We start from the raw sequence: 142,385 nt of genomic DNA, 5'->3' as shown, positions 1-142,385 counted from the left end.
TACATGTGTATATATTCATATAACACATGTGTATATATGCATATCATATATGTGCATATAATACACACGTGTATATATGCATATAATATATTGTGTATATGTGCATATAATATGTGTGTATATGTGCATATGATATATGTGTGTATATATGCATATAATACATGTGTATATATGCATATAACATATGCATGTATATATGCATATCATATATGTGCATATAATACATGAGTGTGTATATGCATATAACATATGTGTATATATGCATATAATATATGTGCATATATGTGCATATAATACATGCGTGTATATATGCATATAATATATGTGTATATGTGCATATGATATATGTGTGTATATATGCATATAATATATGTGTATATAGATATAGATGTAATATAGATATAGGTTTAGTTATAGATATAGATATATACAGGCCAAAGGGCAACCGCGGATGTTATTCCTCATACCATATCTTGTTCATTGAGACATGGTCTGTAAGTAACTTGGAGTTTGCCATGTACACCAGGCTGACTAGCCAGTGAGCCCTAGGAATCCGTGTACCTCTGACTCCCCAGAAATGGAATTACAAGAACATGCCACCACATCTGGCTTTTTAAACGTGGGTGTTGGGGATTGAACTCAGGTCCCCACGCTTGCACTAAACCAAGTGAGCCGTCTCCCAGCCCGGCCTAGCAACTGCCCCTGGAGACCAACACAGCCATCCTCCAGCTGCAGCAATTTATATTCCGTTCGTGTGTGCGATCTACCTGGCCCCCTCCTAAAATATCCAGATGTAAAGCTACTACGACCTCAGGTTTAGGGATGAGGCCCAGGATCTCGTCACATAAATCGGGACCGCATTGTGGGTGAGGGCTCCCGGACACAGTTCCTCAGCTACAGTGTCTCTTACTCTGACACCGCTCCTTATTTTTTTCCCCACTTCAAGCACACGATGGCACACAGATGATACAGATGACAAAGACACCCTCCAGTTAAGCAGTGAGGGAGCTGAGACAGAAGGGTGTGGGCTCCGTGTCTTCTTGTCAGCCTCACTGAACTTGCAGTCATCCGGGGGACACACACTTGGGTGTGTCTGAGGGTGTTCCAAGAAAGGTTTAACTGAGAATAAGACATGCAGGTGGCACCATCTCTTGGGCTGGGGTCTGGAGGATGAACTGAAGAGGACAGCTTAAGCACAGCATTCCTCTCCCTTGGCTTCCTGACTGGGGGTGCAACCTGACCAGTCACCTGTGGCTCTAGTCACCATGCCGTCCCTACATTGATGGATGGCACACCCTGAAACTGGGAGCCAAAACAAACCCTCCCTCCCTTGAGTTGCTTTTGTCGAATATCTGGTCACAGTAATGAGAGACAAAATTAAAGCCAGGCCCGCAAAGATTCCTGTGCTGGACCTACAGAATGCCTTGGCAATGAGACATTTCAATGCTAGCTAGATCGATGGTTGTAGTAACTGTCTGTTAACACTCTCTCTTAGAATGAGGGAACCATTTTCTGACAACCTACCCACTATCACCTTCCAGCTTTATATGGCCTGGGTCGAGGTATGTGTGTGTGTGTGTGTGTGTGTGTGTGTGTGTGTGTGTGTGTAAATGCGTGCATGTGTGTACGTGCATGTGACTGTGTGTGCCTGTGTGCATATATGTGTGTGTATGCATGTGTGTGCATGTATGTGTGTATGAGTGTTCGTGTGTACATGTATGTATGTGTGTGCATGTGTGTACATGTGTGTATGTGTGTGCATGTGTGTGTATGTGTGTGCATGTATGCGTGTGCATGTGTAAATGTGTATGAGTATGTGTACACATGTGCGTGCATGTGAGTGCATGTTGTGTGTGTGTGTATGAGTGCGTATGTGAGTGTATGTATGTGGGTTTGTGTGCATGTATGTGTGTTAGAATATATAAGAAGTAGAAATCAATGATTAGAGCTCTGGTGGTGCAGCCGGGGTGAGACCTTTCCCATGGGTTCTGGGCCTATCCACACTCATATTGATAACCTCAGTAAACTCTTTGGTTCACTGAGCTGGACTGGGGTGGAATCAAGTCTTGGTTTCTCACAACCCTGTGCAGGGTGAAAAAAACATTTCTTTACATCTTCCAAGGGAAAGTAGCAGCCATAAGCAATGGCCCATGTTTACAGTTAAGGAGGCTTGACAGTCTCTCTATACCTCATTCTGTCTATACTACATTCGGGTCCGAAGGCTGCCCGGCATTTGAAATATTTCTGCCATTTCATTCTAAACGGGTTCATTCCGTTTATAATTTCTATAGGTTTCTAGTCATCAATTATGCCGGCATTTCTTATTCTTAAAGACCCTATTGGCCATCAAAAGTGGCACAAAAAATGGTCTCTAATATCCTTAAAAAGCCTCTCGCCTGCAGGGCAGTGGTGGCACACTCCTTAAGTCCCAGCACTGGGGAGGCAGAGGCAGGTGGGCCTCTGAGTTTGAGGCCAGCCAGTTGGCTACACAGAGAAACCCTGTCTTGAAAAACCAAAAATAAACAAAAACACCCTCTTATCCCAAGGCGGGGCCAGGAGGTAGTTCTGTTGGTGGAGAACTTGCCTAGAACTCACAAAGCCCTGTGTTAAATCCCTGGCATCGAACAGAGCAGGCATAGTGGATTATGCCTGCCATCCCAGAACTTGGGAGGTAGGAAGATCCGAAGTTTAAGGTCAACTTTGGCTGTGCAGAATATTTTCGGCTAGCCTGGGCTACACAAAACACAGTCAAGAAGAGAAAAGAAGAGAGGATGTGGGGAAGGCTGAGGAAGAGGATGAGAGGAAAGATGAGAGAGATTGTCTTGTCTGCCCGGGTCTACAAAGAAAACCCTCAGAGTTCCAAAAGGGTCTTAGACCTCTGGGAACTTCATTTCGCCAGAGAACCATGTTTTACTTGTGTACACTAGGGGGCGCAGTAAAAAAAAGTGCCAACGAGACTGCTCCAGAGCATGGTTGAGGGAAAGAAAGGTTTTGCAGGAAAGAGAAAATATCCACCGGCATCTGGAAGAGTCCAGAGCAGAGAGAAAAGAAAGGCAACTGGAGGTGGCTGGGGCTGTCTGTCAGAATGGGGAGAAGAGCAAGAGATAGACCCATGAGGCCAGCGTGTGGTCAGGGGAGCAGGCAAGGGCATAAAGAAAGCCAGATGCTGAGGTGTGAAGGAACAGAACGCTAGGGGACTTTGAAAAGTCTAACAGGTACGCATGAGTACCACTGCCTCCTGGCCATGCCCCCTCACAGAGTGCTTTGTGAACACTCTGATCAGTATACCACTCAGCCCACCAACTCTCTCCCACTGCTTTTCCCTGTACGGAGCCAGGCAGTTCCTTGGAAGGATAAACTTCCCCTTTCCCAACATTTCAACATTGCCCTGTACTGATCCTTTCGGTGAAAGTAGAGACAATGGCTGGCCTGCTCTGAACCAAACACCAGCACTGTCACAAGTGAGGCCGCTACTGTCCTGACTGACATGTCATGAGGTCAGTAAAGGCATCACATCTGACTGCCGGCATCTCCTAGGCTGTCTTCCACAGGGGACACAGAAACCCCAGCCACCAGGGTGAGGGGGTGAAATGCTCGTGGTGGAGGCCTCCCACTGGGCCTAGGCCGGCAGAGAAGAGAGGTCTCATCCCTGGGATGTCAGTGTGTGCGAAGGGAAGTGTCTCCTGCCAAATGGAGCTGGTGTTTCGCAGGGCTGGGGACAGGCTGAAATTGCAGCTATTTTTCAATGCCTCGAATGTGTGTAGGCTAGCAAAAGTTAAAAAGAGAATCTGTTGACAAAATGTTTCTAAACTCCGAGAGGAAGCTGGAAAAATAGCACAAGAGGAGACTGGGGGGGAAAAAAGCAACGGGGCTGTGCCTGGTGGTACAGAAGCAAGGGTCACAAGTTCAAGGTCTGGTTGGACTCTAGAGTGAGTTCAAGGTCAGCCTGAACAATTTAACGAGACCCTGTCTCAATGAATGAATGAATGAATGAATGAATGAATGAATGAATGAATGGCCCAGCTGTATTTATAACTCTGTGGTGGTAGGGTTCTTGTTTATATGCAGGACCTTGGTTCTACCTCCAGTGGAGAGATGGGAGAGAAAAGGGGGGAGAGGGGGCTGGAGGGAATAAGAGAGAGATGAAGAGATATGGTTTAGGGATTTTTAAACTGTACTATCTCATTTAATGTTCATAGTAGCCCGGCAGTGGACGGGTGCTAACCTCACTTCTATACATGCAAACTGTCTATTCAGCTCTACTACATCCCCAGTGGTTTCCCCCCCCACCCCTCCCTCCCCGTTCAGCTCTGTGCCTAAACCTGAAACCACAGGAACGGTTTCAACTAGCTCCCAGGTTCAGCAGCGTCTTTGGACAGTAAGCCCACAGGAGATGTTCAACACGTACAAACATCCCACTTCTTGCTTAGCTGACGCCCTGTCGCTGGGAAGACACAGCACGGCCACAGCAACTCTTATAAAGGAAGACATTTCAGTGGGCCTGGCTTCCAGTCTGAGAGGGTCAGTCCATCAGCACCGTGGTGGGAAGCAATGGAGGTGCTCAGGTAGATATGGCACTGGAGAGGTGGCTAAGAGTTCTACATCCCAATCAGCAGGAGGCAGAAAGAGTCACCGGGCCTGGAGTGAGCACTCTGAAACCCCGACGCCCACCCCCGGTGACACACTTCCTCCGAGAAGGCCACACCTCCTAATAGTGCCACTCCCTCTGAACCCAGGGGGCCATTTTCATTGAGACCACCACATTTTTCAAATCTCCTTCACGCCCATTCTTCAAGATGAGTCTTGGAAGGAAAGACCCTTGAAAGGAAGGTCAGCAGCACGGCAGAACCGATGGCAACCTGGAAAGCCCTCCCCAGGGGGCTACGCGAAGACTGTGACTATGAGGGGACAGACTGTTCTGGGTGTGACACAGGTGGACTACCAAATCATTAGGATATTTCTAAACACCTGGGGTCAGAGTCTTGGATCTCTTGCTTGCAGCCCTTGGGCAAAATACCTTTTTTTAATTGATTTTTTAATTAATTAAAATTTAATTTAATTAACTAAATTTAATTTAATTTTTTATATTTTATCTATAATATATTCTAATTAGAGTTTCTCCTTCCCCAACTCCTCCCAGATCCCCCTACATCTGCACTCACCCACCCAAATCCACACACTCTCTTTCATTGGAGTACCAACAGACATCCAAAATAATAATAAGTAATAATAACTAAGATAAAAAAACAAACAAATGGGGAAACGAGCCAGAGAGAGGGGGGAGGAGGGGCAGAGGAAAAAGAACCAAAGAAAAAGCCCAAGGAACACATACAGACACTGAGACGCACACAGAAACCCTGCATGAACAAAAGTCAGAAACCATAATATATCAATAAAAGATCTGTAAGGTAAAAAACATACAAACAAACAGGCCGAAGAAAGCATTGTGAGGCAAAGAAAACCCTCCCAAAATACCACCCAGTTAGTTTTCTGTTGCCCATCCACTGCTGAGCGTGGGACAGCCCTAAAGAGTGCTTTGTTTCCCCGGAGAAACTCCCTTTGAGAGAAGTTATCAATTGGAGACAGCTTCTGGGTTAGGGTTGGGGGCTTGTGTCTACTTCCCCTCAGCACTGGGACACCATCTGCACATCCTGCCTCAGTCTGTGAGTTCCTATATGTCTGTCCTGTCGTATCTGCAAGACACTGTTTCCTGGTGTCCTCTATCCCCGCTGGCCCTGACACTTTGCCTCCTCTTCCATGGGGTTCCCTGAACCCTGAAGGGAGAGATTTGATAGAAACACCACATTTAGGACTTCCCTGCGCATTGTGCAGTTGTGGGTCTCTGCACTGCAGGAGAAAGCTTTTCTGACGATGGCTGAGCTAGACTCCCATCTATGAGTACCATGGGATGTTATTAGAAGTCATTTTATTGCTACGTTCCTTTAGCGGAAGAGTGGTTTTCTCCTAGGTCTGTGGTTTATGTAGTCTCAGGCTCTTGGCCACCAGGACAATGTTGAGCATGGGTTCCGTCGTCTCGGGGACTGAGCCATGATGCCAATCAGGTGTTGGTTCGTGACACTAACTGCACCGCGTGTCTTGCAGGCCGGTCACCATGGTGGGTTGCAGGGTTTGTAAGCTGGGCTGGTGTTTACCTTTCTCGGGTGTGTGCAGAGCACTTCCTGGCACCATGAACACTAGTCAGTAGGGGTGAAAGGCTTATGTGGGCGTCCTCTTGGCCTCACCGTCAGTGCGTGGAGAGAAAGTCTTGGCGATAGCTTCGGTGGTTTGGGGGTTCCATGTGGCTCCTTTGGCCAACGACCCTTTACTGGCATGGGAAGATTCATTAGGTGGTGAGAGGTGTCGAGTTGGGGCTGTCCCCTCCCCCACTATGTGATGACTCCAATTTAGATTTCTTCCATATATGTATGTATATTTAAGAAACTTCTACTATACTAGGTTTTCACACAACTCTTCAAATATTAGCTGTCTTTCCTCTCTCTCCCTTACTCCCCTCTTCCCTCTCCCTCCCTGCTCTGCTGACCCTTCCATTCCTGCTGAGTCTGTGTCCCTGTGTGTGCCCATGTGTATGTGTCCATGTGTGTCCGTGTGTCTGTGTGTCCATGTGTGTGTATCCATGTGTTCCATATGTGTGTGTCCATGTATGTTCGTGTGTCTCTGTGTGTGTCCCTGTGTGTGCATTTGTATCTGTGTGTCCGTGTGTGTGCCCGTGTGTGTTCATGTGTGTCTGTGTGTCTGTGTCTATGTGTCCATGTGTGTGTCTGTGTGTGTGTTCACATAGGTGTCCATGCGTGTATCTGTGTGTGTCCATGTGTATGTCTGTGTGTGTCTATGTGTGTGTCTGTGTGTGTCTATGTGTGTGTCTGTGTCTATGTGTATGTCTGTGTGTGCGTGTGTGTGTGTCCCCCTGTCCATCCATAACTACCTATTCTACTTCCCTTTTTAGGGAGCCCCTTCCTCTTCCTCCATACCTAACCTCTGTGGTTACATGTGTTGTAGCCCCTGGGGAAGAACACTGAACTCCAGCCACACTGTCTTACCTAAGAGAAGCTGGTTCTGTCCAGTACCCAGGCTACTCTCTCCATGCTCTACTCTTCTCTATAAACCTTGCTGCTTGTTGTTGCCGTAAGAAAAGCAGTGTTCCTTACGGCCCTTGTCTCTGGAGCATTCTTTAGCAGGAACTACCAACCGTCTTCCATTGTACAGGTGAGAAAACCGAGACCCAGAGAACTTGAGTGGCTTGTCCACATTACGTGGCAGCGGGTTTTCCATCCACAACCTTCCTCCCCTGTCTCCAGAACAACTCTCAGTCTGGGGAGACCACCATGTTGCCTGCAGACGTGAGACACACTTCGCATGTCTGATGAAACTGATATCAAAACCCACTCCCTGTACCCCAAGTGTCTGAGAGCAAGATCTGCTTCCCTGAGAGGAAACACGCATGTGCTACAGGGGACAGCGAAGGGCAGCCTTATTTGTTTTTCCCTTGAAGAGTTCTAGAAAGGGGGATGTATCTTAGTATACCAGCTTCAGGAGAGAGCCAGACGGAAGCCACTTAAGCAGACAGGGGCTCATTTTGGAGGCAATGGCGCCATCTTCTGGTATATTGTGGTATAACACCCCATGACACCAGACCCAGAGCCTCTCAGGCATCCTTGAAACATTTCATTGATCTTCTATTTGGGGGAGGTCAAATTTAAAACTTTGTAAGTGTTGCAACCACTTAGAATTTTTTTTAAAAAAATCATTTTTATTTTCTTTTTAGAAGGATTTTCTTTTTTCTTTTTCTTTTCTTTTTTTCTCCAAGACAGGGTTTCTCTGTCCTGCAACTCCCTCTGTAGACCAGGCTGGCCTCCAACTCAGAGATCTGCCTGCCTGTGCCTCCAACTGCCAGGATTAGAGGTGTGCACCCACCACTGCCTGGCAACATTCTTTTAATTACTTAAAAACACGTATATCGATCCCTAATGAGACGAGACAGATGTGTTTCCCACTTTTCTGTAAGTTCTGTGCAGTGAGGGCTTAGCGCTGTGCTGTTACACAGACTCACGTGCACACAGTTATTTTGTTAAAGAACTACAGCAGAAGGCTGCAGGTCTGGCCTGGGCTCCCTCCCTGGACCTCCAAACCATGGAAAAGCCACATGTTTTCTGTCACCAAAGCAAAGCTCAGTTACCTGACCTGAGGAACCCAGGAATTATGTAAGACAGTAGTTAAGTTCCCAAGCAGTTGGTGCAATACTGAAGTTCTCTGCCTTTCCCTAAGATGTAATCCGATATTGATCAACCCTTGGCTTCTCAGTTCTGTCACCCCATCTCTGCCTTACAAAGGAAGTACCTTGAACTGGCTTTTGTTCTTGGTCCAAGACCTCTTTTCCCTGGCTTTGTCTCCACTGGGCTCAGAAAAACACTTAATAAGATGCCACGTGACCCATAAAGCCTGCTCAGAAAGTTGAGTAAAACCCACATCATTGTAGCTGTTTTAGATGATACTCAAATGCATTGCACGCCCATAGACCGTGCATGCCTGTGTCCAAATACATGCACCAGGGTTCGCACGGGCGAGCTTGGCTTAGGTATGGATGAACTGAGTCAAGGCACAAGTTAACACTGACTGAAGTTCTGCAAGAGTGGTAGAGCTCACTCTCCAGCCGGGGTGGTAAGACTTCTCAGAGTAGAGAGAACCAAATGAACGTCACGATGCAGTGAAGGAGAGCTAAGAGCAGAACTCACGTCTGAGCATGCACAAGTTCCTGCGAAGGATGTGTATCCAAACACTGGAGCACACCCAAGGCTCCAGTAGAATCTGGTCTCTAAGCTCAGCTGCTGGTTGCTGCTGCCCTGAGACCGCACTAATAGACCAGGTTCGGGCCTTCAGATATAAGTGCCCTCTTATCAGGTCCTCTGTCATGAGATCATCTCTGGGAGGAAACAATGACCGTCTCTTTCACTGATGCATACAGGGCTAGAGGTGCTTCGAGCCCAGTTGGACCCTGACTGTCCACTCCCAGTGCCAGGCTCATGGGTCTGACTATCACTTCCTGAGGACAGTGGGAGACGGCTTCACAGACATCTGTTACTAACTCAAAGTGGGCAGAAAGACATCCAGATCAGAGGGATCATATCCTGTCAGGTCCAGAGGAAACTCCACTCCCCAAACACTGGCAGTTGGACAAAACCAGCATTCCTCGGGAGTTGATGAAACCCTTCTAACAAAGGTGTCCATTCCTTTATCAGTGGCAGAGGGGACAAGTGGATCTGTGCTGCCCATTAGAACAGCAAAGTGCATGCTGGCCACCGGCTCCTTCAGAGTCACAGGTACCTAGCTTGTCTCACCTCCTCCCCCATTTGAGCTCAACTCCTCAAGTTCAGGACCCCATGCCCCTGGCTCCATGCCCCTCACCCCCATTTCTCCTTATAACCCTATTTTGGGATCCTCTCTCTTGGTGATCTCTTTCTCCTCCTCTCTTTCTCCCTTACCTCTCTCTCTCTCCTCTCATGGCCAAGTTCAGTTCACTTTATTTCTCTGCTCTGGACTCTTCCAGATGCCTCTGGCTGTACTCTCTAATACCTATAATAAAAACCTTCTGATTAACAATACCTTGAAAAGCAGCCATGCCCTCAGCTTGTGCAGACACCAAATCAGGTACCCCAGCCCCAATATCTCCTCCCTGTAAGCCCTAAAGATGCATACACTTGAGCTGCTCCTATGGGAAGGTATAAGTGTTAGCCCTATAGCCATCCCTTCCTCTCTAGAGCCCCAGCAGCCCTTACTGTGGAAACTTTCTCAGCACAGGATTCCCCAAAAGAACACACGCCCATTAAAAGCACTCGAGGAGGCTCACAGCTCCAGCCATGTGCATCCAGCCAAGAATCACTAGCTTTCCGTGGCTCGTCCATCCTTAAACATAACTGAACACACCTCCAAATATCCTTCCTAGCTCTCAGAAGCACCACTAGGCCTGAAGCAGAAACAAAGTACCTAAAGAGTATGGGACACCCTGGTCATGTGCTCAAAAGCCCAGGACAAGTGATTATGGTGTTTCCTGTAGAGGAATTTTAATCCAGCAACATGGCTGCTCTGGCAAGGGATCACATTCAAAGAACTTTCAGGTCTATATGATCCAGCTGGAATACAGACATACTCTAGGTTACAATATGATCTGGCTGGAATACACACACTCTCTTAGTACATACCTTTAATCCCAAACAATAAAAGTTTATAGAAAGAAGGAGCCATGTTTGAAAGTGGAATCTAATTGAGGGGTAGACAAAGTGATGAATCAGAGAAAGATTTGACAGAATGTGTCAGAGATATGTCTCAGGACAGGAAAGAGAGGCTACTTAAGAGAGTAGACAGAAAAGAAGGGCAACTTAAGAAAACTCCAAAGAGAGACACACAGAGAGAGGAGGCAGTTTTACTAGGACAGTTTTACATAGAGTGGTGGCAGGTGATGACAGAAGGAGCCAGAACATTAGAACATATTGCCAAGGATGCTTTAAGGCTAAGCAGAGACAATTCAGTCAGAAGCTGAGAGAAGCCAGTTTGAATCAGTTGGCTTGGAGAGGAGTTGGGGCCAGAATAGCTGAGTTGAACCAGCCAGCCATAATTTAGAAAAAGCTAGAAAGGGTGGTCTTATTTAGCAGTAAGCCTCCCAGAGGACAATTACATCTGGCGAATAAAAGTTACTTTTACAGTTTCCTCTGAGGCTGCAGGACCATGAACCAAGAGACACATAGCAAACATTTGAGGGACAGAAAGAAGGAAACAGGGAAACAGGAGGGGCTTTTTTTTTTTAAGATTTATTTTATTTATATGAGTAAGTACACTGTTGCTGTCTTCAGACACACCAGATCCCATTACAGATGGTTGTGAGCCACCATGTGGTTGCTGGAATTGAACTCAGGACCTTTGGAAGAGCAGTCAGTGCTAGGAGGGCTTTCTAAAGAGAACAACATCCAAAGACTGAAAAAAAAATGAGATAAAAGATAAAATTAGGATTGGTTTGAGATCCAGCCTCTGACTAACGGGGGTCAAACGTGAGGGATTTCCCAAGAAGCTACAAATGGAATGTGTAGGCCTGGTTGTACAAACAGAAAGCCACTGGAAGATAAAAGAAGAAAGGGAGGGAGGGAAAATGCCTTCTAAGAAAGCACAGAGGCCAGAGATTTTTCTAAAATGGTCTTGAAGTAATTTCTTCATAAAAGAGGGGGAAAGTCATAAATATCCTTCACTGTACTCCCAACAGAGCTGTAGAACTCAGGATAGTGAGGCCTTGCTACCAGACTTGGAGGGTCAACGTCTCTGGGCTCAGCCACGCTTTTCAATAACACAGAGATCTGACAAAACCTTTTCAGAAGAGCTGGTCTCAAGAGTAAACCTCCCATGCCCCTTCCTCATGAAGCTCTCAAGGCTGTGTTCTAGCAAAGAAAGGAATAAAGGAATAAAATTTAAAAAGTCCTTTTTTAAGGGAGGACTAAAGACTAAGCCAAGGAACACAGGGAACTGGGGAGTAGGGACACTCCACACTCCAACCCCGGGAGGACCGGAACAAACATGCAGTACTAGGAGGCAACCATGAGGTGAAGGATCCAAGACAGGCTGAGAGGAGGAAAGGGGGCTATTAATTACTGGATGTTTTTGTTTGGGAACGTTATCAATGGATTTTATGCATCATACGAAAACCCAGTAAGAAGACAATGACAAATAGAAAGGAACCGATTGACAAAGGTAATTAAGGACGGGAAGGGGGACTGTGTAGCCATGTAGCATGTGAGACAATGGGTATAAACTTATCACAGTAGTGACGGAGATGGTTTCATGGATAAAGGCAGTGTTAAACCTGAGACTCGTGAGAGGAAGACCAGTTCCGCAATTCCTGAGCCACATTTGAAGCGAGCTTTAACTGAATACTGGTCACGGTGATGGACTCTGGCCAGACCCGTTCCTGGATTCCCAGAGATGAGTCACATTTTGCAGAGGCTTAAAAGGCAACACCACAAGGCCACCGTATTTCCCATCAGGTCCAATCAGGGACAAGCGTATACCCCGATGTGTGCTTCTTGCTCAAATACCTCCCGCCCACAACCGATCAGGGGCAAGTGTGCATCCTGATGTACTCCCTGCACACTCGAGATCAGGCACGTCAGTATAGCTGGGTCAAACACATTTCTTTAGGGGAGCAAAAACCTGTGGTTTGCTATCTCCCGTAAACAACAACCTCCAGCGGTCGAGAAAGTTCTCTGGGGGCCAGGTGAGCCTTACGGGTTAACTTTGGCCATTCCGGCACCTGCTGCCAAGTCTGAAGACCTGAGTTCAATCCCTGGAACTTACATGGTAGAAGAAGAGAATTTATAAGTTAATTAATAGACTTTTTCAAAAGCCATACTAATCAAACATCATTGTTATAACCGAGGGAGAATTAGAAGCTGGATAGACCAGCAATGAAATAAAGACACTACGTTTTCACTAAGCTGAATTAATTGACTAATTAACTAATTAATTAATTCAGGTAGGACCTGAAAACTCTTACTAAAGAAATAGTACCAGGAATGTTGAGAGCTACAGAGGCAGAAGAAACAACTCCAGCAACAGAAACTGACAGCCTCTGGGCGGGAAGGTCAGGGGCAGGAAGGAGACTGAGGACTTCAGTCATCTCATTAATTATATGCTTGCCTTGGCTTGGCGAAATAAAAATTAGCGGGTGTGAACTTCAAAGCAGCGGGACTATGAAAGCACATGACTTATTTGGCCGTGTTGCCAGGAGTGGAGGAGGGGGGCTGTAACAGGCTAAGGGGGTGGACAGAGGAGGGAGGATAGAGGTGAGGGCTAGGGAGGAATAGAGAGCGGATGTGACAGCTTAGCACCCAAGACAACAGGTGGCTCTAAGTGAGGCAGAAATAGGGACGCAGGGAGGCTGGTTACCATGGAGAGGAGGTGCAGGGAAACCTTGCAGGGGGCAGGTCTTAGACAACCCTTTCCAGGAATGTCACAGGAGACCCCCTCAGCAGAGCTGTGCCACACCCAGGCAGGCCTGGGTGCACTCAGGTAGCCGGGCAGCTAGGGCAAAGATCAAGGTTCACATTCCAGCCGTGAGATCACTGGGCCATGACCTCAGACGTGTAGTCTGGTTTCACGGACCTCTGTGAGGTCGTCTGCTCAAAAGGAGATGCTACCTCATATTCGCTACTCTTTCCTGAGGGGGTCAAGGAAATATTTAATCTCAATAACATGTCTGTCCTCTTATCCAGCTGCTGTACCACATGGTGTCCCCCATAAAACAAAAAGGGAAATCAGGCAGCCAAACATGCTACCTTTTGACGACTGCCCCAACAGATTTAATATCCTGCAGTTAGGGGTCTAAAGTCCAGAATCCACTTCAGTAGACTAAAATCAAGGTTTGTGCTCTTTACATGGGCTCCAGAGTGGACACCCAGCCTTGCTTCTTGCCTCTGTAGGCTGACTGCAGTCCACAGTTCACAGCATTTAACCCCGTCACCATCAAGGATACTCCTGGTTACATCTCTGCTCTCTGACCTCCCTGCTCCCCCTGCTATGACACCCGACCAGAACCTACCCAGAGGACCCAGGGGCATCTGTTATCTCAAAGTCAAAGCACATCTTCCAGGTCCCAGGTAACACATTCACAGGCTCTGGGGATGAGGGTAGAGCATCCCACACACAATATTTTGGAAGCAGTGAGCTGAACAGCATCCCTCCCCTCACCTTATACCCAGAGCTTTGCTCTAGAGGCTATAGCTTGGGCCTTACAATAACTCTGAGGTCTCTGTGGTAAGACTCGCTCCCCAGAGTTGCACCTTAGAGAGATAGAGGGGACATTAAAAGGGGCAGGTCTAGTGGGAACTCCAAATCACTGAAGCAGGCCCTTGAAAAACCATCTCCTGCAGTCTTTTTCTGCCTGTGCTAAGAGAGGCATTGCCCCACCACACACATTGCTAGAAGATGTATTTACTTCCTTGACATAGGGCCAGGGCCACAGGGCCACCTCGTCATGGTCTGGAACCTCCGAAATTGAGCAAAAATAGACCCTCCTTCTCTAGTCGGGTGTCCGTTAGTCGGAGAAAGCTAGCAGGAGCTCTGACTTAGAACGGTGCACGAGGCATATCTGCAACTTTAAAACCAAGGTGGTGAGAAATGGACGCCTTCCCAGCTCACCCTTGAAGATTCTGAGCAGTGACTCTCCCAGGTTCACAGTATGTGTCCCTGAATGGTTGAAGGCTGAGCCCCAGCCAGCCGCAGAGCAGAGCAGGAAGGGGAACCCACCACGGATGGCTCTGGTGACTTCCCATGAGGGTTGCTCATCTTTGGCTGCCGAGCCTATCCCTGAGCACCAGTGATGAGCATATCAGTGTCTACGAATATTTCCCATGGTGCATCATGACAGTGCCGGGCATTTCCACCACCTTTCCCTGGCAAACGTAGCCATAGGGGAAGTGTTAGGTGCTGTGGACCACTGTACCACAGTCCTTGCTACTGATAAAAATGGGATAGCCTCTGGTTGAACTGCTCTTCCGAGTGTAAGTCCATACAACAAAAGCCCAACGTTTCAGCTCATTAGAGATTTTCTTCTGTAATATGGACTTTTTTAAATAACTCTTTGGCCACACATCAAACCTAACCAACCTCACAGAATCTACCTGTGGAGTGCCTTCTGCCTCAGTTTACTGTGACGAACACCATGGCCAAAAGCAAGCTGGGGAGGAAAGGGATAATGTCACCTCACAACTCGCAGGTGTCCCTCCATCACTGAGGGACATCAGAGCAGGAACTGGAGGCAAGAGGGTGAAGGAACACTGCTAAGGAGACTCAAGACTCTCTCAGCCTGCTTTTTTATAGCACCCAGGACGGCCTGCTGGGGTAGCCCCACCCACAATGGGCTGGGCCCTAGAACATCAGTCATTAATCAAGAAAGTATCCCACTGGGCCAATCCAATGGAGGTGTTTTCTCAGTTGACACTGTATTAAGTTGACAAAATAAATAAATACTGTAACAAGCACACCTTCCCATCTACGCTGTCCCAGTGCGACACTGGTCACAAGTTTTCAATGGTGTCATTTACCTTCCAAGATGAACTAGAGGCAAGCAAGCAGGCATTAACAATGTTCATCCCTGTATCCCAGGCTGGCTCCAAACCCACTCTGTAGCTGAGGGTATCCTTAAATGTCTGTCCCCCCCCACTTCCTCTTCTCAAGTGCTGTGATTACAAGCACTGATGTTGTACAGGGGGGCTAAACCCTGAGCTTCCTGTGTACTGGCGAATCTACTAATGGAGCTACATCCCCAGTCCTGATGAACCAACCACGTTCAGCTACAAGGCTTATTCCCTTTAAGCCTTCAAGTGGTGGCAAATCAGACAAGGCCATACAGAGTCCTGACGGAACCACACACCGAGTCATTAATGACCATGTTTGGGGTCTGAAGTAGATACAGCATTTGCGCTTTTCAACCCAACGGGGAAAGGACTGCATTCACCTGAGGTAGGCTGCACAGCTGGGAAAGAGAAGCACACGTTTAGGATGGTGTGAGCTGCTGACCAGTTATGCACGGGCACACACGTGAGAAAACACACACACACACACACACACACACACTCTCTCTCTCTCTCTCTCTCTCTCTCTCTCTCTCTCAAGTGACACCCATAAGGCGTGTCCCCATGTGATAAGCAGAGAGAGTAGACCAAGGAGCAAACCTGGGTGTGCAGTCGCCTCACCCACCACCGCCCGGAAGTCCCAAGGAGTTCCTCAGTGTGGCATGAAGATACCAACAAAGTCAGGAGAGGTCCCTCTGGCTGAAGCTGGGGAAAAGGCTCCAACCCCACACAGACCTATCTGCAGGCTTAAGCTCCAGCAGAAGCTGATCTTTCCTCAGCTACCTTTGACTCTCAGGGCAGGCACTGTGGGTATTCTGTTTAAGCTCCACCCCTACAGCTACCTGGCACCAGCCAGGTATGCTCCGCCCCACAGTTGCCTGGCAACAGCCAGCTGTGCCTGACTATAAAAGGGGCTGCTTGCCCCCTCCTCCTCCTCCTCTTACTCTCTCTTACCCTCCATTTCCTTCTTGCTCTTTGCTCTTCTCTGTTTTTGGCCCCCTCCCACGCTCCACGTGCCCATGGCCGGCCGCCTTTCTTCTCTTCTACTCTTCTCTCATTAAACCTCTCCACGTGGAACCATGGCGTTTGAGTGTTTTCTGTCCAGGCACCGGCTGAGATTTAAACCCTAACACACTGAAGAAGAAAAAGTGTCTACTTTGCCTCACAAACCAGGAAGTGCCCGGAAGCCTCAGGAATCAGTGATGCTGCTCTTAGCACACTAAGAATACCACGCTCAGCTGGGCGTGGTGGTACACAGCTTTAATCCCAGCAACAAAGAAGGCCGAGGCAAGCAGGTCTCTGTGATTTCAAGGCCAGCCTGGTCTACAGAGTGAGTTTCAGGACATCCAGGGCTCTGTATACACATGGACATGTCTCCACATGTCTGTGTAACTCTGCAGAGATTTGGATCTCCCCCCACCCCCAACTCCTCTTACTGCTATCAGATCAGCTGCTGTACACCTCAGGTGCTCTCTTTCACATTCTAGACAATTCTCAAGTTGAATGTTGAATCTATCCTTTTTAACTTTTATTAAAAACAAGTAAGTCTTTCATGTGACTGCATTTTCCTATCTGTGGCTCAGGAGCAAAGACCAAAGCTTTCTTACCTGGGGCGTCAGCAAAGCCTTTCCAAAAGACCCATTCCTCCCTTATCACCGATCTCCCCAGACAAGGGACCTGGCTGGACTTATTTTCCTGATACTGTGGTAAAAATATCCTGACAAGTATGTCTGGCCCACAGCCTGGTACTCATGCTCAGGCGGAGAAGTCATTTGCTAATAGTGTTATTCCCAGAGACAGAGAAAGCTGCTATCCCAGGCAGGACGCTACACAGTCTTCCTTCTGGGCTTTCTTCCTCACCTGAACACAAGGTTTTTAGTGGCTTCCAAGGTCTACGAGGAATCTGTGCAGACCCAGCTGCCTGCTCAAAAGAAGTGAGTGGGCGATTAATGTATCAAAAACCTTCAGACTCATCTGCCTTTTCTCCTTCCTACAGCCTTGAGGTAGGTCACTGGTGAGGGCTGTCATCCTCTGACTGGGTCCCTAGTGAAATGGGGGAAGGGGCAGCCTTAGGCTGCAGCTCTCCTTCCCTTCTTGGGGAACCCCAGACTCTGGGAGCCCAGCATACCCTGTGGGCAGGGAGGCCCATCCAACCTCAGGAAGGGAGTGGAGCTGAGGATGTCTGAACACAGAACGCTTCCCTGGACCAGCTTCTGAGAGGCCACTACTCATGGAGAAGGCAGCCTTTCTCCTGCCTGTGATGTCTAGGCAGCCTCTGGGACGTCTAGGCAATTCTGTCCCGTGTCTGGAAGGGAAGGGTCCCACAGGTGAGGGTGGCGAATTGGATCAATCAGCCCTAGAGATGTCCCACCAAGACACTGGACTGGGAGGCAGCACAGTTCCACTTATTTCCTCTGAGACCCCAGTTCATGAGAAAGAAAATGCGTCAGAGGCCAGCAGGTGCGTTCTTGCGTTCTCCCGTTCTCCCGTCTAGAGAGGTTGGGGGAGCCACCATTACCATCTGGCTCAAGGACACACACGGTACAGGGACTCCCTAGTAGCCTAAAGGAACTTCAGAGCAACCTAGCGGTGAATGAGAGTTACTGTTAATTAGTTACTCAAAAGAAGAGGACGGAGGAAGGCCAGGGGCTATACCTCAGTGGACGGTGTCTGCCTAGCGTGTACATTGCCCTGGATCCTGTTCTCAGTGCTATGGTGGCTGACACCTCAGCACCTGGAGGGTGAAGGCAGAAGATCTGAAGGTCAAGTTCACCTTTGGGTACCCGATGAGCCGAGGCCGGCCTGGGCTGCACAGAAAGAAAGAGGGAAGAAAGAGGGGCAGAGAGGAGAGAGGGAGGCGTGAGAAGCAGAGGGTAGCAGAAAGGGGGAAGGATGAAAGAAAATACAAAGGAGGCTAGTTCTCAACATCCCACAGATGTGTACTTGCTGGGTTTAATTACTCACACACACGTCTGTATTGGCAATTTATTTAAAAAAAAAACAACACTCCAGCCACCACATTTTCTTCTCTGTCCATCATTTCCCTTTTAGAGGAAGTTACAAAAGCATCAGGGGGCTTTGCCATTGTTATAACCCAAACCACGTACAAGATCAGGACTGACTCCCGAAGCTGGCAGAGTAAAGTCAACGTAAGAACGATTGGGTTACAGCAATACAGGATCACGACGTTGATTTACAGTGCAGTGGTGGTGAGTTCACCAGAGGGGATTCTGAGCCAAAGACTAAAGTAAAAGCACCCTGCCCGCTTGCAGGCCAGGAGACCCAGTGCAAGCGCCACAGCAACAGGACACCACCACGCAGTGAGGCTTTTCTGGCCCTGACGACGGGGAGGGCGCTCTGCCCGCCCGGCGAGGACCCGGGGCCCTCACTTGGAGTCTTGGTCCTTCTCATCTATCAGGGCAGAGCGGATTCCCAGCTTTTTCAGTTCTTCCACTAGGTCCCCATTCTGGTGCATCTGCAGAAGGATGTCACAGCCCCCCACAAACTCGCCATTGAGGTACACTTGCGGGATGGTTGGCCAGTTGGAATAGTCTTTAATACCTGTGGAGAGATGGAAGGTGTGTCACTGACATGATCAGAAGCAAGGGAGCCTTCCACCACAAACGCCACACCCAGCACTCCTGGAAGAAGTCCAGGTGCCTCCCCCCACTCCTGGACAGTGATGCATTTCAGAGGCAAATGGACAGCGGTTCCTTAGCCGGCCCCTCAGCTTCTCCTTCGGTCTTTAGCCCCCAAGGATTTTTGAGACTCCAGTAAGGCTCTTGGTAAAAGAGATGGCAGCCAGGGGACTAACACCAGGAAATGGGACTGTCTAACCAAGGCACGCGAGACAGGCAAAGCTATAATTATCCACACGGGCCATGTTTTCAGGGAAGGTCACGCTTGACCTCTAAATGTGCTGTGAAATCCACCCTGGACTCACTGGCTGCCCGGGTGACCCCCTCTGCCTTCTTCCTGCAGCTCTGAGTACTGAGGGCCATCACTGACTGGCACTCAAGACGCGGAATGCATTCTGCCTTTGAGCGTTACTGAGGAGAGACACAAAGGACTACAGCCTATGGCACAAGACTCCTAAGCCCAGGTCTCAGCTCCCCAGATGGGCTCTACAGAACCTACTAAAGGACATAACATGTAGCCTGGTGATTAGTATTGGATGCCTATATATGTGTGCGTGTGAGTGCATGCATGTGTATCTGTGTGAGGAGCTGGGAATACAGCCCAGCAGTAAAAAACATTTGGCCAGTGTGAGTATAATTAAGTTCAGTTTAGCAACAAACAAATTAAAAAGGCATAAGTACTATAGACAGGTATTTATCCCCTTTCCTGGTTTCCTGTCCTACCCCATCCACCCACCCCCTGCTTCTATGAGGGTATGCCCTTACCCACCCACCCCTTCTCCTCCCATTGGTGCCCAACAAAGCCATCCTCTACACATGCAGCTGGAGCCACGGGTCTGTCCATGTGTACTCTATGGATGATCGTTTAGCCTCTGTGAGTTCTGGTTGTTTGGTATTGTTGTTCTATGGGGTTGCAAGTCCCTTCAGCTCCTTCAATCCTTTCTCTAACTCCTTCACTGGGGACCTCATTCTTTGGTCAATGGTTGAAGATAATTTTTTATTAATTTTTTAAATTAATTTTTATTTAGATGAGTATACTATAGCTGTCTTCAGACGCACCAGAAGAGGACATCGGATCTCATGACAGATGGTTGTGAGCCACCATGTGGTTGCTGGGATTTGAACTCAGGACCTCTGGAAGAGCAGTCAGAGCTCTTAACCACTGAGCCATCTCTCCAGCCCCCAGACAGGTGTTTATAAATGCAAAATTGAACATACAATTAAGTACCCCAAGTGAGTAGGTGCTTCCAAAACCACAACAGTACTCAAATCAAAACCCAGCCACAAGGTGAGCTTTTTACCTAGACAATCTAAAGCACAAGACTTGCCCTTACTACTGTACCATTCCATATTTGTTTTTTTTTTTTTTTTTTTTTTGGTTCTTTTTTTCGGAGCTGGGGACCGAACCCAGGGCCTTGCGCTTCCTAGGTAAGCGCTCTACCGCTGAGCTAAATCCCCAGCCCCACCATTCCATATTTGTTTTCCAAATATAATTTACAAATCTGAGTTACATCACAATGGTCACAAGAGACAAAACACTTTCTTTTAAACCTTACTGTCTTTCTCTATGAAGCACCGAGTTGCTGTAAATGACAGGGCTGAAAGGAGACCGGGTCACAGCTTTTATCTTGCTTCTCCAGACAGTGTCACAGGCTGGGCGTGGTGGCCCACACTTGTAAAGCCATCACCCAGCTAAGGCAGGCCTGCACCTCACAGAGAGGCCCTCTCAAGAAGGGGAGAGGCTACGGTAGAGGGCAAACCCTACAGGTCTTTTCAACACCCAGTACCTGGCACTCTGTACTACCTGGAACCCAAGGCTACACCACACTGAGGTGGGTGTACAGAACTGAGAGCAACCACTCGGTAGGCAGGCAATGCAGCATTACTTGTTTGCACCTCAAATATAAGCAGCCTGTGGGTCAGCCGGAAACCTTGTACATTTACGGTGGAGGCCATGTAAGCACAGGCTCCCTGAGTCTCGTGAGCTGCAGCTGTGCACTGGCCTCTGTTTCCCAACCCTGCTTTGCTGCACAGGAAGCTCACTGATTACCTAGTGAGGGCCCACTGCCTGGAAACATATCAAAATGAAAATACACTTGCTGCCTGAGGCCTGCCCAAACCACTCTGAGCTCTGAACAGTGCCATTGTTTTAGTTAAACCTCTGCAAGTATTTTCCATCCAAGGGAGGCAGGGCTTGCTTAGGCTTAGGTGCCCTCAGACACAGTCCATCAAGGCAGGAAGTCATGGTGGATGAAGCAGTTAAGGCTGGACACAGGGTAGCACCTACTTCATCCAAGCCCTGGGCTGGTCCCAGTGTGAGGCTCTGCTTCCTAAGACAGTGACTGGGTCCCGCACCGGAATGCCCATCACCCAGCTGCGAACGAGCGGCTTTCAGAACAGACACTGTCACAGTTCCACTGTCCTGCCTCATGGCTGACATTTCAAGAACTCTGTCTCAAGGACACACGGCAGCCTCCTGGCAGTACCCGGTCCACAGTGACCTGGGATCACTTTTGTTTCTGTTCCTTGCTGGGAGCTGGTTGGTCTGGACTCCATCTGCAGTGCAAGCTAGTCTCAAACGTGCGGTTACTCCAGTGTTGGCCCTGCAGGAGTGAGCTGCAGCCCTGACTGAAGAGGTCAATAGTTTAGGTCATGCTGACTCTTCCCAGGGAGCACAGTCCTCTATTGCTAGAACTCTATACCTTACACACTAAAATGAACCATGGCGATTATTTAAATATGGCCTATGCACGTCCCACTTAGTGTGCAAAACTGCACTACTTGGTGACAGTAGGTAGGAACTCTCGAAAATTAGAGAACCAGTCTTGACAATAATCAAATTCAAGACCAAGTGTTGAACGGAAGTCACCCTAACTAGAGCTAGAGAGCTGGGGGGACTCGGCTCACACATCACTGCTGCAGCAAAACAAAAGCAAACAACAAAACAAAATGAAACAAGCGAACAATACTTCCAGTCCGGGGAGGTGGCTGTGCTCCCAAAGTGGGTGCGAAGACTGCGTTTGAGCCCCCAGAACCCATGAAAAAGAGCTGAGCACAGCAGGGAGCGCCTGTAACCGCCCAGCTCTGGAGGCAGAGCTAGGAGAGTCGCTGGGGTTTGCTGGCCAGCCAGTCTGGGTTCCATTAGAGACCCTGACTCAGAAAACTGGGTAGAGTGACTGAGGAAGACACTTGGCATAGACCTCTGGGGTTCACACTCACTGCACGTGTGCCCATGTCTGTGCCCCTCCCAAACATTAGTTTATTAAGCCAGAAAAAAAAAAGATGAAAGAAAACATGTATTAAAATTGCCCTGCCTGTCCACTTCCAAAAGGTGTGTTCTACAGTGAAACACTTAAGCACACCACACTGCCCTGGTTCTCCTGGTCCCGGATGAAGTCTGCAGTAGAACTTCAGGTGTGGACTAATTCCCAGAACCACATGCCAGGCTCTGTGATCCTGGCCTAGGTGTGTCACATCCTAGGGTTACATTTCCTTTATTTCTCCACCTTGGAGGGAGGGGAGAATCTTAGCATGAAAGTCCACAGAGCCTCAGAGAGGACGGTGAAGGTGGGAACAGAGCAGACAAGGCTTGGGCACACAGAGAAGCAGAGTGGGCACGCTGGCATCTAGATGCAGCCTCAGAGAGGTGACAAAATCCCCCAGTCTCAGTTTCCTTGGCTCCAAAGTTCATACTGCCTCATGGCTTTACTGAGATCAAATGGTATGCAACTGCTGAAATGACTGACTTCCCATCGAAGTGCCAGGCTCAACTGAGTATGGATTATAGATGGATGTGCACCCACCACGTCAAGGGCCTTCTGCCCTGTTTGTTCTGAGCAACACAGGAAACAGTGAGTGTGGGAAACAACACAGGGATGGTAGAAGCAGGGTATTCCATGAGGAAAGGAGAAAGTAGCATTTGCAGGGCTCTGGGCTACAGCACTTCATACCCCTTAAGTGCTTTCCATATATAATCCTATTTAACCAATACAGACGTGTGATATAATTATCTATTTCACAGATCAAGTTAGGGTTCAGAGAGGGCAAATAAGTCACCCAAAGTCACAGAGTCGGCATGTGGTGGGTCTAGGTCAGCATCTAGGTTTATAAAGTCTAAAGCCAGCCTCCGAGCCCATGACTCTCAGCACAGCCTGTCCCACCGACAGCTACCTGCTCACTGCACACTGTACAGCACAGAGTACTGACTCATATCTCTGACGTCATACACAGGCAGTATTACAGTTGTACCCCTGGCCACTTACTTTTGACCAAATGGGTCTCTGTATTTAGCCACATCCACTACCCCAGGATCACTGAGCCATTTACCAATCCAGTCTCCTCCTAACCCACCAGGACCTCACCTTGTCCATTTGCCCCCCACAAGCCATGTTGTCACAGACACCTTAAACCTGTATCTTGACCCTCTAGCCTGGTGGGGAGGACAAGCTGGCTTTGGGCTAAACCTCCTCCTGCCTTTGTGAATAAGGTTTTATTGAATTCAGCTTGCTGACTGAATATACAGCATCCAAGTCTACTTCCAGTCTCCAACAACAGAGCAGCAGAAGCAATGGTGACCCAAGAGTCCACAGCCCACCTGGCCCTTCACCAAGGAAGCTGTCTCCACCTCAGACTATCTTCCTGGGAGAAGGGAAACAGCTCTGTTCATCTTCAACACTGACTGTTACAATTCCAGAGTGCTCATGCCAGACGCCCACAGCACATGGCTGGACCCAAAGGGTGCACACACACAACTGGGAATCCAACTTCCAACATTCGCCAGAGTAGGGAGTACCTCTTTCCTTGAATGTTCAGACACTGCTTCATAAACAATTACAGGCTGTGCGGAGGAAAAGGGCTGGGAGAAGGAGGCTAAAGAAAACAGAGTTCACAGGTGGGGCACAGCAGGATTGAAAGAAGGGCTTAAATACACAGGAGAGCCACTGAGAAAACTCTGGGAGACAGAAGTCAACAGCCAGCAGGGAGGGCTCCAAGTGCTCCAGACTCATCAACATGTCCAAAGTGACAGCTAGGCCAGCTAACCTGACCATGTTACATAAGGTACACACATGTGGCAATGTCACATAGGCTTATGCCTCAGAAACTTTACAAGTTATAAGGACAAGAAAACATGGGGTACTGGTTATGCACTCAAAAACACTCCACCCCCTACCCTGCTCTTGTTGTAATGAACGCATAGAGAAAGATGGGCACGGGACTATCAGAGCCGTCACAGAGAAGTCTATGCTGTGACTGTGAGCGACACCAGCCTGGCCTTAGCAAGGTAACAGTCACAGAAAGCCTGCCCTGCTCAAGTGGCACTCCCTGCAGCACAGGCCTCTGTGCAAGCCGGGCCCCTGCCCTCCAAAGGTGAAATGCTCTGTGCAGGCAGGCAGGACTTCACAATGCCAGCAGCCGCAAGATTGCCCAAGGAACCACAAGGCAGCACTGTGTCCTGTGTGTACCCGAGGTGATAAAAGTGAGGACCAGAAGCCTTCTTTACACCACCCGTCCTGGATCCTGGGTGAGAAGCAGGGCCCTCTGAAAACTGTCAGAAGGGAGAAGGAAGGACCATTGCCACAGCGGGACAGGTGAGTGGCCTCTCCTTGTCTGCCAAAGCGAGCACGAGCTACCCCCTTGCCCTCTGGCATACTTGACTATAGACAAAAACCTCTTGAAAGGCTCAACCTGGCTAGGGCCCCCCGGAGCGGGCGGTGATGGGGGGGCACACTCTCATCAGTCCGAATGTCAGCCCTTCCACTAACCTTCATTTTTCTAAGCTACAGGAGGCTCATGTTTAATTATTTGGAGAACACACTAACAAAACTAACAAGCCAGTGAAATGAAGGCTTGAAGCTGGGCACAATGGCTCTCCGGCACCAGCACTTGAGCAATAGGAGGAACAATGCAAGTTCTGGGCCAGCCTAATCTTCACAGTGAGTTCTAGGCGAGCTTGGCTAGCCTGTCTAAAAAAGAAGAAAAATAATAAATAAAATTGAGTAACAACAACAACAACAAATATCAACAACAACAACAAAAAAGAGCTAAATTCTTGTGTCATCTGAGCACCTAATGGTGAGAGGCCAGGCACGTGAGGTAGACGACAGAGCAGGTCCTGATACTCGTTCTCAGATTGGTTGTCCCCGGTGTATCTTCCCTCCAGTTACACTAAACAGGGGAACATAAATCCTAAGCCAAAGCTCCTCAGACCTCATATTAAGCAAGATATCCACAGTGTAGCGTCTGCTAAGAGCCACACTGGCGGGGTGACCGCAGGTAGGTAGGTCCTAGCTCCAAGGCTGCAGAGTAGCTGCTTATCTCCCCCCTGCAAGGAGCCACCTCTGACCCAAAGCCACAACGTGCCCTGGGCCAGATAACCCCAGAGCCTCACAAGCAGCCAAATGTTAGCTGAGGAGGAAAACACGGGGTTCAGAGCACAAGGCACGTCTGGCCATCATCCCTGGTAGCACTCGTTCAGTTGCTCTTTCTCTGCTTCACCCCAGAGCCACGCCCATCAAAACCATCCCAGGGAACTAATGTGGGGTCAGCCACGAAACACCATGGAAAGCCGTCAGGTTTAATAATAAAGTTGCTGCCACTTAGTGGGTGCCTCTCGGGCCAGAGAGGATGGCATTATATACAGTATGGAAGGGAAAGGAGGAATTCCCACAATGCAGTGCAGTCTGGCTTTGAACTGGTGATCCCCCTGCCTCTGCCTGCAGAGAACTGGGGCTACAGAAGTGAGTTTCTATGCCCAGCTATAGTTTTTATCGTCTCTCGTTTCCTCACGGACTCTGCCAGGTTCAGGGTCATAATTCTTCATTTTACTTATGGCTGTGCTGCAGACCAATCACAGACCATTCCAAAGCAAACCTGATCTCCACAGCCCCAGCCTCAAGAAGAATGACCATACCACGATGAATAGCTATAATTAGTAATTTCAAACGCTGCATACTCCATTCTCATAGAAAAGGCTCCTTTCAGCAGTGACCAAACCAGAGCACCAGGTCAGTAAGAAGACTGGGGGGATTTCTAGAATGCGGGGTTCCCCAGATACCACTGAAGGAGGAGCAGGGAGAGGGGAGAGGGCAGCTTTTTCATTACTCGGCCCACCCTGACCAATTCTTGCCAAGGATCAGGACCAAATCCCTGGCCTTTCTCTTCCCCTGCTCAGAGTAAGCAAAAGACTGAGAGAAAGGATTTCAACTAGACTTCAGGACTCAGTCTCTTTGCCTTGGGGTTAGTGAAAAGCAACAGGTTTGGCTGTTCTGCTCTCTGCCCTTTGGCCCCCAACCTTGCTGCAGTTCGGGGGTCAGAAGTCTTAGTGGCTTTCTCTTCCCGCTGTGTCTCTACCATGTTCACACAGGGTTCTTTGGTGCTACAGTCCCTAAAAACCAAAGTCCGTGTCTTTCCCAACGTTGAGTCCAGCTAGACTATGGTGAAATCTCTGCGGCAAGAAGACAGTCCCTGACCCTCGGTGCCTTAAACATTAGAGGTCAGCCTCTGACCTCGTTAGGCACACACAGGCAAGCCTGAGACCTCCTCCCTACATAGGCGGCATCAGTCCCTCACCTAGCAAGTAGGCTGCTGGCTTCCAAGCCCTCCAAGTGTCCCCAAGGTACTCGCTGTGAGTCCCCCTCTCAGACAGCCAGTCCCCAATCTACCTGTTCTGACGGATCACGCTTCGGACTACCCCACACCTATGCAGCCAGGAACATCTCTCCCCGAGAGGGGCCGAGGCGAACCCTCCCTCCGCCCAGGTGGCTTCGCAACTAGGGAGGGCCCTTACTCCTCGAGATCTGCTCAAGTTCACCGCGCCCTCGTCGCCAGGTCCCACGGGCCTGACCTTGCCTCAGCTCCGGGTCCTCCAGCACGTTGTAGGCCGCATAGTCGCGGACTCCGTGCAGCCGCAGGATCTGTACCACGGCGTTGCTGAAGCCGCACTGGGGCTGCTCGGGCGTCCCCTTGAGGAACACCACCACCTTGTCCTTCTTCACCAGCGCGTCCAGCTGCTCCGCCTGGCCGCCCGAGCTTGCTGCCCGCACGCCGGCTCGGGGCAGGACTCCGCCACCCGCGCCGCGCCCCCAGCGGAGCAGAGCCGCGGCCGCCCGGCTCAGGGACGCGCTCATGCCCGCTCGCTGATCACCGCTTCTGCGGCCACCCGAGGGCTTACAGAGCCCGTGGTGTCCGGCCGGCCCACTGGAGGTTCTCATTGGATAGGCTCTGGAATGAGTCTCGTGATTGGACAATACTGGCTCAATTCCACCAATCATATCGCTTACACCGTAACGGTGGGCCTTCCCTGGGAGCCGCATCCTACAGGCTTGCTAGTGAGCCTGGACGACCACTTTGCGTGTTGATTGGACAAACTGGACGTCCGTCAGTAAAGGACAGCAAGAGGTGTGACTACAGGAAGACGGCTTTCCTCCAGCGTGCGTTCGAGGCCTGCAGGGAAAAGCCAGGATGACAGGGCAGGCGCAAGGCGGGGCTTCTGCCGCCCGCGGCACGCCGGGAAGGAATCACGTCAGACGCAGTTTCCGGTTCCGTTTGCGGCGACTGATTTTTAAGGTAATGCGGTCCGATAGTCCCGCGAAGGCGTGCGCCAGAGAGGTGGTGGGCCTTCACGCATCACTAGCTGAGGTGAGCCGCCAACTTGGCGTATACTGACCAACCTCGAACCCGCCATGCACGTGGACAGCCAAGCCGTGTGCTGCTGCCTCACGTGGAGTCTTCCTCTAGAATGATCTTTTAGCATAAAAATATCATTATTGTGTATGTATGATCTATGTGCATACACCTGCCACAGCGTGTGAATAGAAGTCAGAAGACAACTTTGTGTGGTCAGATCCCTACTTCCGCCTATTATAAAGGATCCAGTGATGGAACTCTGGGGTGCAGGGTAAGTCCCTTGACACTCTGAGCCATCTCCCTGGCCTCTAGAATGATGTTCTTATCCTACAAACGTGTAAAGTACTCTAGCTGTGGGACGGCTGTCTTTGGGGTCTCGGTGACCCTTCTGCCCACATAACCCCCTGTTGCTGGGGTCAGGACCGTTTATTGAAAGAACTAAGAAATTGGAGGTTGCTGAACCCTGTGACCGTTGTCTGCAAAGTTCCTTGCCTACTAAGAGGCTGAGATAAGAGGATCTGTTGAACTCAAGATTTCTAAATAAACCTGGGCCATACAGCAAGATCTTTTAAAGAGGAAAAACAGAAAGTATGAGGATATAGGTCAGTAGTAGGTCGCTTTCCGAGTGTAAGCGACGTCTGAGTTCCACCCCCATGCATACAGACAGTAATAAAAGAGAGTGTTCTGTCAGTGATGATCGCCCATGGGTAGAGCGCTTGCACATCTGGGGACGGTGCAGAAGAATAAGCAGGCTAGTTGTTTGCTTTGCCCTCTCCATTTTATATATTGCTTGGCATGTACTTCCCCTTAGAACAGAGCCCCAGACATGGTCGGTGCTCACACTGGTAGCACGGGGATCCAGATCCTGGCCAGCAGGACTCAGTGGCCCTCTATCTAATCTGTAGTCTTGGACCTGCGCTGGGTTGGTGGTACCCTCGAGCACACCAGACTTGCAGAAAAAGCATACTCCAGAGGAAGCTGAGGCATGCCTGCTCGAGAGCCAGCGGTTCCATGTGCAATTTTCCTCTGATAAATCCTGGGTACTGTTGCCACGGTGATAATGACTGTGCCGTGTCATTGTCGATCCACCAACAGTCAGAGAAGCTTTGCAGTCAAGATATTGTTTAGCAGACGGAGCGGTTTCTGTTGGACACTAAGTGCTGCTACAAGACCTCGAGTTACTAACGGTGTTGCTGGAAGTGGCCCGTTTGCACCTGGGGAGTGAATGTAAAAATCAAGAGAGTGTACACACATGACCCGTGGAGCCCGCTAGGTCGAGGCTCCGCTGGAAACCCGAGCCACGGGGAAACTGAAGACAGATGGGAACCGCCTAGCGGATTCCTTGTCGTTGTGTTGAGTCCTGTTCCTTTTCTGATGGCAAGCCCCAAACTAAAACCTTGTTCTTTCACAGATTCCAGACACCGTACAAAGATGTTTGCAAGAAAAGCAGAGGTAAAAATAGCTGCTCCAAAAGTCAGACACCTGTGTGGGTTAAGTCACCCCAGCATCCGGGAGCTTTTATTCATTCTTACATCGCTGTAAGTAGTTTTAAATAAATAAATAAATAAATAAATAAATAAATAAGGGAAGCCGTGTGTCTGGTTGGCTTTGGTGCTCCCTGGGTGAAGGGGAAGAATTTGCAGACTGTTCTGGTGACCTGGACGCAGAGCAGTGGTGATAAACAGCATGCTGCTAACTATTAGTAGTAACAATATTCCTGGCCAAAAAAAAAAAAAACAAAAACCAGCTTAAGGGAGTAAGAATCTCACGGCTTGAGGATATAGACTTTGTCTCACAGCTTGAGGGTATAGACTTCATGGCAGGACAGACAAGCCGGCTGGTGCCTGTTGCTGCTGGTCCCACAGCATCCACAGTTGATGCAGAAGAGGAAAGCTGCTGTCCAGCTGATTCCAAGTCCCCACCCTACAGGTCAGCGGGTCCTCTCCCTACTTAAACCCTTCTGGAAACATCCTCATAGACACATCCTGAAGAGTTCTCATGATTGTAAATCCTGTGGAGGTGTCAATAGCTGACTTTATGTACAGTTAGTTGGCCTAGGAAAGATTTTTCTCTTTAAGTCATCAGATATCTAATACAGCTGTCGTGTGACATTAAAGTGAGCAGGTGGGAAGATCGCTGAGCCCCGTTTTCCAGAAATGCAGCTCTGGCACTGCTGGGCATAGTGACACACGCCTTTGATCCCAATACTTGGGAGGTATAAGCACGTGGATCTGAGTTCAAGGCCAGCTCAGTCTACAGAGTGAGTCCCAATCCAACCAAGGATACACAATTTTAATAAAGCTATCTTAAAGTATGTGTGTGGTGTATAACACTGCTTTGGAAAGCTTTAGAAATCTTAAAACGAATGTGAAAAAAGTACACTTCTAAAGCGGTCGTCAGAACTGTGCTCTGAACAACTTGTGTATCGCCGTGACGTGTATCCTCAGCGGGGAAGCGGGATGGGAGTTTGCTTTCAAGGATCCTAGGATTTGGGCAAAACAACGTAGTTGGACCCCAAAATTCACCTTGGGAATATGTGACTCAGGCATCTCACAGTGTCTCTCCTTCCCTTGCGTTCAGACGAGGCTTTTCTATATCTAGTAAAAAGTGTTCTTTTCTGTTCACCTCCCAAAGCACCATGAAGCCAGTGAGAATGGCGATGGAATCTTCGTCTTCTGTTTCTCAGCCCCAGACCTACCAGAGTGGGGACTGTGGAGCTGAGTGGGCTCCAGCCCCTGCCCCCTTTCTTTCTCTGACACCCAGTGCCACCACCATATGTCCTTTACAGTAACCAGCTTTAAGAAGAGGGGAGGCAGGGCTAGAGGGAAGGCTCATTGGTTAAGAGCACTGGCTGCTCTTGTAGAGGTCCTGGATCCAATCCTTGTACCCACCTTGTATCTCACAACTTTCTGTAACTCTGGTTCCGGGGAATCCAACACCCTCTTCTAGCCTCTGGTGCACAGACATGCATGCAGGCAAAACACTGGTACACAATAAGCAAAAGGGGTGTGCTTATACACCAGGTGACATGAGTGTGTCTGGCCCTACTGTCCAGAGCTTTGAAGGTGCTGCCCTAAGAGAAAAGTGGCTCTCTGGGTTACAGTGATGGAGCCACCAAACATTCCTACAGTGAAGATGGCTCTTGGGACCCAGAAACCTACAAACCGAGCTGAAACCTGACCCACCCCTGTGAGACACTTAACAGAGCATCGACTCAGCCACACATTAATCTGATGCCCAGACAACAGCTAAATGGAATGTGGAAACCCAGGCAGAGCCAGCCTTCCCAAGAGGTAGCAATGCCTTTTGAGTGTTGACTCCCTTTACCTCCAACACAGCTAGTTTATATTTTATTTTTAGCTTGGCTATGGTTTAATTTTTGTTTCTTGAGATAGCCTTGCCATTAGAGCCTAGTCAGGCTCTAGAATTGGATCCTCCTGCCTCAGCTTCCCTGGAATTACAGGTATGTACTGCCGTGCCCAGAGCTTCTGTCAGTACCTAACTGATCTTAGATAACCTATTCCCTACATAGAGGATTCTGGCTGGCACAGGTTCTTGCTTTGCCTGAACCAGGAGTGACTGTGTATGTGGAGAAAGATGGCATGCTACAACTGGATTAGGTCAGCTGAGGATAGACCACGAAGAAGGTATACATAGGCTAGACCATGGAGAAGATATACATTGTGAAGAGCTGGAGGGTCATCCTGGGATCTGGAGTGGGAGGGTGTGGTCCTGGGTTCTAGTCCTAAGCATACCGAGCATTGAGTTTTCATCCTTGAGTTTTCCCACGCATCTATTTTCTCTCCTTGTGTTTTTGAGAATGGCTACTGTAGGCTGTGTGTATTTCAAGCTTTGTTCGAGTGGTGCGGTAAATCGCTCTGCTGTGTTTCCCTCCTGAGCCCCAGTGTGGTTTTTTTTTTTTTTTGTCCCGTGTACGTATTGTGAATTTTGTTCTCCAAACAGCCTTTGTGTACACAGATCGGTCTGAACCTTACAGGAAACCAGGGTGCAAGGTGGCAGTGTGTACCTGTTCTCTCAGCAGCACCGGAGGGAGCGCAGCCAGAGGATCTCAAGTTGAAACTGCAGACAGTCAGACTTTGTTTCTTCACGTTCCATTTTTATATTTCTGCTGAATCATAGCAATACCAGAGCATCTCAGGGATCTCTGCTTGCAAACACATGCATACTGTATTTATGTACACATATCGTATAGTATAGACATGTGCATATCTACATAGGATAGTGATATTTGATTTATAACAGAGCTAATATGATGAAATCTTCGGTTTTAGTTTCTTAGAGGGATCTGTAGCCCAGCCAGGCTCCCCTTGAATTTGCAGCGACCTTGCTGTTTCTGCCTCCAAGTGCCAGGATGTGTACCGTCTTACCTCTAATCCAAAACAATCCAAACCATGACTTTCCCACCTCTAGAAGCAGCGCCTGCTCCCTCCATCCTCGTGCCTTTTTTTTTTTCATACCAAAGATGGAGCCCTTTGACCAGATGCCTCTATTTTATGTATTTATTTTTCCAGACTGGGTTTCATGCTGACCTTGAGCTCTTAACTGTCTTCCTGTTCAAGCGTCCAAAATGCTGGAGTTACAGGCGTGAAGCATCACACCCAGCCTATATATGTCTTAAAGTTGGACAACTGTCGGGCTTTGTTTTATTGAGACACTTACCGTACACGGAGTGTAAACAGAGAGGACTCCTGTAAAGTCGAATGAAGAACTAAATGGGGCGTTTGTAGCTGTCGCTGAGCCACTGCTGCTCTCTGACACCAGCGCTTTCAGAGCTCCAGCTGAAGGAGAAGTGGTTAAGGAAGAGGGGGGCTTGGGGATTTAGCTCAGTGGTAGAGCGCTTGCCTAGGAAGCGCAAGGCCCTGGGTTCGGTCCCCAGCTCCGAAAAAGAGAACCAAAAAAAAAAAAAAAAAAAAAAAGGAAGAGGTTAGGGGGATGTTGGCCCGGAAACCGGGAAAGGGAATAACAATTGAAATGTAAATAAGAAATACCCAAGTTAATAAAGATGGAAAAAAAAAAAAAAAGGAAGGAGGTGCCCATACCATAGCTCGGGCAGGCTAATCCATCGTGGTAACGCATCCAGGAAACAACTGTGTACAAAAGCCGCTCGCAAGGGTGCGCCCTCTACTGGAGGGTGAAGAAACCTCATCGTTACCGGCCTGGTACTATGGCACTCTGAAATCAGACGCTATCAGAAGTCCGCTGAACTTCTGATTCCCAAGCTCCCCTTTCAACATCTGGTGAGAGAAATTGCTCAGGACCTCAAAACAGACCTGCGCTTCCAGAGAGCAGCTATTGGTGCTTTGCAGGAGGCAAGTGAGGCCTGTCTGGTTGGCCTTTGGGAAGATACCAACCTGTGTGCTATCCATGCCAAACGTGTAACAATCACAACAAAAGATACCCAGCTAGTACGCTGCATACGTGGAGAACGGAGAACGTGCTTAAGAGCCCACTGTGAGAGGAACCATTTCATTCTCAAAATAAAAACATGTTCTCTTCGTCTTCCTGTTCTCAGTCGGTCTGAATGTTACGTATTTTCCCCCCCATGGGGTCAAAGGTACCTAAGTTTATGATTTCGAGTGTAAACATGGGGGACAGAATTAGGTATTGGCAGTTTCTCCACGCTCCTTTGTGTGACCTTTAATATAAATGCAAGATGTAAAATAAAGCATTAATGCAAACAAAATGTTTCAGTGAACACATTTCAACAGTCCAACTTTATAACAGTTGGAAATAAACCTGTTAGATTTTACCATCCAGTAGATTCCATCCACTCACTGTACCTTCGGAGTTGTCCTGCGTGCAGGTACATGATTTTAATGTCGTCTGTCCTCCGTGCTGTTCCTGTGAGTTTGCTACTAAAATGGATTAAACTGTATTTTAAAAAGAATTAAATGGCACATGAACTCTATGAGCAGGATGGCTCAGTGGGTAAAGGCCTGCTACCATGAGTGGTGACTTGAGTTCATCACCAGGTCCCACACGGGGGGAGGGGGGGAAGGGAGTAAGCCAAAGCCCCCAAATTCTTCTCCCCTGCCACCCGTTTAGTATGCAGTGCTGATTTGCTGTTCAGGGTTGGGCTTGGTTTGTAACAGCGGAGAGTTTCTGCCACTCACTACCTCCCAAAGACTTGTGAGGAGGTGTCTAGACCAACATAGAAAGCAAGGAGCCAGTCAGTGTCACGAGGCCAAAGGTCCCTCAGATAGTCAGCCACAGGGACACTCCTGCAGAGTGACAGCCTCCTACTCCTGCTGAGTCAGAAGTTTGCTGAGCACTTCCCAAACCTTTGAGGCCGGATGATTCCATACTTGCAAAACAACGCCACTATCCTGAGAGGCCGCTGCACACAGGACTCCCCTCAACAAGAAAGAAGTATTCTGCTTTTCAAAAATGCAGAGAGGGGGGTTGGAGATTTAGCTCAGTGGTAGAGCGCTTGCCTAGGAAGCGCAAGGCCCTGGGTTCGGTCCCCAGCTCTGAAAAAAAAAAAGAACAAAAAAAAAAAAAAAAAAGAACAAAAATGCAGAGAGGGCCTTTGGCTAAGGACTCACTGGCAAGTTGGGCACTTTTATTGTCTTAGGGCCAAGTTAGCATTTGTGGGAGCCTTCTTCCCGAGGTGGACTGAGCCCAGCCTTCCTGTGACTTTTTTTGTGAAGCCCTGGTTGTATGAGTTAGTTCCCCCTGGCCCCCCATCCATCCGCACATCTGCCTTCCCATTCCACAGCTGCAGCCCTGAGATAATTCACACACGTGCTAGACCACCTAGGGAAGCGGGTAAGATCCTGTCAGCATCCCCTGACCCCACCCCCATACACACAAACACACCCTAGCCTTGGAACTGGCCCTTAACTCATAGTGATCCTCCTGCCTCAGCCTCCTGAGTACTACCATTAAAGGTGTACAGTACTACTCCCAGCTTTAATAAAAATTCTCCTGAGGAAATTGTTGGTTGTGGGGAGAAAATTAAGAGTCTTCTTTTGGGGGAGCGGGGAGGGGGGGGGGCGGAGCATTTTAGTGAGTCTCCTGTCTTATGCCGTAAGGCCAGCAGGGGGCGCTAGCCTGCCACCCTTACAGAAGCTGGAGCAGCGCTTATAATGTAGTCTGGGGATCGGAAAATGGCCCAAATTTGTGCTGTCCCCCAGTGCCAGAGCCTATCCTATGGAGTGGTTAACTCACATGCTTTCGAGTCACAAAGTGGCATATATAACGTGGTCGTTGGGAGATTTAAATGTTGGCGGATAATCTGAGATTTTAAGAGGATCCCAGCTACAGACGGTAGAATGTTTGCTTAGCGGCAAGAATTTCTGAGTTCCCAACACTGGAGGAAGTATGGTGTGATGGCAAATGCTTGAAATTCCAGCACTCAAGAGGTGCAGGCCGAAAGATCAGAATGCAAGGTCATTATTGATTATATACAGAGTTCCAGCCGGTCTGAAGTAGGTGAGACCCCACCGTCCTCACCCTCAGTCCCCTCAACCAAAACAAAGCCTTAGGTGTGAAACGAGGAGGATCTTGGGGTACTGCTCTGCCTGAGCTGACTGGAGATCCTGTTTCGAAAAGAAATTACGAATGAGCAAACAAATTTCAAGGGGATGGATGCTGTCTTCCCTCACGACGCTGGAGGAACAGTTTTGTGGATGGCCCTCCTGTCAGTCTACGGTCAGAACCTTGGGATACTGGTCGTCAGGTGTGAGGGACTGGGTGCTACCCACATGGAGTCCTTTTCCTAACCACAGCAGGTTTGAGACAACAGTAAGCTGGATGGAGACCCTGCCCCCTAAGAGGGGTAGGAGCTCTGTCAGCCTGTGCAGTCCGATGCTAGTCCCGCACAGCGGCAGGCACCGAAGAGCCCTTGATGGTTGCTTGGCCCCACTTCTCAGAAATGTGGCTTCTACTCCTATGTATTTCCTACGCCTCACCCATTCCCCTGTGGGTTCCCAGGCAGGATTCACTGTGTAACCTGGTGCCTTCACACTGTCCCTGGCCTGTAGGGTCTGCTCAGTACATAATTCTAAAATAAAGGACACAAAAAACAGCCAACGATTCAGGATAGTACCTCTTCACGTCCTGAAATAAGAAGCTCAAAAGACTGGAGAGGATGTCTGAGACCACAAGTAACTTTGAATCCTGCATATACTCTTATTTTTACATCCAAGGGCTACCTGTGATAAAGTCAACTTATAAAAGAATTGAAGGAAGAACAATATCAAACAATAGTAACGGGACTCTGATAGCAACACTGTAGCAATAGTTCTATACCTGTGGTCCCTGGGATGCACTTCTGCCTTCTCCCACAAAGGAAGAACTCTACGGCTTCTCTTTGGCATATCCAAGTTACCAGCATCCCCTTGTGTTACTCCATGGACACAAGTAAAATAGGGTGTCATGAACACAAGGGTTGCCATACACAGGGGGAGACCTGAAGACCAGCACAGCCTCTAAAGGGCTCACAGGCAGGTAGTGCATACCGCATGGACACGCTGAGCAGAGCATGGTTCACTTTTCCAGCACGACAGGGTGGGATGGCGAGCATCAGCAAGCTGCCGAGGAGTTCAACTTGAACTCTTGGTTGCTCATGGGTAACTGAAACTGCGGCAAACAAAACTCCTCGGCAAAGGTTCCGGTGCTGATCGATCACAGATGCCATAAAAAGAGACAAAACACCCGTGTGCTTGTGGCTCTGGGGTGAGACGCTTGCTTTGCATGCACAAGGCCCTGAGTTCAATTTCTAGATCTACAGCTCCTGCTGCCATGCCAGATAGTCCTGAACACCTCACAGTTGTACAATGACACATATGAGGATGTCACTAAGAACTGGCAGGAGCTGGGTTGGGGGCACCTGACAGAAGCACTTCAGAGCCAGAGAAAGCTCAGGGGTGGCACTGAGGCTACCACTCCAGCGAGTCTCCAGGTAACAGGGAGGAATATTCTGCCACAAGATGGTGACACACACCTTTAATCCCAGCACTTGAGAGGCAGAGGCAGGCAGATCCTTGAGTTCCAGTCTAGACTGGTCTACAGGGTGAATTCCAGGACAGCCAAGGCTACACAGAGAAACTTTTTCAAAATATCAAAGGGAGGGGAAGGAAAATTCCAGAAAGAGGAAACAACCAGGGGAGGGACACAGGCCTTGGAATACTCTGGGGAAAGCAGATACTTTTTGTGAGATGCCAAACACGTGGACGGGCCCAGAGTCTGATAGGGAGGCAGTCCTTGGGAGAGAAGATCCTAGAAAACCTCCAGCTCAGTCAGGAGAGTCCTTGTTTGGGACTCTGAGCGCCGACTGGAGGCAGCTGAGCCCACAGCAGCCATCTAGGCGACTGTAAGTGAGGTAGAACCATTCTATTCTGCGGTGGGAGGGTAGGGGGTGGAGCCTTGGGAGGAGGGCAGCTGCCCTGAAGAAAGAAAGGGCACTGTTTGTGATTGGTTGGAGATTCTGGTCAGCCCTGCTGGCTCCTTGCTAACTTGGGGAAAATGGGAGGAGGATGGACTGTCACAGACAGAGCCTGGATTACTTTTGGACATTGTGATTCTCAAGCTACCTGAGGGACATCTGAATCATCAGGCTACATCTGAAAGAGGAGAGTGTTTCCACGGTCGCCTCTACAGTAAAATTACTTTCACCAATAACAGAGGTAGGCGCGGGCCTCCAGAGAAAAGCCAGATGAGAGTAAGACCCTGGGTCTATGTACTTGTGGAAGGACACCCATGAAGATTGGGAAGGGGGAAGGAGAGAAAGACTGAGATGGAAAATGTCCAAGCCACTGCAAGGCCAGGTGAGGGCCCGGGCTTCCTGCTTTGGGCTGTGAGGGAAGTGTGGCTGGAAACGGATTCCTGACCACAGGTGACCACATGCCCTTTTAGCTCGGGAAAGAATTGGAGAGAATTTGCTGCTTGTGAGTGGCCCCTGTGTGTGAGCCTGTGTTTTAGAGCATCTAAAGAGCCTGCAAAATAAGCAGAGGGCCCAGCCATTTTCCCCACGTGTGTCAATGGCAAGCAAGAGTTTGCAGGACTGAAGAAGCTGCCTTACCTGCAGAGGCTGGTAGCTGCCCCCTTTGCCCTGTGTTTGCAAGACCTTCAGTGCCAAAGGCCACTGGGATGGGCATACCTTCTGTTCGCCTCTCCATTGACTTGCTTTCTGCCTGCTGACCATGACTGTTCACCAGGAAGTGTATACTGAGTGGCACTTATGTCTTGGGCAGTTACAGTTTTGCTTAGAGCAACCACTTGGGAAGCTTTCTGTCTGGGACAGGTGTCAGTCAGCAGCAACAAGACTCTAAGGTTTCCTGAAGCTAGGCTATTCCAGTGGAACTTGGGCTTCACTATTCAGGAAGGCTCCCATCCAATCAAGAACTGGAGGCTGGAGAGGGGGCTCAGTGGATAAATTGCTAGCCACACAGACATGAGGACCTGAGCTCACCTCAGCGTGCACATAAATATTTGGCACAGTAGCGTGAGTGCCAGGGAGTCAGGGACAGAGGCTCACCAGAGCTTGCTGGCCAGCAGACTAGCCAATCAGTGCGCTCCACATTCAATGAGAGACCCTGCCTCAAAAAAAAAAAAATAAGGGGGCTGGGGATTTAGCTCAGTGGTAGAGCGTTTACCAAGGAAGCACAAGGCCCTGGGTTTGGTCCCCAGCTCCGAAAAAAAAAAGAACCAAAAAAAAAAAAAAAAAAAATGGAGGGTGGTTGAGGCAGACACTCAAATGTTGACCTTTGGCCTCCACGCGCATGTGCAGGTGCACACATGTGAATATACTACATGTGCACACAGAGATAATCTGTCATAAAAATAGGTTTCCCTTTTTAAACTGTTTTAGTTCTTCGACAAGTTTATACACATAATGCACTTTGGTCAATGTTGAGTGAACACTTCTTTTTTTTTTTTTTTAACCTTATGAAGCAGTTTAATTAGGTTGTTAACAATTAGAACACCAGTTTGTGAGGGTACATGCCGTTCGTCAGGGAGAACTGAGACCGCAGGTAGCCCTGGAGCTGGGGGACAGCTTTGATCTTTGGCAAAATCTGCGAGTCCACAGCTTTCTGATCAGCCTTTCGCTGCTCTGTAATTTCGTATTTCTCCTTCTCTGTGTCAAAGATCTCACCCTCCTGATGCCTGGGCTTGCGAAGTGGCTTCTTCTTGAAGTAAGCATCAGTCAGGTGTTTGGGAATTTTAACCTTGCTGATATCAACTTTTGTAGAGGTGGCGATGACAAACTTCTGGTGTGTCCTACGCAGAGGAACTCTGTTGAGGGCAAGAGGTCCAGTCACAAGTAGCAAGCCACTGCCCAGCTGCTTGAGGAAAACCACTCTCTTGCCCCTGTGGCGCCCAGTGAGGATGATCAGGACAGTCCCGGGAGTGATGCTGGAGCGCAGCCTCCTCACGTGCTGGCTGAAGGGCTTCTTGCCATGGCTCAGCAGCTTCCGAGGTACGTCTTCAGTAGGGTAATACCTAGGCATTTTTCGAAGCTTCACCACCCGGGTGCCACCGTTCTTGTCCCCACCAACTGTTTTTGTGACGGTAGCAAGGACCTTTACTTTCTTCTTCTTCTTCTCAACCTTTGTCTTGGCAGCAGAGTATTTCCTTTTGTACAAGGCCTTTCTGGAATACATAGCAGATCGGGAATACCTGCCGATTCCTCTCACCAGGACAGGGTTCCGGCTGCAATGGGGCTTACTCTTCCTCAGCTTTTTAGCCTTAGAACTACTCTTTTTGACCGCACCAGCGGGCCGGGCCCGGGGGGCAGTAGCATCACCGCCAGCCTTCTTGGCTGCAGGTTTCTGCTCCTTTTTATCAGGCTTCTCCGCCTTTTCACCCGCCATCTTGCAAGACGGGAAAGAGGAGTGAACACTTCTTGAGGAGATGAGAACCCCATAGGGCACCAGTGATGGGCCATAGCACGATTCCACTTAGGAATACTGTAGGGAACTGATGACTTTTTTGGGGTTTCACTAACAAGCATGGATGAAGGGTTATTTATAGGACTGTGAGCGACCCCAAACTGGAAAGTCTCACCCAAGCACGGATGACAATTTCTGAATACGTAGAGTCATGCCCACCCCACGCCACGCCCCCTTCAATTACCCTCCCACACTGTATACATACTCTGGTCTCCCAAGAGTTACACGTGCCTGGCAGGGAAGTATAAGAAGGAGCAGCTGGGGGGGTTGGGGATTTAGCTCAGTGGTAGAGCGCTTGCCTAGCAAGCGCAAGGCCCTGGGTTCGGTCCCCAGCTCCAAAAAAAGAACAAAACAAAACAAAACAAAAAATAAGGAGCAGCTGGAATCGCACGCGAGGGTCTTTTTGATTACTCTTCCCGGCCCCTCTCCTTCCACAAGGAAACATCACCCTCCCTGCCTGAAGACTGCTGCAGGCGGTCACAGCTGCTTTTTTTTTTTTTTTTTTTTTTGGTTCTTTTTTTTCGGAGCTGGGGACCGAACCCAGGGCCTTGGGCTTCCTAGGTAAGCGCTCTACCACTGAGCTAAATCCCCAGCCCAGGTCACAGCTGCTTTAATGAAGGCAGTAAAGGCTGTTGTGCTGTGAGGACAGCACCCTACAAGTCACTCTCAGACCTCTCGTGAATCTATCTTACATTTGTAACCCCTGCCACCAGAGCGCCTGCCTGTTTGTCCATGGATGCACGGGGTACCACAAAGCCTGCCTGGGCTCTTTTGGTCTGACTAGGATGCCAAGGCCACGCCTCCGGGAGCAGGGGCTGGGCTCCAGGGTCTCCCTCAGCGTCCTGGGCACCCTGCCTATCACACAGCTTCTAATATTATCACAGGTTCAGAAAACAAAGAGAAACACTCTAGTGACTTTGAAAATAGTTGTCTCCAGGGAGCAAATACCAAAACTCTGTTTTCCCCACCTAGTAGAGACCCTTCCTCGCTGGCATCCTTCCCGGATTGGTTTCTGTTTCAAGGTTCTGAGTCAGGATTCAGCTTATAGCAGGAAGGAACATTTGGGCAGAACTTCAAATTCATGGTACACGGTCTGCAAGATCCTCCAGAGAGCTGTCGCTCGGAAGACACAAAGAGCTGGTGGTCCCTTTCCTGGGTGTGGGAGCCTTGGGAGATAAGATATCTGGCCCTGCCCAGCCCACTAGAGGTGTGTGAGGCCCAGAGGAGATCCCAGTCAGGAGGCTTTGATCCTGGAAGCTTTTTTGCTCTGCCAATCACCCCAGGGCTGGAAACATTGATATTATGAAGTCTGCATGTTGATTTCAAAAGAAAAAGAAACAAGCAGACAGGTCAGGTCTGCAATATGCGGCTGTTTAAATATGAATGATGAGACAGGGCGGGTGGGCGACCTTCAGCGTGGTGAACACACATTTCATGTTTAGTCACCAAGGACAAAGCTGATCAGGGACGAGACTTTCCTGGTACGTAGCAGTTCCGAGAAAACAAAACCACATTCATTATGCGCAGCGGGCTCAGAGGCCCTGCATGCTCCGTGCTATCAGCCCGAAGCTCTGTTTTCTTGTTGCACAGGCAGATAATAAAACAGGACCAGAGGACTTCGGTGTGCGCATGCGCAGTTGAGGTAGCAAGCCTAGCGCGAGCTCTCCGCCCCAGAGCGGTCAAGCAATTTCTCTGTGTAACCAGAAAGAGAGTCCTGTTTCTCCGCAGCTTATTCTATCTTATCAATAAGCGTGACCCAGAACAAACTTTAACATTTTGGGCAAAAAAGAGCACCGTGTGGAAATACCTCCTAAGAAACAGATTGGAATTTACTCAGGACCCAGAAAATGGTCCTTTGCTATGGCAACCACACAGAATTAGAGTGACTAAGGTTGGTAAAGACGCCTGCTACACAAAGCCTAGTGACCGGAGTTCAAAACCCACATAAAAGTGGAAGGGGGTTCCAGCTGAGCTGACTCCAAAAAGTTCCTCTGATCACTCTTGCTCAACTCCTACCCTATACACACACCGTGAAGACAATAAAAAAAAAAAAAAAAAAAATTAGCGGGGTTGGGGATTTAGCTCAGTGGTAGAGCGCTTGCCTAGGAAGCGCAAGGCCCTGGGTTCGGTCCCCAGCTCCGAAAAAAAAGAAAAAAGAAAAAAAAAAAATTAGAGCTGGAGAGATGCCTCAGCACTTAAAAACACTTGTTGCTCTTGCAGAAGACCCAGGTTTGGACCCTAATATCCACATAGCCTCCTATAACTCCCTGTTACAGTTTCAAAGGATCCAACACCCTCTTCCGACCTCTGTGGGTACCAGGCTCACAAGTGGTCCAGACATAAATGCAAACGAAACACCAATACACATAAAAGAAATTATTTTTCTTTAAAAAGTTAGAGTGCTTAATCACGTGGGAGGCAGAGGCAGGCAGATCTCTGAGTTCGAGGCCTGCCTGGTCCAGAGATTGAGTTCCAGGACTACACAGAGAAACCCTGTCTGGAAAAACAAAACCTGACAGAACAGCAAGCAAACAAGAGTATGGACTGAGGAGACAGCTCAGTAGGCAAAGTGCTTGCTGCACAGGTGTGAGAATGTGAATTCAGACCCTCAGCAACTGTGTAAAAAATGCCAGTCACCCTGTGCACTTAAAACCCAATGCCAGGAAGCCAGATCTCAGGGCTGGCTAGCCAGTTATTCCCGCAGAAAGAGATTTAGGGTAGAGAAATCTTCCTTCCCTGTTGCAGTAAATAAAATAAGGTGAAGAAAAGATTGAGGAAGGCATCCTTACATTGACCTTTGGCTCACACATGCACATACACACACACATACACACATACATACATACATACATACATAGACACATATACACACACATATACACAGAGACACACACATATACACACATACACACATATACACATACACACATACACACATGCACACATACATGCACACATACATACACACATACATGTACACATGTGTACATACAGACACACTACACACATATATATACACACATACACACACACATGCACACACATATACACACATACATATACATACATATACACATGCATACATACACACACATACACACATATACACACATACATATACATACATATACACATGCATACATACACACACACACACACATACACACACACACACACACACACACAGTAAGGTGAGAGAATGAGGGGAAGGGCCCCAGGGTAGAATTGCCATTGTCTGTCTGGTCGGGCACGTGATAGCTGGGGGACAGTGGACAAGGGGTTACATTCTCTTTTCCCTTATTTGAAAATTGAGATGACAGTCAAGGCTTCCAGAAGAGCGGTGGTACAGGCAAAGGATCAGAGTACTGCTTGCCTCGTGGTAAGCCCTTAGGAAATGCAAGGTATCTTTAGCATTCTCCATCATCCAGGATGAATCCACAACCCACAATCTCCAGAGGGCCTTCCCTCACACACCCAGGCCTTCTGCTTCTTCTGTCTCTAGGTTCCTCCAGGAAGTCCATGCCGCAGCCCAGCCTGGCATTTGTTGTTAATTCAGTATCCCACGTGCCCCTGTGTTGCTACCCCCACACGCTCTGCAGGAACATGTCATTTATTTTTATTGGATTTCCACAACTCAGAGCTCAGCCCAGAGCAGTTACTGGCACGCAAACATCCCCTAGTTAGTGCACTGGAGGGATAAACAATTAGGAAGAACAGAGTTGGGTGGGGCTGCCTATGGGGACTATACCAAACAACCGAAGATGGGAAGGCGCATGCGCAGAGTGCTTAGGACAGCTTCGAAAGAAAGAACTGAGCCCGAAGCAACCAATGTCCCTCCGTACGGTGATTAAACCAGCATTCATCCATAGCTTGGGCCTGGACTCGACAGGAAGGATATGTTAACTACCTGCTCACACCAAAGAGTGGGAAGAGCCAATCCTAAAAGGTTCCATTCTGTATGAGTCTGAGACATGGTTTCATTTTGTAGCCCAGGCTGGCCTTGAGCTCCAAACCCTCCCACCCCATCCTCTGGAGTGCAAGAGTTGCAGACTTGAGCCTCTGTACCCAAAGATCTGAGGTAGAGAAAAGAGAATGGTTTGGTTGACGGTTCCAGCTTTTTAAAAGGAGCAGATGGGACAGGCTGGCAGCTTGCCGTGACAGAATGTTTTTTCTTAATGGTTGCTGTGTTAGTGTCCTCCCTGTGATACCCTATCATTCATTGTTCTGCAAGATGCTGGCAGCAAGGGAACTGGGCAGGGAGAGATACTGTGCAAGGTCTTGTAGCTACACGTAAGTTTACAATTATCTTAAAGTAAAACACGTGGTTAAACACATTTGAAGTAAGCCAGTGGGAGCAGAGAGCGTACCACCGGATGCTCACTAGGAGATGCACGGGAAGCTCCTTCCAGAAGGCTTTCAGTGTTCAGAATTAAAGTTTATCAACCATATATTAGCATGTTTTATTTCCTCAGAACTTAGCAGGAACAATGTCTAGTGAATGGTGGTGTGTGTGTGTGTGTGTGTGTGTGTGTGTAACAAGATCAAGATACTCACTTTTAATTTTTTAATTTTAAGTGTAAAGGAGTTCCCACATATGTGTGTCTGTGCACCATATGTATTCTTGGTGCCCAGGGAAGGCAAAAGAGAGCATCTGAGCCCCTGGAATTGGAGTTAGAGGTGGTTATGAGCCACCATGTGGGTGCTAGGAATAGGACCCAGGCCCTTTGGAAAAAGAGTCAGTGTTTTGCCACCTCTCCAGTCCTGAGATTTCCCACAATTCCTTAAGTTGGAGAGGTAAGCAAGGGATGGTCTTTTCCACTTGCCTCTTGTCACAGAATGGAAAACTCACAAGGGACCAACAAGAGGGTGGAGCCAGGAGTTGGAGTAGGGGTGAGTGTGTGTGTGGAGCAGAACAAAGTGTAAACATATATAATAGAATGTAATTATATAATATATAAATAGAGTGAGCAAGGAGTGTTACAATGAGACCCATTCTTTGTATACTAATGAAACATCTTATTTTATTTTATTTTGATACAGATAGACCTCACTGTGTAGCCAAGGATGACCTTGAACTTCTCATTCTCCAGCTCCCAACTTCCACATGCTAGGACACGGGCATGTGTCACTGTACCTGTTTTATGCAGTACTAGGCACTAGTCAGGGCATCACGGATGCTTGGCAGATGTGCTAACTGAACTGCATATTATACCGTTAATGTTAAAAAGTTCTAGTTTGCTTCTGTTGCTGTGTGTACTGGCTGTTTTTTTTTTTCTTTTCTTTTCTTTTTTTTTGGAGCTGGGGACCGAACCCAGGGTCTTGCACTTGCTAGGCAAGCGCTCTACCACTGAGCTAAATCCCCAACCCCGTACTGGCTGGTTTTGAGTGTCAACTTGACACTAGCTGGAGTTATCACAGAGAAGGGAGCCTCAGTTGAGGAAATTCCTCCATGAGACCCAGCTGTAAGGCATTTTCTCAACTAGTATCAAGGGGGGAGGACCCAGCCCACTGTGGGTGGTGCCATCCCTGGGCTGGTGGTCTTGGGTTCTATAAGAGAGCAGGCTGAGCAAGCCAGGGGAAGCCAGTAAGTAACATCCCTCCATGGCCTCTGCATCAGCTCCTGCTTCCTGCCCTGCTTGAGTTCCAGTCCTGACTCCCTTTGGTGATGAACAGCCATGTGGAAGTGTGAGCTGAATAAACCCTTTCCTCCCCAACTTGCCTTGTGGTCATGATGTTTGTGCAGGACTAAGACACTGTGATAAACACTAGGACCAAGAACACCTAGGACAGGAAAGGGTTTACTTGGCTAGTATTTCCAGGTCAGGGTCCATCACTGAGAAAAGTTGGGGCAGGAACTCGAGGAGGAGCAGAGGCAGGAACCTCTGAGGAATGCTGTTCCCTGGTTCCTGCTCAGCCAGCTTTCATAATACGGCCGAGGACCACCTGCCCAAGAGTGTTACCTCCCAAAGTGCCGTCATCAAGAAGATGCTCCAGACCAATCCGATGGAGGGACTCTCCTTCGAAATTCCCTTACATTCTTCTGGATTGTGTCAAGGTGATGGCTGATGCTAAAAGAAAAGTCTATTTTTTTTAAGCGATGACCCCACCACTTGGGAGACTGAGACACATGGGTCGCCACAAACTCCCAACAAGGTTGGGTTGCACAAGGATAGCTAAGGCAACAGAGTAGCAAGATTCTGTCAGAAAAACCACCCATGTAACTGACCAACCAGGCAAGCAAACCTATGAACATTTTTAAAAGCCCAAATCCAGAAGTAACATGGCAGAAACAAGCCTAGAACCCAGTCAGACCCTCCAGAATCCAGCCCTGTGTAACCTCATACTGTATTCTCACGTTCTAAAATCAAGGTGAAGGGGAGGGACATGGTTCAGTTGGTGGAGTGGTCGCCTAGCATTCAGGAGGTTCTAGGCTTGGTCCCCACCAATGCGGAATAAATACAAGACTATAAAGTAAAAAACAAAGAACAACCAAAACCAAAACCAAAACCAAAACCAAACACACAGAGAGAGAGAGGGAGAGGGAGAGGGAGAGGAAGAGGGACAGAGGGAGAGGGGGAGGGGGAGAGGGAGGGGGAAGGGGAGGGGGAGGGGGAGAGGGAGAGGGAGAGGGAGAGGGAGAGGGAGAGGGAGAGAACAATGAAAGCAGGGTAAATCAATGTTACTCTAATCCCATGGAATGCTGAACGGAAAGGTAGCTGTGAGAGCCTGCTTCTCTCAGGGAAGGCGATTTACCCAAAGAATTGAACCTGCCAGGGCAGTGGGGTTCCCGCAGGATCCCAATGGGGATCTATAAAGTAACGGTTGGAAAACTCTAAAGACAGAAACAAAACTATTTTTTAAAACCCGCGGAAAGCAGAATAGGGATGGAGAACCAGCTCTCCGGGGCACCCCAGAAATGGATACCCCAGAACTGGACAGATGCCCCAGTGAGATCTTTATGTAAGTGTTGCAGCCAACAGCTATTGTATAACCCATCATTGAAAGAGAAGCCAGACAAGAGACAGGAGATGGGACTCTGCGTTTGCAGGAGAGCACCGACACTCCTGGGATTTCTGGATTTCTTTCCTCCCCTCTTACCTCGGTTTACCCATTCATACAAAAGGCAGTATAAGCGAGCAACGCCAGGCCCTCCCTACTTTCCCCCTTAATCTCCCGTGGAGGCCGAACACATAAACAAACAGGAAATCACACACCTACAGAACCTAGGAGCTGCCCCGGAGGCTGGCTAAGCAGCTGCCAGTGTGTAGTAGACCAAGAACTCCCAGTGCTCAATGAGCGGGATCCCGCTTCCCTGTGAGTGCTGGTAGAGACACATGCACGCCCAGAGGAAGGGGTGGGAGCAGTGGGAACTTCACTTTTTCGGAGACATTTTTTGCCTTGCACAAACAGCCCCACAGTGAGTGAGTCAGAATTTCCGAAAGGCATAATTTTAGTGCCCCTTCTTGCGGTTGCCTCTCCAGGCTGCCTCTGAAACGGAGGCCTCCTCGGGCGGGGTTTCCTGTGCTCAATTCCAGAGATGACAACGGGGCTCTCCCCAAACCTTTTGCCAGAACTTTCTTTCCAGATACGTTTTTAACTTTGTAGCAGCAGTTAATGCCCTCCAAGCTGCAAATCCCCCCTCCCCTACCCCCACACGCTTGCAGGGCTTCCTCAGGGCTTCTTCCAAATACGTGGGCTGCTTCCAATTAAAAAAGGATCATTGAAGAAAATCAAGGCTCTAGACTGGCTAAGTGTTAATGGCGTTTGCCGCCAAGCCTTATGACCGGAGTTCGATTCCCCAGGATCCACATGGCAAAAGAAACATACCGACTTCTCTAAGTTGTCCTCTGATCACTGCGGCACTGGACAACTCCTTCGGTTAAATAAAAAAATGTAATTTAAAAAAATATTTATTTTATTTTATTTTACTTTTACTGGAGCTGAGGCTAGAAACCAGGACCTTGTGCATGCTTGGCAATGCTCTACCACTGAGCTGAGGTCCCAAGACTGAAACTATTTTTAAAAAGTAAATAAATAAGCAAGCTGTGGTGTGGGAGTGGCCAGCCCAGTGTGTTCCACCCAGAACCGTGATACCAATGCGTACTTAGACATAGTTAAGTCCTGGTTTTGATGGATGTACCTATCAGCCTTAGAAAAAGCAAAGACAGTGTTGTGACAAGCATCAAGTCGGGCTGCAGAGACCGCTCAGCAGTTAAGAGCACTGACTGCTCTTCCTAGAGGTCCTGAGTTCAATTCCCAGCAATTACATGGTGGCTCACAACCATCTGTAATGGGATTTGATGCTCTCTTCTGGTGTGTCTGAAGACAGTGACAGTGTACTCATATAAATAGCAAATAAATAATTTTTTTAAAAAAGCATCAAGTCGGGGTTGGGGATTTAGCTCAGTGGTAGAGCGCTTGCCTAGCAAGCGCAAGGCCCTGGGTTCGGTCCCCAGCTCTGAAAAAAGAAAAAAAAAAGGCATCAAGTCAAAGATAATAACAGTCAATCTATCAACATTGTGTATGTGTGTGTGTGTGTGCGCAGGTGTGTGTTGGTGGTGTGTCCATGCATGTTTCCATGTAGAGGTGAGAGGTCACCATCTTTTAAGTTCACCACTCTATCCCACCTTGTTTGTTTGAGGCAAGATCTCTCACTGAAACTTGGAGCTTGTTTCAGCTGGTCTGGCTGGATGGAGAGACCCTGCAGTCCAATCCCCTGCCTCCACTGCCTTACAGATGTATGTGCGGAGGTGTTGGGCTTTTATGGCACCATTGGTGATACGTACTCAGGTCTTCATGCTTGCCCAGCTAGTAGTCACCCACTGAGAAGTCTCCCCAGCACTTTAATACCTAATGATATCCTGTGGTTCATAGTTTACCATTTTATATGCTTCTACCTGTGCAACACCATTGCTGTCCCCCTCTACTATTCTAAGAGGTTACCTGCCTCACACAGTTACTACACAATAGAAAGGCAAGGCTTGGAGTTTGGGTTCCTAGTGCTCTGAAAGGCTTAGCCATGGAAAGGACAGCTTATCTCTGTAAATCCCTCCCCACATTCCCAGAGACTAGCATATGGCTAGCTCTGGAAATGCTTGATGAAAGACTCGCACAGCCGTATGCCAGAAACCCTAGCCATCATATCAGACTCAGAACCGTAATGCCAAGCAGTCCTCAGGGCACCAGGCATATAACCTTACAAGTGTCTGTTATTAGATTAGACCCTTTTAACAGAAGAGGGAACCAGGGTTGAGTAACCAACTGCTGTCTGCTGCTTGTGGATTGGTTTGGTTTTGGTTTTTCAAGGTGAGGTTCTCTGTGTAGCCTTGGCTGTCCTGGAAATCCCTCTGTAAACCAGACTGGCCTTGAACTCAGAGATCTGCCAGCCTCTGCCTCCTGAGTGCTGGGATTAAAATGCTTGCAGCTCTTAACTTCTAGCCACACCAGGGCAGCGTTCACTGCAGGTATGGGACTTCAGAGGGCCAGTTGCTTGCTCTAGCATTCACGAGGATGGCCCAGAACAAAGTGCCTGGGCCCTCAGTGCCTGGCTTTCCCTTTAAGACGAAGCTAATTACACTCTCGTAACTGCTTGGAGGGTGGTAGTAAGGATCGAACAAAGGGATGCAGGTTGAAAGCAAAAGCCTTCTCCAAAGGTGAGAATTATGGTGACTGTTAGTCACTGCTTGCTTGGCTGCTGTAACCCCCTGGGGAATGCAGCAGCTCCTTGACAGACTCTGGACCAGAGGTGCTAGACCAGGGGAGGCCCTTTGTGTGGATCTTCTCAGAGTAATTATGACTTAATGAATGGGCTCCAACTAAGGCGTGGTTGAACCTCTGGCTTTCTGCTTCAAACTGGCTCTGTCTGCCTCCAGTATTAAGCTTGAGCTTTACCTAACTCTGCTTCTTCCTCAACCCAGAAAACACACGCGCGCGCGCGCGCGCGCGCACACACACACACACACACATACACATGTACACAGACACACAGATACACACACTCACACACAAACACATATACACACAGACACACAGACACACAGACACACATACAGACACATAGACACACATACAGACACACACACACATACAGACACACACACACACACACACACACACACACACTCCAGAACTATTTCTCTCTGGTTCTGTTTGACAATTTAATCTCCTTAGGACAGTGGCTTATTTATTCTGCCAGCTCTGCTAAGAAACCACGGAGGGGGACATTCTGACTGACCTTGGGCCTGTGTCGAAGACTGTTATTATCTGTTAAGTGGACCGGCCACGCCTGGGTCACGAAGACAGACTCTCACATGGTACTAGGTTTTCCAAGTCGTGTTCTCTTTAGAAGCAGGCTCTTCATTCAGAAGACGGAGACTCAATCACGAGGATCTGTTACCGCCTGGAAGAGATAACTCTGGAGCCCTAGGGTGTTTTGTTCCGTTTTGTTTTAGTGACGTTGAACAAGGTCTGAGAGGAAGGTAGATGCGGGGAGGCTACGTGAAAGTCCTCCGGACCTGGCAGGTGGAGTTAGGTTAGCCCTAGGCAGTTACAAGTGCAAAGGCCCAGAGGCAGAGAAGACTTACACATTCTGTTCCAAAGCAAGGTTAAGTGGGTGGAGCCTGAAGCAGGGACTGGCCAATGGTATGGGAGGGTGCTGAGGCAGGTGGGTGAGCGAGGCTAGGACAGCAGAGAGGAGATGGGCATTCTTGGTCTTGGGCTTATTGGGAAGTTCCCACCCGGTATGGGTGGCTAGTGGACTGGAGAGTGGGCAGGGATGGGTAGAATGCCTCTGTCAGGTTGACTGATGGGTGTCATTTCATTCTTGTTTTTGGTACTGTTGCCTGTGTCCCTCGGTATCTCTGTGAGGGCAACACCTGTTATCCTCTGACCCTCTCCTCAAATCTGGACAGGTGGAATAATATCCTCCCCAGGGCCTCCTTCTTCTGGGTGGTCCCCACGACACTCCTGAATGACTGGGGAGGCAGGTGAAGACCTCGGATCGGATCCAGAGACTGTCTAGATTGGCATGAACACAGTATTCCCGCCCTCCTGAACTTTGGGTTTGAGAATTGTAGCTACGCGGTTCGTCCTCCGCCCTGGTTCCTCATCTGCAGTGTGGCGGGGCTCCGGGCGGGTCCCTAAAGGGGCGGGACAGTCGTGGTGTCCCCCGCCCCGCCCTGACCCGGCCCCGCCCCGCCCCGGAGCCGCCCGGGACGCTGGGTGCAGAAGGGACTCGGCCCAGCCGCCCGAGGCGCCGCGCTCCGTCTGCTCCGGGCAGGGTGAGTAAGGTCAGGGCTGTGGGAGGCAGCGCGGGGACGGAGGGGGTCGCGCCCGGATCCCTAGCGTACCCCTGTCTTGACGCGTCCCCGAGGATCGGCGCCGCGGGAAGTCTGGGGGACCAGAGGAGGCGCGCGGGGGCGGCGGCCAGCGTGACAGCTGCCGGCGGGCGGAGCTTCGTTTCAAAAGCAACCGCTCCTCCCGCTGCGAAATCCTGGGCACCCTAGAGTCTCGGCCCCAGGACGCCGCAGTGCCTAGGGCTGCACATCCCTGGGACCAGGTGGCTTCTTCGGTTTCCCCTCTTCACCTCTAGAGGCTGGCAGACTTGCCAACTCACAGGTCCCCAGGGCCCGGAATGTCCCATTCTGGGGATTACGAGCTCGCCAGGGAGAGCCTGAGAGCGCGCAGTGAGGAAGGAAAGCCTTACCCGGTGCGCTCCGTTTCCTTCAGTCACCTACCTCGCTGTGTAGTCTTGGGCTAGCTAGCGGCAGATCCTCGCTGATCCCCATGTAACCACTCTAAAAGGGGAATTCAGATGTTGGTTTCACCTGAAATCAGATCTAGAGTCCACTCCCTGGGTGGGTGTCTCACCCACCCAGCCTGGCTTCAAAACTGAGAAGTGGTGAATTCAGCCCAGGGTTGGTAACATTTAATCTCTTTGGCTCTGGGACGTTTTCCCTGTGTCTTGGAGCCCTGCTTCATCTCTGTAGGGATGGCTACTTTCTATAATGGATAGCCAGGCTATGCTTGTGGGAGTGACTTTAGTACCAAAGAGGAGTGCCACACCCCATCCTTCATGGGTGGGAAAAAGCGACTCATCTTCGAGACCAGTGTGTCTCACTGGTCCTGAAGCCCCACTGGACAGCCCCCTTTCATCTACCCAGAGAAGATACAAGCAAAGAAAGGGGGCGTGACTTGCTCAAGGCGGCGCAGTCAAGATCCTTGTTGCGCAGGAACTTGGCTCTCTTGAAGGGCTTCTTAGCCTTGCCTCTTGATGGGGGAGTGGGGAGGAGCTAACAGCTCATAGCGGGCAGGAGCTGGGAAGTAGGAAGGTGATCTGTGCCAGCGGGGCTGTTTTGCTGGGTTTCCTGTGAACTGTGCCCCAGAGGGGCAGTGGAGCACACGTGGGCTCGCACATTCCCCAGGCCTGCTGACAGTTACGACTGAGCCAAGCTGCTCCCCGGGAGCCAGAGAGGCCGCTCTGGGGGTGGCTGTGTAGGAATGTACCAGGAGGCCTTATTTCTGGAGTCACTGAGGGAGGGATGAGAACCCAGGATCATTTGTCCCCTCAGTCCTGCAAAAGGACCTCAGGGTGTGGCAGAGCTGTTCTGTCTCCAGGGGAACTTCGCATGATTTGGAGTGACTATGGACTCAGCCCTGCCTGGGTAGCCCCCTCTGCCCAGTGATACAGAGACCTGTGGTTGCTCTGGGCTCCTCGTGTCACCACACTGGAAGGCGTGACTGGGCAGGGAAACACTGTCTCCAAAGGACTGTGGAGTCTATAAGCCCAGAAGCCTCTGGCCCCCTCTGCTATCTTGCTGTAAGAATAGGGTGGCCAAATCAGGTGGCCACTTTGTCCTCACCTGAGTATGTGGCTTCAGAAAAGGGGCAACCCAGCTCCCTACACCCCTGTGTCATGAGACAGTAGATGAGCAGTAGATGAGAGAGATTCACAGACAGTGTTTTGTGTGGCGTAGATCTAGCAGAGACGCGTGATTTTGTGTTTTGGGGTGTGAATGGGGGTGTGTGCTTGATCAGGAGACCTGGGATCTTCTCTGTTCTGCCCTTTTTCCTCTCTGCCTTGATTTCCTCAAATCTGCTAAACAGTGAACGCTCTGGGTTACTTCCCTGAGGTCCTCTCAATATTGAAAGCTTGTCCTTGACTCTGGGAAGAAGGGAGATCACAAAAAGCCTGTAGAGGCATTCAGGTATGACTCTGGAGTCTCAGAATTAGTGTGTCCTCTTGCACACTTCCTGTGTCCCCTGGCAGGATGTAAGGATGCCGGCACTAACATCCTACAGGAGGAGACTTATATTACTGTCCACTGGCTGGGTGGCTGGTTCAGGATTTGAACTTCATACCTTTGACTCAGTGCTGTTCATTACCCCACACACCCTGTCCTGGACAATCCGAGGACAATATTGTGTGTTAGTCACTGGGAAAACTGCAGATCAGGCAGGTCCCAGTCATCATCAAATCACCGATGAACAGAAACGGAAACATGGACTGTGACCCTTTCCCACCCACGTATAACATCCATACATTTTGGGCACCAAGCCAAGACCCAGGAGGCACAGACAGAAGTAAGGGACATGGTACCTCTCAACCTCAGGATTCTTAGCTTTGGACTTAGTGACCATGCCTGAGACTGTGCGGCTAGGAAGCAGATGGGGACAGGCCTCCAAACCTGGAGCCCTGGTTGCTCTTCTCTGATGTGATGCCACTCCCTTCCAGATTGTCTGAGGAAATACATCAGGGTTCCCCAGAGCCTAGAGGGGCAGGGCAGACCAAAGGCAGCACTTGCTGTCTTGTTCTTGGTTTTTGTTTTTTACTGCCTTTCCAACATCGAGTCTCCTGGAGCCCACTCTGCGTGGCACCAGAACTTCGGAAGCCTAGTATCTCCTAAGTCCATCGGGGAGCAGCAGAGGAGAGTCCAAAGATCAAACACTAGGCTGATGGTGATCTGAATAGAAGCCATGCACAAAAGAGGTGTGGGGATAGACTACCTTAACTGGAAATTGCATGCCACCGTGGCAAGGGGCAGGACTAGCAGCATATTGGCAGTGAGGGTAGAGACCTCAGATTTGCTAAGCATTTGTCTGTATTCTAACTTGTAGAGCATTTGCAGAGCTTCTAACCCACACATTGTTTTGCTCTTTTTAAGAGAAAGGTGAGGAGAGTTTCTTGCAGATGAGGGTGCCCTTGAATAAATAGGTAGCTGAAGATGACCTTGAACTCCTAATCCTCCTGTCTCTACCTCCCCTGCGGTAGGTAGAGGCATGTGTTACCACGCCTGGTTTATGTGGTGCTGGGGAACCAAAGAGCGGGCCATGCCATGCAAGCACTCCACCAATTCAGCTACAGTCTTAGGCCGAGTTTGTTCTTTTGAGACAGGGTCTCCACAGGTGAACCAAGCAGGCCTTGAACTCACGATCTCCTGCTTCAGCTCAAGACTACTGGGGTTGTAGACGTGCCTCGCTGCCATGTTGGGTTTAAGTGGGTAGCAAGGGGATGCTAAGGAGCCAGTGTGGCTGTTGGGGGGATAACTGTTGAGGGGTGAGCCTGTTCCCTTCTCAGGAGGGCCCATTCTGTTCTGTTCCTCAGCTTAGTACAAGGCTTGTGTGTGTGTGTGTGTGTGTGTGTGTGTGTGTGTGTGTGGTGTGAGAGATTCAAAAGTATATAAAATGTTTGTCACATTTACTTATTGTATGTAAATGCCTATGCTTGCCATAACATGCGTGTGGAGGCCAGAGGACAGCTTTCAGGACTCTGGTTTTTCCTTCCACCATGGGGTTGGGGGTTGGAACTCACATTATCCAACTTGCCTGCAAATGCTTTGATCCACGTATTTTTAAATATGTTTATATTCTATCATTGTAAATAGGAGATACATTTGCCTTAATGTCATGTCCTGCATAGAATAAATAAGTAGAAAGATAGTAGTGAGCATGCTCAGAATCTTTTAGAGAATTATTCACCGGACTTGAATGGTCGTCTGGCTGGGCTTATAAAAGCCTGCTGTGTGACACACTAGTTCCTTTTATCACAGAGGCACAACCTCTTCCTTCATTTGTCCTACGCGACCTGACAATGGCAAAGCTGGGAATCTCAAGTTAAAAACAGAATGTCTTAAAGTTCTGACCTAATGATTTACACTTCCAAGTCATAAAATGCTGACATTTTTGAGCTGGGAGGGAACCTCAGGTCACCTGGTCCAGCTGGCTGGTTTGACAACCCAGAGAAATGCCCCGGCCAAGGTCAACATAGGACGCATGTCCACAAGGAGGACACGGTCCACAATGGCTAGCCACACCTGTGCATGACTCTCATAAGGACACCACCTGTCACACTAGCCTGACGCCCTTGGATCTCAGCCTGCTCCTGAGGACAGGTGAAGGAGGCACAGGTGTCATGCCTGAGACGACTCTTTCTGATTTTATGGTTTTCATTTTTAAGAAGTCACAGTGTGCAAGGTGACTCATGAACAGAAACATCACCAAAGGCGGTTCGCGAGCTTGGCTTGAAGTCTTGTTTCCAAGTCGTCTAAGGCAGCTGCTCTTTCTCATCCTGCATGATAATTCATCCCCAGACTGCACAGTGACCTGGGTATGGTCAGTCTTGGTTTGCTGTTGTTGGGGAAACAGGTTCACAGAGGAGGGCTGCTCTGCTCCAGATTTCCCTGAAGGTGATGGTAGGGCCAGAGAACCTTCGGCGGGAACGGAAAAGACTGTTCTTCCATTTTTCACGTGCTGGACTGGGAACACTTTGTTTTTTTACTCTAGAGAAGCAGAAAGTCTGGCCAGCCCAGCCTGGCAGGCCATAGGGAAATGGCCTTGTAGAAAACAGATGGGCGGTGTCCATGCAGCTGTCAGGTTGCAGGCATCTCTGAGCTGACAGCCCAGCTTGGCCACACCATCCCATGCACAGAACATGTTGTCTACAGGATAGAGGTGGGGTGCACCCAAGGCCTGCTTGGTTTTGTCTAGGTGTATCTGGCACACCCTCAAAGTCCTACTAACTCCTCTGTTCCCATCCGAGGCTATTCTTTTGCCTGCCCTCTGGAGAGGTGCCTGTGTGTGTGTCCTAGGTACCTTGTGCATAAGATATTCTTTAGTGCCTTTGTGGGGTCTTGAGGTCATGGTGATGCTTATAAAGTTCCAGATTTTGGAGTATTTCCTATCTTCAGATTAGGGATGTTTAATTTGTGCTTAGAGGTGACAGCTGCAGTGGAGAGTGTGAGAATTCCAGAAGTTTTTACTCTGGATACTCTAGATAACCTTGTCTGAGCCTATAATTTTACATACGGGGACACTGAGTTTTTTGGGGTATGTGCGAGTGTGTGTGTGTGTGTAGCGACCAGGGAACAACCTAGGGAGTTTGTTCCTTAGAAGCTGTCTGTCTTGATTTTTGAGACAGACACTGACTTGAGACTTGCCTGATACGGATAGACTGACTGGCTAAGGAGCCCGAGTGTTCCTATGTCTCTACCTGAGGGATCTTCCTGTCTGCTGTCTACCTAATACCAGGATAACAAGTGTGAAACACCCCCAACCCCAACACACACACCTTTTTGAAAATGTAGGTTCCAGAGATGAAATTCAGGTCCTCATGCTTATAAGTCAAGCAATTTACCAAATGAGCCATCTCCTTAGCCTGACTGGTACCTGACTGGTAGGTACCTCAGGGTCACGAGTGGACCTCCTGACTCCCACCCAAAGCTCTCTGTCACACAGTTACCTTCCCGAGCGCCCCATGCCATTGCTGACAGTTGCGATGTCATGGCTGCACGAAGATGGGAAGTTTGGTTAGGCCCTAGCCATCATCGCTGAGCTGGGAGTGGTGGGACTCCAATTAAGCCACAAGTTTTATGTGAGATCTGAAATGGCCGAGCCCCTCCCAAGAAACATTTACTAGAATAATACTATAGCTGACTCACTGAGGAAGCAAGCCTCTTTCTTCCCTGATGGGAGGAGCTGGCATCTGAACTTCTCCAGTCGTAATTGCCAGCTCTTTAAGATGGGAGGCTCTACTTGGGTCTCTGTGAAGTTTGCTCACTTGGAAGCCTAGCAGTGGATATGTGAGGACCTAAGATCAGCCGCTGCAGACCGCCCACCCAAACAGAAAGGAGCGATTTCTTAGGCTCCACTCCCTTTCCCTAAGTGTTGGGTCTGCCCTCCTACCCCCTTGCCCCCCACCCCGGGCTGCATTTGGTTTCCACAAAACCCCAAATTCATTCTGACTTTCCTCCCCCTCTACCTGTGGCAAGCAGTTACTTCTGCCAGCTGCTCTTCCTCCCACATCTGGTAGAGAGCGCCTCCTAGAAGACTCCCCCATGGGATTCCAATTTCCGTTTCCTGTTCTCCTGTGCTTTGCTATTGATACTTGATCAATGGTTTCCAGAACTCGATTCCGGTCATCGCCCCCCTCTCCCCACCCCACACCCGCCTGTTGCCCATTCCTCTTCATAGCTCACTGGCAGTCCACAGAGAGGTGGTTATAATTATGACTTAGACAAAAGGCTTACCAGGCTAGATAGAACCTGACAAATGCTAGGGGAACAGATGTTCCGGGCTGTGGAATGAAGTGGGAGGGGCGGACCCTAGTGTTTCCAGGATACGCAGGACCTCGGTGAGCTCTGGAGGGAAGAGCCAAGACTAGTGTGACATCTGTCCTTATCTCTCGGGACCTTTGTCAATCAGAGCTCTGTTTGTTCCAGGAGCACTTGAGGGCCAGCAATGGAATCTTGATGACACATTGGCCTCACTGGTAGAGCATATCTAACTCCTCTCCTCTTTGCTGGGACCCCACCCCTCCACCCCAGCCTATCCTTTTGTATCTCAGCTCCTGGCCCCCCACCCCCAAGAGAATTTTTTGCCCACACAGGAGCACCTCCTGGCTTTGTCAGCAGGGGATGTTCTTATCTCTGGGCCACTGTCAACCCTGCATGGAAATGTGAGCCCTGGGTCTGGTCTGCAGCTGTGCCTGCTGCCTGTCTCCTCTACAAGGACTTGAGTGATCCAGGGCAGGACAGACACCGACCAGTTTTGCTTCTTCTTCTAGTTTCCCTCTGGCGTCTCCTAGAGGGCTGGTTCCTGGAACCCTGAGGATATTGGATGAGTTGTGACAGAACACCTGTGGGAAAGGGAGGGAGCCTAAGTAATTTCAGGAAGGGAGGGCTCATCCTGGCTTGGGTTTGGAGGTTCAGTCTGTGACTGGCAGGGACGGTGTGGCGTGCTTGGCTTCCTTTCTTTCTCCTTTTAATTCAGCCCAGGACCCCAGCCCATGAGTGTTGCTGCCCATCTTCAAGGTGGGTCCTCCCTCTTCAGGTAAACCTTTCTGGAAACACCTTCCTAGCCACACCCAGAGGTTTGTTTCCATGGTGACTATAACCGGTGTGGGTAATGAAGATTAGCTATCACAGACACCAAATCAGTGACACCCAGCAGACCCTTATATAAAACAGGTCTTTTTGTAACTTATACGTGCTACACACATTCCACACACACACATCCACACCTTTCTTTATAGTGTGCTTCTGTTTATTCCTAGACAAGGTCTCTCCGTATAATCCTAGCCTGCTTGGAACTTGAAATTCTCCTACCTCAACCTTCACATGCTTAGAATTACAATCACCACCACCTCCAGCTCTTACTGGGTAGCTCGGGCTGACCCGGAACTCACTATGATCCTCCTGTCTCAGCCTCCCAAGGGCTGGAATTATAGCATGAGCCATCACACCAGCTCTCATGCACTTGAAATCTTCTCTGGATCACTTATAATCCCAGCCCAAGGTAGATGCCGTGTGAATAGTTGCTAGAATGTGTTATTTAGAAAGAATAAAAGCCAAGTCCGTTCAGGACAGATGCAACTTTTGTTCTGCCGGTATTTTCTGTCTGTCTGGTTGCATGCTTGGCTGAAGGCACCGTGGATGGGGAGGGCTGAATGTGCCTATGGAATGAACGATTTGTGAGGACAGTGATGGCTGGAAGAGAGGAATATAGATTCTCTGCCCAGTCTGCCATGACAACCGGCCTCTAGCGGGCACTTGCTGGGGGCCAGCATTGATTGTGTACAGTGTTTCTTACCTCTCCTGTTAGTCCCACAGCTATTCAGAGAGGCGTGCTGGCATCACCCTGCTTGGAAGGGTGTGAATTAACCTACCCTCACCATCTTGGGGTGCCAATGCAGTTAGGAGTTGAATGCAGGTGCTCGGATCCGGACTCCGCAACCTGATTATGAAAACTGAAAGCAAACCCAGCCTTCCAGTCAGGCAGATCCTGTGTATGGGTAGCTGCAGATCCTGTGTAGCTCCAGGCTTTCTCTGCGCCAAGCCATTCCTCAGAGGAAATCTTTTCCTTAAGACCATGGTGCCACAGGTCCCTCAGAGCTAGGGCCCGACTCTGGAGCACCCTGCCTGTTCCCTGCCCCTTTCTCCCGAGAACTCCATTTGCAACTTGTCCCTCAGCTATTGAGACTTGCTGACCACAGGCTGGGCATTTGTAGGTAGCATGTGAGCCAGTCGGGGTTGCCAGGTTAAACAGTTGGTCGCTCACCCCAGCACTGGGCAGCCAGCCTGATTGTGTAATTTGCCTGTCTATTCATGGACTTCAAATTCGACTTTGCTTGGAGATGATTTTAAGGAATGGATTTTTTTTTTTTTAAAGGTTCTTTCTGGAGGCCTCCCTTATTTCTGCTTCTTTGGGTAAAACCACCCACGTGCCCAGGCTGGCTACTCCTGGGTGAGGTCTTGCCTTCAGTGAGGAGGACTGAGGATGGCCCTCAGTTCCTGTATTTGTCACCCACAGGAAGTGGCAAGGTTAGTCACGAAGCTCCTAGCAGGAGCTGGCTGAGGTCTGGAAGCCAGAGAGACACGTGTCTGTGGCTGGGATCTGGGCTCTTCCGCCCTGTAACCCACATACCCAGGGCTACTGCATTCCTTCAACGACCTTGACTGAGACAGAATGGGTAGCAAAATGCCAAGGCACACATCTGTGCTCTGTGGAAACAGTTTGGTGGGTGAGAAGGTGCCATAAATAACGGCCACCCCAGCTGGTGATAGCCTAGAAGCAGGGAAGCTCAGTGGTGAGGGTGGGGGTGGGGGCATCAGGAAGACTTTGTGCATGGCTTGGAAAACCTGCTCTCCTCTGCTGTGTGGGTCTTAGAGAACAGAACCCAGGTTTGTCAGGCTTGGTAGTAGTCCCCCTCACCTACAGAGTCATCTGGCTGAGGGGCAGAGGGCCTTTTATTTCTCCAAAGAGCAATCTTGCTGGGCCTCAGCTCCCTCTTCTGGGAAGAGTGGGGAGGGAGGAACTCCTTTTGTCATCTTGCTGGCTCTGTGTCATGAAACCCCCACCCCCACCCCAAGAAATTAGGAGTCATCAGGTTGTTTGGTCGCCCTACAGAGCAAAGTATTTCTTACATCATCTGTCTTCCAATACAAAGGTCAGCTCCGCTCTATTTAATCAGTTTCTTTCTCCTCCTACGCCTGAGGTACAATCTGACAGACCTGGTGGGAACCCTGGTTCTCTTGCCTACAGTATGACTTGACTGTCTCCTACCCTTCTTGTATAGGGCTAACTCACCTGTCCTGGGGGCAGTCCACACCTTCCCTGACCCCAAATATCCATCCTGTCAGGGTACCCTTCCCTCTTTTCCTGAATGCTCCCAAGCCAGGAGGAGGGTGCTCCCAAGCCAGGAGGAGGGTGCTCCCAAGCCTGGAGGAGGGTACTCCCAAGCCTGGAGGAGGCTGCTCCCAAGCCAGGAGGAGGGTGCTCCCAAGCCAGAAGGAGGGTGCTCCCAAGCCAGGAGGAAAAGCTGCAGGATGCTGAGTATTTTTGCCTCCTCCACCCACTGCACCTGCAGGGAGTTGAGCTGGCCCAGCTGCAGGTGACTCTGCTCTCAGCTCAGGTGACAGAATGCAGGCTGCATTCCTTAATCACAACTGCCTTTTTCTCTTATAGAATAAATCCAGGTGTGGGGAGTGTCAAGGTCTCTACAGTGGGACTCAGCACGTTGGGACCCGTTGTCTGGTTTCCACCCTTTGTCTTCCTGGTTCTGGATGTAGAACTCAGAACAGGAGTATCAAACGCTCAGGGCACCAGAACATAGACAGGGACAACCTTGAACTTGTGCTCCTCCTGCCTCCACCTCCAAAGTGCTGGGATTACAGGCGTGTGCCAGCACCACACTTGGTATAGGCAGTCGGTGCTGGCGATTGAGCTGAGGGCTGTGTGTATGTGTGCTACCCAAGCACCCTCTCTGCTCCCTGAGCTACATCCCTGGCCCTTTCTGGTTCTTTGAACAATTCTGTTCATATGATGTTTTCATCCTAGCTGAAAGTGTGCCGGTAGAATTAGAAATCTCTGGACATGAGATTGTTTCTTCCGGAAACTCTCGGGCAGTTCTGATGGGAGGAATAGTTGAGAGCCCTAGGTTGGCCAGGGGCAGTTGGGGACACTTCAGGGTGGCACTAATGTGTCCTTTTTCCGTTACCCCCTTCACTCTCTGTCAAGGTGCAGGCTTCTGTGCAAACACAAGAGGTTCTTGGGTGTGTGTCTATCCAGTCTGCTTATTTCTTGGGATGTGTAGTAGACACACCGTTGATCCTGCTTCCCTGTTTGAGGCAAAGATAAAAAGTTTCCTTTTAAAATAAACTTGTCAGGAGTGAATGAAGGAACATCTGCCCTTTTTGAGGTTGGCTCCGTTCATTGCAGGGCCTCTGGCAACTCTGCACCCTGCTGAAGGGCTGAGCGTGTGCAGGTCCAGGCCCATCCTGTGTACAAGTGGCTTAAGGGTGGGGCCAACACCCTGTAGGAAACCTCACCTCAGGTGCTGATGACCCAGGATTCTCCAGGGAGGTAGGCTACACTGGAGTGGCTGAGGGTTAATAAAGTTGTTTCCCAGGAGGCTTTAAATCAGCTCTTGGGATTGGTGTGGAGAACGATGTGTTTGCCTCTGAGATTGCATTCTGAGATGCTCGATCATGACCCCAAGATCTTTTCCTGGAGCTGCCATTGTCCTGTAAACTTGGTGACTATATTAAGACTTTGGTGCTCACAGAGGCCTAGTCCCTCACTGAAACATGGGCACACTGGTCATTCAGGAGCCTCGAGCCTCAGGGCAGGAAGTAGCCCTGCGGGTTCCCAGGACTGGACGTGGTTCACACTTATATGGAGTCTCTGTGTGTATAAAGGCTGAGACAGGAGCATTGCCATGAATTTGAGTCCAGCCACAGTCATCCGAAGCAGTTCTCAGTGCTGCGACTGCTGACTGACTGGGAACCTAAAGTTAGATAACCCATCCTCTCATTTACTTAGCCAATACTCAGCTCTTTCCGAACAGTGCCCTTGCAGGGCCCTGCTGGAGATTACAGCCAATTGAAGTGGGAGCTTGCTGTTGTCCTCACAGCAGGGTCAGTGGGGGATAGTTTAAAATCTTTATTCTTTCACTGACAGGATTAATTTAATCAGAGTCTTTGCCCTGGGAGGAGGGCTCTCATAACTACTTCCTGCTGTGCCTGGCGGTCTTGAAGAACCAGCATTGTTGAGGGGCCCCACAGCTAGGTTGGCTCCAGTCTGAGGGCGCATCGTCACATAGGGTTCCAAGTTAGAGGCTCCATCCTACAGACAAACACTGGGGAAGGATCATGTGTTTCTGAGTTTCTTCTGGGCAGGTGAGGAAGGTTCCAGAAGGTTCTAAAAACAGGATTCTGGAATGTCCATTTGTAACAGTGCTGTCCTCCAGGTGCTGTGAAGCAAACGCCGGAGATAAATCTCTGGCAAGGTCTAACCTTGGCATTTTGCTTGTTAAAAGCACCAGATTTCACTTTATAGTATTATGATAATTATTAATTTCTACATGTTGCTTTATTTGTTTTTTTTTCTTTTTCTTCTTTTTAATTTTTTATTAGCTATATTTCTTTATTTACATTTCAAGTTTTATTTGTTTTTAAGTAGCCCTGACCTAATCATTGCTTTATAACCCAGAGTGGTCTTGAACTTGTGGCAATTCTCCTGCCTCGGCCTCCCAAGTGCTGGGAGTTCAGGCGTGTGGGGATGCTCTGCTTGCTCTGTTCTGTGGAGGTGGGTGTGTCCTCACGGCTGCTGCTGCCTCAGTTCACTGGGTGTGTGTTTGCTGAGCAGCGCCAGATAAATGTCAAATGCAGCTTGGGAAAAGGCCTCAGGAGATGAGACTCAGGCATAGGAGGTAATACCTGATCAGAAGCAGGAAGAATGGAGCCAGGGTCTTCAGCATCTGCTGTAGAGATCTTTGTAGACACCCAGACATCGGTCCCTGGTGAAGGCATCCCTCATGGTCCCCAGGAGATGCTGCTTGGTTTCTGGCTGCCTGGGAGAGCATATGTGTAGACTGCAGGACACTGTGAGTGGCTGAGAGGGCAGACCTTGGGAAGGAACATGAAAGTGGAGGTAGTTGGTCAGCTGTCCTCAATCGCCTCACACAGAATATCCATCTAAGTCCAGTACTGAAAAAGTGCCCACCAAACCAGGACCAGTGATCATTCCAGGTCATCTCTGCCACCTAGATGGTGGACATCACCCCAGGCTAGCCCTGCTGTTCTGACTCGAGATGGATGTGAGGAGGTATTACTTCAATTATGTTCTAGAAGTCTCCAAGGCCCTGTTCCTCTCTCTGCAGGGCAGGTGGAAGCTTTATTGTCCTGGAGCCAAATAATTCCTGTCCCAGTGAATGTGTGGGATAGAGGGTCTTCCTTGTTTCCTCCTTGCTGGGGACAAGTGACTGAAGGTAATTCCTGCTTTACCTGTGCTATCCCCCTCTCTGTGTGAGCCTTTTCCAGCCACCTCCACTGTTTTTCCAGGGAGTCACCTCCTCCCTTGTCTTCCCCTGAGCAAAGTCCTCTCCCCACAGAGTCCCCTCTGCACTGGCTCAGCCTCTCTCTGGGGCCACTTTGCTTGTGGTGCCTCAGTGAGTGAGCTGCGCAGTAGGGAAACCCTGGCAGTCTGTGTCCACACAGTGACTGAAGCTCACTTCACAAGGGAGGCTGGGTCTTTCATTCTCTCTGAAGGTGTCCTCTGTGCCAGGCACTGCCCTGGGTAGGGGAACTGGGATGGGCAGGACTGGGAAAGTTGTGGTTGCTTTGGAATTGGCAGTCTAGAAAGAACTACAGTTTAGAGCTCTCTCTCTCTCTCTCTCTCTCTCTCTCTCTCTCTCTCTCTCTCTCTGTGTGTGTGTGTGTGTGTGTGTGTGTGTGTGTGTGTGTGTGTAGGTAGGTAGGTAGGTTGATGTCACTCAATCCTGGGTTGAGACAGGGTCTTTAACTGTTCTGAGCTTGCCTGGTGGGCTGCCTGTCTACTTTCTACTTGGCCCAGGGACCGTCCTGTCTCTGCCTCCCCATTGTTGTCACGTTGTGACCACACCCAGCTTTTTACATGGGACTTGGAAATGGTACTTATTTCAATTAGGGTTTCTATTGTTGAAAAGAGACACTATGACCATGGCAACTCTTATAAAGGAAAACATTTCACTGGGGGCAATTGGGGCTGGTTTACAGATTCAGAGGTTTAGTCCATTTTCGTCTTGGCGGGAAGTATGGTGGGCAGCACACAGGCAGACATGTTGCTGGGGGAGGAGCCAAGAGTTCCACATCTGGATCAGGAGGCAGCAGGAAGAGAGACACTGGGCCTGACTTTAGAGTTTTAAAAACTCTAAAGCCCATTTCCAGTAACACACTTCCTCCAACAAGGCCCCACCTACTCCAACAAGGCCATTCGTTCTAATCCTTTCAAATAATGTCACTCCCTATGAGCCTCTGGGGGCCATTCTCCTTTAAACCACTACAGAACCTAATTCCTCACACCTGTGTGGCAAGTACCTTAATGACTTGGCCATCTCCCCAGCCCTAAGTGAGTGTCCCAACCTTTTGACACTACCCTATCATCATAATGTCATCTACAAATGTTTTAGACCAGTCACAGCTCCTGGGATGGGTGTGGCCTGGCAGCTCAGCAGGTAAGCAGATACACAGGAAGGTGACAGCGGGACAACAGTGCTGCCGCCCTGATAGTAAGAAGGCTCAGCCGGTAGAGGTGTTTACTTCAAACGCCTGACTACACTTGCGTTCTCAGGAACCCAGGTAAAGCTGGAAAGAGAGAGCTGATGTTACAAAGTTGTCCTCTGACCACCACACATGCTTGGTGGCACGTACACAAGTGTACACACATCATACATAGATACAAGTGGTCAGACTTAGAACCCCGACAGCTGCTTAACAGATACAGGGGAAGCACAAGCAGCCTAGGCCCAGATATAAGGTGTTCCTCTTTGTGAACAAAAGAATGAATCCTCCCACAAGGTGGTGGCAGTTTTACTCTTTGTGGGTCAACTTGGGGACTAGGACATTTGCCTTTTATGCAAAGCCCGTGGCCAACAGTTTCTTCCAGGAACTCGGTTAAAGCTGGCATTGTCTGAAAGGAGGGAGAAGACAGTTTAGAGAAGTAGGTGGGTTTGTGTGCACGCTGTGTGTGTGTGTGTGTGTGTGTGTGTGTGTATGTGCGCGCGCGCGCGCGAGCACGAGTGTGTTAATGCTCCACCCCAAGATGGGATACAGATCAGGGCTTACAGGCTGCCCATTCTTTCCCACCAGCTAGGTGGGTACCCTCAGCTGCTCCAGAGAGTCTCAGCCTCCCAGCTCCCTCTAGCTGAAAAGAGAGCGGGTGCTAGGTCAGCTCTAAGCTCTGCACACAACAGCCAGCACTGTTCTCTCCCTTGGGTCTGACTGGAAGTTCTCCCAACCCAAGCCCCCATGGAGGGAGGGCAGAGGGGAGGGGAGAAAGGAGGGACACAGTCTGTCCCCACTGAGGCTGAAGCCAGTGTAGTTAGGGCTTGGGAAACAAACTTCTCCCTAAGATCTGGGGGAAGGTCACACTTCTACTGCCTAGGGCTTTAAAATAGTCCCCATTCTGCTGAGGGTACAAGGTGACACCCATAGGGTCATGTGAGAAGTCTATGGGACTTTCTGTCACAGTCCAACTTGTAGTAAGACCCACAGAGCACGAGAGACCACCTCCTGGGAGCCCTCATTTCCCCCGGGACCAAGAGTCCTGGCTGGTAGGCTGTGGGGATTACACTTCGAATAGGCCTGCTCTTGCCGAGGCTTGGAATGTCAGACTAACCACCTATCTGGGCAAAGTCAAGGGCGCATGCCCAGGGCTGAACTCTCTCTTCTCACTTCTTTTTTTTTCCTTTTTTTTTTTTTTTTTTTTTCAGAGCTGGGGACCGAACCCAGGGCCTTGCGGTTGCTAGGCAAGCACTCTACCACTGAGCCAAATCCCCAACCCCTTTCTCTTCTCTCTTCTTTTGTGGCCCAACATGAAGGGGCTGTCTCGTTTGTGGGGTGTAAGACCTGCTTCTCCCAAGGGACTGCAGGAAGGACAAGTCTGCAGAATGACTTGCTGTGTGACCTTGCTCAAGTTACTTAACCACTCTGTACCTGGAGGATTCCAGGGAGCTTTTGTGAACTTTGCTGGGCACTGGGTAGACTTCCTGGAGGCAGTGATGTCAGGTTAGGGGGGCTAGGGAGGCAGGGAAAAAGAAGGGATCCATGGGAACAGAGGCCAGCTAGGCTGAACCTGGGGGCTGCATGGGGGTCCTGCTACAAGCAGCCATTGTTGGAAGGCAGGCAGTGGGAAGCGGGTGAGAAGGGCAGAGCAGAGAGGCTTTGAGCAGCCTGGGCTTCCTTCAGTGCGGCTGTTGGAAGACTCCATGCTAGAAGACGCTCATCCCCCTGGCTCACACACCCTGGAAGGTTCTCTGAGAAGCCGGTGGACTTGCCCTGGTGTGCCCCTCCCCCCCTGTCATGGGCCTCTCTGGTCTTTCCCTTATCCTTCCACAGCCTGACCTCTTGTTAAATCAGTTAAACCCAAGTGCTTTGGGGACTGTTTTAGAGGACCTGAGAACAGGTGAAGATGTTTTCCTCACATTGAATGGGAAGCCACCCACCTTACTCCTGAGGAAACTTGGGAGCAGAGAGGTCAATACCCTGAGGCTGTGCAGCCAGTAGATGAGGAAGCCAGATTTAGTTGTCACTCTGAGGACTTGGAAGCCAATCTGGTTTCTAGGAAGCTGATGGTGAGTGTTATACTTGACTCTTGTTATAACCCACGCAGAGTTCTAGGGAGCTCTGAGCTCGCTTTAGTACCTTAAAGGCTTGCTTTCTTTCCCTCCCTCCCTCCCTCCCTCCCTCCCTCCCTCCCTCCCTCCCTCCCTTCCTTCCCTGCCTCCCTCCCTCCCTCTCTCTCTCTCTTCCTCCCTCTCTCTCCTCTTTTTCTTTTGTTTTGTTTTTCAAGACATGGTTTCTCTGTGTGGCCTAGCTGTCCTCTGTGGACCAGGCTAACCCTCCTGCCTCTGCCTCCCCAGAGCTGGGATTAAAGGCAGGCACCGCTGCCGCCATTCTTTCAAATAACAAACAGGGGCTGAGGAGGTGGTTTAGCCCACTACTTAGTGAGTACTGAGTTCCCACTCCCAGCACCCATGTCTGATGCTCATCGCCGTCTCCAGGCCTCTTTCTGTTCCCTCCAGGTACTCGCGCTCACATACACAGAGCCAGATACAGACACGTCCAGATCTGCACATAACCGAAAACTTATCAAAGTGCACCCTGCTCCTATCACTTTAAGGAGGTTGTTTTTACCGTTATTCTTATTTGAGAAGAGGTGTCATATAGCCCAGGCTGGCCTTGGTATCCTTTTGTGGCCGTGGATGACCCAGTGCTGGGCATTCAGGCTTGTACCACCAGGAGCTAGATTACATCCTGACTGTGCGCTGAGGATCCCTTTGCCCTGTTTCCCATGCTTGTTTCTAGCTCCATCTTTTTCTGATGCAGTTAGGATGTGCACAGTAGGACTGGCAAACAGTGCCCACCGGCCAGATGCCACCCGCTCTTGTCAATCAGATGTTCATAGAACAGAGACAGCTCCTCCCGGTCATCTGCAGACGCTCTCACACTTCCACAGCAGGTTTGAGAAGCAGTGACGGAGGCCGTGTGGCCACAGAGTGTGTTCCCTGTGTGACCCTTTCCAGGAAAGCTTGCTGGCTGGCTCCCCGTGCAGGAGCTCAACGTTCGGCAGCCTGCGCCTTCTCTTCGGCCCCGGCCCCAGTATTAATCATCACACTTCTCACGACAAATGGCCCAGAATATTCCACGGGACGGATGCCATTATTTTCCTTTGGGGTTCTCTTTTCGCTGGAGTGCTCTATTTCTCCTTGGCTATTCCCTCTCAGCCGGACAGTCATTTGGCGAGTGTATTATATAACAAACCCATAGGAAGCCCTCAGGGAATGGGGTTAAGCACGTTACCAAAATCAATCCTCAGGTCAGCAGCTGACAAGTCATGATACGTCGTAGTTGGAGGCGTGACTTCCATTGGCTGACGCTGTGTTAAGGTCAGCTTGAATCCAGGCAGGCTGGCTGAGCTCTCCAGCTCTGGTCAGCTAGCGGTGTGGAGGTTTCCTGGGGGAACCCTATGTGCAAGGCAAACCCTGTGTACAGTTGTTCAGCCCATGACTCACAGGCACTGGTCCTACTCCACCCAGCAGCCCACATCACCCAGATTTAACTCCGCTGTAATCTTTAGGTCTAATCTTTGATAGCCAGGCTGTTTGGCTCAAGTGACCACAAATGGTGTTTTGTTGATTAAAATGGCACTAAAAATGGCCCCCTTGCTATACAGAAGGCCAAACCCAGCCGTGCCTAGGGGGTCTACAGTAGCTTAGCACCAAAGAGCTCTGCTTCCCAACCTGAGGAGCCTGGAGCTCACCAGGAGTTAAAAATAAATCCACATGATCCAGTTAGACTAAGAAGTCAGAATGCAGTGAGCACGACTGTCCAGGAATCGGGAAAGCCTAGGAGAGCTCAAGGCATCTCCTTTACAGAACATTCTGGGCCATTTACAGAAATAGCTAAAAGTGAGGATTCCTGTGGCAGGCTTGTTAGTTCTCCCTGGGTCAAAAGCCTTAGTGAGGTTCATGAGAATTTCAGACATTCTTCCTGGGAGATGAGGACATGTCAAATGTCTTTATGTATAGAGATAACTGTACACTGTGTATGTGTACATTCACCTGGCGGCTCTTCCAGGTGCCCAACATTTTTGAAAGGGACATTAGTGAACACTATTTATTTATTATGTATACAGTGTTCTGCCTGCATGTAGGGCAAAAAAGGGCACCAGGTCTCTTTATAGATGGTTATGAACCACCATGTGGTTGCTGGGAATCAAACTCAGGATCTCTGAAGAGTAGGCAGTGTTTTTAATCACTGAGCCATCTCTCCAGCCCTAGTGAGCACTTCTAAAGGACAGGTATACTCTGGTGGTAGGTCCCCGAAGGTTGTGTCTCAGACTGCGGAAGTGGGGCAGCTACGGGGAGTATGCAGTACGAATACCAGTATGGTAGAGAGATGAGGCTCACTGGTCGGGTCAGGGTGAGCTGAGAGCAGGGCTCTGCTGTTAGGGGTGTCAGGATCCTACTCACTCACCTCTGTGATCTCTTACCCACCAGTCTTGAGTGGGCGTTGAAATGTGATCTGTCATCAGATCAACTTGGCGTCTCCCAAGCTCAGGATGCTGACCATGGCATCCGTGGGAAGATGAAAGGCACCACACCCAGATGATGGGATACCGTGGGGTGAGGAGGGACCAGCTGAGTGTTCTACTTAGCTGCCCATCCTAGGCCAGGCCAGTGGCCCTGTAGCCATGTACACAAGGAAGGCTCACCAGACCTAAGTCCAGCCATGCATGCTGTCATGCTTATCCCTACATCGTATGGACGATGGGGCTAAGATCCACCTTGTCCATCTCTGCATCTTTCTGGGTGCGAGGGGAAGTCCTGTCCTGACACCAAGAGGAAGCCCCACTCTGTCACCTGTGACTCACTTCCTCATGTTGGGTTACCGGTTCGCTGCTTGGCACCGTTGCTGACAACAGACACACGGGGCTGGTTTCTGAGTCAGAATCTCAGTGATCTGTGGAGGAGAGCTGGCCTCTCTGAGCCCCACTTTCTCCTTCTGGAGGGTGGAGAGTTTTTCAGCCCTGGCAGCCAGCCTGTCATCCCAGTTACACATGGCTACTGCTAAGCTGGCCCCACAGGGGAGATCTTGTTATTGTAACTGGAACTTGGTAACATTTTATCCAAACTATAGCAGCATCCTCTGACGTCCGTAGGTGACCTTGACAGCGGGTCTGTAGGTCGCTGATGATCATAAAGTTGGGGGAATAGATGAGTTAGGTTTCAGTGGCACTGGCTGTGAAGAATAACTGGGCATTTTTCTTTTGTATGTCCGTCTGTCTGTCTGTCTATCTTAGGGTTTCTATTGCTGTGAGCAAACACTATGACTACAAAGCAAGTGGGGAGGAAAGGGTTTATCCAGCTTATACTTCCACATGGCTGTTCATTATTGAAAAACATCAGAGGAGCAACTCAAGCAAGACAGGGACCTGGAAGCAGGAGCTGATGGAGAGGCCATGGAGGAGGGCTGCTTACTGGCTCGCTCCCCTGGCTGGCTCAGCATGCCTCTTTTTCTTTTTCAGCATGCCTTCTTATAGAACCCAGGACTACCAGCCCAGGGATGGCCCCACCTACCCTGGGCTGGGTCCTCCCCAACTGATCACTAATTGAGAAAATGCTTTACAGCTGGGTCTCATGGAGGCTTCCTTAACTGAGGCTCCTTTCTCTGTGATAAATCTAGCTTGTATCAAGTTGACAAAACAAAACTATCTATCTATGCAGTGTGTGTGTATGCTTGTACATATGCATGCCACAGCGTGCATGTAGAGATCAGAAGACAACTGTGACAATTGGGTCTCTTTTCAGTATGTGAGTTCTGAGGATCATACTCAAGGGGTTAGTTTTGGTGGCAAGTGCCTTTACCTGCTAAGCCATCTTTCTGTTTGTATTTGGGTTTTTTGTTTGTTTGTTTGTTTGTTTGTTTGTTTGTTTTGAGACAGGGTCTCTCTGTGTAGACCTGGCTGTCCTGAAACTTGCTGTGTAGACCAAGCTGGCCTCAAACTCACGGAGACCCACCTGCCTCTGCCTCCCGGAATTAAAGGCGTAGGCCATATTAAGCCATCTTGAGGGCCCACAGCTTTTAATATCCTTTGAGGTAAAGTCTCATGTAGTCTAGGCTGGTTTGATCATAGCAGAGGATGGCCCTGAATGCCCGATTCATACAGCTCAAACCACTCAAGCGCTCTGACTGCATTTTCTTCACTACATTTTGTTTTTAGCTCTTACATTGAAGCCTTTGTTTGCTTTGAGTTAGGATTTGTATATGGTGTGAGGGAGGGCGCCAGTGTCATGCCATTGTCTGTAGTGTCTAACATGTTTTGTTGAAAACATCCACCCCTTTTCCAATGAGTGTTCTTGGCGCCCTTGGTGGAAAGTAAGACTGTGTCTATATGAGGGTAATTGTTCCTTTATCTTCAGATCCTTGTGAAGAAGGAGGCAGGCAGACAGGCAGACACACACACACACACACACACACACACACACACACACACACACCCATCCCCCAGAGAGGCTCAGGCTTCTCTTATGCCAAGTTGAATCCTGGCCATCTCTTTACCTGTGCATTCTGGTCCTGACAAGCTAGATGTCTGTATCACACCTGTACTTCCAGCCCTCTGGGAGACTAAGCAGGGCCGTCTCCAGTCTGAACCCAGCCTTGGCTACGTACATGTCTTTTCAAAGATCCCAGGTAACTCTTGGCTAAACTATCTGAAAAACAGCTTAGCTAGAGAGGACTTCTAAGAATGGGATCCATGTAACATGTAGAGACTGAGGAATTTGCCCAGAACCTTCCTCTCCTTGCATCTTTAGAGGGCCCTATTGTGCCATGAAGACCTACCTTGCAGGCAGAGACCTAGAAGCACAGTTAGATCTGGGGTGGTCCCAGACTGGCCCTGTGAGATCCAGGCTTGCTTGTCTGATAATGTCCATGAGTGTTTCTTTTTTGTGGAAAGAGCAGCGGGCTCTGTGCTACTGTATGGGGGCTTTGTGCATTGAGCAGGAGACATATGAATTAAGAAGTGATCTAGGGAATAGCTGTGGGTCATTCTGGCTAGCACTGTGCACCAAAGGCTGCAGGTTCAGAGAGAAAATGGCAACATGAGGTTCTATTAACCAGGGCATTCGATAAACCTTGAACCAAAGCTAGAGGGTGGGCGGATTTCACAAGGGAGCAAGTCAGACCTCTTTGAAGTAGACCTCTGGGATATAGTTCTCTCACTTCAAAGAAGCAGGTATGTTACTTGCCCATCAGTTGGTCAGCTTGACAACCTACTGACCAACTGGATGCTGGACAAGCAGCTGTCAGAAACTTCTAGAGCCAAACTGCTCTAGCCTCCTTTCTGGCTCTTCAGGCGCGTGAGCAGATTATTTAATATCTGTGTCTCATTTCCTTATTTATAACAGAGAACTAATTATAGTATCCTCCTCTTGAAGATTCACCCCCTAGAGCAGTGTGGGTGCTGTAGACAATGGCTGGAGTTGTAGTGTGGAACAATGTAGCATTTAACACAGAATTTTAAGGCCACTCTGCAGCTGGTTTTCCAGCCCAGGGCTAAGACACTTTGTAACATAGTTGTAACATGGTAATGGGGCACAATTAGCCTTTAGAGGGTCAGACAGAAGATGTTAATGATAGTGCTTTATCCTTGGGGCTGCAAGCATTTGCCTTATTTCCCCCCAGTCTGTTAGAGATCAGTCCTGAAGGAAACAAAGTGCTCCTTCTCCTAGCAGCAACCTTCCCACTTAAAAAGCTCATGGGTCTGGAAGGGCCTGGAAGCCAGCTGGGAACCACTGGTCCTGGTTTAGCTGTAAAGAGCTCAATAGGGGAGGAACCTGCACTGGGACCCATGTCCCTCACCTGTGGCCAACAGAAAGCTCTTATTTGGGGATGAACAGAGCATGGTCTGAAGACCTCTGGTTCTAGCCTTTCTCAGGTTGTTTGACCTGGTTGAAAGTGTATAGCACTGAATGAAATAAGGAGAGAGCACATTTTGAGGACCTACTTAGTGCCAGTAGGGGAAAGATTTCTTTGTACATGGCTAGGTTCATCATCTCTCCATTAATACCCATTTAGGAGTTCTTGCCTTCCAAGTGTTGGAATCAGCAGTCCAGGCAAGGCCTTGTGTGTACTTAGATTCTCACAGGCATAGGGGTGCATGGGCTCAGAGCCCAGAGGCCTGGGTAGCAGTTTTTTGATCTTCAATGTTGATGCTGTTTGTGGCAGCCTTGAAAACTATGTGGCAGTCCAGGTCCTATGGAGAGGATTGCTGGGGGCCTTCAGGGGGGGGAGACAGGGATTGTAGAAATGCCTTTTGGAGCTCAGTTTGCCTCATGCACATTGGCTGAATCTATTCATCTTTCTGGCTTTACACCCTCTTGCCTGTTGATTCAGCATGCCTGGTTTTGTGCTCAGAGAACCACTTATTCAAGGAATTGAAGAACAGCCTCCTGGATCTGCATCAGGTTCTTGTTGGCTCCAAGTCTCTCCATCACCCAGCTTTTCAACCCTATGGCCTTCAGCCAGTGTGTAGCACTAGGAGTGTGGAGGGTGGAGAGTCTCAGAGTCTATGTGCTCAGAAGCCCAGGAAGGGAATACCGGAACAAAAGTATACCAATCAGTAAGACGAGGCTGGCATAGTGACACATGCCTACAGTGCCAACTACTCACGAGGCTGAGTCAGATCCAGTTAGGTCCAGGAGTTTGAAACCTGGGCTACAGAGCAAGATCCTGCCTTGTGAAATAAGAAGGCACCATGCAGGTGAGAGCGAGTGAGTGAGCTGTTATGTCTGAAGAGTCTCGATGGTCACTGTGGCTGACAGCCCTTTGAGGAGGCACAGGTTTCAAGGGAGAGGCCCAGGAAGTAGCTAGCTGGCCAGGCAGGTCTAGTGGGTTCTGGGACTTTCATTATGTGGGCAAAAATCCTGCCTGAGGAGACAGAACAACTGGGGGTTGGGCCAACGCTTGCTTGGCATGCACTTCATTTTCCAGGACCAAATCATACCAGTGAGTGCTGAACACAGGGATGCTGGGGTTGACAGATGCCTGTTGGGGGACAGGATGTGACTTCCTGAATGACTCCTCCTTGTTGAATCAGGTCTTCATAGGGAAGGTTTCCGGCTGTGGGGAAGAGGTGGGGTGGGGGCTGGAGAACCATCCTCCAAGCCAGGCAAGCCCTTGAATAGTCATTCTGCAAGTGCTTGGACATGTGCGGGTTATACTCCCCACTGAGGTGTAGGCAGGGCAGATCTGCCTTCCCAGAATTCTCTTCTTCCCATACTGTGAGAATGGCTCTGGGTGGTACCCTAAGTAAAGGTTTCTGGCCTTGTCTGCGCCCCCTGACCAAACTTCCCACATGGGACTCTGTTGGTACACTCTCCTCAGAATAATTACTGAGCTCCACAGGGATGGGAAAGACAGCTTGCTGCGGGCAGAGGCTCCATAGGACCTGGAGTTTAAGAGTTCTGGAGGTCTAGGTGTGGGAGACCTGTTTGCCACAGGGAGGTGACATCAGGGAGCCCTGCCATCTGGGAGAGCAGCCAGCTCCTCGGGTGCCTCTGGGGAGATGGAAGACAGAGTGCAGGGAGCCACAGTGGACTGTGATTGAGTTCTCTTTCTGTTCTTAGTCCCTTACCCCACATATGTGCACACAGCTGGAATGAGCCCTGCCCTCCTGGAGCCTGACCACCCTGAAATGCTCATTAGTAGTTAGATATGAACATCTATGACTGACAGAGCCTGGCAAAGGCTTGTAAACCCAGCAGAGGGGAGGTAGAGACAGGCAGATTCCAGGTCTCGCTGGCCACACAGTCTGACGTCCTTGGAGAAGTCCAGGCCAATGCCTGCAAACATGACCTCAGAGGGTCAGTACCAAGGTTGTCTCCTGGCCTCCATGCACATCAGAAACATCGACATATGTACACACACTCTCTCTTGTCACCCCCCCCCCCCCCGTAGTACTCTCCACAGACAAAGCAAAACATTCCACCAAGTTCCAGGCCAGTGAAAGATTCTATTCTCCAAAACCAAGTAAAGAGATGGCTCTTGAAGAACACTAAGCCTGACCTTTGACCTCTGGATTCGTTTATGTGCATATATGGCCACCATATGGGTATATTTTGCCTGCATGGGTATATTATGTCTGTGCATGCAGTGCCTTCAGAGGCCAGAAGAGGGCATCTGGTTCCCCAGAACTAGGCTTACAGAAGCTTGTGAGTCCATGTGGGTGCTGGGAATCTAACTCAAGTCAGTCTGCAAGAGCTGGCCGTGCTAACTGCTGAGTCATTGTTCTAGCTCCTGTCTCACTGTTTTAGAAACTGATGGATAAGTCCTGGCCATTTGGTTCAGAAGGACTTCCAGAGGCTTCTAGAGGGTAGGGGCACTAGTCTAGTTGGTCTTTAGAGTGGTGTGTGTGTGTGTGTGTGTGTGCGCGCACGTGCGTGTGTATTACTACTTTCATTGTGAAATACTTAACACATCCTCTAAAAAGCCCAGCTGTGTTGAGTGGCTGGCATCAGCCTCGGATGGGGTATTGCACATCTCAGCCAGGTCCCAATGGTCCCAACACCCACCTCAGCTTGATCTGCCTACAGCAGACAGCCAGTCCCATGTCTGCAGACCACCTCTGCCCACTCTCTGTCGGCAACTGGCCCTGTGTGCAGGAAACCCCTAGGGACCCCTGTGATTGGCAGTCCTCCTGTGCTAATCGCACAAATTCACAGAGCTCTAGTAAAGCCTTGGAGCCCCATCTGGCACCATCCGGCTGCCCAAAGCAGCCCATGCTTTTGAGTTGCCAATGCAGAGTTTCCCAAGAGGGATCTTGGTGTCCTCCAGCCTAGGCCTAAGGAGAGAGAGCTTGGGACAGCTCCTTGGAGATGCTATTGTGAACCCAGCAGTAGTCAGTTTTCATGGCTAAGGACTGTCTGTTTGTGATGGAAGGCTGAGCTCAAGACACCCAGAGTGCTTTATTGAAAGCAATTGCTGGCCTGTATTCTCAGTGGCTTTACCTGAAGTGAGCCTTATAGCTCTCTTCTGGAGCAGGGCTTCTCCTATAACCATTGACAGTCACATCTCAGCATCCCGGTGGTTCTAGGACCCTGCCTCCCAACCAGTGGATCCAGAATTCATCCATGCTCAAGTTTCTTATATAAAATGTGTTGGACCCCACTATTGGCATAGCATTTCCACAGAACCTGTGTGCGTGTGCTCCTGTGTACACCTGCCACAAAATCAACCAATGTGCTCTCTGTAGTTGATATATTTTATTTCTCAGGAAATGACTAGAAAATGCCTGTAATGTTAAGGGCACACACACACACACACACACACACACACACACACACACACACCAAGACAGGGTCTTGTTATGCAGCTCAGGCTGACCTGAAATATACTCTGTAGCCCAGGATAGCCTGAAACTCGTAGCAATCCTCCTGCCTTAACCGCCTGTGTGCTGGGATTGCAGGAGTGTGCTAGCTGAGAAATGCAAGAGTTCTATCACTGGCAGTGGTGGTGATGGAGAGGTGCTGGCAGAGGGCTTCGTGTAGCCCAGGCTGGCCTCAAACTTGCTTTGTAGCTAAGGATGACATTGAACCCCTGAGCCTCCTTCCAGCATCTCCGAAGAGTTGGGATTACAGGTATATACTGCTGTGCCCAGCTCAACTGAAGCTTCAAACCACAGCAACAGCAGAAAACCGTGACCAGGGATGGTGGCACACACGTTTCATTCCAGCTGGCACAAGGCAGAAGCAGGAGGATATCTATGTGTTCAAGGCCAGTCTAGTCTACGTAGTGAGTTCTAGGCCAACCAAGGGTACTCCCTTGTAGTGAGACCTTTTCTTTGATGGCTGCATCAATGGATCTGGAAGCCATGGTCACACAGGGCCGACCTCCCAACAAAGCGCCAGTGGAGCCTGACCTGCCCAAAGCTTGTGTGCGTTTTGCTCCGTCCCTGAGCCTGTTTGCTACTGTTTTGTTACCTTCAAAGTATGATAAAACATTCCATACTTTAGATTCTGCTGCCCTGGAGGGATGTAAGGTTAACGGGGCAGCATGCAGGTGCCTGGTTCAACAGCCGGTTCATGCTCTCCCTCCTTTTTTCTGCTCCACTCCTAGAATCACCTTCTGTAAACACAATGGGAGAGAGGTCCAGGGCACTCAGGGCAGTGATCTCTCCGCCTCATCCTCCGCCATCCCCCTTAGCTCGGAACCCTCCCACAGCATGCTTGGAGAAGCTTTGGGATTAAAACCAGCTGCGGTTCAGATAATTAAATTCTATCTGTGTATTCGAGGCCAGAGGGAAGGAGAATCGAAGGGTGGGGAACCATGTGTGGCAGGAAGGACTGAGTCACTGCCGGGGCTGATGAGTCACAGCCCAGGGAACATGCCCCCTAGGACTCAGGATCAGTTTGTGGTGGGCCAGCTAGGATGACTGGGCAGGGACACTAGAAAGTAACCGCTCAGAAAGCCACAGCAGGACCTTAGCTCTCCTTGGTCATGATCTCTCCACACCTTCTGGGTGCCTGAACGAAGTGCCCGTAGGCCAGATGGGAGGGCACAAGAGTGAACACATCCAGTGGAGCAAGTCTGAGGGGGCCTGGCTGTCCTCATGGAGCGAGTCCCAAACTCTAGGTTTTTGAGCTGAGACCCAGGTCTCTGAAGATAGATCACAGAGGGCTGGCTGCCCCAGCTCCCCACATCACTTGGCTGCTCTCGACGGGGCCCCAGCACAGGCAGAGGCAGGCAAGTTGTGTAGCACTCAGGGCTAAAAACAAAGGGCTTAGATCCGTGCTGTCCTGGGTTCAAGTCCTGTCTGTGTTACTTGCACAGTTCTTAGTACTCATGAACCCCAGTTTCCTTAAGGAGAATAGTCCGTGCCTGTGGGAAATCTGTGTAATAGTCTGTAATAATTGAATAACTACAAACCCTTCTTTTAGAGCAGTATTTCTCAATCTTCCTGAGGCTGCGACCCTTTAATACAGTCTCATGCTATCGTCATCGTCCCCCCACCCCCACCCCTCCACCCCCCACCCCCCACCTCCACCATGAAATTATTTTCATGGCTACTTTGTAACTGCAATTTTGCTACTGTTGCGAATTGTAACTATCTATGCTTTCCAGTGGTTCCTGAGGGGTCATGACCCTCAGGCTGGGAACTGCAGCTATGTAGCCAGGCACCTGAAGGATGTCCCGGAAGTGCTGGCTGCAGCTGTAACCACCATGAAGCTGGAATCACCACTTCCGGGCTGGGTCTATGCCTCTCCGACTATGCTTCCCTCACTGCAGAATAAGCCCGATAATGCCGGACCGTGCTTTACTTTGAGAGCCTGACTTTGCCCCTTGCTTTATTTGAGGGGGTGTGGTCATGGGTTAGGCATATCCTCAACACAATATGGTTCAATTCTGAGCAGGTTTCCATGAACCCTGCATCTCTGGAGGACAAGCAGTGCTGTAGGCCATGCCAGTGAACTTTAGAAAGGGACATTAGGTAGGTATGTGTATACATGTGTGTGTGTGTGTGTGTGTGTGTGTGTGTGTGCATGTGTGACTGTCTTAGTTTGCTTTTGATTGCTGTGATAAACACCATGACCAAAGGCAATTTGGGGAGAAAAGGGTTTATTTCACTCACAGGTTATAATCCATCATGAAGGAAAGAAGTCAGGACAGGAACTAGAGGCAGGAACTGAAGCAGAGGCCATGGAGGAGTACTGCTCAGTGGCTTGCTCCTCCTGGCTTGCTCAGCCTGCTTTCTTATACCATGCAAGACCACCTGACCAGGGTGGACTCTCCTATATCAATTATTAATCAAGAAAGTGTCTTACAGACTTGTCTACCAGTCAATCGGATGGAGTCATTTTTCTCACATGAGGCTCCCTCTTCCCAGTTGTCAAAACAAAACAAGACAGAAATCCCAAACCAACCAAACAAATAAAAAAAATAACTAACCAGCACAGAGGGACTGAGGCTAGGGGCACGGTGCTTTAGCAATGGTGCTACAGAGCCAATAGGGACTCTCACCTGTCACATCAGCTTGCAAGAAGGAAGGGAGGGGAGGGAGGTCTAACTGACCCCGGGACAGAGGACTTGGAGCCAAGCCTGCCCTTCCTGCAAGACTAGCTCAGCCTTTTGCTCTCGGAGATAGAATCAAGGGTACAGGGAGCCTTCCAATGGACACTGTGCTTTGCTCTAGCCCAATCCCCTCCCATCTGCCTCTCCCCACCCCATCTGTGCCTACGCCACTGTCTTAGGGTTTCTGTTTCTGTGTTGAGACGCCATGACCAAGGCAAGTGGGGAGGAAAGGGCTTAGTTTTTGGTTTACTGTGCTCCATCATTAAAGGAAGCCAGGACAGAAACTCAAATAGAGCAGTGTCCTGAAGACAGGAGCCGATCCAGAGGCCATGGAGGGGTGCTGACTTGCTTTCCATGGCTTGCTCAGCCTGCTTTCTTATAGAACCCAGAACCACCAGTTTAAGGATGACACCACCCACAATGGGTTTGGGCCCTCCCCCATCAAGCACTAATTAAGAAAATGCCCTATACCTGGATCTTAGAGAGGGTTGTTCTTGTTTTCAATTGAGTTTCCCTCCTTTCAGAAAACTCTAGCTGTGTCAAGTTGACATAAAAGTACCCAGCACAGTAATGGGGGAGCCACCCCTGAGAGATGCACTGCCCAGGCTCCCATGTGTTAGCTTCTGCCTGGGCTAAGCCAAGAGAAGGCTGGAGTTTGCCCCAGTAGCCTGTTCTGCTGGGTGAGGCCTCCTGTAGTTACAGTGTCTCCTTTGGGTTGCAGGGCCTGTCACCTCCATGCCAGGTCTGATGGTGTCACCATCTCCTTCTCTCTGGGTCCCTTTTTTCCTGTGGTGACTCATTGGTTCCTTTGCTCCATTCCATCCATAAGGAATTTTTTTCAATTTATTTGTTTATGTATGTATGTATGTATGTATGTATGTATGTATGTATGTATGTATGTGAGTACACTGTCCCTGTCTTCAGACACACCAGAAGAGGGCATCAGATCCCATCACAGATGGCTATGAGTCACCATGTGGTTGCTAGGAATTGAACTTGGGACTCTGGAAGAGTAGACAATGCTCTTAACCACTGAACCATCTCTCTAGCCCCATAAGGAAATTTTTAATTACCTCTCAGTAAACTGTTCAAAGGACACCTAAGTCACAAGTATAGATCAGGAAAAGCAGTAAAAAGAAAATAGAAGAAAAGGATGTTTATTAATTTTGAGAGCAAGAGCGCATGTAATAGATTTACTTAAGATATTTTTGGGGCTGGAGAGATGGCTCAGGGGTTAAGAAGCACTGACTGCTCTTCCAGAGGTCCTGAGTTCAAATCCCAGCAACCACACAGTAGCTCACAACCATCTGTAATGGGATCTGATGCCCTCTTCTGGTGTGTCTGAAGAGAGCTACAGCGTACTTATATAATAAATTAATTAATCTTTTTTAAAAAAAAAGATGTTTTTGGAATCTACTAGAATCTTCCACAGCATTTTAAAAAAACGATTTTGTTTTTATTATGTGTGTTTGTGGGTATGTGCACATGAGTACAGTGTACATGGAGGCTGACAGGGTAGGATTCCTGGAACTGGAGTTACAGTGCTTGTAAACCACTCAACGCGGGTGCTGAGAACTGAATTCAGGTCCTCTGCAAAAGTAGTATGTGCCTCTAACCTCTGAGCCATCTCTCCCAACCTGGAAAGCATTCTTTTAAAACTTTATTTAACTTCATGTTTTTTAAATTGACACTGAGTAATACCCACATTTATGGGCACAGTGTGCAAAGTCAGTGCAGGTGTGTAGGGTGTACTGTGTTCCGTATCTCTCTCCTGTGCTCAGCATAGCTTCCCTCTCCTGTGCTCAGTGGCCCTCTGCTTGCTGTCTTCATGTAAGGAAATTTCAAGCTCCCTCTAGTCTAGTTCTTCATAAAATGTGCAAAAGGTTATAGTGAGCATAGTTTCTTTTTAAAATACTATTTCTACTTGGGAATTGAATATACACATACGTGTGTACATGTATGTGCAATATGTGTGTATGTATATGTGTGTATGTATATATGCATATATTATGTAATATATAATGAATACATATATATCTATATATGATTTATTAGTGTGGCTTACAGGCTATGGTCCAACTAGTCCAACAATTGCTGTTTACCCACAGAAAGTCCAAAATCCAGTAGTTGTTCTGTCCATAAGGCTGCATGTCTCAGCTGGTCCTCAGTATATTCTAGAATCCCAAAGACTGCAATGCTAGTTAAGGAATGGACTTGCCGGGGGCTGGAGAGCTGGCTCAGTGGTTAAGAGCACTGTCTGCCCTTCCAGAGGTCCTGAGTTCAAATCCCAGCAACCACATGGTGGTTCACAACCATCTATAATGGGATCCGATGCCCTATTCTGGTGTGTGTGAAGACAGTTGCAGTGTACTTATAATAAATAAATAAATAAATAAATAAATAAATAAATAAATAAATAAATAGAAGAAGGAGTGGACTTACCAGTCAGAGTGAAGGCAAGCAAGGGGGGTCGGGGGAGGAGAGAGAGAGAGAGAGAGAGAGAGAAAGAGAGAGAGAGATTCCTCCTTCCATGTCCTTTGTGTAGGTGACCAGCAGAAGGTATGGCCCAGATTGAACATGGATCTTAAAAGTGGGTCATCCCAACTTCAAAAAACTTAATTAAGAAAAGCTCTTTCATGGGTGTGTCCAGCCATTTGGGTTTTAGTTATTTCCAAATGTATCAAATTGACAAGCAAGGGTCATGTATAAGTGGTTGCCTGCATGTATGTGTGTACACTGTGTTCATGTCTGGTGCCCACAGAGACTAGAAGACATTGGATCTGGTGGAACTAGTTTCAGATGGTTGTGAACCGCCAAGTCTCTAACTGCCAGTTGGTGCCGGGAACCAAACCTGGGTCCTCTTTAAGAGCAGTAAGTGCTCTTAACCCCTCAGCCAATCTCTCCAGTCTTATGTTTGACTTTCCAGCTGTCAGCTTTTTACACTCTCTTGCCTCTCTCCATCGGCTAGACTTCAGACTGTCACATGGGGTCTGTGTAGTATTGGGGATCTCTGGATAGAACTCATGGGCCCACAAGCTTGGATGGGAAACTGACTCCACGCTCCCCTCTACTTGACCCGGAGCTGATGGTTTTCTGGTACTTACACAGGCAGCAGCAAAGCCCCTCTGCTATTAGCAAGGCCTGGCATTCTGTCATGTGTATTTTTAGTTTATGGTGCAGCTGTCACACATGTCTCCGAGTGTCGGTTATATTCAATATTCTTTCAGACTTACGGGAGTTATAAGATCCATGGTTGTTCAGATCGTGTGATTTACTGCGTTAATAAAGGTATGTGTGTGTGTGTGTGTGTGTGTGTGTGTGTGTGTGTGTGTGTACCAAATTTGGTTTTCAGTATTTGGTAACTGGGCCATATTATGGCTGGTTTTCTTAACTTCTTTGCACTTGAGAAGGACCTTACCCTCCCCCAGCCACACATGCTGTCCTTATGGGCAGCTGTCCATCCTGAACGCTGGCCAAGGCTGTGTCTGTTTGTTTACTGCTGGGGCTGCAGCGTCAGGTGGGCTGGGCGCCGCATTAATGAAATTCCTTGGTGTGGCGGTTTTGCCCAAGAGGTTCAGATCCCCTGAACTCTGTCTGCCTGCAGCTACACCAGTCTGTGTGAGTGCCAGCTGATGCTGGGCTAAGCCCTGCCTGCTGTGAGGCACACTACCAGGTCACTAAACCATCACACTTCTGCCTGAGAGCACTGCCTTTGAAAGGGTTCTTCAAGACCCAGGGGTCATTCCTGTCTTCTGAGGCCATGGGGATGATTTTTCTTGTCCCCGCATTCCCGGCTTTGCAAAAAAGAAAAGCAGGCTTCTCGGAAGCTAAACAAGGCCCAGCAGTTTGGAGCCACAAAGAACCAGAGCGGAGGCTAGCACACGTGAAGGCACATTTCAAAAGAAGCATTGAGGGAGTGGCTGCGGGTGTGTATTAAGTTTCTAGAAAAATGTCAGAACAGTTCTAAAAGGAAAACAGCTCTCTGGGGATGAGCTCTGGATTAGCAGCAGCCAATCCTAGTGCGCAGCCTGCCCTCCACCATCCACAGCCCTCCACCGCCCTCCACCGCCCTCCACCGCCCTCCACCACCCTCCACCACCCGCCCATGCCCATTGGCCTGCACTGCTGGCATAGCCTTTGTCTCCGTCTCTTTGTCTGCCACAGATTCCTCCGCCCAGTGCCATGGGGATTGGGGGCCAGCCAGATTCCTGGCCAAGGCTTTTGGAGCGACTTAGTCATGCTAGGAAAGGGTTTTGGTTATTTTTTTAAGTTGTAAAACAACGATGGTTGGTCTTTCCTGAAATATTTCACAGAGTGTGAGATTATGAGGAAGACAGTGCTAGGGAGACGACGGCTCAGCTAACCGCTGAGCACCGCTCTTCCAAAGGACCTGAGTTTGAGTCCCAGCACCCCTGTAACTACAGCTCCATAGGATCTGACCCCTCTGCCCTCCATGGGCACCCACATTCACATGTACACACACACACACACACACACACACCACACTCATAATTAAAAATAAGTAACTAGTTTAAAAAGTAAATAAAAGTAAGAGAAGAAAAAGACCCTCAGTGGTGATCTTAACCCCCTGTGGATGGATGCTCTTAGCCAAGTGGCTTCTGAGGCCACAGTGGCTCTTCCCATGGGAGAAGCCTCAGGCCACATGTGTGGACAATGAGGCCTTGGAGGGGCTGGGTCACTTCTATACACCCTTAGTCATGTGGGCCCAGTAACGGAAGTCTCCAACCTTTTTACCTGAGTGGAGAGGATTTTGTTTTTGCTTTTGTTTTTTGTTTTTTTTTTATTTTTTTATTTTTAGAGCTGATTTTTTTTAAAGGTTTATTTATTTCTGCTTTATGTACGTCTGTTTACCATGTGTAGTCATACAGTGCCTGTGGAGGCCAGAAGAGGGCTTCAGACACCCCTGGAACTAGAGTCACAGGTGGCTGTGAGCCACCATGTGGGCTCTGGGAACTGAAACCAGGTCCTCTGCAAGAGTAGCCAGCGCTCTTAATGGCTGAGCTATCCCTCCAGCCCTCTGTTGGTCTTGTCTGGTCTGGTCTTTCCTTCCCTCCCCCCAGTCCTTTTTTTATTTTATTTTCTTTCTTTCTTTTCTTTTCTTTTTCTTTTCTTTTCTTTTTTTGGAGACAGGGTTTCTCTGTGTTGTCCTGCCTGTCCTGGACATAGAACTGACTTTGTAGACCTGGCTAGCCTTGAACTCAGCTATCCACCTGCCTCTGCCTCCTGAGTGCTGCTGGGATTAGGTGTAGGATCGTAGCTGCTAAATACGTGATCTTGCTTCAGTTCTTGGTATTATGTCCTCGGCCTTCACACTCCCAGGCTCCTGCAAGTTTGCATTCTGCCGGCAGCTGTGGCGTCTCCTCGTGCACAAGCAGGCTACCTACCACACAGTACATGCGACCAAGTCCCTGGGGTCGGGCATGGCGGTTGCTCCCAGTTTCCTATCAGTTAGCAACTTCACTTGATTAATTTTTTTACTTAGCAAACAGAATGATAGATTTCACGATCCATGGTATATATGGAATCCTACGTCACTGTACCTTCTCATGCTCACCTCCCCAACTTCCAACCTCCCCTACCCCCTCCACCCCTCAGTGCTTTCTCTCCTCATCCCAAGAGTCTCCCCTCTGTTTTCATTACATGTGTGTGGTATATATGTGATGTGTGGTGTGCATGTGTGTGTGTGTGCTGTGTGCTGTTTGCTGTGTGCTGTGTGGTGTGTGTGTGGTGTGTGTGTGTCTATGTGTGTAGTGTGTGGTGTGTGGTGTGTGTGTGTGGTATGTGGTATGTGGTGTGTGTGTGTGTAGTGTGTGTGTGATACAATTAAATGCATTTTTACAGACTCGAGAAAGCATGTGATATTTTAGATGTTTTATCTTGCACTCTCATGTCCTAAGTATTTTGCCATTTTAAATAGCACAGGCGGGACGAAACTCAGTGGTTGAGTTTCCTTCGCAGACGCACAACCTCGTGTTCTATCCCCAGCACTTCGATAAAACAAAACAATGGGAAAATAGCATGGGGGTGGTGTTGGATGGAGTGAGTGTACCCATTCTGGGCTGCTCCTGCCAGTGCCCTCGGGCTTCTTGTGCAAGGCATCATGGGAGGCTGGCAGATAAGTCAGACCCAATCTCATTACTCTACATGGAATGTGGATGTAAATAACCTTAATCCAAAGCAGGCTCTAGTCGCCGTCAACTGACATGTAGCACCGGAATACAGAGAAGTTTTGTCCCAGCTTAGTGGGCTTTTAAGAACAGTGAACAGGTTCACTGTACAGGGTGAGCTTAGGAGCGGCAGCCCAGCCAAGGGGACTGCAGTGGGTGGGTGGGTGGGTGGCTTGCCCAGATGGCAGGTGTCACTGGGGAGCAGGTGGGCTTTATCAGAGGGGCTGTGTCAGCTGATTGCCTGTGTCTGTGGGGAGCCCCCGCCTCCCCAGCATGAAGGGACACATATGAGGACTGCTGGAGGCCCAAGCTGGTGTGAAATGGGGACACCCACCACAAGCTCCCAAGGCCCTCTCCTTGCCAGGTTAATCTCAGGAGTGTTCTGGGTTTCTGTGGGTTCGGCTGATGCCAGAGGCAATGCTTCTTCAATCGAGGGCGTGGACTCATTCAAATCAAGCTCACTTTCTCCCACAGGCTCTGTTTGTGAGCTTTGAAAGTCTCCTGTAGGGGGCCTGAAAATACAGCTAGGAAGCCAGCCTGCTCCCAAAGTAAGGAAAGGGACAGAGAGGTTACACGCCAAGGGGATGTCTCTACCAGCCTACTGTTCCCATGGCAGAGCCTCTGGGAACTTAGGATTGACAGTTGTGCCAAGTGGAGCACTGGTATGCTGGGAAGAGTCTCAGGGGGAGGGGAGGTTGTGCTGTGCCTGCTGCCTGGCCTCTCTCTGTAACCTCTGACCTCGTGTGTGCCTCTTCCCAGGCTATACAGGCGCCATGACGCAGCAGCCCCAGGAGGACTTCGACAGGAGTGTGGAGGATGCCCAGGCATGGATGAAGGCAGTACAGGAGCAGCTTCAGGTCAATGACAACACGAAGGGGCCCCGAGCGGCCCTGGAGGCGAGGCTGCGAGAGACAGAGGTAGGCAGTGGTCTGGCTTTGTTGGCACTGAGGCGTCCGCACCCCTCCCTAATCTGAGGGACCAATGAGTTATTCACACTCTGACCTGTGTTCAGATGTCCTGGTCATTTTGTTTAAATGTGTATTTAATCAGGTGGTCTGGGGCTAAGGCTGAAGTTCTGATTTTCCAGAAAGTTCCACAAGATGACCCTGCTACTCATTTATACTTTGGTCACAAGGGACAGAGACTGCGTTCTGTCCCTTTCGTCCCAGGGTGGGCATCTGTGCTCCTTGAATCTAAGGCTTCTGCTGCTACTTCCTCCAGTGGGGAGGGTTAAAACCCTCTGGTTCAAGGTGGGAGAGATGTGTCTGACCCTTGCAGAGGGTTAGAATTAAGTTCCCAGCAGTCAGGTCTGCTAGCTCACAACCGCCTGAAACTCTAGCTGTAAGGGTTCTCTTGTATGTATTTCGGTCTCTGCAGGCACTTGTGCTCACACGCACGCACGCACGCACACACACACACACACACACACACACACACAGAGAGAGAGAGAGAGAGAGAGAGAGAGAGAGAGAGAGAGAGAGAGAGATACATAAGTAAGATAAGTAGCACAGCCTTTAATCCCAGCTCTCAGGAGGCAGAGGCAGGCAGATAATCTGTGAGTTCGAGGTCAGCCTGGTCTACATAGTGAGTTCCAGGACAGCCAGGGCTACACAGACAGAGAAACTTTGTCTTGAAAAAAACTGACAGACAGACAGACAAACAAACAAACAAAAAATTATTTTAAGAGGTGAGAGGACTTTGGAGAGATGGCTCAGCAGTTACGGGTACTTGCTGTTCTTTCAGACCCAAGTTCAGTTCCCAGCACCCAAGTTGGGAAGCTCCAGGAGATCTGACCTTCTGGCTTCCCAGGACACACATGGAGCATACACATACAGGCACACACATGTTGGTTTAGTGACAGACACATCCAGAGGTGTGCTGTGCCAGTCTCCCAGGTGGCTTCAATCCAGTCAAGTTGACAGAGGAGATTGACCATCCAAAGAGTCTTTGTTGTTTTCCTCTAAAACTCGCCATGGTTTCCGGTCTACAGAACTAAGCTTCGTCTGTGTTAGAAGTCCTTCATATCTATGACCTCCCTCCCCCATTGTCACCCCTCACTAGCTCCATACTCCTCCTCCATTTCCTGTCTCTAAGCCTTAGCCCACAGACTGCATCTCCTCAGAATACCCATCAGCTTGCTGTGAGTGAGCATGTGAAATGAGAAGTAGCCAGTCCTTTCTGACCCTACTAGCTTCCGGGCGCCCCCCTGACCATTGCTGTATTGCCGCCAACAATTCTTCCATTCCTCAGCATCACTGTCCCCCAGTGCTCTCCCTCAGCTGTCACCTGAGACCTTGCACCTGTCAGAGTTGTGAGCGAGGGCTGAGAGGAACATAGGAGGAGCTGTTGGCCAGGCTGGTGTGTATGTCTGTGTGTGCATGTGTGGATCTGTGTATTTGTGTGTATTACTGTGTATAGGTGTCTATGTCTGTGTGCACATGTGTGTCTATGAGTGTGTGTGAATGTATGTGAATATATGTTTGTCTGTTGTCTGTGCTTTGAGTGTTTGTGTGTGTATGACTGTGTGTGTATGTGTCTGAGTACATATATATGTCTGTGTGTGTGTCTGGGTGTATGTATGTATGTGTGTGTATGTATCTGTGTATATATGTATGTGTGTGTTTATGTGAGCATGTGTATGTCTGTCTGTGTGTGTCTCTGAGTGTATGTCTCTGTGTGTGCATGTGTGTGTCTTATATTTGTGTATATGTGAGTATGTATATCTGTCTGTCTGTATATTTGTGTATGTCTCTGTGTATATGTATGTGTCTATGTGTGTCTGTACACGCATGTATATGTATATATGTGTGTATGTCTGTGTCTGTGTGTATGTCTCTGTATGTATGTATATGTGTGTATGTAGGGGTCCGTGTGCATGTGTATATGTGCATGTGTATATCTGTCAGTCTATGTTTGTATGTGTATGTCCCTGTGTGTATGTATGTATGTATGTGTCTGTGTGTGACATGTGTGTATATGTGTATGTAAGGATCTATCTGTCTGTATGTATGTATGTATGTCTCTCTATGTGTGTATATGTGCATGTGTATATGTTTGTCTGTATGTTTGTGTATGTATGTATCTGTGTGTGTGTGTGTATATATATACCTGTGGGTCTGTATGTCCCTGTATGTATGTATACATGTGTGCATATGTGTATATGAGTATTGTGCTCTCATGTGTGTGAATGTATGTGTATGTGTGTGTCTGCATGTATATGTGTATATGTATGTGTATACATGTGTGTGTATATAATACATGTGTATGAATGTGCATGTTCATGTGTATCTCTCTGTGTGGGTATGCACTCAGCCCCGGAAGTAGGAAGAGGACCACCTGCCCTGTAGCTCGGACACTGGGATGTGGCCATACTGTGGTCACTGACTCCCAGATCCCAGCTCACTCTGTTCACTCTCCAGTCCCAGCCTTCTTGGTCCTGAGCTTGAGCCCCATCCTCAGATTCCTTCTAGGCCCCTTCCTGATCAGGTCACCTTGGCACTGCTGGGGTCTGGCTTCCAGAGGCCATGTGTGAGCATTCCTAGCTATGTCTTGTTTCTCCACCTTCACTCCTCCCCTTCTCCAGTTCTGGGCACCATTCCTGTGGGCATCAATGCTGCCTCCTTCAAGAAGCCCTCTCGCATTTTCCCCAGTCCTTCTTTTGTAGGTGGTTCTATTGTAACAAGGTCTGTGATTCTCTCTCTATAGCTCTCCCTCTGTCCTGCCTGTGATTCCCAGAGCAGGCCACACTGTCTGGCGCCATGCCCAGCTGGTGGTCAGCTAGAGTTGGCTGGGTTGAGGGGAAGCCCTTGACTAAGTCTTGCCATCTAACTGGCACCCATTCTTGTCACCAGCTGCTTGAAACCAGCAGACTGAGGCTGTCACTCCTGCCCTGCCCCTTGTCGGACTTTCCCGGGATCCCTGCTTGCTGGCGAGGGACCTATGCTGAGTGGACAGAATGGAGCCCTCAGGCCTCAGCAGGGTGGGTGTGGCAGAAAGAGGGACCAACTCTTCCTCCCTGGCCCCGCTTTCTCTGCTGTGGCCTCAGCCTCTCCTCCCCTCAGGTCACAGCAAACGGCTCTTCCTACTTGGTGAGGGGCAGGGGCAAGCCTGCAAGTTTGGGGAAGGGAGGTTGTTAGGTGTTCTCTCTTCTGGGACCTTTCAAAGAAGCATCAAGATTAGATGTTTGGGAAGAGCAGAGGGTCTCAGGTGCTTTCATAATCCCCCAAATCCAGCCTATAACTCTCCCGTGAGAGATGGGCAAAGGCAAGATCACCGGTAGGGAGGTTGACTTTGGGGAAGAGAACTTTGACCTTACCACTGTGATCTGGGAGGTTGAATCTTACTTCTTCCCCAAGTTAAAGGGTCTCTTGGTTTGCAAAGGCTAGTGGAGTCCATGGGGATTCAGGAACCTAGGACCTTCCCGCTTGCTCTTGTCTCTGGCTTCTGTAGGTCCTCAGCACCCTTAGCTGTACAACGAGTGAGCGATACATCCACCTTGCAGGTGTGAGGACTGTGGACTCTCCTTCATACATCTGGCCATGAGAGATGCTGTCTCCTGATTTTGTTACTAATCAGATCAAATCTCTGCTTGGCAAAACATTCATACCCAGCCATGCTGCAAGACCCTGTCCCTGGAGATGGGCAGCAACCTGCTTGCTGGATGTTCAGTCTAGAACAGTGGTTCTCAACCTGTGGTTTGTGAACCCATTGGGGGTGAAATGACCCTCTCACAGGGGCCGCCTAAGACCATCGGAAACCACTGATTTTTACATTACCTTCACCGCAGTAGCAAATTGGAGTTATGAAGTAACAACAAAAATAATTTTATGGCTGGGGGTCACTTGATGAGCTACCCTAAAGGGTCACAGCATTAGGCAGGCTGAGAACCCCTGTTCTAGATCATTCTGCAAATGGCCCTCACATCTTTGTCCTATCTTGGGAGGTATCGCTGTCTTCCTTGTTGCTGATTATTACTGAATGGGACACAAAGGTTCTCATCTGAGGCTGACACAACAACTGCCCAGAGAGGGTGACTTGCCACATCCTGCCACCTCACAGAATGAACAGAACCTCTTCTCTCTTGTAAGGATGCTCCCCGCTCTCTGCTCGACTTTGTCCCATACAGACATGGGTGACATGGGGACTCTTTTAAGTTTCACTCTTTATAGCAATGTATGAGGGGAAGTCTCCATATTGTCATCATGACTCTTGCCGACCTGGCTATCTTTTATCCTGTGGAGCCAAGAAGAAGGGGTGGGGACTACTTACGTGTATTGGGGTCTGACTATGCGACAGTTGACAAAGTGTTTACTTGCGTGCGCTGTTGATACGGTTAAAAACAGGATGTAAGTTGGACACGGCAGGAATTGTTGTTGCCCCTGGAGAGAAAGGACTGCATAGAGTAGCCCTGTGGTCTGCCTGAGGTCACACACACCTTCCCAGAAGGCCACACTTGAATGTCAGGAGCCCTTCCTTCTCTGTCCACTGAGAAGGAGCAGAGATAACCAGGCTGCCCGGGATTGTGAAAACTGACAACTAATCTTGAGGTTAGACCAGGGGAAGCTGCCAACAAACTAAGTAAGGCAATAATAAAAGATAATAAAATAGATCTTATTGTCTATAAAAAACAATGTAATAATGGTGGACAGTTACTGATGGCCAGTGTAATCGGGCCAGGCGACAGGCTAACATGGGGCTTACTGCAGCCCTGGTGTTGCCTGTAATTATTACCTCCCTTCCTGTCACACCCTCGGGTGTACAGAGTCATGTGGTGAAGGCCACCCTAGAGTGATCTTTTTAGTCCATGAATGGCCCTGGAATATGTCCAGTCACCTGACAGTATGCTAAGCTTATGTCTGTGACTAACAACCAATTGTGGTGACAGTAGCCGAGGTTAACTGCCTGCCGTGCTTCTCTCTCATCTCGGGAGAAGCTGAAGGCCAGAGAAGATAGAGGATACAGAGCCTCTGTGAGAGGGTGCAGCCCTGAGAGGTGATGGGGTGCAGGGCTGATGAGGTGGATCAGGAGGGTAAAAGGGCTTACTGTGTGTCCCAGTTTCCTTCCATGACTGTGATAACACACACCATAACCAAAAGCTACTCAGAGTGGAAAGGGATGATTGGCTTATGACTTCCAGGTCACAGTCTACCACTGAAGGAAGTTGAGGCAGGATCCCACAGCAGGAGCTTGAAGGACAATCATGGAAGAACGGTTTTGCTCTCCGTTTCTCTTTCTCTGTCTCTCTTAAAGCTCAGGCCCACTGTTTAGGGATTGGTGCCGCCCATAGTGGGCTGCGTCCTCCCCCATCAATGGAAACTCAGGACAGTTCCTTCGTAGGCATGGCTGCAGGCCAATCTGCTCTGGGAGATGTCTCAGCTGAGATTCCTTGGATGAGTCTAGTCATTATGTCAAGTTGAGAGCTGAAGCTGTCATAAACCCAATGACGTGAATTTAATTCCAGGGACCCACAGTAGGAGAGAACAGATTCCCAAAAGTTGTTGTCTGACCTTACATGTGTACTGGGATACACATGCCTCCATACTAACACACACATGCACATGCACACAAATAATACATTAAAAGAGAGAGATAAGGAGGGAAGAGGCTGGGAGAGACAGGCGAGGGACAGATATAGGATGGATGTAGGCAAGGCTCTGGGGTGTCCTTGAGTGAGTCATCCCTAAAGAATGGACTGTACCCAAGGGAGCAGGACCTTGGAGCAAGGGCAAAACAGTGTGACCACTTTTGAGCCTTGACTGGGTAGGGACTGAAATGGCCTCTGACATCAGACATGAGGGTGTCACTTCATGGCCACCTACACGTTGACATCGCATGCACGGTGATGTACACTGCCTGTATGTGTTTTCTTCTGAGTAAAATCTGTGAGGTTGGCCTGCTCGTACCATCATACAGGCTGAGAAAGGCTCACCCCAGGAGAGGGCAAGCTTTGTCTGAGTTAGAAGCTGGGCTCAGCTCAGTGGTCAAGAACAAGAATAATATCCAGAGCCCTCTCTCTTTCCCCAAAGCCCTCAGCGGCTTCCTCAGGGGCACATCAGAGGGGTGTAAGGCCTTAGGCTGAGCTATAGCAACTCTGGCCTCGAAATCCAGCTCTTGGTGCCGGTCCACTGTCTGTGCCCGGTGGTGCCGCGTCTAACCCCGGGAAACTGCGCTGTTGTACCCACAGAAAATCTGTCAGCTGGAGCCTGAGGGATGCATAAAGGTGGAACTGGTCCTGCGGGCAGCTGAGGCCCTCTTGGCAACTTGCCAGGAGGGCCAGAAACCTGAGATCCTGGCCCGGCTGAGGGATATCAAGTCTCAGTGGGAGGAGACGGTCACCTACATGACTCACTGCCACAGGTAGGGACAGTCAGGGGACCTCACCGCCACATCACCTTGGGACCCCTGGCTGAGTGACTATTCTTCAGACTCAGGGATCCTGGGAACAACATGTCCTCTTTGGATTTGGGCCAGCGCCTCTTTCTCATAAGAGACAAGCATAATGGTGACAGAGGGTGGCTGCTGCAAACTCAGTTTGTTGCACCCGCAGTCCTAATAGGCTCCTGGATGTGTCCTCTTTGTAAAGGCAGACATAAGAAGGCCTGGCCCTGACTAAGAAGATGGCTCAGTGGGTAAAGTGCTTGCCGCGCAAGTATGAGGTCCTGAGTTCGGATCCCCAGAGCTCTTGTAAATCTAAGCATGGTAGTGCATGAGAGATCAGAGCTTTCTGCCTTCCAAACCCTGCCATCCAACATTGCAGACAAATGTCTCAATGCCAGCTGCCAGGATAGAGCCATTTCCACACTAGAGAGGTGGAAACTAAGGCAGATGAAGGGGCAGGGCTGCCCTACCCTGAGAATTCACCCAGGTCCTTCATCCCCCATTCCTACGTGGTGGCCACTAATTGACCCATAGGTATTTCTTTCTTTCTTTCTTTTTTTTTTTTTTTTTTTTTTTTTTTTTTTTTTTGGAGCTGAGGACCGAACCCAGGGCCTTGCGCTTGCTCTACCACTGAGTCAAATCCCCAACCCCGCTCCCAATAGATATTTCTTTTCTGCCTAATATTAGGCAAAGTCCCAATCTTCCCCTAATTGCCTTCGGGCAGCATATTCTAAGGGCCTGGGGCCACTGTGGGTGGAGTGAAGGATTTGTATACTGGTAGCAGTGGAAGTTCAGAATGGGAATCTAAGGTCCTGGTGGCTCAGAGCCACCGGGACTTCATCTCCCTAGCAGGAGGCTGAGGGTCCACGTGGGATCTGGGCGTGACCTCATTTGGGAGATTACTCACAGGACAGGAGGTCTCACCGGAAAGAAGGAAAGTCTGGAGTGTCACCGAGCACATCCTGTCCCCAGAACAAAGTTCCTAGAATCTGGGAGGGGTCAGTGACAGGAGCCAGCAGGCCGGCCTCTCAGTCCCACCACCTCTGTCCCACAGTCGCATCGAGTGGGTGTGGCTGCACTGGAGCGAGTACCTGCTGGCCCAGGACGAGTTTTACCGATGGTTCCAGAAGATGGTGGTCACGCTGGAGCCCCCCGTGGAGCTGCAGCTGGGCCTGAAGGAGAAGCAGTGGCAGCTGAGCCACGCCCAGGTGCTGCTGCACAATGTGGACAATCAGGCTGTGCTCCTGGACAGGCTGCTGGAGGAGGCGGGCTCCCTGTTCAGCAGGATCGGGGACCCCAGCGTGGATGAAGAGGCCCAGAAGAGGATGAAGGCAGAGTACGATGCCGTGAAGGCCAGAGCTCAGGTCAGTGGCAATGGCTCCATCATCCAAACACCTACCCACCCCGTCCGCCCCTTCAGCCTCTGCTGCTCACTCATGGAGGGTCAGTCCATCCGAAACCACTTTCCCCTCAATCTCCTGGCCTGTCTGCTCCCCTCTCTGAGGCATAAGCAAACCTCCTCAGTCTACACACTCCACCTCTCCAACCCACCCGCTCATTCGTTCATCAGCCTAGCATTCCCCAACGATTTACCTCTTAGCCGCCCACCTGCCCATCCACTCGCCCATCCAGCCATCCTCTCGAGCGCTAACCATGTCCATTTGCTTTCTCACCCGCCACCGTCTAATGCCCATCTTCACCCTCATCCATCCAGCATCTGGTTACCCATCCAGCAGCCTCCCGTCCCTTACATAAGCTGGAGTGGCTTAGAGCTTCACACACACACGTGTATGCTTAACACATGTGCACAAACTGACGGGTTGTGCTGTTCCTGCCCCCGGCGGTTTTCCTTCAGCCTCTATCCGTCTCCTTCCCACTCCATGTTTTTCTTCCCTCTTGGTTTCTCTCCTTCATCTCTACTGCCGTTCTTTCCTTCTTACCCCAGTCCTTCTGCCCATCCCCCCACCCTCCCCCCACCTCAGCCTGGATGTGCTTTTGCCACAGTTCATTCGATTGCTGTGTTAAATGATTGCTTTTTGGAAATTCTGATTTTCTTCACACCCCTTTCCTTCCTTTTAACAAATGTCCCTTGGCCTGCAGCGGGGTTAGGTTCTTCCTTGTCATTAAGCATGTGTGCCTAAAAGTGGAAGCATCAGGGGTGGTCACTCAGTGTCACTGTGTCTCCTGCATGGGTGGACGCTGAGCTCATCTCCTCAGGGCACGGTGTGCATCCCCATGGCTGAACCTGCCCTTAGCACACACGAGTTCGCTTCAGCCAGGCATCCTGGGAGTGGACCTTCATGGTCCCTGTTTCCCTGTCACTAGGCTGGCTTGGGGATTCCTGAAGTGAGTGCGCTCATTTGTGCTGAGACAGGGTTTCTCTGTGTAGTGACCCGCCTGAAATTCGCTATGTCCATCACACTGGCTTCCCACACACAGAGATCCACCCGCCTCTGCCTCCTGAGTGTTGGGATTCAAGGTGTGCATTACCACACCCAGATGTGAGTGCTTTCAAAACCTGAACCCTGACCCAAACTGATACCATAAACTCTTGGTTCCGTGTTCTGCAAGATGGCTGGTTTTGTTTGTTGCTGGTCTATCTATCTATCTATCTATCTATCTATCTATCCATCCATCTATCTTCTATCATTTATGTATGTATGTATCTATGTTTCTATGAATATATTTATGTATGTATGTATATATGTATGTATGTATGTATGTATGTACCTATCTTAGGTAAATACTCCTTCCCATACACGTGTTTGTGATAGAGTGTTCGTGGTCCCACTGTGATGAGGACTAGAGGTACCTCTCTGGGGCTCTGTCTCTATGCAGTGTCTCTGCTCCTTCTGGACATGAAAGCCCTCGTCCCTCTTACAATCTGAAGGAACAGACCCAGACCCAGCACCCAAGACCCAGATGCTCTGTCTGCTTCAGGCTGGTGGTCACAGTGTCCTACTTCTGCAGCACAGTGTACCTTTCTGTGGTGTGCTGTGGTCTGAGTCCCAAAGGGTTGTCTCTCTTTCCTATATTCCTACTGGTGTTATGGAGGGAATTCACTTTTTAAAATTATCCTCAGTGCTGGGGTCCTCAAGCCCACAGTTTATGGAAGAGAATTTTGTTTTTGTTTGTTTGGTTTGTTTTTGTTTTTTTGAGATGGGTTTCTCTGTGGAGCCCTGGCTGTCCTGGAACTCACTCTATAGACCAGGCTGGCCTCAAACTCAGAGATCTACCTGCCTCTGCCTCCCAAGTGCTGCGATTAAAGGCGTGTGCCACCACCACCTGATGGGAGAGAAAGAATTTCCATAATGATCCAGTATGCTGATTTCCACCCCTGGAAGAAAGTACCAGGAGAAAACAATCTGAATGAGAGGTTTTTGATTTGGCTCTCTCTGACTCCGCTGCTCTGAGCCTGCCGTGAGGTGAGCATCATGGCGGGTGTGGTCCAGGAAGCAGAGAAAGACTCAGTAGTCTCCGCTCCCGACAGCTCGTTTGGCTCAAGCTCATCAATGGATTGGCTCATTGATGAGGTTAGTGCCCTAGGGAGCCAATCGTTTCCCAACAGCACTTCCAGCTGAACCTCCTCCCACATGTGAGCCATGAGGTGACTTTCAGATCCAAAGAATAATGTCAGAGAGTGGAAATCCGTTAGAGACTCTGAGGAGGGACTGGATTCCGGGCCTGGCTCTGCTGCTGCCTAGCGATGTGGACCACTTAACTATCACTAGGCTCTGAACTCTGAGAACCAGCTAGTGTTTGGCCATCATAAAGGGTGCCTATATTCTCAGCATGTGAAGGACAGTCAGAAACAGCATCCTTGTTTGACACGCAGTACATGATGTTTGGAACTGTTTATGAGATCCCCCTATACATACACACACACACACACACACACACACACACACACACATACACACACACTCACATACACACATACACACTCACACACATACACACTCACACACATACACACATACACACTCACACACACACACTCACACACACATACACACACACTCACATACACACATACACACTCACATACACACATACACACTCACACACATACACACTCACACACATACACACATACACACTCACACACACACTCACACACACATACACACACACTCACATACACACATACACACTCACATACACACATACACACTCACACACACATACACACACTCACATACACACATACACACTCACACACATACACACACATACACACACACACACACACACACACACACACACACACACACATTTGGCTCCCCAGGCTTCTAGGCCTGGGTCAGGATAGATGGACAAGATAGTATTCGGTTGACTTGGCTCTTGTAGCAAGTTGTTTTCTCCTTGACAACCCAGTACTACATTGCTGGGGAAGGCATAAGAGGAAACCTCTCTCTGGATCTGCCTCTCCAGGTCTGTCTAGGAAAGGTGCTGGGCCCTTCCCTGTGATTTACCAAAACAGGTACTCTGTCCGTCAGCAGAACCCTGAGTACAGGGAGCAGAGGAGCTGAAATGTGAGTTTTGTGTGTTCATGTGTGCATGTGTGAGTGGAAGCTAGTGGGGCCTGGCCTTTGAAATTTTTTTAAATTGTTTTTTGTTTTCAGCTTATATAAATACACCTGGTGACATCTTTGTCTACCCTGTAAGAAGGCTGGAGGGCGGAAGGGGTGGAGAAAGGGCTTTGGAAAAACAATGCTTGCTTCCTAGAGCTAGGGTTTCTGTTGGGCTATCAAACAGGGGACAGAGACTCCCAGAGGCGATGAGTCGTGGTTGCTTCTGTATTGTGCTGGAAGCAATGTTCACCCAGCTTCCCCTGGCAAAAATCACACCCCAGCTACAGCATGAGGCAAATCACAGTCAGCTGCCCTGGGTAATCTGAAGCAGCCCCGTATCCCACACCTGGGATTAAAACAGATGCACATTTCTATTGATTTCCGTATTATTTTAAATAAACCAAAATTCTCACTACACATCAGCACAGAGAGGGGATTTGGAGCTCCTGGAGGAGGGAGGGTTTTCCTTTAGCCGGGTGTATGGTCACTAGGCCTCCATGATAGGACCAGCAGGTATGGTGCAGAGGACCTAGCCTTTCTGGTATAGCTATTAGCTCAATCCCAATGTGGAAATAAGGTGTTGAGGCACGAGGGAATTGAATCCTGTAGAAGTGGGATGTTTTCACCTTCCAGCTGCTGGCTGAAGCCTGGGAACCCTTGATTTTTCTCTGGGTGTCTGAGACCCCAGAGGACTTAGAGAGACTGTTTAAGGGGGACTGGTCAGCTGGCTTGGAAAAACCAGAAGTGGCTTGGCCCATGGGACATCACGCACAAGCAAGTGTGCGCGCGCACATGTGCATATGTGTGTGTGTGTGTGCGCACATGTGCATGTGTGTGTGTGTGTGGTGTGTTATGTGTTGTGTGTGTTTGCGTGTGTGTGTGTGGCGTGTGTGGTGTGTGTTATGTGGTGTGTGTGTGGTGTGTATTATGTGGTGTGTGTGTTTGCGTGAGTGTGTGTGTGTGTGTGTGGTGTGTGTGTGTGTGTGTGTGTGTGTGTGTGTGTGTGTGCATGCACACACTGGAAAGGATATTGGATCTCACGCAGCTGGAATTATAGGCAGTTGTGAGCTGCCTAACATGGGTGGTGGGAACCAAATTTGGATCCTTCGTAAGAGTAGCACACACTTCAAACTACTGAGCTGCCTCTCCAAGCCCTCTCTCCTTCTACCCTGTGCAGCTCAATTGTCAGGTTTGGCAGCTGGGGACAGTTATCGGCTTAGCCACCTCTCCACCCCCCAGCCCCATCTGTTTCCATAGATGTCAGGTGTGTGGAGCAGTGAACACCTCTGAAACAGGTGGGGACAGGTGCACCCCCTTTGGCCTCTGGGACCACCCCCTCCCCCGCAAGAAGCACCCGTAGAGAAGCTTCAGTCTTCCCAAAGCATCCAAAGGAAAGCGCAGGCAGGCCAGCTGATGCCAGGAATGTCTTCCTTGTTTGATTTGAAACCATTGCTTCAGAGCGAGCAGCAAGCAGCAACATCCGCCCTCTTCCACAGAAAAGGGCTGTCTGGCATCAGGCCATGGGTCCTAGACTTTCTGCAGCCCTTTGTTGGGGACATAAATCCAAGCCACCCCGTTAATTGCTCGGGTTTTGACATTGCTGACAACTCTGCCTGCTGCAGATGGTTTAATTGTTTGGTTTAATGAGGAGGCGGAGCCCTCATCCGCTCCGGCCCCTGTCACTCAGCGGTGGCTGAGCTCGGCTTTGAAATGGCTGTGGTGCCTGGCACGCAGCTAATCTGGATTCCTGCCTGCCGCTTTGCTAGGGCCTGCTCCCCATCATGGGGATTTTTATTGACTCTGGACTTCTCTGGGTGCCAGCACCTCATTCTTCACACAGACAGAGCTGCCTGTCATTCATTCCTGGCGGGGAGCCCCCTTCTTCCACCTTCAACATCAGGCTCAGCTTCTGGGGTTCCTGGCAAACCCACTGAGTCTCAACCATGAGCCTTTCCTGGGACTGGAGGGCACTGTGTATGCAAACCATAGCACAGGAAGTTGGAACCACTGAGGGGGTGGAAAAGGCCCCAACAACTTTCTGAAGGCTGAGGACTGATCTGTGAAGGGGGTGGTCCTTGCCAAGCCTCAACCTTGGGATGTAGGCAGTTCTTATCTTGAGATTCTCCTATCTTTCCTAAGTGACCTGGTCCTAAGCCTTGGCTATCCCATCTCTAAAATGGGGAGATTTTCTTGTGCTTGCTGTTATTACAGAGGTTTAATGAGCTGGTATTGTGTAGTTTGGGTGAGCAGTGTCTCATAGGAGGGGAACCGTGCACAGACCGATAGGGGAAGGCTTCCCATCCACCTGCCTGCCCTCCTCAATGGAGAGCTTGTGACTCAGCTTCCCACAGGGTCAGGACCTTCCTAGACATGGCCTGTTCCACAGGGAGGAGCTGAGGTCACCGAGCTTCAGCTGCTGCACTGACTGGCCTCTCCTGTGGCTGCCCGGCGTTGGGCTAAGAACAGGTTTTAGATGTTTAAATGAGCAAGGAAAATTTCAAAGCGAACTATTTTATTACATACAAAAGTGACACGAAGTTCAGGCTTTAGGATCCATAATGAAAGGTTTGATGGGAACAGGGCCGTTCTCTCCGCACAGTCTCGCTGCTTATGTGACACAATGCAAGTAGCTTCCAAATGGGTCGAGTGATGGCAATAGAAGCCACAACGCGACAGGCAAAGCCAAAAGCATTTGGCTTGATAGAAACAGTTTGGGGTGCCCAGCTTACAGGTCCCCCCATCCCTATGCAGGGATGGAGAGTGTAGTCTCGTGCCAGCTGTCTGGATCTCATCTTGGGCCCCGTGAGAGTCCTGTACGCACTGCAATGGCTGATAAATTGATTATGGCTTAGGGATGCCGTAAGTCACACAAGATGCAAGATGTGCACTGGAAGAGTCCCCGGGTCCTTTCCCTTGACTTTCTGTCAAACTCCCTCTGTCCTGCTTTGCTCCTGTATCACTGTGATGCAAGCTCTGACCGAAAGCGTTTCCTCTTCTGGGAAGAAAGCGTTTCTTTGGCTTTCTCTTCCACATCAGTGCTGAGGGAAATCAGGACAGGAAGTGAAGCAGAGACTGCAGACAGATGCTGCTACCGTTTTGATTTATGGCTTCCCCTCTAGGTCATGCTCAGATACCTTTCTTATGCAGCCTGGAATCCCCCTAACTCTGGCTGTCCTAGGTGGGTGACTCTGGGCATGTCACTTCACTGCTCGAGTCTCAGAGGCCTTGTCTGTCAAGTTGGGCTAAAACTGAGAGGCCCCCGTGGGTGGGTTTACAGAGTGTGAATGTAACTTTCTTAGCAGTGACCCAGCAGGGTGAGGGCGAGGGCAAGGGTGAGGGCGTGGGCGCGGGGGCGGGGCGAGGTGAGGGGCGGGGCGAGGTGGGGCGGGGGCGGGGTGGGGGCGGGGGCGGGGGCGGGGGCGGGGGCGGGGGCGAGGGTGAGGGTGAGGGCGAGGGCGAAAGCTCAGAGGGACAGTGGTCTTTGCTCCTTATCCTTGTTCATGCTGTTCCCATGTCCTATCCAGTGGCATTCCTCAGACATAGCAGGAAAGAATGCCAGCTGGACAGTCGACCAGGCCAGGTGCTGGCATGTGTGGGACTTCAGCATCTGGTTCTGACTCCAGCATCCATACAGATCCCCTCACCCTCCCTGCCAAACCCCTACTATTCCCAGTCTCAGGCATTGGGCTCCTAACCAGACTGGGACCCTCACGGCAGGCAATTCCCTCTACAGCACAGGGTGGAGCTCTTGGCCCAGGTGGCCCAGGACCATGAGCAGTACCGGGAGGACGTGAGCGAGTTCCAGCTGTGGCTGAAGGCGTTGGTGGAGAAGGTGCACGGCTGCCTGGGGCGGAACTGCAAACTGGCCACCGAGCCTCGCCTCTCTGTGCTGCAGGTACACCACCGGGACCCAGACGGGACACTGTGTCCCAGTTAGGTTGCCCTGCTGAAGGGGAACCTTCATGTTGTCCCAAGTGGGAATAATGTGGGTTGTCACACCAGACACAGGCACCTGAAGCACAGACTCCTGGAAAGAGAATCAGGGATGACAGCTGACAGAGGGGACAAATTGGACATGCAGGATCCCAGTAACCTGGTCTCAGATGTGGGGTGCATGGAATGTCAGGAAGGGTTTTTATTTGTTACAAGTGGGAGCTTCTCCTGCCTCCCAGATGATGGGGTGCATCTAGGGGGTGTGGTGATAGACGCTACAGTGGCCAGGGCAGTGCTACAGTGGACGGTCATCCCATTCAAAGGTCAAGGTGGGCAGGAGAAATGGGTCCATGCCACCTCTCATACCGCATGGTCTTGGGGGAGCATCTAGATCCTGCACCTTGCGAGTGGATGCAAGGGTTTTGACACCAGATGTATGCAAGGTCCCCGGTAAAGACGCTTCAGACATGACTGCTCTGTGGTATGGTGAAAGGGATCGTTTTTATTGAGAGAGAGAAGTCAGGCAGAGGCATCTGGAAGAGTCCAGAAGAGAGAGAAAGAAGCAGACTGAACATGGGCAGCAGACTGGACATGGCTGGGGCTGTCTATACAGGAGAGCGGAAGTAGAGAACAGTGAGGTTAGCATGGCTGTCAGGAGGACAGGGTCCAGGTTGAGCTTGTTTTGGGCTATTTGGACATCCTGTTGGAGTCCGGGGAATTGGAGTCTCCTTTGCACCAGACAGCAAGTTATCACCAGCAATTCATGAGCCGCTTCTCAGCTCTCCCTGTGTGGTGTCTGTACATTTATGTTTAAATCAATTTGCCTTTGAAGAAGGTGCTGACCATTATTTAGAAAGAAAGCTTAGAGTCAGGTGGAAGTGTCCAGCCCAAAGCTTGAGTATTGGGTTTAAGGTGTTGGAATGGTTGAAACTTTGGGGCCAGATTTGGAAAGATAAGTATAAATATTTGTGTTTGCCTATAATCGTATCCTGTCACAGAAAGGAAAGAAGTGAAGACTTGAATCACTGTTGGAAAGGGGGAAGCCAGCACTATAATATAAAGACGTAAAAATCAGGCATGGTTCTATATGCCTGTAATCCCAGCATCTGGGAACTCTGAGGATCTGAACTTTAAGGCCATTCTTGGCAGTAAATTGTGGCCAACCTGAGCTACATAAGCCACACACAGCATTCTTCACAGACCTATCCAAATGCAAAAAAAAAAAAAAAAAAAAGACAGATGCGCATCTAAAATCGAAATAGATATCTGCACGCAGAGTGAGGCTTGGCACCCCTTGACTCTTTGTGGATCCATGGCGTAGCTTGCTGATGGCTTCAAGCTGATTTGTCTTAAAGAAACAGATGCCAGACAGCGCTGATGACAGGGACACACATAACAGAGATGCTCTTCTGCAAGCACTCAATGGCTTGGAAGAGACAGGAGGGGACATTCTTATCTCTCAAGTCCATGTTACCTTGGGCAGACAGTCACCCTTGGGATGGTCCCAGGTCCCTTGGGATGGCCCCTAGGTCTGCTCTGGGAGCACAGCTAACCTTTGCTCTTCTGCTATCTCCCCATTACCCAGGACATCGCCAAGAATTTCCCTAGGGGTGAGGAGTCTTTGAACAGATTGGAGGAGCAGGCTGTGGGTGTCATTCGGAACACCTCTCCTTTGGGTGCAGAGAGGATCTCAGGGGAGCTGGAGGAGATGCGGATGGTCCTGGAGAAGCTGAGAGTCCTCTGGAAAGAGGAGGAAGGAAGGCTGCGGGGCCTGCTCCAGTCCAAGGGGGCCTGTGAGCAGCAGATCCAGCAGCTGGAGGTGGAACTGGGAGAGCTCAAGAAAGTTCTTCAGAGGCTGGCCCAGCAAGGCTTGGAGCCCACGGTGAAGACGGCCACAGAGGATGAGCTAGTGGCCCACTGGAGGCTGTTCTCGGTAAGTTCAGGGGTGTGTTGGACCTCGGGTGGCTGGAGTTACTCTGAGGCATAGAATTAATCACAGAAAGGCCTTACACCTCTCTGGTATGCTTGACTCTTTGGTACCTGAGTTCTCTGAAAGGGTCATAGAGAAACCAGGCATTTCTTCCCATTTTCCAGGAGAAGAGGCCTGAAATATTTTTTACCCTCTTGCAATCCCTAAAGCCACATAGTAAGTTGGTGGTTAATTAAGACCCAAGGAACATAGGATATCCAGTCATGGACTAAAACCCTTTCCTTCCTTAGCAGTGGGGGTGAAGATGGATGTTCTGCCCAGGGAGAAGTGAGGTTAGAGGTTGTGGAGAGATAGTAAGAAGAAAACATGGGGCAGGATCTGGGGAGTTGGAGCAAGGAAAGCAGTGTAGGCTCCTACCCACCCAGGAAGTCTTAGTCACCTCCGTGTTACTGTAACAAAATAGCCATGGCAACCAACTTATTAAGAGGAAAGGTTTGTGTAGCACATGTTCTGGAGGTGCCATTTGAGATCCAGTGGCTGTGTTTCTTTGGGCCTCAGGCAAGGACGACGTGTCATGGTGACAGTCTATGGCACATCATACATATATTCGCCTCATAAGCCAGAAAACAGGGCCAGTCACGAAGACAAGACAAGCAGGCCCTATGAACTCCTTCAGTGGCACACTTCAAAAACCTAAGGACTTCTCCCTGGGCTCCTCCCCCTGGGCTCCTCCCCCTGGGCTTCTCTCTCTGGCCTCCTCCCCCTGGGCTCTTCCCCCTAGGCTCCTCCCCCTGGGCTCCTCCCCCTGGGCTTCTCTCTCTGGCCTCCTCCCCCTGGGCTTCTCCTCCTGGGCTTCTCCCCCTGGGTTTCTCCCCCTGGGCTCCTTCTCCTGGTCCTCCTCAAAAGCTCACAGTCCTGTTTTCTCCATCACCCAAACCACAGCAGGAGGCCTGACTTGCAGGCAGGTTTTAGATAAAGATTCCCAACCCTCTCAACTCCTTACTTTATGTTAACATCAGGATTCTGTCAATGGTAGAATTGTCTAGCTCACATGAAGTTCCAGTTTCCTTCCTTTGCACCTCAAACGGTGGGGGAGCCATGAAAGGAAATACCTAAAAAAATCAAAAAGTAAAAAGCATCTCCCCCAATCTCCATTCTGTCTCACTATGGTGCTAAGGTTCTCTTGTCCATGCTTTATGAATTTGAGAGCTTTTCATGCAGCCTCCCAGCATCATCATCTTTCTGCAGAATGGACCATGCATCCTCAAGGGCCACCTGCTTTAGTCTGAGTTGCAGCATGGGTGGTGGTTGGCAGTGGAGATCGTAGGACCGGACTGTACGGTTTCACACAGGTCCCTGTCCTTCACTCTGGACAGACTGGAGGAATGGTTTCACTTCGGAAGTATGTGAGTTGGGAATATTAACAGGAAGCCTAGAGACAGTGCTTACCGCCTAGGAATGTAGGCTTGCTTTCTGAGTCCAGGTTGCTAACCAACGAACCACACTCCTAAGTTCCTTCCGTTGGAGCTTTGTTCTTCTTAGCCAGCTTTTACGTTGGTGCTGGGGATTGAATCCAGGTGGAGACCTGCAGGTTCCGATCTCTCAGAGCCAGAGGCAAAGGCTGTAGTCAATGGGAGTAGCTACAGGGCAATGAAGCTAACATTTGTCACAGTGTCACTATGAGGAAGATGACGAGTTCATACAGGCAGCTACAGGGAAGGTTAAGTTCCAGGTTGGGGAGGACAGGCTGAGCCTAAGGATAAGACCCCCCCCCTCCAGCCCCAGTCCATGCCTTTGGTGACAGGTAAGACCTCCCAGCTCATGCCTTTGGTGACAAGGTCCTCCAGCCTAGCCAGTCACTGGCCTCTATTCAGCTCCTGCACACACATTGTAATCCCCCTGAGGAAGGAGCCTCACAAGCAATTGGATGTCATCTTGCAGGGGACTCGGGCTGCACTGGCTTCAGAGGAACCCCGTGTAGACCGGTTACAAACTCAACTAAAGGAACTTGTCATCTTCCCGGACCTGCAGTCACTCTCTGATAGCGTGGTGGCTGCCATTCAGGAATACCAAAGGTACCCAGGGAGACTGAAGCCAGGCAGGTCTAAGGTGTGGAGGGTGGGCGGGACTCAGGTGCTGGATACTTGGCACCCTGTGTGTGGACGGTGTGCTTGCTGTCTGGGGATGGCGAGTATCTACTCAATGTAGACTCTAGTGTCTACATTGTTGCATTCGGCTCCCAGAAAGAGGTCTGAACTCGCTTTGCTTGGAGGCTCTGCTCCGCCTTTGCGTGGCTGAGCACTGGGAGAGAGAGCTTCCTCACGCAGTGTCCTTAGGGAGGGCTGCCTGTAGGTGAGCACCACTCCTCTGCCTCAGGCCATGCTGAGACTGATCAGAGTGTATCTTCCGCACAGCCTCTCCTTATCTCTGCCCATGGGCACAGTTGGGCTTAGCAACACATAGAGGAATGGCGCCCCCTCTGCAGAAGTGAGCACTGCATATTTGGGGTGCTCACCTAGTTTTGCTGAGGAGGCATCCGAAAACCAGCCCATCTGTCCCAATAGCATCTCTTTAGTATGTTTTATACCCCTGCCTGATTCTGGGGGATTTCTTCCGAGGGGGCGTAGGCACTCCATCACAGGCTAGATCAATCTTCAGCACTTTCTTCCAGGGTACCCTCAGACTCAGTGTAGCTCTGGGTCCCACATTAACTCTCGTTATTTTAAATGATCTTTTAAAATGCGGATTAAGCTCGTTTAAGTCTTAAGTGGGAAGGGCAGTCTTCCAGCTTTCTGTTAACCAGAAGAAGCCCTCGAGGGTATGAATATTTCTGGGAGCAGTGTGAAGGGCGTCCTGGATTAGGAATGTTTCTGGGGACGTTCTGTTACTCATTCTCCAGAGTAGGAAAAAGGGGGGTCAGACAGTACCAAGCCATGCAAGGCACAGTTGCTCCTCCCGCCTCTAGACTCCCACCCTTTCAGACACTGCAGTCTGGTTTCCTTGAGGGCCCATGTGACTGAGGAAGCCAAGGGTCTGTGGGCTTCGCATTCCGTTCTGTCTCAGTGCTTACAAATTCCCACCTAATTCCTGAGCAGGAGTCCATACACACTCGTGGTAGCCCATGCATTAAGAGGCCATCCCCTTCCCTGGCAGCCTGGGCAGAGGCAGGCCTTAGCCCTGGACTAACCTCGCTCTCTCCTCTCTGGATGTGTGCCCTGTGCTGCCCTGTCAGTATGAAGGGTAAGAATGCCAGGCTCCACAATGCGACCAGGACGGAGCTATGGCAGCGTTCCCAGCGGTCCCTCAATGACCTGCAGCTATGGAAGGCGCTGGCCCAGAGGCTCCTGGACATCACCACCAGCCTGCCGGACCTGGCCTCCATTCACACCTTTCTACCCCAGATTGAGGTAACCAGGCTTCGTGGGGATGGGCAGGCCACTGGTCCAGTGTGTGGAATCTCAGCTCCCCTCCCAGGGACAAACACATTCCTGGGTCCTCAAGATACCTGGGTCAGCCAAGTACCAAGTGCACAGGAAGGATTACCACTTGCTCTCAGGGACAAAAGTCATCCTTAGTCCTCAGGTAGAGGCAAAGCTGGGTGTGACTTTCATGGATCTCCTACTTGGAACTTTGTCTCCCTTGGAGTCCCTGCTACAGGTAGAGTAATAATGGTTCTTTGAGAGAACAGTTTAGCAAGCCATGGTCTTCATTGCGTCTGCCATTGACAGCCTGGCCAGTGGGACCTTTAAATACAGAATTGATCAGGCCAGTGTTAGGACTGAACATTGCCATCCGAGCCCAGGCTCTCCTTGATCCAAGCTTCATCTCTTTCTGGCCGCCAACTTAGCTGACAAAGTATTTGTTACAATACTTTGTAGCAAGCCATACTTGTTGTTCGTGGGAATTGCCTAGGGCTTCCTCCATCACCTCTTTACTGCCTATTAGGAGGTTAAACCCTTTCTGGAAACCTTTTATCTCATTGGTCAGGCAGGTCATGTGACCATCCTTTAACCAGCAGTGGCTGAAGACTGGGAAATCGTCATGATTTCTGTAGCCAGTAATTCTAAACCTTCCTTTGGGCACTTTGTTTCCAAAACAAATGTTGGCTGTTTGGGGAAACGGGAATATTAGGAAGAGCATTTGTCAGCATCTGTCACAAAGTCCCTCAACACTGGGGTTTCCATCGGCTCATAAACCCTGCAATGTCACCACTGAGCTCTCAGTCCATGAGATGCAATTGCATCCAGGGATGCTCAGATACACAGAGCAGAGAGGGAGGCATGAACTGTGCAGGGTGTCAACCTCACTTCATAGTTTTTGTTCCGATTATAAAAATATACCTATATTACCCAGAGACGGTAAGGATTCCAGGAGAATTAAACAAAAACTACCCACTATCCCACAAGTCACAGAGCCTCTATCAACACATCAGATCAGTTTCCCCCTCACCCTTGCTGGTCTACTGGGTGCTGCTGGGAGAATCTTTAACCAGCTTTGGCCCTGTCCCCTGGAGCATGCTGGTCTGCCTGAAGAATGGAGCTCGAGCATGTGTGAGCCCAAGGTTGGTGCTGGGGATCATCCTTGGTTGCCCTTCCATATTAATCACTGGACACGGAGCTCACTGGTTGTGGGTAGTCTTGTCAGCCATCTTGCTTTAGGCAGCCCCTGGCACCTCTGCCTTCATAAACTGAAATTACAGTTGGCTCATTACGCCCACCCAGCACTCATTTGTTTTTCTTGGGATTTGAACTCGGGTCCCTCAGGCTTGTTCGGCAAGCACCTCAATTGTTGAGCCATCTCCCCAACTTTAATCTCTCCCTAATTGCCTGTTTTAGTTAGTTTTTGGAGACAGGGTCTCCCATTGTAGGCCTTGCTAGTCTAGAACTCGCAATGTTGATCTGGCTGGCCGTGAAATCACTGAGATCCACTTGCCTCTTGTTATTGGTGGGAACTGCCCAGCAGCCCAAGAGCTGTGTTTTCAGGATGTCAGAAGGCCTGTCAGTGATGGAGGGTCACTGTATACAGGCATAGAGGATCAAGCTGATGAGGTGTGGAGAGTCACCTCAGGGATGCCGGCTTGGAAGCAATAGGCAGGCAGGAGCTGTGGTCCAGGTGAGAGGCTGAGCAAATGCTGCAGCTTCTGGTGGTGATGATGGGCGAACATGGGTTTCCGAGACAGGAAAGAGGATGATGGATTATTCACTTGGCTTTTGGTAATGAGGCGCATGGGGGATGGGCGGTTAACAAAAGGACACAAAACAAAACCCCCAGGGATGGTAAAACTCAGGGCCCCCCAATTCACTGCTGCAAGTCTGTTTCCACTGTGGGAGTCATCAGATGCCTGCAAAGTCACAGCTCCAGCACAGCAACTGTAGGAAAAAGTCGGCCCCTGGCTGTCCGAGGTGCATGGATACTTTGTCTCCCCTAGGCAGCCCTAACAGAAAGCTCCCGCCTGAAAGAGCAGCTGTCAATGCTGCAGCTGAAGACAGACCTGCTGGGCAGCATCTTTGGCCAGGAGAGAGCAGCCACCCTCCTGGAGCAGGTGACAGGCTCTGTGAGGGACAGAGACCTACTGCATAACAGCCTTCTTCAGCGGAAGAGCAAACTTCAGGTGAGCATCAGCAGCTTTGTCCCTGGAGCCTAGCCATGGGGGAGGGGGGTAGCCCCACCCTCTGCCCCTGTGGCTCTGGATGTGTGCCTATGCTTCCTACAATCTCAGGTACTATAGACAGGACATGACTCTCACATGACCCCTCTAACTGGCTTCCTAGGTACCTGTCTGCTGCTGCTCACTCCAGCACGGAGGAGAAAGCCAACTCCTATAAGTTGTCCTGTGACCTCCACATGCATGTGTGTGGGTGTTGCACGCGCATACACACACGCACGCATGCATGCACACACACACATGCACACACACACAAAGAAATTAAATGCAATAGAAGATGCAGATACAAGCATTTGCTAACTTTAATCCACTACAATCCTAGGAGTAAGTGTTATTAACAGCACCCTTCTGGCTACACTCAATCAAAGCAACAGCCCGGCACTCTGCGGGCAGCCTGTTCTAGCTGCCAAATGTTTGCTGAGTGGCCGCTAATGATGATGATAAAGGCTATGGGCTACTGGTGTTGGCTCTGGGCCAGCCACCTGCTAATCTTTGTCCAGCTGACACTCTGGGGGAGGTGCTGCCATTTGCCCGGTTTTACAGGTGAGGAGAGTCAGTCAGGATCTCCTGGCACAGGGTCAGGGCTCACACTACATCACCTGACACCCATCCAGCAACCTCACTTCATCAGCCGGCTGAGGCAGGGTGGCAGGAGCTGGGGGAGCCAGACAGAAAGAGAAGTCTTCCCTTTCAAACCACCGAGGCAGCTGCTGGAGACAAGCACCCACAGGAGGTGTCCACAGAGGCCCTGACCTTCCTGATGCTGCGATCCTTTGATACAGTTCCTCATGTTGTGGTGACCCGCTCTCCAACCATAAAATTATTTTTGTTGAAGAGAGAAGACCCACCTTGAATGTGGATGTCCCCACCCTGTGAGCTGGAGTCCCAAACTGAATAACTAATTTTGCTACTGTCGTGAATTATAATGTTAGTATCCGTGTTTTTTGGACGGTCTTAGGTGACCCCTGTGAAAGGATCATTCAGCCCCAACCCCCACAGGAGTTGCAACACAGGTTGAGAATCTCTGACCTATATAGGCTGCTGCAGCCTATAGGGTTCTATATAGGGTTCAGGCAGTGAAGAGGCCAGTGTCTGTAGGACAACTGGCTCAATTCTGTCTCTATAGCAGAGAATTGAAAGGAAATGACTACGCTGGCCATATCCTAATAAAATCATATTTATAAATAAGGTTCTGGTGAGATTTGGTGTATAGGGGAGGGGCTGCTTGTTAGGGGCTTGGCCCACCAGGGAGGGCTTCCTGGAGGAGATGGTTCCGGAGAGCAGCCCAGCCTGCTGTTAGGTCTTACAAGGCACTAGGAGAAAAGCTCTTTATTTGTGGTTCTATTTGCAGAGCCTGCTTGTTCAGCACAAGGACTTTGGGGTAGCTTTTGATCCTCTGCACAGGAAGCTCCTAGACCTCCAAGCCAGGATCCAAGCAGAGAAAGGGCTTCAGCGGGACCTTCCTGGAAAGCAGGTCCAGCTCCTAAGGTTGCAGGTGAGGAGTGGTTGTCACCTGGTGTCTGCTTGAAAGCTCCCCCTGCTGGTGGTTTGGGTCCATTACTGCAGGGATGACGGGTCTCAGTGGAATCTGTTCATTTGGTCGGCAGTTCTGGCTGGACTGTTAGTGCGTGCGCTAACACGCACACGCAGCTGCTGAGTCTTGAGTCTAACACAGCGACAAGCAGTTCTTTTGGGCTCTGAAGCTTGAGGAGCGGTCAGGAAGCAGAGAGAAGTAAATGTTGGCTCTCAGTTTGTTTCTCCTTTTGGGACTCCAGCTCCTGGGGTGGTGCCATCCACAGTGGATGTAGCTAATCGTGTTTGGAAACTCTCTCATAGATAGACCCATCAGAGGTTTCTCGTAGATGATAAAGTTCTAGTCAGATAGGCGATAAAGATTAACTGTCGTAGGAACTATTCTTGGTTGAGTCTGGAGACTTTTGGTTGAATAAACCAATTTTGAGATTAGGAAGATATGTTTTATATCACGGGCAGACTGCATGCAGGCTGGTCACTAGCAATCACTGGTTGACTGAGGAGCTTAACTGGTTTTTATCATGCACATGACACCATGTTTATTGTTTTAAACCCAAGTACGGTTCCTGCATGAGCTGACAGCATTCTCTGGAAAACATTAACTGTGGTATACAATTGAGTCTTTAATACCAAAGTAGGTATAATTCCTCATAACAACCAATGGTCACCAAGCGAGGGTCCAGACGCAAGTTTCCTTCCCAAGATGCTGTCTGGTATCTTTCCTATAGTTTATTTTTATAGTGCCCCAGGATATTTGTGTCTGAATTTTAAAGTTTCATTTGCCCTGAAAAGAAATCTATTGGACCACCCAAGCGATCAGCCACTGATAGAGGGAACTTGCTATCCTGGGAACCCAACTCAGCCCCTACCCTACTGGGCCTCCGGGATGGAGGGTCTTTGGGATGGAGGGGCCTCTGGGATGGAGGGAAGGTTTCCTAGCTCACTTGTTTTTCTATCACAGGGGCTGCAGGAGGAGGGGCTGGATCTGGGGACACAGATCGAGGCTGTGAGATCTCTTGCCCAGGGGAACTCTAAGTACCAGCACAAGGTAGACCAGATCTCCTCTGACCAGCAAGCCCTGCAGAGGTCCCTGGAGGTAAGGGGCCAGTGATGGGCCTGAGCAGTGAGGCCCAGCTCCTAGACTCCTACAATCCTGGTCCTTTCTCCTTATCCAACCTTCCTTTCTTCTCATCCTCATTTCTGTGGCCTCTGACAGTCGAGCAGTTCCTGTGTGCTGGCTGCTGTTCTGGTTCTCATGGTGGACGCGTGTGCCGACAGACAAGGGCTCTCCCTGCCTTCCGGGGATTGGGTGGGTGAATCAGCAAGTGGGCGAGTGAAGCCAGGGTTCCACATTGTGATGAAGGCCACGGATGGAGAACAGAAATGATAGCCTTGTCCCAACACCTTGGTGGGTACACAGTTCTCATATGTGTCCCCCCAGCCCTGGTGACTTCAGAGCCTTGTCTGCAGCGCCCTCTAGTGGCGCCATGAGCACTTTCTGGTGCACAGGCTTGATCCTACTCCCTGCAGACGCTTGTTCAGAACCCCAGTCATTTTTCACAGTCGACTGAGACAAATAGTAATAGAGGGTCCAGGTTCCCTACACATCCGGATCTACACAGGCCTGGGTCTTCCTCTTGTTTCAAGCCTCATGGAGTTCAAGTTGATCCCTGAAAGTGCAGCTGAAGAAAAAAAATCAACACTAGGCTAACTTCTAGCCCTGGACACCCTGTTTCCATCGGAAACATCCTCGTTACCACCCTGGAGCTAATAGGTGGACACATCACTCTCTTGGGCAGTTTAGAAATGTCTAGAATAGAAAGAAATTCTAGATAAAATAGATAGATAAAAACTTCATTGAACCAAAGCAAAGTCCTTGGTTCACAGTGAAGCCAGTACCCTTGTTGGAACTTCAAAGACCTCTTTGCACTGTGTATAGTGTTAGACCCCCAATCCCAGGGCATTGAGAAAGGAAGGGAAGGAGACAATTCTGTCTCCTCCTTCCATGTGGGAGCATCTATCACACTTACATTGTGTCTTAGTTAGGGCTTTGCTGCTGTGAACAGACACCATGACCAAGGCAACTCTCATAAGGACAACATTTAATTGGGGCTGGCTTACAGGTTCAGAGGTTCAGTCCATTATCATCCAAGGTGGAAACAAGGCAGAATCCAGGCAGGCATGGTGTGGGAGGAGCTGAGAGTTCTACATCTTCTTCTGAAGGCTGCTAGCAGAACACTGGCTTCCAGGCAGTTAGGACGAGGCCCACACACACAGTGACACACTTACTCCAACAAGCCACACCTCCCAATAGCAACTCCCTGGGCCAAGCACAAACAAGCCATGACACATTGTCTGTTAGTTTTGGCACCAGGCTCGGCCCCAAACACTTCTCCAGGAGTCTGCAGGAAACATGATGCCATACGCAGGGCCTGTGGCATCCACAGCTCATCCCCCAAGTAGCACCTTCTGTCTGGTTGAAATCACCAATTCCATTCAGTACGCAGCATCTGTGGTCTCAGGGGTAAAGGAGGGGAATGGAGAGATAGGACACTGTCCCCACCTTCTAGAAGGCAACAGAGCCCACAAATGTTAGTTCCGAAAAATATATCCAAATGATGAGCTAGGAGATTCATTAGAGGACACGTTTACCAAGTGTCATCAGAGGTCGCAAGATGGTGACCTCCCAGCATGCTTCTGGAGAGGGAAACTGTCCTTCTTCATTCAGACATTCAGGGCTTGTTAAATCTGGTGACAGCCGCAGCCGGGTCACCTTCATGTCCTGTCATCACCATGACCAAGTATCTGATAAAGGCAGCATGAGGAAAGAGAGGGTTGCTTTGGTCCACAGGTCCAGCATGTTTCGGGGAACCTCGGTGGCCAGACCTTGAAGCAGCCAGTCTCACCTGGCTTTTGTCAGAAAGTATTGAACAAGGAACTCTGGAGTCCTAGGCAGCCCAGGCTGGCCTAAAACTGCTTCCAGTTTTCTCCTTTTTCCTGCAGTTTTGGAGCCAGGCCCACAGAGTGGTGCAGCTCACATTGCGGTGGAGTTTCTCACCTCAACTAACAAACCTAGGCAACCCTTCAGAGACACGGCCAGAGGTTTGTTCCTGTGGCGATTCTAGATCTCGTCAAGTTGACAAACAAGATTAACTGTCACATATCCACAGGGAGAGAGCTCCTGTGCCAGAGGCCACAGGCCCTTGGATAGGAAGCTGTTGTGGTCAGTTAGTCACTGTTGGTACCCTGACCCTGGTACTACGGACTCAGAGAAGTGGGGTTTGGAAAATGTCTGAGGTTATATTTGACGGGGTTGTTGAAGGCAGATGCAGAACGTGGGGTGTTGAACCCTTCTTTGGACTGTATCTGATTACAACTCTGTGACTTTATGGACTTTTCAAGTCCCTTGGCAGGGGCCTGGCATCTGTATCTCTACCAGTGGTTTTGTTTTGTTGTTTTGTTTTGAGATATATATATATATATATATATATATATATATATATATATATATATATGGAGATAGGTCTTTGGGAGCCCAGCACAGAAGCATGAGGCCTTCAGAGTAATGCTGTGAGAATAGTGGCCACAGGCTAGAGTATAAATGGCCCTGGTGGGTTGAAAAGGGGGCTCAGAGTCCCAGGCAAGAGGCCAGAAGCACGGAGAGTGGCTGTCCTTCTGAGGACAGTGACCAGCCTTCTTGAAGACAGAGGAGAGAAAGGCTGGTCATTCAGACTTCTGAGAAACTGATAGGCCCAGGAAAAGAGAAGGGGTGGGGAGAGGTAACTTTGCAAACCTTTATGTAGAGTTGTAATTAGATATAGAAAAGAAATCATGTTGCCTTAGCTACACTAATCTTAAAGAACAAACAGATCCCATGTGAGCACCTCCAGACCAAACCTAGGGTGATACCAGTGTCCCCCATAAACCTACCAGTGTCCCCCAGAAACTGTCCCTCACTTGCCCTGGAAGAGAGCTGAACTTCAGAGCCCCACCTTCACACAAGCAGATTTTCCCACAGCGCTGCAGAGGGTCACGGGCTGTTCACTGTTTTAAAGGCTAGTTTTATTTATTCTTTGACAATTTCATACATGTATACAATGTATCTTATCATATCTGCCCCGTTCCCCTCCTCCTCCTGAACCCTCCCCAACATGTCCCTGCCTTCATGACCTCTTACTTTGTCACTATCCACTGAGTAGTTAGTGCTGCCCATATGGGAAGGCCGTGGTTCATCCAGTAGAACATGGGCAGCCTACGAGAGGCCATATCTCCAAAGAAAAAATGACTCCTCCTCCCCCAGCACCCTTCAAACTGGCAACAGCCCGTTGTTAGGGGCGGGGTCTCCTGAGCCCCTCCCTTGTCCCACTGTAGTATAAACTGGCTTGGCTTTGCACAGATAATTGCAGTTGAGTATACCAGCTGTGTCCTGTCGCATCATTCTTTCACCCATCTTCCCTGATCATCCCTAATCCTTGAGGGGGAGGGTAACTTAGTCACTGTCCTATAGCTATGAAGAGACATCATGGCCAAGGCAACTCTTATAAAAGAAAGCATTTTATTGGGGTCTGGCTTACAGTTCCAGAGACTAGTCCAAAATCATCATGGTAGGGAGCATGGCGACACATAGGCAGGCGTGGTGCCGGAGCAGTAGCTGGGAGCTACCTTCTGATCTATATACAGCAGGCAGAGAGAGGTGGGGAGGGAGGGAGGGAGGGAGCGTGGGAGAGAGAGAGAGACAGAGAGGGGGGGGCTGAGCTTTTGAAATGTCATAACCCATCCCAAGTCACACCTCCTCCAACAAGGACACACCTTCTCCAACAAGGACATGCCCACTCCAACAAGGACACGCCTCCTCCAACAAGGACACGCCCACTCTAACAAGGACACACCTTCTCCAACAAATGCACACCTCTTAATCTTTCAAATCACTTCAAACTGGGGAACAATACATGAACCTGTAGTAGCCACTTTCATTCAAACCACCACAGGGGTTTGATATCAATATTCCATTCAGGACTGAGCACTCAACCCTAACTTAAGCTCCGTACTTTGATCAGTTTTACTCTTCAGTAACTTCTGGAGCTGTTCCCGCTGCTGTAGAACATTCTGTGGAGCCGATGTCTACCATAAACTTTTCCACCCTAACCCCCATGCTGATCGAATTAGGACTTTACATACACCAGGCCAGGGCTCTACCACCGAGCTATGTCCCATGTTGCCCATTTTACTTTTGTGGATGGCTTCTGATTTGGGGCAATGACAGGTGATAGTGTGCATGTGCCTTTTAGAGACAACATTTCGGTCTTCTGGGAGGCAGGAGGCCACAGCTGGATCAGATGCTACATCTGTGCCCAGCCCTACCAAATTCCTACCTCTGGTTTTCCCAGGTTCACAGAGCACCCCAGTAAGTGGGAGCCCCACTCTCACCTATACTTGGGAGTCTCTGTGGAAACAAGACAGGCTCAGAGCTGTTTAGGGCAGAATTGGTCTGTACCATGTAGAGGGGAAGACTGGCCTGTAAGGTTTCTGATGGGGTAAATAGAAGGTAAAGCCAGTCTAGGCACCTTGCAGAATTGGGGTGGCACCCAGAGTCTACCTCAAGGAGCATTCAGGGGAAGGATTGTGGGAGGGAGTGACCAGGAGAGGGGGCAGTGAGTGGGATGTAAAGTGAATAAGTTAAAGAAATTAAATTAAAAAGAAGAAGCAGCAGCATTCAGATCTCCCGGTCCCTCTCCCTATACCCCAGGACCTTGTGGACAGGTGCCAGCAGAATGTACGGGAACACTGTACCTTCAGTCACAGGCTGTTGGAGCTCCAGCTGTGGATCACCATGGCCACACAGACGTTGGAGTCACACCAAGGGGATATGCGTCTGTGGGATGCAGAGTCCCAAGAGGCTGGACTCGAGGTAAGGTGCTGATTCATTCTCTCAGCCATGTGCCCGGAAAGCATTCAGGATGACCTCATATAGGGGCACAGAGACTCCCCCAAGTCAGTGCCTCACATCTGTATGTGTGTGTGTGCGTGTGTGTGTGTGTGTGTGTGTGTGTGTGCGCACGTGTGTGTGTGTGTGTGTGTGTGTGTATACACTCACTCATGTTTCCCATAGAGGCTGCTGTCTGAAATCCCAGAGAAAGAGGTCCAGCTCTCCCTGCTCCAAGCACTGGGCCAGCTTGTGATGAAGAAGTCTTCTCCAGAAGGGGCAGCCGTGGTCCAGGAGGAGCTGAGGAAGCTGATGGAGTCTTGGCAGGCCTTGCGACTGCTAGAGGAGAGCATGCTGAGGTGAGAGCCTTCTTTGCTCCCCACTATGTCCCAGACAATACCTTCTTACCTCCTGGGGTCCCTAGAGCAGATGGCTGTAGCTAGGGTGTGTGTGTCAGGCATGGAACCCGGAACCTGTAAGTACCTTCCGGGTATGATGAGGTGGGTGGGTTTAAAATAAGAGATGGCGGCATGAACAGGCCAATGAAGCCTTCTGATGGTCTCCAAAGGGGGCTGCTTTAGTGAATCCCAGCAGTTTCCTGTCCTTTTTTTTTTTTTTTTTTTTTTTTTTGGTTCTTTTTTTCGGAGCTGGGGACCGAACCCAGGGCCTTGCGCTTCCTAGGCAAGCGCTCTACCACTGAGCTAAATCCCCAACCCCTCCTGTCCTTCTTGATACCCCTGTCCTGTCGCTTTTCCTGGGACCGATGGATACTCATCACATGGCTATCCTGAGTAAGTATCTGTCTTCCCAGTCTCATGAGGAACGAGCAGCTGCAGAGGACGGAGGTGGACACGGGGAAGAAGCAGGTTTTCACCAACAACATCCCAAAGGCTGGCTTTCTCATCAACCCTCAGGATCCCATTCCCAGGAGACGGCATGGGGTGAGTCTGTCTCCCAGGCTTCAGGAGGAAGGTCAGATCCAATGTCAACCAAGGAAGTGGGGGTCTCCAGCACAGCTTCCTTCCTGCCCTGCATGCTTAGCTCATGGGATGTATCTGCTTTCTTGTTACGTTCCCCCGATGCGACCTCAGAAGCCAATTTCTGGAGGACTAAGGGTCTTGAGGGTCTGAGATCTAGAGGTCTCAGATCACACCAGAAGGTCATGAATATCCCTGGACAAGACTGGCCCTCATTTCTCTGAACCCCTGCAGAAGCTCATATTGGGAGAGGTTAAAGGAATTACTGCTGACCCCAGATAACAAACATATCAGCGATACAGGTCCTGACCCAGTAGCCTGATTCTGTTTGCTGACAAGCCCCAGCAAGTGGTCTGTGCACAGGGCTCTGGAACACAATATGAGAGACACGGGAGTGGAGTCCGGAAGTTAAGCAGGCTTTTAAAAGGTGCAGCCTTTGCTGGTGCTGGGCTGGATGTTATATGCAAATCTGGGGTGAGGAAGTCCATCTAGTGTTGATGAAATATGAACAGGAGAGGGAGGGAAGGGGAGGCATTGTCTTAGTTACTTTCCTGTTGCCATGACAAAACACCACAACCAAGGTAACTTATAAAAACAAAAGGTTTATTGAGGGCTCACAGTTCCAGAGCCTTAGAGTCCGTGACCGTCATGGCAGGGGGCATGGCGGCAGCAGGCAGGCCTGGTGCCAGAGCAGTAGCTAAGAGCTTACATCTTGATCCACAAGCATGAGTCAGAGAGCTAACAGGGACTGGCATAGGTTTTTAAAGCCTCAAAGTCCATCCGCATTGATACAGTTTCTCTAATAAGGCTACACTCTGAATTCTTCCTAAATATTTATACTACCTGGGAACCGAGCATCCAAATATATGAGTTTATAGGGACAGCTATCCTTCAATCCACCACAGGCATGTTCTCAGTAGAGGGGACAGCGCTTACGGAGACTGAGAGGGAGCTTAAGTTCAAGGGGCTGAGGTGCAGCTGCAGGCTGCAGCAGGGAGGAGGAGGGGGAGGAGGAGGAAGAAGATGGGGAGGGAAAGGGGGAGGAGGGGGAGAGAAGGGGGAGGAGGGGGAGAGAAAGGGGGAGGAGGGGGAGAGAAAGGGGAAGTAGAGGGGAGGCAGTTCAACCTTCAGGAGCCTGTAAACTGGAACCTGGGGCTCTCCAGCCATATTGGGGAAGAGGGAGGACCCACCAAGGGACAGGGAAGGAATTAGCTGGACTGGCTTTCATTTCACTCAGTCCACAACTCTACAAACATGGAGGGAAGGTGGCCACTGGGTAGGCATCTTGGTAAAGAAGGGTGATGACTTCTAGAACTTCAGAAGGGTGACGGAGAGGGATCCCCAGAGGTGATGGTGAGGGATGCTCTTGGCCCCTAAATGTGGATGACTAGAGACTGTTTCTCATCCCTCTGAGCTTCTCCCATGCCCCCTGAGTCTCCTGTCCTCACCTCTGGTCACATGCTTTCCTGCAGGTGAACCCACCAGAAGAACACGACCTCCATGAAGATCATCCCCAGCTCCTGAGGGAATTTGAACAGTGGCTACAGGCAGAAAACTCCAAGCTACTTAGAATCACCACAATGAGAACAGCCACAGCCAAGGACTTGAGGACCAGAGAGCTTAAGCTGCAGGTCTGTCTCAAGGAATAACCCTGAATGGTGTCCATGCTATCAGGATGTCCTCAGATGAAGGACGTCCTGATTTAATAGTAGTTTGTGGGCCATCCTGAGTCTAAGTAATGTTTTAAATTTTTTTGTTCAGATATTTAACTTCTCCTTGCACCTACCCATTCATGCATTCACACATCCATACATGAATCCATCCATCCTACTTTATATCTCTCTATTTCAAAACTATCACCACTGACTACTTTGCTCTGGTCAGCTGCCACTGTGTCATAAACCACCATGACAGTTGGGTTGCTTAAAACAAGAGCATAATTAACTCATGATTTTGATACTAGGTGATTTGAGCTCAGCCTTGTTTCTGACAGTTGTGGGGTCAAGACACATCTGCCGGGCTACCCGATCTTTTATCAGATGTGAGGCAGCTAGGTGGCTCTAACTGGAGGAGGGTTGAGAGTTGGTGGAGAGGAACTTGACATGGGCCATGACTGTCTCATTCTTGGGTGGGACAGCCCAGACTGCTTCAGGTGGCTGCAGACTGTCAGGAAGCCCACGGGAAGAGGCAAGGCCCTTGGGTGTCTCCATTTGGGACCAGTGTGCTAATGTCACATGCTAGTTCACACAGATTCTCCCGTGTTATACAAAGAAAGTCAGCAGGCCATCTGGGGTTCAAGGGAAGGGAAAACAGACTCCACTGCATGATGTAAGGTATTGTGGGGTGGGGAGTGGGGAATCGGACATCTGTTGTGTTCAGTCCACCACCACTCTCTCCTCTGTGCCGTCTGGCTAGTCACTGTCTTGGTCTGTTTCTGCTATAACGCTATACTATAATCCTATAACAAAATACTCCAGACAGAGCGATTTATAAGCAAGAATTTTACCTTCCAAAGGCCAGAAATTCCAAGTCCTAGAACTTTGCAAGGCTTCCTTGTTGTATCACAATATGACCCAAAGATCAGGAGGTCTAAAGAGTCAAAGGGGGAGGGGTCTTAAAAAGGCCTTCTTGTGACAGTATTAGTCCCACCCATCCCTGAGGATGTTAATCCCACCCTCAGATCAGGTCATCTCTCAAAGGTCCCATCCCCCAATACTGTCCACCTGAGTTTGGAATGGGGCAATCATTCAACCCATAGAAGTCACCAAACCCTTCTCAAGTCCATTTCTTGGATGCTTCCGTCGCTGTTCACCTGACCATGACAGCAGCCTCCTTTCTGGTGGGCCTTCTCCCAGGTCAAGACTCCGTCTGCAGCTAGCCATGACCCAACAGAATCACTAATGTGACCTTGACGCCCTTAGTATGACATTCAAACCTACGTCATTACACAGGACAGACCTCCCTCATCAAGCCCACTCTGCCTCTTCTCTCCTTTATTTGTGGGAAATCTCAGTCAGATGTTAGAGTCCACATTTCTTCTTACTTACCCTGCTCAGCAATCATTTGAGCTGCACTTGCAGTGTAGGTCTTTATGGAAAAAGTACCCGACAGTCTCTCTTAAAATATTAACTTTGCCTTGATACCTTTTCCTCCCTTTCTCAACTGTCATTGAAATCTACATCCCCCACACACTGTGTTTCTTTTACTTTGTTTGTGTATCTTTCACCTTTGACTCGGAATGTTGAATTCTGAATATTTTTTTCTGACTCATTTCCATTTGCTAGTTCTCTTACTAGCTGCGTCTTATTCGAGGTTATGTGTGTCTGTTAAGGTCTTAACGCTGGTTGTTGTAACGACCAGTTTTAAAAGTTCTACTCGGTTCCAGTTGGTCTGGTTGGTGACATTTTTGGCTTTAGTCACATCCTTGATGAAATGTTTAAGCTTGTTTTTTAATTCTTTGGACTGTAATCTACCGTAATTGCATTGACAAATAATTATGCTATCTCCAGGTTTCTAGGGGTATTTCTTTTTTTTTAAGATTTATTTATTTATTACATATAAGTACACTGTAGCTGTCTTCAGACACACCAGGAGAGGGCATCAGATCTCATTACAGATGGTTGTGAGCCACCATGTGGGTGCTGGGAATTGAACTCAGGACCTCTGGAAGAGCAATCAGTGCTCTTAACCACTGAGCCATCTCTCCAGCCCGGGTATTTCTGTTATATATTTTTGCTTTTCATTCTTGGGGTCGCATATTGTCATGTGGCTGCTTTTTGTCCTGAACAAAATATATATTAAGACTAATTTGGGACTTAGGATAATCTCTTCCAACAGAGATGATTTTGTTTGCTATTGTCAAAAAAAATGGGGGCTTTATGATTCTGGGACCGCTGAGTCCACGTTCAAGGGCCACAAACTCCAACTAAGCTATGAGTACACTCAAGGCCTGGATTCACTTACTCCGAGAACAATTCTGTGGGCATCTCATTACAAAGAGAATAGGCCCCTGCCTCTACCAGGCCCAGGTTTCGTCTTTCTTCGCCTTATCTTTGGGAGGCTTCGGAAGCTTCAGAGCTGATGTAATTTCCCCCTAGGTTGGCAAAAGTCCTAAGCAACAGGAGGTCTGGACAGAGGCCTCCCTTCTCAGGCCTCGTCCATGTCCAGGGCTTCTGTGGTGCTTTGACTTGGCTTGGGATTGAACCCAGGGCCTCCATCCAACGTGCTAGGCAAGTGCTCTGCCATGGAGCTGTTCCCACCGCCTTCCTCGGTCTTGTCCTTACTAGCTGTCCCTGTTTTTGTGAATCCATTGCTGGCTTTAAATGTTGCCCTGTGTTCTCAGTGCAAGGCTTAGCCCACAGAGGGAGCTGCATGAGTGTCTCTCCACCCTCCTCCCCACCCACTACTCCAGTCACATCAACAATGACTTCTGGTCCCATCCCACACTGTGGTGGGTGCTGAGTAGCTTAGCTAGAGCCCAAAGCTGGGATTGAAGCCCAGGCTCCAGCCTGTAGACCCCTCATCCACCCATACCACAGCATCTCTCAGAACTCCCGGAAGAGGAAGTGCCGCCCTATGGTCTACTTAGAAAAGGCTTACCCGACTGAGCATCAACTCTGGCAGTCTCAAATGCCAGCAGTGTCACCTCTCGGTGATCATTTCATCGTGATGATCGCCGTGACCAACTTCTCGTGGTCCCAGCTTGTCAGTGTTGAGAGTAACAACTGTGGTCAATGGACCTCATTGCTATTCCGTATGCTGGGCGTTCTCTGACATTCTGGATGCAAGGCTCTGTAGTCGAGAACAGTTGCTGCTCTTGGAGAGGACCTGGGTTTACTTCCTGGCATCCATGTGGTGGCTCAGAAAAAGCATAACTCCAGCTCCGAGGGATCTGATTCTCTCTCCTGATCTCTGTAGACACCAGGCACACTCAGGATGCACATGGATCCAGGCAGGCAAATGCCCATGCAGATAAAATAAATATACATAGGACCAATTTTTTTTTTTGGTTCTTTTTTTCGGAGCTGGGGACCGAACCCAGGGCCTTGCGCTTCCTAGGTAAGCGCTCTACCACTGAGCTAAATCCCCAGCCCCCATAGGACCAATTTTTAACAAGAACATTTTTATCTGCTTGTATGTCTGTGCCCTTGTGTGCCACATGTGTGCCTGGTGCCCTTGGAGACCAGAAGGAGGGCATCAGATTCCTTGGGACTAAAGTTAGAGATAGTTACAAGCCAACATTTGGGTACTGAGAATTGAACTCAGGTTCTCTGCAAGAGCAGCCGTAACTTGTAAGCATTGAGCTGTCTTTCCATCCCTAAAAAACCCTTTTTAAAAAAACTTGCATGGATGAGCGTCTCATGTTACTGGTCCAGTCTACTTTTCCCAGCATGCCTCGGATGGCACTTGATTGGCTCATTCTTCCCAGCCGGGTGGGGTTCGTGAGTCACTGGGCAGCTGTGGCATGATGCTGCCGTCTTCTCTCTCAGGAGCTGGAGGCTCGGATCCCAGAAGGACAGATCCTCTTTGAGAACCTGCTTCGTCACAGACCAGCAAGGGACCCCTCCAATGAGCTGGAAGATCTGCGATACCGGTGGATGCTCTACAAGTCCAAGCTCAAGGGCTCCGGCGACCTGCTGGTGGGTGTTGGTCGGGGGTAGGGGAGAGGCTGGGGTCCCAGGGGGCACCCATGTCTTGGGGAGACAGAGTCCATCTACCCATGTTTGTTCCTGTGTATCCATATGTCAGGCCAATGTGGCTGCTTAAAGGAAGAGAGGGGACACTCTTGGGTCTCAGGCTCTTAGCGTGTAATATTATATGTCCATCTGACCTCCCGGAGAAGCTGGAGTCCTGGGACTAAGGGCAGTGACTCCTCCTCAGTACATAAAGATGTCTCCCTCTCACCATGTTAGTTTTAGGTCATTTCCGCATTTGGTTGTAGAGCTGACTCCGGCGGGAATAGCTGAGCCCCAACCCCAATGCCAATGCTAGAAGGGCCACAGAGCCCTTCACTGGGGTCTGATGTTGCCATAGGGATGAGTCCTGAGACTCGGCTCCTCTCTTCCCCTAGCCTTGACCTTTGACCCTTTTGTCTCCTGGACTTCCTGTCTCTTAGGCAAACCATTACTTATGGTAATGATAGCCCTTGGTTAAACAATACGGCCACCTAACTCGCCTACACAAAGGGGCATCCTTCCCTCCAAACTGGTGACAAAAGCGTGACAAAGAAGTTAAGTGTCCTAGGCCCAGGAAGGAGTAGGTAGGATGGCCTCCAGACCCCAACTTCCAGGTCTCAGAACCCAGAAGCCATAGCTTTCTGCAAGCCAGGCAGTTTTTTAATTCCGCAACTGCCAGGTTGGCCACTAGGTGTCAGCTCAGCCCAGGCCATATAGACCACATCCCCAGCTCGGGCCAAGGCCATCCAGACAGTGCCACCTGGCCCTGAAGTGTGTTAAAAAGCTCATTAAATGGGATCCCCTGCTGGTGCAGGCTGTCCAGATGACCGGCGATTTGAGCGAAATACTCCCCTGACAAAATGAATATTCTGTTACGGGTTCTGCTGGGCTTTAAGTTTTACGCGCCTAGCTGATTTTTTTTACCCCGTTTCTTCCCCCTTCCCTAAAATAACAGACGGAGAGTTCTCCAGGGGAGCTGACTGCATTCCAGAAGGTATGTGTCTGCCATCTGTTCCACACAGCTAGAGGGCAGAGAATGTGCAAGGCTGGAGGCCCGTGACTCTTGCGCAGGGTGTCTGGGTTTTCTAGAACATTCCGCGAGAGCGGGAGAGCATGGATGGAGAACCAGCTTTGGGCTGTAATGGGTTGGGCCCCGAGGAGTGTGTTCTCAGGAAGCCCCAGGCTCAGGGAGGGATTGAAGTGTGTGTAGATGACTTAACCTTGACATGAGATTGAGGAGGGACCCTGGATTTGTCATCCAGACCCTGGGGACACTCAGGAAAAGGACTGGATGCTGCTCTGATTACACCTGCGACAGCTGGTGTAAACCAGGACTGACCCAGGAGCCTGGACTATCCTGGGCAAATAGATCGTGTGGCCTCTTTGGTCCCAGGGGACACATTCAAAAGGGTGGTGGAGTCCTTTTCTCTGCCAGGCAGGCTCTTCCCACGCTGGTCACAGCAAAAATGGGAGCAGTACCAGTTCCTGCCCTCTAGGTGGCAGCACTAGAGCGATACTGGGTGTTATACAAGATGACACAGTCTAGGCTCTGTGTGCCAGGACTAGGGCTTAGTGGTCTCAGTTCCCTTTCCGGTGCTGTGACCAAATCCAACAGGAAAAAAAGACGTGAGAAAGGGTTTGCTTGGGCTCATGTTTCAGAGAATGCAGCCATGGTCTTACGGACTCATGTGCTTGGGCAGTATGTCAGAACTTTGGGAGCCTGTGGCAGAGAAGGGCTGCCCACTCACTTCCTGACCAACTATGAAGGGAGAGGGAAAGGCTGGGGAATGGGGAGGTGAAGGGGGAGGGGTGGAAGAGGGAGAAGGAGGAAATTGAACAGTGAGACCAGGCATATGTTTCAGCCAGCTGGCCCCAACTCCCAAGGTCTCTGCAACCTCCCCTAATAGGGACAGTCAGCTAGGAACCCAGCTGTCCAAACCAGAAGCCTGTGGGGACATTTGCAATTCAAGACAGGACACTTGTGGCTGGGCATCTCCATGCACCCTACCATTGACAAAATAGTTTTCTTAACTCCACTCTAAGCGCGAGGAAAAAAGCGTTGTGAAGGCTGGCTGTGTCCACCAGGCATGTGGCGGCTGACTAGCATCAGCCCTCAGGCCTCAGCACCTAATGTTTCACTGTCTCACAGTGTGCCTGGGGCTTGGAGGGTCTCCCTGATCCTGTCCCTTGCTGTCCCCGGTGTTACTATCATTAACATGAGCCCCCAGCACATTCTGGTTCAAAGGACCTGGAGTCACTTCAGATCCCTCATGCCCCAGAGTCAGCATCTCTGGTATGGACACCCTGGGTTCATTCCTGGCCTCTGGCATCTTGAGGGGACCAAGGCTGAGCCCTGGGCCCTTCAGCTAGCTCTGTGGCCTTGGACAAATCACCTTGCCTTAGGTCTCCCTTCTCAGTGTGTGAAATGGAAATACCGATATTGACTTAATTTACTCCATGAATTAATTTTGAAGGCTTGTGTGATCCAGAACATACTGGGGCAGGTGTGTCGCCCAGGATTCCCCCCCAACCCCCCCAGTTCAGAATGACATGAACTTTGTGGAGTGCAGAGGTGTCAGGAAAGGTCATGTGACCACTACTGCCTGGCCTGGTGGCCCCTGGCGGAAGATGGAAGGTACCAAGGGTATCTGCCAGTGGTTGCTGCACTTTAAGGCCCTTCATGGTTGGGAGTCCACATCCATGCATCCTAGGCCAGAGCTGATCAAGGGGCATCCAACCTTTTGACACTGAGACACAACAAGTCACAAAGAGTTGTTTCTTCTTCTTCTTCTTCTTCTTCTTCTTCTTCTTCTTCTTCTTCTTCTTCTTCTTCTTCTTCTTCTTCTTCTTCTTCTTCTTCTTCTTCTTCTTCTTCTTCTCCTACTCCTCCTCCTCCTCCTCCTCCTTCTCCTCCTCCTCCTTCTCCTCCTCCTCCTCTCTTCTTCTTCTTCTTCTTCTTCTTCTTCTTCTTCTTCTTCTTCTTCTTCTTCTTCTTCTTCTTCTTCTTCTTCTTCTTCTTCTTCTCCTCCTCCTCCTCCTCCTCCTCCTCCTCCTCCTCCTCCTTCTTCTCCTCTTCTCCTCCTCCTCTCTTCTTCTTCTTCTTCTTCTTCTTCTTCTTCTTCTTCTTCTTCTTCTTCTTCTTCTTCTTCTTCTTCTTCTTCTCCTCCTCCTTCTCCTTCTTCTCCTCCTCCTCTTCTCCTCCTCCTCTTCTTCTCCTTTTCCTTTTCCTTTTCTGCTCCTCTTCCTCTTCCACCTCTGCTTTGTCTTCCTCCTCCTCCTTTTAAACACAACTCACAATATTTTAAATATGTTTATAGTTTTGTTTTGGACCACATCCTAGCTGTGACGTGACACATGGGCCATGGATTGTACCTGTCAGAAAGATTCTAAGCATTAGCTACATCTGGATCCCTGGTCCAGTCATGGTGCCCACTAACTGCCTGTGTTTTCAGCCATTCATTTATTTTGTCCTTATGGAGTCACTGCTGATTCTGTGCAGAATGATGTTTAAGGTGCTCAAATACCATCAACCAACAAGACAGCGATGTATGCCATACTAGAGTGTGAGCACTTGGCTGGGTCTGCAGTGGCAAGGACATTTATGTGGAGCTGGGGCTTGGACATCTCTGTCTGGGTCAGGAGGCTCTGAAGAGCAGCAGCCACGAGGGTTCCTAGCCCCAAGGCTCAACAAATAGCCCTGTGGAGCTACAACCAGGAGAGGATGGCCATTGTTCTGTCATCGAGTGTACAAACCAGAAGGTTCTTTGTGCATATCCACCCTGATTCAAACACACAGGCATGTAAAAGGCTGGCTTCTGCTATGACTTCCTTCTAAGCCAATAGCCACAGCCTCCTGCAAAGTATGAGGCCGTTCACAGCTGCTTGGTACCAGAGACGACCTACAGGGTGGCTTGTGAGCCCACACGGCTGCGCTCAACCCTGCTGCGGTTCTGATCCATCGGGCTGGATAGTTCGTGAATCTGTGTTTCCGACATTCCCACGTGTTGCTCACACGTCCACTTCCAGTTCAGGGACCACACTTTGAGAACTGGTGTTTTATGCTCAGGGTTTAAGACCAGGCTCAGGCACTGGTGTGTGTGTGTGTGTGTGTGTGTGTGTGTGTGTGTGTGTGTGTGTGTGTGTGTGATTTGGCAAAGAACTCAACCGTGCTCTTCCTAAGTTTCCTTCCTGCCAACTGGCACTTAGTAGGCTCTCAACTGTTGTGTATATGAGGGACTCGGATGCCTGTAGATAGGCTTCCTACTTCTTCCAATAGCAGAAAGAGCAGTGACAGCCGTCTCGTGTTAGTCAGCTTTCAGTTACTGTTACAGAAGGCTTGAGGAAATCAGCTTATCAAGAGGGAAGGATTATTTGGCTCATGGCTTCCATAGAGTTTCCCATTGGGGTCACTTGTCCCTGTCGGTTTGGGCCTGAGTAAGTAGCACATGATGGTGGGAACAGGAGGTAGAACAAAACCACTCACCTCGTGGCCAGGGAGCAAAAGAAGAGGAAGAAGAGAAGGCCAGGGTCTGTCCCACAGACTATTTCAAGAGCATTCCCCCAGTGGCCTAAAGACCTTCCTCTAGCCCCCTCCTCCTTTATCCTTATGGTGTTTGCATGCCCACCCCCCCAAGTCTGTGCACCACATGCATGCAGTGCCTACATAGGCCACAAGAGGGCACCCGATCCCCTGGAACTGGAGTTACAGTTGTAAGCTGCTGGGTGGGACCTGGGAATCGAACCTAGGTTCTCTGCCAGAGCAGACAGTGTTCTTTACAGCTGAGCCATGTGCAGCCCTGCTTCTTAAAGATTCCTCTCCTCCAAGTAGCTAGTGAGGAGATCAGTTTTTTTTTTCTTTTCTTTTTTTCGGAGCTGGGGACCGAACCCAGGACCTTGCGCTTGCTAGGCAAGCACTCTACCGCTGAGCTAAATCCCCAACCCCTAGGAGATCAGTTTTTTTTAGCGCACAAGTCTCTGTGGGGCATTCAAGGCTCAAATTCATAGTCTGCCTGTTGTTATTTACCTGATTAGGTACATGCAAGTGTGACAGAACTCCATACACGTATATTCACACATGTATACACACTATGCTCATGCATACTTGCACAGACATGCACATGCATGCACACACTTATGCACATGCATACTTGCACACACATGCACACACTTATGCACATGCATACTTGCACACACATGCACACACACATACACACGTGCATGCACAGTACACATGCACACACAGAGGCCATCTGAGTAGAACAGAAGCGGCTTCTGCAGAGGCTGTAATCTCACCAACTTTAAAGCATTCTATGCATTATTTTCAGTCCACGGGGAAGAAAGACGCCCACTGTTAGGCTGACAATTTACGTGCTGTTGGTTCTCCACACTTCCTTACTCTTTTCAGGCCTCCAGTCATCTAAAGCTCCAGCTGCGTCAGCAGCTCCAGCCTGTTTGTTTGCATAAACAGAGTAATTAAGATTTATTAAATTTGTACTGCCAACGTGTTAGCCAGCTCGGTGCCAGCAGATGCTTGCCTGCAGCCCTCAGACACATAAATTGTAGTTAACTTTTCGGATGGCAGCTGGACTTGGGCTGCGACTCATCTCAAGCCTTTCTGTGGCCTGGAATGTGGTGCCACCCTCCCTGAAAACAGCCTTTTCTGTCTGGTCTGACTGGTGCTGCTGTTTTCCAGGGCAAGCCAGGGCAGTTAGCAGGGGCCAGGAGCAGGTGCATACCACACAATAGGGCTCTTGGTATGCTGGGCACCGCACCGTAGGGCTGTGGTATACAGACCCACCTAGGAGTGGCACTGGGTTTACCTGATTGTATTTCCAAGGTTCCAAGATTCACCCCCAGCCCCCATTTTCACCTTGCTGAAGTTTAGAGTTTTGTCCCAATCTAGCTCCCCCAGGGAGTACTCACGATGGCTTCCTCCCGCTCACTCAGGGCATCTTTGCCTGGGAATCTTGAAAGTCAAAACCTCTACTGCTGGTTGCATTTCATTCTGGCTTCCTTTGGGCTACACTATGGGGAATACAGCCCATCTAGTTGGGGGAGTCCCTGCCTTTGGTTCAAATTCTCAAGAAATAGCTCCCCCCTCCCTTCAACCAGATGTGGAGTGTTCTGCTCCTCTTCCTGTGAGGTCCCTGTCCTTGTCCCTCTTCCCCACTGAAGGCACAGCCTCTCCTCATGCAGCTTCTTTCTCCTTCACTTCCTCTACCTCGGTCCATCCTCCCCTCCCTCCCCTGAGTCTCCCACAGCCCAGGTTAAGCCTCAGATTCATTTGTAAGGATGAACCAGGATTCTAAATCTGCCACTGCCTGTGTGACAGGTGGACACGACCACACCCAGTTTACCCAGTGCGGGCAATCAAACCTAGAGCTTCAGGCATGCCAGCCAAGTAGGTATATTGATCAAGTAGGTATATACACACACATGCATACACATACACACATATACATGCAGACACACACATACACATACATTCACACACATGAGCGCACGCATACACATATACACATATGCACACACGTATACATACATATAGGGACATACAGACCCACAGATATATACTTACACACGCACACACAGATACATACACAAGTAGGTATATTGTCTGTGGAAGCTTTTCCAATCGACTTTACTCTGGCTTTGGTGGTGACTGCTTTCTTTTTGGTAGTAAGAGAATGATTGCCTTTGGACAGGTACCCTGGTTGGGTGGGATATTGCGATACCAAACCTCAGGAGGCATTGGTTGGCTTCTCGTGGTAGAGGATGGATCCCGCAGCTGAGGTTTAAAAACAAACAATTAGCAGGTGCAGTGGACACTCACATGCCTGGTGGTGGGCGCTCTGGACAGCCTCTCCTCCTGTGTCCCATGGGCAGTAAGGCCATTTGGAGCTGGGGCAGGCGATATCACTGACCTCCCTGGGTGTCACCTACACACAGCTCCGCAGTCAGCTGTCCCTTCCCTGTCCCAGCTAAATACCTAGCTGGGCTTTGCTCAGCCATGCTGTCTCTGACCCCGACTGACCTCCAACCCCACTTGATGCCATCTTCCTTCTACCCACAGAACCCTAAAGGCTGCTTTGAACTTGTCAATCAGATGGGCTGCTTCCTTTTGATCCCAGCCCTCCCATCTCTAAGGCTTCCTCTCCCCCACTCCACCCAACTTCTCAGGACCTCACGTCAGCCAGGGAGCCTGTAACTGCTGGCCGGCTCCCCTCCTCCAGAGGTTGTCCTGACTTCAGCTATGCCGTTTCCTCCATTTCCCCATTTACCCTAATGGAACGATGACCCTCAGTGTTGGCAAAAAGCAGCGCTTTAACCCACAGCGTGTACTCAGCGTCTGTAAAGAGCAAGTCATGTTTCATAGCACTTTAGCGTCTGACATTATGACTTCAGCATGTCTGCCTCCCTTCTCCTCCCATCAACCCTCCTTGTCAGTAGCCTTTTTAAACTTAACGGACTACCTTTTGAGCAGTTTCTGGTTGGAAATGGAAGAGGCTGAGGAGATGGTTAGTGCTTACAGGGAGTGCTGCGTAGGATCTCCGGACCCAAGTTCAGATCCCGACACCCAGGGTGAGGGGCAGGGACAAGCAGGTCCTGAGGTCTGATGATCAGACTAGGCTGTGAACACAAAGATTCAGGAAGAATCAACAACAACAACAACAACAAAAGATGGAAACAATACTGAGAAAGACATCCTGATATCAATCTTTGGCTTCTCCAAAGGTTGTGCATATATCCACATGAGCCAGCAGGTACCCCCTATGTTATACATACATGTACATGCACATGCCACACACATGCATGGGCACACACACTCACAGACATGCACACATGCACACACATGGACATGTGTGCACACACATGTGCACAGGTACACACATATATGCATACCAAATACATGTGTGCACATGCACATCACACATCAGGACACACACCAAACACATACATGAGCATGCATATAAAACATGCACATATGTGCACACACATATACCACACACATGCATATACACATGCCACATGTGCACAGACACATGCCACATGTGCACAGACACTCACACACACATGCATGCACTTGCACACACACTACAAATAACAGAATTTTGGAAAGGAAAACCGAGCAGAACATGCAGCAATATTCTCTCGTGTCCACGCATCCTGTCCCCTCATTTCTTCCAAACTAGCGAGTGAAGGTCCAGCTGTGTTTGCATTTACATGTGGGCCCTGCTGGATGTCTCCAATCAATTCTGGAGAGTCTGCATTCTTCTTGAGGGCTCTAAATTCTAAGATGTTTGCAATAAGAAATATCTGAAATAAAGGGGATATTTAATGAGAGTTTCAAAAGCTCAGACACACACACACACACACACACACACACACACACACACACACACACACACATACTTCTAACAATTACTCTTTAGGGACCAACAAGGAAATTGGCGATCCTAGCCTCTGTTTCTCTGCGGAGTATTACCTATGCCCTACTCAAATTTGTTCAAGAGGGAAGGGGCTCCACCAGTGGTTCCCATCCTTTATTTGCTGAATAACAGAATGTTGTTCTCTGCTCTGGCATCTGCCTATCCCTCAGTACCCAGGAGGCGACCACAGAGACACTGCCCCCTGTCTGTGAACATGTTCACTATCCCAGTAGTCCACCCAGAGCATGAGTGCACACACTCCACCCAAGGCCTCGTGCTCAACTCCTCATGGGCTTCCTGAATGCTTTCAACTACCCTGGAAGGCTGTTGTCCTCTGCCTATTTTATAGAGGAGGAAATTAAGGCCATGGGAGAGTCAGCAGCCTGAGGTCACACACAGGCTCAACTTCCATCAACACTAACCCAGGCTTCTCCACCAGCCTACATGCTGCATCTCATAAGAAACCATGGCTAAAGATATCCCCAAGGGCCTCTCGGCCTCAGCAGTCCAACATGGATCAGCACGTAGTCAGTACATGACCGATCACCAACCTTTGTGATTGGGTAGCTGAGAAGCAGCCCGTGGGTCCACCAGGCAAGGATTTCTGTCATCCCTGGCCAAATCCGTTGTTCTGTTAATTGTTACACTTCTTCCTAATCCTCGAATGACCAGTCTCAGGAAAACTGCGGAGATCTTTGTAGCTGGCAAGGCTCAGCTACACATCCTAGTTGTCTCACTGTTGTGACAAATGCCTGAGAAAAGCAACCCAAGGACAGGCTCGAAGGATGTGGCTGGTCACACTATGCCCACAATCCGGAAGCAGAGAGGGATGGATGTTAATCATGTTCTCACTTTTATTCAGCTCGAAGCCCCGTGAGATGGCGCCACCCACTGTTAGGCTGGGTCTGGCCACCTCAGCCCAGTCTAGAACTCCCTCATCCTCATAGGCATGTTCAGAGGTTTGTGATTCTAGAGCGACACCCAAGATTACCCATCATACCCCTCTCCACAGTCACGTGGTTGATCCAGCATTTCCTCCCGTCCCACATCCCGCTGAGCCCTCTAGTCACTCACGGTGTATCTCCTGTTGGTTCACAGAGTCGGCAGCAGAAGCGGTGGCGGAGTCCCTGCTCTCTCCTACAGAAAGCATGCCGCGTGGCACTGCCGTTGCAGCTTCTGCTCCTGCTCTTTCTGCTGCTGCTGTTCCTGTTGCCAGCGGGCGAGGAGGAGCGCAGCTGCGCCCTGGCCAACAACTTCGCTCGCTCTTTTGCGCTCATGCTGCGGTACAACGGCCCTCCGCCCACCTAGCCCACCGGCGGGCGCACAGGTGACCTTCTGCAGTCCCTCTGAACCTGGCTGCTGGGGGCACGATAGCCATTCAGACACCCAGAGCAGCCTTAGACCAAATGTTGTATCTGTTCCCAGAACAAACTTGCCTTTTCTACGATGCTGCTTCTGTCTATTTATACTAAATGTGCACTGTGTGTGGTTAGGGAATATGTACAGAATTTTTATATGCCATGTAACTTCAGCTGCAATGTCTCTTTGTGCCTAGGGAAGCCCCTGGCAGTGTGTTTCTCTAGTAGGATTTGTGGCACTTGTGCCATAGCGTCCTGTCATCCCTGGGGGACAGGAAAAATCACAGGTTACATCGATGACATCTGACCCCCAGAAATCCAGATGTTGCTGAAGAGCCTCTGACTGCTTGCCATAGCTGAACGGAATTAGAGTCCTGGGACGTATGTATGTGGCTGTTTTTAAAGACATACTGCTAAATAGAGAAGCCATGATGGCCGTACTCTGGCTCAGCCAGAGCAGTGACACGTGTCAGAGGGATACTGAGAGAGCAACAGAAGAACTGTAAAGATGGGACCCAACTGAGCTCCACAAAATGATGGTGCCTAGTGCCCAACCCCGGCACAGCAGCCACTGACAACACAGACCATCGAGGAATGCCTGTGACCATGACCAGGACCCCATGTCTTCAGGAAGCAGCGGGTTCGATTTGTGTGTTTTCTCCAGGAGAAAGAAAAAGATGAACTTGATTTTTTATTCTGATGCACAAGGGTGAAGCACTTTGCAGTGGCCTGTGACATCGTAGCTGTGAGCTGTCTACAGCCTAGGGCACGAGCCCAGAGCAGAGTAGAAATAGTTCCCCACCAAGCCAGGCATCATCCACCCAAAGCAGAGAGGAGAGACTCAGGCCACCGAAGGGGACTCTCTTCCCTTCCAAGAAGGAACCTCGCAGGCTGGTGGATCTACAAGGCTGGGCAGGTCCCACCTTCCTCGATGGGCCCAGGACTCACAGTCTGACTCCAGGCAGGAACGGGCATGGGGAGCCCCAGGCACGGGTGGAAGATTTCCAGTTATGCCCAAGGCTGGAAACATAACTAGGGAATTCTGGGATGATTCCTAAGTGCTTTAAAACTGGATCAGGTTCACCCTGAACTGACACTTTTTTTTTAAACCTCTAGAAAAATACTTAACACTCCCTTTTTACAGACAGAATATATTGGGTCTTGGGGTGTGTATGTATGTATGTATATGTGTGTGGGGGTGTGTGTGTGTGTATGTGTGTATTCTCAAGCCTCATTATCATCATCATCATCATCATCATCATCATCATCATCACTATCAGTGTTACAGAGTAGCACTTTAAACACAGCAAATACTGAGGCCCTAAGAGGGACTGAACTCTCAGGTCACCACACTTATACTGGCATCAGGCCCTACCATGTGCAGCTTTCGTCTTAGCATGGTGCCCAGTAAAGGCTGGATATCAGCCAACAGGAAAGCAGCATCTTGGGTGACCCTGACTTGGTCTGTAACCCCAGTCACAAGGCCCTCCCTGCACTTGGCCAGTTTGCTGGGAGATCAGAGGCTGGTGACCTCAGTCAGACCCAGATAGCCGAGCCCTGACCTCAGACCCAGGTAGCTGAGTCCCGATGTTCACCAAGATGTTCATTGGTCCACCACTTGGTCAGAACTGTGGCAAGGGCCATCGATACTTCCATATTCACTTTCCTATTCCAAAAGTAAGAAACCTGAGGCCCAGAGAGGGGAAGCTACTCACCCATAGTTCCACAGCAAGAACCTATAAAGCCGGAAATGGACTGGTTCCCAGTCTGGAGGTGATACTGGGTTCGTTACAGCAAACCTCCCCACACTGCTCAACTGCTCAGTGATGGAGCACTTGCCTAGAAGGTGAGTCCTGAGCTCCACATGTATCTTGGAGAGAGAGAGAGACAGAGAGACAGACAGAGAGACAGAGAGAAAGACAGAGAGAGAGAGAGGAGCTGTTTGCTATGAATGTGGGCGTGTCTCCTGGTAAATGCTGGGGAGGGTCAAACTGCATACATGGGTGGGGGTGGGGCAGGTGGGAAGGTGCCTGTGTTTTTAACTATTGACAATGACACTGTGGATTGCTTGCTTGTTGTGTAACTTTTTTTTAACAGAGGGGACTGATATTTTTATTACTTTCATATGAGTATAGCTGGAACATGCTAGCCATTTCTGGGCGCTTTTCAGATGTAGTTTCTTTTGCTTAAAATGGGGACAGACACCTGCTACTATGATGTTGTGTCCTAGCCAGTTATCAAAGAGAGCTGGAAGGAGTCCCTGGAGAGACGTATCAGGTCTCTGGGGTGTGTGTGTGTGTGTGTGTGTGTGTGTGTGTATGCATATGTGTCAGTGCATGTGCATGCATGTATGTGAGTGTACATGTGTGTGTATGTACATGCATGAGTGATTGTGTTTATGCATGTGTGTATGCACATGGATATGTACATATGTATGTAAGTGCATGTTTGAGTGCATATGTGTGTATACATGCGTGATGTGTATGTGCATGTGTGAATGTATGTGTGTATTTGTATGTGCGTGTATATGTATGCACCCGCATGTATGTACATTCGTGTGTGAGTGTATGTCTATGTGCATGTGAGTGTTCGTATGTGCATGTGTATGTATGCACCTGTATGTGTGTACACTCATGTGTGAGTGCATGTGTGTGTGCATGTGTGTGTGCGTGTGTGTGTGTGTGTTCCTGTTCCTTTGTCCTGCAGACTGCTCACGTATAATCCTCAAAGGCTGGCCCATGAAAGCATATGTGTGAGGATCCATTGCCAATATCAATGCCATTGGTCCCCTCACCCGTGTGTCCCCTCCTGCCCTTCTCTGCCCCATCCTTTCTCTGAGAGCAATGGTGCATTTAGGGGCAGAGTATGTCTATAACACGATGGAGTAAGTGGACTTAGTGGTCATGACTGCAGGGGAGCTATAAAGCCCCGGAGGTTCTGGCAGAAAGGGCAAAGGGGCTGCGCCTAGACATGGGAGATGACATCTGGGGGAGCTGGCACCAAAGGGCTGGCATTTAATTGATTCCCATGCTGCCCACCCCGATTCAAGCCTGAGAGTTCTTCACCCCTAAAGGTGAGCTGAGAAACCAAGGCATTTGAAGCTATGAAGCCGCTTGCCCACATTCTGGTGAGAATTGAATCCAGGGTTATTGAACCCTGAAGCTCATACCAGGAGGAGAGGGCTTTGGGTCAGTGCTACCAACTGCAGTGTTCATGGCTTCTGGGAGTAGTTTCACTGAGTGGCAGCCCTGCCTTCAGCTCTGCTGGGGTGGGGTTAGCTTCCGGTGAGCCAGCCTGGGGCTCTTTGAGGATTCACCTCAGTAGTCCTCATCATCATCCTCACACTGCTCCCAGAGGCAGGACTTGCCACTCACCCTGGAGCTCTGCCCCACCATGAAGTCTTCCATCATTGTCCCTGTGGGACCAGTGTCCCAAGATGCTTTAAAGGAAGGAAACTTGGGTCGTTCTGCAGCCTGGACAAGGAGATTGACAGGCCCTTAGTGAGCTACTGCTGGAAGACCAAGTGCCAATGGGGTGGCTCTCAGGTCGCCTGACAGCAAGAGGGGCTGAGGGGACCTTTTTTCCTTTATACAGAGTGGAGCCAGGACCGACCAGATCAACAGACTCGGCAGAAGGCTTGAGAATCTGTGCTTGAGCTGGTCAGGTTTGGGTAGCCAGGTGGGAAACAGGCAGAGGAGAGCAGAGCCAGAGACCACAGAGGCTGAGGGCCACCAATGCACACTCAGTGTTAAGGGGCCAGACTTTATGTTGCTTATGTTTATACCACTGTTTAAGAAAGGAGACAGGAAGAGGCGGGTAGACAAGAGAGAAGGAAAGAGGAAGGGAGGGAGGGAGGGAGGGAGGGGAGAGAGAGAGAAGATAGACAATAGATGGATGGGTGGATAGGTGGGTGGGTGGGTGGATGGGTTAGTGGGTGGATGGATGAATGGATAGATAGATAGGTGGTAGATTGATGGATGGATGGATGGACAGACGGACAGATGGATGGATGGACAGACAGAGGAAGTGTCACTATCCCCTCTTCATTCTAACTCACATAACAAACCCTTAAAGTTCTTTCTTGTGGTCATACATGTTGGAACATTAGGGTAAACAAAGTGTAGGCCCTGCCCCTCAGATCTCCTAGACGAGAAGGTGTCTGTTCTGTATAAGGAGCTGAGCCCAGACCAGGACCTTGGCCCTTGACTTAGCTCAAATGCACTCCCAAAGGTGCTGCTCAACCTACCAGGAGCTCAAAGGCCATGGTGGAGATGCGGGGATCTGGGGAGGGATATGTGGGAAGGAGCCTCACAGCCTCTGTTAATTAAATATGGTTGTGACTGTGAGGGCCATGGAGATCTACTGGGAAGGCCAGAGGAGGACCGGGAGAATGTCAGGGCCAGGAGACCGTATGGAGGAGAGATGTGGGCCGTTCCCTCCTTTACTGTGTCCTTGGCAGATCACTGAGCCACCCTCTCTCTAGCCTGAAGAGACTTCCTGGTCGTCAAAATACTTCCAGTGTTTACTCCTAGTTTGTCCTGTGGAGAAAGTACCTGCTTGTCATTCTAATACTGAATCCTAGTCCCCACAAAAGGCAAAATTCTTGTCTACCTCTTCCGCCAACCCCACACATTAGAACATTCCAGTAAAATCCACCTTTTCTTAGGAGGGAGAAAAGGTGGAATAGATCAGGATGGTACCCAGGTTATCAGCCACTATTGGGACAAGAACCCCAGGTTCACCCAGAGCCCCACATCTCTGTTAGAATTTAGGGGCCCTTTGACGTCCCTGTGCTGCCTGCACAGGCAGCCCCTGCTAGCTGGCGGGAGTCCCTGAGCCCTTCATGTGCTCCTGGAACACCCATCCCGGGAGTGCAGAGGCAGCATTCCCCTGTCCTGCAGAGCTTGGGCCGAGCTAAGTCTTCTGGGAAGCTCACAGTAACTCAGTCACTCTTAGCCATGAGGAGCTCCTGGGAGCAAATCCTGGAAAGAGAAAGGGAGTCACAGCTTTTCCAGACCAGCCCTCTGACCTTCTAGCAGGTCACTGAGACCCATCATCGCCCTATAGACAGCACTGGAGCCTCTCTAGTACAGGGCTGCAACCAAAGGACTTCCGATCAGCCGACATTTCCCCCTCAGCCCCGAGGCATGAAAAGAGGACCTTCCATTTACCAAAGAAGAACAAGGGAGAGTTGTTTTCAAAAACAAAACAGAAGAACCAAGCCTGGAATCTCCTAGCACAAGTCTTATAGGACAGCCCACAGGTTTAGTGTTCCCCAGGTACCTTCCTGCCTTTTGGTTCCTGTGGTAACATCATAGGTGCTCAGAGGATGGTACTGGGGCATCCCTGAACACAGGAGACAGCAATGGCAGAGGGAGTCGGCTTCCTAAGAGATCCCAGGCATCCTTTCTGGAATGGTCATTGTTAACAGCCAGGCCACCTGGAGTCCTGGTGACATTATGTGGCTGTGGGACAGAGCCTGCAGACTCTCATCTAGTTCTGAGGGAGGAGAGCAAAAGAGGCCCGTAAGGAAGGGCCTGAAATACAGCCCAACTCCAGAGATGCTGGGTTGTGGAGCCAAGAGCGAAGTTTAGGTGCTGAACCCAGAGCACACAAAAGGCCTTGAAACCTGACTAAAACCAGCCAGGCAGTGGGGTAAGTGAGACGTTTGGAATTTGAGCCCAGAGGTGAGAAGGTTTTCAGGTGCTTTCCTGCCACTGTGTAGAATTTGCTTTCATTTTTGGTGGCTTTTTTTCTTTGCCTTAGAGGCCACAGGCCACTGTTACTCCAGCATCTGGTCAGATGTTACTCCAGCCTGTTAGAAGGTGCCATTTCCGTGCAGGGCTGCAAGCTTTCTCCCCTGTGTCTCCTCTGCCAGCAAGCTCTTTGACTTCCATTGCCAACGGGAGCACCAGGATAGAGTGCCAGGGGCAGGGGCTGGAAACACACAGGCCAGGAGTGTCAGGGGCAGATGCAGGAGAGAAGTTGCTTGTGGGCCACATTCTTCCAGGAGAGCAAAGATTCAGGGGCTCCTGGGATGAAGAGGGGGACAAGGAAGGCATGTGTGTGTGTGTGTGTGTGTGTGTGTGTGTGTGTGTGTGTGTGTGCCTGTGTGTGCCTGTGTGTTGCATAAGTGTGTTTAGGTGTCTAGAACAATCGAATTCATTGTTTTAAATCTTTCCTGGTATAAACAGTACAGAGGGGCCACCTCCTCTTGTCACAGTCTCTGTGATTATAAAACATGAATTTTTGGTAAGTTCAGCTTTCTGGGAAGGCAGGCAGATTTGGAACCAAATGCCTGTCTTGGAACATATGTGCGTTATCTTGGTTCATATCAAGTCCAGAGCCGACTAAAGGCCTCCACGTCTCCCAGCTCTGTGGGAACGGCCACGGGAGTCCTCCAGTCCTCGCTCAGTGCTGTTGTGAAGCTGCATGGCGGTCCCTGCCTCTCGTTCACTTTGGTGGAAGAAGCATTCTGAGAGATGGTTTTGTGTTCTGATCATTGCTTCATGTTTAGTTTAGTTTTTTTTTTTAATGTATCTGCTATGTGTTTGGAAATAAAAAAAAGCCCTATTTTGGTCTATGAGCTATTGTGTGGTTTTCTGAAGTGAGGAGTTACCTAGGGAGGGCACGAGGGGAAGAGACAGCAGGGTTATGGCTGGCTTATTTTGATGTTGTTTTTAGACAGGCTTATGACTGGTGTTTGGGCTTTGGGCTGTGTGTTTCAAGGCTCTTGGCCTCCTAATCAAAGAACTGGAAATTGGGCTCATGCAGATCTGCAGAAGTAGCAAGATCCCATTATTCAAAGCAAAGCGGGTTGTGCAGGAGGGAGGGTGGGAGGGAGGGGGAGAGAGAGAGAGAGAGAGAGAGAGAGAGAGAGAGAGAGAGAGAGAGACCTGTTCAAGTTGACAGGGGGTTGGTTACTGTTTGCAATCTCCTTTCTGGGGCCTAAGGGAAGGAAGGGCTAGTTCCTAGGGGACGTGACTTGGATGGCTCTCTTTTTTGATTGACGTATGAGGTCATATATCCATCTTTCCTATTTTATCTTCCTATGACGTCCCTGTGAGGTATCTTCCTATGATATTCCTGTAATAGCCTATTATCCCTTCCTATGATGCATCGGATTCTAATCACAATTGTGCATATGGTGATCAATGGGGACTCTCCCTAAAAGGTTAGTAGAAGATACACTTTCCCCTTACTGCATGTAATGGTTTGAATGAGATTGCTCCTCATGGGCTCATTGAAAAGCTTGGTCCCCAGTTACTACAACTGTTTGGGAAGGATTAGGAGGTGTGGTCTTGTTGAGCAGGTGCAACCCTATTGGGGGAAAGTGTGTCACTGGGGATGGGCTTTGAAGTTTCAAAAACCCATGTCATTCAAGTTCCTCTCTGACTGTTGCCTGCAGATCAGAATGCAATGCTCTCAATTACCGCTACAGCGCCGTGCCTGTCTGCTTCCCGTCAGGATGGCCACGAACTTACCCTCTGAAACTGTAAGCAAGCCCCCATTTAAATTCTTTCTTTGGGGGGCTTGAAGATGGCTCAGAGGTTAAGAGCACTGGCTGTTCTTCCAGAGGACCTGAGTTCAATTCCCAGCATCCACATGGCAGCTCACAAGTGTCTGTAACTCCAGTTCCAGAGGATCTGACACCCTTGCACAGACATACATACAGGCAGAACACCAGTGTGTGTAAATATAAATAAATCTTAAAACTAATTCTTTTATAAAAAGTTGCCCTGGTCATTGTATCTCTTTATAGCAATAGAACAGTGGCCAAGAAGGTACACAGGCCCCCAAAACTAGTTCAGGCTGGTTGTCCTTCTTTTCTTTATCCTCAGATACCCTAGGAATACACTGGAAGAGAATTATCTAAACTTGACTGTTACTAGGAGTTAAGGAACCTATGCTATTGTTCAAGGATGCTTGTAGCCTGGTGCAGACTGGACTGAAGAGGGTCTGAGGTTTCTTGTGTGGTGTTTGGAGAAGGGCATGTGCTCCTGGTACATACAGGTGATGGAGGGAGGCTGCCAAGTGTGTCATTACAAGACAGGTGGAAAAAAAAAACAAAAGCAAATGTGATTCCAGAGTACCAAGCTGTTCAACACTTGCCTGCCTCAGGATTATTCCTTGTGCATGCTGAGGTAGAACCCAAGGCCAGTGCAACACAGGAACCAGAACAAACATCAGCCCTGGGTGTATCCTGAATGTCCTCAGCATCCTCTAGACTAACCACACACACACAGACACACACAAACACACAAACACACATGCACACGTGCATACACACACACACACACACACACACACACACACACACACACACACACACACACAAGCTGTTCTGTGTCTGGACACCAGCAAAGAGAACTTGCCTTGAGACCAATTCCTACTAGCCTTTATGGATCAGGACCCTGTACCTCTCTCTGTTCTTGGATTTGAAGATCAGTCTTCCCCAGCCACAGTCCTTTGTAAGCTGCAAGCTGGAAATGGGAAGCATGAAAGGGATTGGCTCTCGCAGTGTGAACCACTTGTGCGTGCCTATACGTGTGTATGTGCGTATGTGTGTGCCTATACATGTGTATGTGTGTGCCTGTATGGGTGTATGTGCGTTTGTGGGATCCAGTGCCAGAAATGCTCTAAATTGTTCTGAGGTGTAGCCTGGCTCACATGGCCTATTTTTTCTAGATAAAAGATGCCACCCTGTTCATAGCAAGATCCGAGAAGCCAGCCAGTGGCACAGGGCTCAGCACAGGTCAACAGGTACACCTGAGGACTCCCTGTTGCTAGTCAGACTGGAAGACCACACTTCTGACAAGGAATCCATTCCTGAGGAGAGCGACTCCCCACCCCCTGCCCATGCAGTCTGGTCTAAGTCCCACAGATATTCTCAGAAGGATTCTCGTGGGTCTTACAGCAGGAATCAGGCGGCCCCTCACCTCTAACTAGTCAAGAACGACGACGATGATTAAGTATGTTGCAAGAACTTCGCCTCATGGGGTTCTCCACCCTGGGCTTCTGTGTGGAATTGGTTCTGGGGCTCTGTTAGGAAGGTTTTCACTGCAGAGGATCCTTCTATGAGTCACTAACCTTGGTGTGAAAACGGTTTTGGTAAGAAAGCTGGACCAGACCCTCTTTCCATTTCACACCTTTTGGACATTCCATTTGCTGTAAAAGTACACATCACATCCGCACGCATGCGCGAGCGCGCGCTTTCTAATTCTACCAGGAATGCTCGCGTGCCTGGCTGGGTGATTCACGCGGGTTTATGACTGTGTATTGTGGTTTTTTCCTCCTAAGTCAGGTGTGAAACAGTTCTTTCTGCTTTTATCCATGGCTCCCAAATCCCAGCAGTGACGAGTTTTCACGGGGAAGGCTCATCCTCTTCTTGTGGACCCCTGACAAGAACGTTACGCAGCTCCTTGGCCTCTCCTGTCGTGGGTCCCTGCCAGCTCTGGCTGCCTCTGGGACCTTCTGTACACTGCTGCCCTAGATTGGGCACCCTGAGCAGAGATCAACAACTTGCTGGGAACGCCCATAGCTGGCTGGAAGGCCTTGTGATTGGCTGGCTTGGCTCTCTGCCCTGGTCTGCCTGTAGCCTCCACTACCAGATTCTCATCCAGTTTCTCTTCTACCACTACCAGAGGGTTCATCCACTGAAGAGTGTAAAGGGAAATTGCTTAAAATTGTTCTGAGCCACAGCCTGGCTCACGCTGCCTGTGCATGTGTGTGCTTCTCGGCCTTGAGCATGTGCAAGTCATTGAAGCCCCATTTCCTTTGGAAGGTGGCAATAAGGTAACAAAAAGAAGACTTTTTTTTTAGAGACGCCAAAGTGCAGTGTGTGTTCTGGATTGCATCCCGGAACAGCAAGAGGCCATTAGAGGAAGCCAGGGAAATGTGGCTTGGAGTTCAGTTCCCTTAACTCCAAGGTGCTGTGTTAATGTCCTCTCGGTTTTGATGGATGCCCGCGGAGCCAGCAGAGGCTGGGTGAAGCTCGCGGGAACTCTGTGCTGTTATTGCAGTCTTTCTCAAATCACTCCGAAATTAAAACTTTATTTTTTTAAACGTGGTCTTTATGGGCTCCCTTTGGCTCTTAACTTGCTTTCTTCAGAACTGGTGAACCTGAGAAGGTTTGGATCAGTTGGGTGAGCGTGGGGCTTGATGAACCCCAACTGCAAGGCGTCTTCTCAGTCTCCCTGACTGTGCTCCTGTGGGCTTGATGCAGGGTATCCTGTCTGCCATCTGCTTTGGCATTCCCCATCGCTTAGGACTGACACCGAAGCCCGCAACTACGCTAGGTCTCCCACGTGTGCTGGGGAACTAGCTGAGGGGAGATTCTAGAATCAGTCAGATTGTTTCAGACAACAGAGTCCAGTCTGACTGGTTTAGGGAGAAGTGGGTTTGTCACGGGTGGGT

The 142,385-nt window shown here is 49.7% G+C and overlaps 2 protein-coding genes, 4 long non-coding RNA genes, 1 other non-coding gene and 1 pseudogene across 16 annotated transcripts; 5 read left to right on the top strand and 3 right to left on the bottom strand.

Annotated features, from left to right (window-relative positions):
* The first annotated feature begins 16,920 nt into the window (after nt 1-16,920).
* LOC100912332 (uncharacterized) lies at nt 16,921-19,292 on the top strand. Its single transcript, XR_015623325.1, has 2 exons — nt 16,921-17,131; nt 19,110-19,292. It is a non-coding gene; the product is annotated as an uncharacterized LOC100912332 (long non-coding RNA).
* Nucleotides 18,047-26,952, bottom strand: Glrx5 (glutaredoxin 5). 2 transcript variants are annotated; one of them, NM_001429150.1, is given in 2 exon segments: nt 18,047-18,689; nt 26,553-26,952. In NM_001429150.1, coding segments are annotated over 2 exon segments (516 nt in total). In that variant the 5' UTR covers nt 26,893-26,952; the 3' UTR covers nt 18,047-18,513.
* Nucleotides 26,953-27,289: 337 nt separating this feature from the next.
* LOC134479255 (uncharacterized) lies at nt 27,290-28,975 on the top strand. 2 transcript variants are annotated; one of them, XR_015623326.1, is made up of 3 exons: nt 27,290-27,403; nt 27,570-27,662; nt 28,803-28,975. It is a non-coding gene; the product is annotated as an uncharacterized LOC134479255 (long non-coding RNA). The 2 variants fall into 2 exon arrangements; XR_015623327.1 differs by lacking the exon at nt 27,570-27,662.
* On the bottom strand, nt 28,151-32,484 carry LOC148005447 (uncharacterized). The gene is made up of 3 exons (XR_015623328.1): nt 32,072-32,484; nt 31,419-31,556; nt 28,151-28,605 (listed from the first exon to the last, which is right to left on the bottom strand). It is a non-coding gene; the product is annotated as an uncharacterized LOC148005447 (long non-coding RNA).
* Nucleotides 28,288-28,562, top strand: Scarna13 (small Cajal body-specific RNA 13). The gene has a single exon (XR_015623537.1).
* A 4,381-nt stretch (nt 32,485-36,865) lies between the features above and the next one.
* LOC120103610 (uncharacterized) lies at nt 36,866-45,010 on the top strand. Its single transcript, XR_015623324.1, has 2 exons — nt 36,866-37,041; nt 44,347-45,010. It is a non-coding gene; the product is annotated as an uncharacterized LOC120103610 (long non-coding RNA).
* Nucleotides 38,282-39,247, bottom strand: Rpl6-ps1 (ribosomal protein L6, pseudogene 1; annotated as a pseudogene).
* A 5,470-nt stretch (nt 45,011-50,480) lies between the features above and the next one.
* Syne3 (spectrin repeat containing, nuclear envelope family member 3) lies at nt 50,481-142,038 on the top strand. Of its 8 annotated transcripts, none has more exons than XR_015621831.1 (20): nt 50,529-50,585; nt 85,355-85,512; nt 91,779-91,951; nt 93,027-93,336; nt 100,280-100,441; nt 102,065-102,412; nt 104,351-104,484; nt 105,642-105,816; nt 107,838-108,020; nt 109,426-109,569; nt 110,569-110,703; nt 115,354-115,515; nt 115,717-115,889; nt 116,342-116,471; nt 117,980-118,138; nt 121,997-122,146; nt 123,138-123,176; nt 131,710-131,938; nt 139,378-139,464; nt 140,658-142,038. XR_015621831.1 is itself a non-coding variant. In XM_087552957.1 (20 exons), exons 2-19 carry the CDS (start codon nt 85,369-85,371, stop codon nt 131,917-131,919), a joined length of 3,030 nt encoding a protein of 1,009 aa, XP_087409083.1. In that variant the 5' UTR covers nt 50,529-50,585; nt 85,355-85,368; the 3' UTR covers nt 131,920-131,938; nt 140,658-142,038.
* Nucleotides 142,039-142,385: the final 347 nt, after the last annotated feature.

This window comes from Rattus norvegicus, chromosome 6, assembly GCF_021556685.1.
Source record: "Rattus norvegicus strain SHRSP/BbbUtx chromosome 6, alternate assembly SHRSP_T2T, whole genome shotgun sequence".
Classification (NCBI taxonomy): domain Eukaryota; kingdom Metazoa; phylum Chordata; class Mammalia; order Rodentia; family Muridae; genus Rattus; species Rattus norvegicus.
The sequence above is the reverse complement of the archived record's forward strand: the minus strand, read 5'-3'. Positions and strand labels throughout refer to the sequence as shown.

Excerpts from the sequence above, each read along its gene's own strand:
- Syne3 (XM_087552957.1), top strand. The coding sequence starts at position 85,369 with ATGACGCAGCAGCCCCAGGAGGACTTCGACAGGAGTGTGGAGGATGCC. Across the intron at positions 105,817-107,837 it reads CCTTTCTACCCCAGATTGAG|GCAGCCCTAACAGAAAGCTC; the intron begins GTAACCAGGCTT and ends TGTCTCCCCTAG. Across the intron at positions 108,021-109,425 it reads AGCGGAAGAGCAAACTTCAG|AGCCTGCTTGTTCAGCACAA; the intron begins GTGAGCATCAGC and ends TTCTATTTGCAG.